Below are 144,179 nucleotides of genomic sequence, written 5' to 3'. Positions count from 1 at the left end.
GCTATAGTCTGAGATTACATGCCGACAACCAGTGCCTGCATGACATCACAAGACCTTGCGTGGCTTCGGCCTGTGATGTCATGGCTATTGCCATATCAACCATGGCACGCGCTATCACCTCTGGGACCCCATTGTCGCTTGCTGAGGCCGTTTCCCAGTTTAGACGGGCAAGGATGGTCTCAGTGGACTGCTGAGAGGCGCGGCCCATGCTGGAGGAGGCCTCCGCCACACACACAGAAAATGCAGTCACTTTCTGTGGCACACTCCCCAATGCACCCATCATCTCATGGAGCATCTGCGATGACTCCCTGGACAGAGCCTCCCAATCCAAGTCCTCATCAGCCTGACTGTGAGTAGAATTCCTGGGCTGACTTACGCTCCAGAGACCTGGCCCACGAGCTACCCCTCGCGCTGTACGTTGCTGCAGGCCATTGGGTCCAGGAGCGTCAGCATCCGTGAAGCCTGGGAAGTTAGTAATGCCCTCCACCGAGCTGGTGTCCCCACTCATGGGCACTGGGATCGGGTCCTGGTCGGTCGCCACAGACATCGCGACATCATCCTCTCCCTCATGTGAGGACGCTGGCTGACGGGCAGGCTGCGGCTCATTTGATTCATCAACTGTAAGCACAAAGCAACACAAGTGTGTAGCAGTTAGGGAGGGGGCAGGAAGGCAAGAAGGAGGGAGCAATGTTATTTTGCAGATACATATTGTAGGTATGTGGGATCAAGGGTCAGGGGTGTCACAGAAAACAAACAATTCATTGACACACTGTCAGAGTCCTGCAGGGGCTCTGCCTCTTCGGCCGCCACCGCTCTGACTGGTCGGCCCATCAGGGCAAACACTCACTCCTCTATGGCAGTGTGGTCCTGGAGGTCTTGCTCCTCTCCTCCTGTCCGCTATTGGTCTCGCCTGTTGTGGGCGAGCTTGACCTGCAGTGAGCAAAACAATAATTTGTCAGTGGGTCTGTACCTACTGGTGTGCAACATCTGTCTGTAGTAAGTGACTCGTTACTGGTGGCACGACATGTGAATGTCTGCATCTCAGACTGCGTGGCAGCTCACAGTGGATGTGTAAAAGGTGGGGTCTGGGCACAAGGAGCTATGAGTAAGTATGATGCTGAAGGCCCGTGACTGCATATCGCGAGTTAAAAGGTGTTGTTGGTGTCCTCAGGCTGTGTCAAGAGCTAAAAGATGAGAGATGCTTGGATGGACGGCGCATGTCTGGGGAGGCTTTAGAGAGCTTTGAGAGAACAATGAGGAGCATGGCCTGCACACATAGAGAAGGTGTGGGCAGTGTGAAGCAATGAGGCTCACATGAAGGCATTGCAAGGATAATGTAATGGGTACTCACCCCAAAGACCCGAGTCAGGTTATTGAATTTCTTCCGACATTGAGTTGGGGTCCTCTGCACCGTGTCGCTGGCAGAAATGTGCTGTGCGACCTCCCTCCACAACCTCCTCAACACTCTGGGGGGTGGCCTTCGTTCCCTTCCTGGCAGCAGGGTATGTGGGTGCTATTCCACGGCCTCCAGTAGCGCCTCAAGGGCCGCAGCTGAGAAGCGGTGTGCTCGTTGTCTGCCTGCTTGCGCATCCATCCTCCTGGTTTCAGGAGAGTGACAATCTTGAACTGCGCATGCGCATACTTGATTTGCCATGCCATTAAGAGTCGGCTTTTCCCAGGATCTAATTCGGAGTTCTGCGCATGCATAATGGGTCCGCAAAATGTACCGACTAAACTTTTGTTATTGCCTCCCAGCTCTGGTGTGCAATAGCTGATTTATTGCCCCTGTCAACTCTTCAACTGATTCTGATGAATTTCTGGGCAGGTGGCGCAAACATTTTCAAGGCACTAAAAGTACGCAACAGAGGCGCAATCGAATTTCTCCCCCAAAGATATTTAGAAATGTAAATGTCCTAATTTGAAGCTGTTGCTATTTAACATGGTCAACAATCTGTGTGAAATCATGTAGGAAATAGTGGAGGTTCATTCCTGAATATGCTGGAAAATGCAAATGTCAAAAATCAACATATCCCTGGGGCTAGCGTGTTCCTTTTATCTATGGAAAATAAATCTTATGCCTTCAGCACTCGCATAACACACCAGAAATGTTTAAATCCCACAATATTGCAAACTCTGCTTTCATGCTGGTCAGGATTTATCCCTCTAATACATGTGATGGAATATTACATATATCTGTAACTAAAGCTAATACACGCCTACAGCACAGTGCGGTTTCATTCTAACTACTTGCTTTTGTATATTACAGGCACCTGTGCAAAAATGTTTTTGAGTGATCAGGTTTTAAAGGGCGATGTCAGCTTTTTTGAAACTCTTATCCAGCTTTTGCTCATTCCCTAGATTGGCAAGTAGAGAATTATAGAAGTTTACAGCACAAAAGGAGGCCATTCAGCTGATTTATTCTGTGCCAAGTCTTTGCTAGAGCAGTACAACATTATTCGCACTGCCCTGTGACTCCCCATATGTGTTTGTGCTCTGTTATTACATGGAGACTGATCTGGCACAATTCACTTTATCCCATAATAAGTTATGATACCGTGAAGGAAAATGGTTTTGTGCATAGAAAATATTTGATTTTAAGATAGATTTGATATAAAGCATGTTTTGGCACAATGTATAAAACGGTTGTAACCACATCTAATTGCACACACATTATAGTAAACCCTTTTGGATGAAAGGTAATTTACAATCATTTTATTTTTTAATAAATTAAAGTAGATCTTTATTATACTAATCTGTGCCTTTTGAACAAGAACTAGAAAATACTACACTTAAAGGAAATAATGAAAATAACATCTGTTTCCAGTTGAATAAATCTGCAGCTACATCTGGTACAACCATTGCGATACAAATCTGATCAGTACAGGGCAAGAACATTCAATTTTAAGATGTTGGTTGAAAACATCAACGACAGTCCAAGAGTTATTAATAAACTTGTGCAACAAACCAAGCATGAATACTTTTAAATAAAGGAAGACTTGCATTTTGTAAGAGTTACACGTTTCGTGATCAGGGCACAGCAAGAGGCCACGGACTGATATGGTTTAAAACAAAAACCTGTGGGACTGTTGGGCGGGAGAAAGAACGCCAGCCTGGGGCAGGTGGTGACTCATAACTGATGAATGCAATTTATGCGATCAGGAGCGAGACCCAATTAACATTGAGACAAGGGTTTTGATAAAATCAAGCAGAGGAGCCTATGGATTAATTGGCTGGAGGGGAAAATACAATTCCCTATGGAGATTACAAGTCTGCCAAAATCCAGGACCACAAAGGATCCCACAAGGCGTGCATTTTTGGACAGCGAGGCATGAAAGATAAGGAGTTATCTTTGGCCCTGCTGATTCTGTGCACAGACGAAAGGGAAAGCAACAGTTAATGAGGTGCGAATTGCGGCCATCCAAACAGATCCAAATCCATCACGTCAGTCATCGAGGCCCATCCAATGCATTAACTGAAAGCAGCCCAGCGGGAGACTTGTATAATTGAATGGATATATATGAAAGAGCTCACAGAAGTAAAACACCTCAGAACAACAGGTCAAAGGAACAACAACCATGAAGGGCAACAAGGGAAAGAAGACCAAGAAGAGAGAGACGACAAGAAGGAAACACAAGCAGGAGGGGAGACAAGGAGAAAAGCAAGCAGCTGGGACTCAACATCTTTCCTAGCTCTACGAGCCTACAATCGACAACAGCAGCAACTGGCTGGATGGGTGATTGTATGTCTTTGATCAATCTCTAAGAAGGCTTGTTCTGTAATTTTTAGCTGTTTGTTGTGTAATAAACGAACAGTTGGGTTTAAGCCTAAACTTTGCGTAACATGGAGTCCTTCCTGTAATTCCCGAGGTCTATGAATCTAAGTAGAGTGGAAAACGAACACCCTACAATTTACATAGCACTTTCCATGACCTCAGGACATGTCAAAGCGCTTTACAGCCAATGAAGTAGACAATGTGTAGACAATGTAGGAAATGTGGCAGCCAAATTCCATACAGCAAGCTCCCTTGCAGCAAACAGCAATGTGATCATCTGTTTTTTTAGTAATGCTGATTCAGGGATAAAGATTGACAAGGATACCAGGAGTACCTCCACTGCTCTTCTTTGAAATAGTGCCATGGAATCTTTTACGTCCACCTGAGAGAGCAGACTTGGTTTAACATCTCATTTGAAAGACGGCACTTCCGACAGTGCAGCACTCCCTCAGTACAGCTGGAATGTCAGCCTAGATTTTTGTGCTCACAACTTATAATCTCTGACTCAGAGGTGAGAGTGCTACCCATGGCTGACAATGCCTAAGTAATGTATTGACTTAACTTTATCAAATAAATTTATTAAAGAATAAGAATTAGGAACAGGAGTAGAACATCTAGCTCCTCGAGCCTGCTCCGCCACTCAACAAGATCATGGCTGATCTGGCCGTGGACTCAGCTCCACTTACTCGCCCGCTCCCCATAACCCTTAATTCCCTTATTGGTTAAAAATCTATCTATCTGTGATTTGAATACGTTCAATGAGCTAGCCTCAACTGCTTCCCTGGGCAGAGAATTCCACAGTTTCACAACCCTCTGGGAGAAGAAATTCCTTCTCAACTCGGTTTTAAATTGGGTCCCCCGTATTTTGAGGCTGTGCCCCCTAGTTCTAGTCTCCCTGACCAGTGGAAACAACCTCTCTGCCTCTATCTTGCCTATCCCTTTCATTATTTTAAATGTTTCTATAAGATCACCCCTCATCCTTCTGAACTCCAACGAGTAAAGACCCAGTCTACTCAATCTATCATCATAAGGTAGCCCCCTCATCTCCGGAATCAGCCTAGTGAATCGTCTCTGTACCCCCTCCAAGGCTAGTATATCCTTCCTTAAGTAAGGTGACCAAAACTGCACGCAGTACTCCAGGTGCGGCCTCACCAATACCCTGTACAGTTGCAGCAGGACCTCCCTGCTTTTGTACTCCATCCCTCTCGCAATGAACGCCAACATTCCATTCGCCTTCCTGATTACCTGCTGCACCTGCAAACTAACTTTTTGGGATTCATGCACAAGGACCCTCAGGTCCCTCTGCACCACAGCATGTTGTAATTTCTCCCCATTCAAATAATATTCCCTTTTACTGGTTTTTTTTCCAAGGTGGATGACCTCACATTTTCCGACATTGTATTCCATCTGCCAAACCTTAGCCCATTCGCTTAAACTATCTAAATCTCTTTGCAGCCTCTCTGTGTCTTCTACACAACCCGCTTTCCCACTAATCTTTGTGTCATCTGCAAATTTTGTTACACTTTATAAACAATACTTTATTTCCAGTAAACTCTAAAGGATAAATTTTATGAATGTTCCCTCCTGGCACTTCATGAATGGATGAAAAATGTTTGAGGACACAAAAAATCTGCAAAAGGACATTAGACAGGCTAAGTGAGTGGGCAAAAATTTGGCAGGAGTATAATGTTGGAAAGTGGGAGGTCATGCACTTTGGCAGAAAAAATCAAAGAGCAAAATATTATTTAAATGGAGAAAGATTGCAAGGTGCCGCAGTACAGCGGGACCTGGGGGCACTTGTGCATGAAACAGAAAAGGATAGTATGCAGATGCAGCGTGATCAGGAAGGCCAATGGTATCTTGGCCTTTATTGCAAAGGGGATGGAGCATAGAAACATAGAAAGTTACAGTGCAGAAGGAGGCCATTTCGGCCCATCATGTCTGCGCCGGCCGACAAAGAGTCGCACGGCCCTTCGTCAGCAGCCCTAAAGGTTACATACAAACCCATGAACAATGAGGGAAAGGCAAAGAGCAACCAGTCCGCCCCACATCACGGCAACACCCCTTATACTAAAAACATCTACACTCCACCCCAACTGGAGCCATGTGATCTCCTGGGAGAGGTCAAAACCAGATAAAAACCCAGGCCAATTTAGGGAGAAAAAATCTGAGAAAATTCCTTTCCGACCCATCCAGGCGATCAAAACTAGTCCAGATCACCCTGGCCATATTCTATTCCCTGCAGTACTTACCATTGTATCTGCGCCGACCAACAAAAGGTCATCCAGTCTAATCCCAATTACCAACTCTAGGTCCTTAACCCTGCAGGTTACTGCACTTCAAGTGCCCACCCAAACATCTCTTAAAAGTGGTGAGGGTTTCTGTATCTACCACTCTTCCAGGCAGCGAGTTCCAGATCCCCACAACCCTCTGTGTAAAGAAGCTCCCCTTCAAATTCCCTCTAAACCGTACACCAACCACCTTAAAACTATGCCCCCTCGTAATAGCCTCCTCCACCAATGGAAATAGACCCTTATTTCCACTATGTGCAGGCCCCTCAAAATTTTGTACACCTCAATGAGGTCTCATCTCAACCTCCTCTGTTCCAATGAGAACAAATCCAGCCTAGCCAATCTGTCCTCATTACTAAGATTCTCCATTCCAGGCAGCATCCTAGTAAATCTCCTCTGCACCCTCTCTAGTGCAATCACATCCTTCCTATACTACGGCGACCAGAACTGCACGCATCACTCAAGCTGTGGTATAACCTCACTGCTCTTGTATTCTATGCCTTGGCCAATAAAGGCAAGCATTCTGTATGCCTTCTTAACCACCTTATCCACGTGGCCTGCTACTTTCAGGGATCTGTGGAAAAGCAATCCAAAATCCCTTTGTTCATCTACACTATTAAGTGGCCTACTGCTTAATGTGTATACACTTTCCTTATTAGCCCTCCCAAAGTGCATCAACTCATACTTCTCTGAATTAAATTCCATTTGCCACTGCTCTGCGCACCTGACCAGTAGATTGATATCCTCCTGCAGCCCATGACTTCCTCTTCATTATCAACCACACAGCCAATATTGGTGTCGTCTGCAAATTTCTTAATCATAGAAACATAGAAATATACAAAATAGGTGCAGGAGTAAGCTTTTCGGCCCTTCAAGCCTGCACCACCATTCGATAAGATCATGGCTGATGATTCACCTCAGTACCCCTTTCCTGCTTTCTCTCCATACCCCTTGATCCCTTTAGCCGTGAGGGCCATATCTAACTCCCTCTTGAATATATCCAATGAACTGCCATCAACAGCTCTCTGCGGTAGGGAATTCCACAGGTTAACAACTCTCTGAGTGAAGAAGTTTCTCCTCATCTCAATCCTAAATGGCTTACTCCTTACTCTTAGACTGTGTCCTCTGGTTCTGGACTTCCCTAACATCGGGAACATTCTTCCTGCATCTAATTTGTCCAGTCCCGTCAGAATTTTATATGTTTCTATGAGATCCTCTCTCATCCTTCTAAACTGCAGGGAAAACAGGCCCAGTCGACCCACTCTCTCCTCATATATCAGTCCTGCCATCCCGGGAATTAGTTTGGTGAACCTTCGCTGCACTCCCGCAATAGCAAGAACGTCCTTCCTCAGATTAGGAGACCAAAACTGAACACAATATTCCAGGTGAGGCCTCACCAAGGCCCTATACAACTGCAGTAAAACTTCCATACTCTTATACTCAAATCCCCAAGCTATGAAGGCCAACATACCATTTGTCTTCTTCACTGCCTGCTGTACCTGCATGCCAACTTTCAATGACTGATGTACCATGACACCCAGGTCTCATTGCACTTCCCTTTTTTTCCTAATCTGCCGCCATTCAGATAATGTTTTGCCTTCGTGTTTTTGCCCCCAAAGTGGATAACCTCATATTTATCCACATTATACTGCATCTGCCATGCATTTGCCCACTCACCTAACCTGTCCAAATCACCTTGCAGCCTCTTAGCATCCTCCTCACAGCTTACACCGCCACCCTGCTTAGTGTCATCTGCAAACTTGGAGATATTACATTCAATTTCTTCATCCAAATCATTAATGTATATTGTAAATAGCTGGGGTCCCAGCACTGAGCCTTGCGGAACCCTACTCGTCACTGCCTGCCATTCTGAAAAGGACCCGTTTATCCCAACTCTCTGTTTCCTGTCTGCCAACCAGTTCTCTATCCACGTCATTACATTACCCCCAATACCATGTGCTTTAATTTTGCACACCAATTTCTTGTGTGGGATCTTGTCAAAAGCCTTTTGAAAGTCCAAATACACCATATCCACTGGTTTTCCCTTGTCCACTCTACTAGTTACATCCTCAAAAAATTCCAGAAGATTTGTCAAGCATGATTTCCCTTTCATAAATCCATGCTGACTTGGACCGATCCTGTCACTGCTTTCCGAATGCGCTGCTATTTCATCGTTAATTATTGATTCATACATTTTCCCCACTACTGGTGTCAGGCTAACTGGTCTATAATTACCCATTTTCTCTTTCCCTCCTTTTGTAAAAAGTGGTGTTACATTAGCTACCCTACAGTCCATATGAACTGATCCAGAGTCGATAGACTGTTGGAAAATGATCACCAATGCATCCACTATTTCTAGGGCTACTTCCTTAAGTACTCTGGGATGCAGACTATCAGGCCCTAGGGATTTATCGGCCTTCAATCCCATCGATATCCCTAACACAATTTCCAGCCTAATAAGAATTTTCTTCAGTTCTTCCTGCTCACTAGACCCTCGGTCCCCTAGTATTTCCAGAAGGTTATTTGTGTCTTCCTTCGTGAAGACAGAAACAAAGTATTTGTTCAACTGGTATGCCATTCCTTTGTTCCCCATTATAAATTCACCTGAATCTGACTGCAAGGGACCTACGTTTGTCTTCACTAATCTTTTTCGCTTCACATATCTATAGAAGCTTTTGCAGTCAGTTTTTATGTTCCCGGCAAGCTTCTTCCCATAATCTATTTCCCCCCTCCTAATTAAATCCTTTGTCCTCATTTTCTGAACTCTAAATTTCTCCTAGTCCTCAGGTTTGCTGCTTCTTCTGGTCAATTTATATGTCCCTTCCTTGGATTTAACACTATCCTTAATTTCCCTTGTTCGCCACGGTTGAGCCACTTTCCTATTTTTATTTTTACTCCAGACAGGGAAGTACAATTATTGAAGTTCATCCATGTAATCTTTAAATGTCTGCCATTGCCGATCCACTGTCATTTGCCAGTCTATTCTAGCCAATTCACGCCTCATACCATCGAAGGTACCTTTCCTTAAGTTCAGGACCCTAGTCTCTGAATTAACTGTGTCATTCTCCATCTTAATAAAGAATTCTACCATATTATGTCACTCTTCCCCAAGGGGCCTCGCACAACAAGATTGCTAATAAGTCCTTTCTCATTACACATCATCCAGTCTAGGATGGCCAGCCCTCTAGTTGGTTCCTCGACATATTGGTCTAGAAAACCATCCCTAATACACTCCAGGAAGTCCTCCTCCACCGTATTGTTACCAGTTTGGTTAGCCCAATCTATATGTAGATTAAAGTTGCCCAGGATAACTGCTGTACCTTTATTGCATGCATCCCTAATTTCTTATTTGATGCTGTCCCCAACCTCACTACGACTGTTTGGTGGTCTGTACACAACTCCCACTAGCATTTTCTGCCCTTTGGTATTCCACAGCTCCACCCATACAGATTCCACTTGCATTCATTTCCTCTTTAATCTGCAACGCTACCCCACCTCCTTTTCCTTTCTGTCTATCCTTCCTGAATGTTGAATACCCCTGGATGTTGAGTTCTCAGCCTTGTCACCCTGGAGCCATGTCTCCGTGATGCCAATTATATCATATTAATTCATTGCTGCCTGCGCAGTTAATTTGTCCACCTTATTACGAATACTCCTTGCATTGAGGCACAGAGCCTTCAGGCTTATCTTTTTAACACCCTTTGCCGCTTTAGAATTTTGCTGTAATGTGGTCCTTTTTACTTTTTGCCGTGGGCTTCTCTGCCCTCCACTTTTACTTTTCTTCTTTCTATCTTTTGCTTCGGCCCCCATTCTACTTCCCTCTGTCTCCCTGCATAGGTTCCCATCCCCCTGCCATATTAATTTAACCCCTCCCTAACAGCACTAGGAAACACTCCCCCAGGACATTAGTTCCGATCTTGCCCAGGTGCAGATCGTCCGGTTTGTACTGGTCCCACCTCCTCCAGAACTGGTTCCAATGTCCCAGGAATTTGAATCCCTCCCTTCTGCACCACTCCTCAAGCCACATATTAATATTAGCTATCCTGCAATTCCTACTCTGATTCCTATGATTCATACTGCCTATATTCAAATCTAAATCATTGATATATACCACAAAAAGCAAGGGTCCCAGTACTGAGTCCTGCAGAACCCCACTGGAAACATCTTTCCAGTCACAAAAACATCTATCAATCATTACATTTTGCTTCCTATCTCCAAGCCAATTTTGGATCCAACTTGCCACTTTGCACTGGATCCCATGGGCTTTAACCTTCATCACCAGTCTACCATGCGGGACCTTATCTAAAGCCTAGCTAAAGTCCATATATACTACATCGTACGCACTACCCTCATCGACTGTCTTGGTTACCTCCTCAAAAAATTCAATCTGGTTAGTCAAACATGATCTTATCTTAACAAATCTGTGCTGACTGTCCCTAATTAATCCTTGCCTATCCAAATGCAGATTTATCCTGTCTTTCAGGATTTTTTCAATAATTTTCCCACTACTGACATTAGGCTGACAGGCCTGTAATTAATCGGCCTATCCCTTTTTCCCTTCTTAAACAAGGGTATTACATTAGTAGTCCTCCAATCCTCCAGCACCATGCCCATATCCAAAGAGGACTGGAAAATGATGGTCAAGACCTCTGCTATTTCCTCTTTTACTTTGCTCAACAGCCTGGGATGCATTTCATCCGGGCCTGGGGACTTATCTACTTTTAAAGCTGCTATACCCCTTAATACTTCCTCTCTCACTATATTTATTTCATCCAGAATATCACACTCCTCCTCTATAGCAGTATGTGAATGACCTCTTTCCTTTGAGAAAACAGATGCAAAGTATTCATTAAGAACCCTACCAACATCTTCCACCTCCACACAAAGATTACCCTCATAGTCTCTAATATACCCTATCCTTTCCTTAGTTACCCTCTTACTCTTAATATATTTATCGAACATCTTCGGGTTTTCCTTAATTTTACTGACCAAGAATTTCTCGTGCTCTCTCTTAGCATTCCTAATATCCTTTTTAATTTTGCCTCTTAACTTTCTATATTCCTCTAAAGATTCCAAAGTACTTAACCGTTGATATGTGACATAAGCGTCCTTTTTTTTTCTTAATCCTCCCCTGTAAGTCCCTAGACTTCCAGGGGGCTCTAGAATTATATTTCCAGTCTTTTCTTTAAGGGCACATGTTTGGCCTGAACCTTGCGGATCACCTCCTTGAATGCCTCCCACTGTTCTGACACCGATTTATCCACAAGTAGCTGTTTCCAAACCATTATGGCCAAATCACTCCTTAGCTTAGCAAAATTAGCTTTTTCCCAATTCGGAACTTTTATTCCAGGCCTTTTCTTGTCCTTATTCATAACCAACTTGAATCTGACTGAATTATGGTCACTGGCACCCAAATGCTCCCCCACTAATACCCCTTCAACCTTCCCAGCTTCAATCCCCAAAACTAAATCCAAGACCGCCCCCTCTCGTGTTGGGCTTGCCACGTACTGACTAAAAAAGTTCTCTTGAATGTATTTCAAGAATTCCGCACCCTCTATACCCTTCACACTACATTTGTCCCAATCAATACTGGAATAGTTAAAATCCCCTACTATTACTATCCTATGGTTTTTAGACTTCACAGCAATTTGCCTACATATTTGCTCCTCTATCTCCCTCCCACTGTTTCTGGGTCTATAATACACTCCCAGCAGTGTGATCGGCGCTTTTTTATTTTTCAATTCGACCCGTATGGCCTCAGTTGATGATCCCTCTAACATATCATCCCTCCTCACCGCTGTAACAGTTTCTTTACTCAGTACCACAACCACCCCCCCCCTCCCCACCCTACTTTTTAACCCCCTCTCTATCTTGTCTAAAAATCCTGTAGCCAGGAATATTGACCTTCCAAACCTGCCCCTCTTTCAGCCACGTTTCTGTAATGGCTATAATGTCATACACTTAGCTCATCCGCCTTATTCACTATATTCCTTGCATTAAAGTATATATCATTCAGCACAGGAAGACATCCTTGCTTACTACATCCTAAGCCCTGTTTCCTCTGTCTTACAGATTCGCTTTTTAGATTCTTGCTATCCAACTTCTGCTTTTCTTCCTTCCCTTTTCAATTCGTTCTCAGGTTCCCATCCCCCTGCCAAGCTAGACTTTCTTCTACTATCTCTTGTTGGTACTGCATGACCCAATACTCCACATCTCAACACTCCTATGGTGCTCCCACACCTCACATCTCCCTTTCTACACCTTAGGCCACCGTTTGCACATTGTTAAAATCACAGCACTCCTCCCTCACCTCCCAATACTTCTTTACACCTTCTGCCTACGTGCAACCAGAAGCACTTTCTATAACTTCTTCCTCTGGATCCCTGAGATTTGTACTACATACCTAAACAAGCATATTATAATAATCAAGACCTGCCTTTCAGATGAGACATTAAATGGTGGCATCATCTATCTGTTCAGATGGACATAAAAGAGCCCATGACATTATTTGAAGAGTTACAAGGAGCTCTCTGGTGTCTTGGCTGACACTTTCACTGAATCAACACAACTTAAAAAAAAATTATCTGGTCTCTCATTTCATTCTCATTCACTTTTTGTAGGGCCTTTCCTGTGGAAAATGGTTGCTTTTATAACAACAGTGACTGAAATTTAAAGTTAATGAATTGGATGTGAAGTACTTTGGTATGTCCTGATAAGGTGCTATATAAATGACATATCTTTCTTCTTTACTGAGTTACAACTTCTAGAAAAAATATAGATTAAAGGGGGCTAGATTGGAGTGGTAGCAGTCTGTTACAGTGCTCTTTCCTTTTCTTAGAGGGTCTTATAGAAAACAGCCCGTGAAAGGAGTTGCTGGAGATAATTGGAGGGAGGTGACAATGACACTGAATGTTACCTCGCTCATCCCCAGGACACCTGACCAGTGCTGCAAAACATCAATGACCTAACAAGGGCAGGAAAAGTAACTGTCAATGGTCCCTTTTCACTTGGGCACCATGGAATCCCTTACATTGTTAAAAGGAATGACAGGTCATCATGCATAGGGCACTATGGTTCAATGGGTCGCAAATTCTGCAACCTGTGTTTGGAACTTCCCTCACACGCATTTCTTGCGTGCAGCATCTTATGACTCAATTCTTTCCTGTAACAGGTTTTACTAGAGCCTCTCTATTAAATCAGCTATCTGCTGCCATGTGGGAGATATCTTTTGGATACTTGCCTTTACCTAATGCTGTGAATTGTGTTCCAGTTAAAACAAGCTCATAATGCTAGGAGTGACAGCTGACCAGAGGTGGCAGCCCAGATAGACATAAGCTAACCCCATACAAGGAGCTGCTGAGGAAGCACTCCGTCCTATCTGTGGGCGATGGCAAGGTTGGTAGACTGGTGCCAGCTGTGGGTAGGTAGGTGCGGAACACCTGCTACAGAACTTTAATGAACCAAGCAGGCAGACAGCTATCCCAAGAAGCAACACAGAGGTCAAGGTAATGTGTATGTCCCCATCTCTCTCTGAAAGCATAAGAAAATGTATACATTCTAATAGCCAACTATCATCAAAACACAAGTTTTGAAACATTAGAACTTTCAAAGTTCAAACTTGTTTATTTTTTATTTTAATTTGAAAAAAGAAAATAATGAAGTGAAGAATAACTGCTATAACTCTCTTGCTTTATCTATAGCTGTCTCTCACTCCCTGACAGCTATTAGTAATTTGGATATTTGCGTTTCCTAACTGCCAACATAAGAGGTGTTAATCAGATGAGATAATTAGAGGCTGTTTGCTTCAAAATTCAGCTCTTAAAAAATAATTCAGTTACAATGAGGGAAACAGACTCTTTGAGCTTAATCTATTCTTTAAAATTCATAGAATATAAACAAAAGCTACAATATGTGCAGAATCAGTTATCTATCTTTTTACTCAGACATTCGCATGCATTTGTACTCACACAGTCATTCTGTTTAAAAAAATCAATATAGATTTAGAAATTTGTCTTCTAACTTTTCTTCAAAGAATTTTTAAAAACATATGTGTGGGAACTACTAGAATCATTCCATCATTCCAACTGACAATAGTATCCTGAGAAATTAGCTAGATTGCACATTCTCACATTACGCAATCCCAATTATCTCAGCGACTCTCAGATCTGGGCAAAAATATCAAGTCTGTTTAGAATAGGCTGAGGCCTTCAAATAAAAACTTTAATAAAGGCATCAAAAGACACAAAAACAGTTGTTAAATTTAATCATGTTATTGTGAAATGTGCAAATTATTTATTTTTATTTTGGTTAAGACCTTATTTGGGACATTAGAAATCTCAGTTACTGACAAACAAATGGCAATAAAAAAACAGAAAGCATTTTGAGCGATTTATGGAAATCTGGCAATCAGATTGTGAAATGACAGGTGGTGTATTCTGCTATTGAGGTGAAATTGTTTTTTGGTGGTAGCACAAAATGGGTGATAATGAATCAGCAGCCCATTTTATACCCTGTACGATTTTCCTTTCCACTGCAGTCGATGAGCTATCACCAATTTTACGCCATCGCTGAACACCAATTTCAAAACCATTGTGTGTCACAGGCTGTGACAGGGAAGAACAATTGTAACATTAAAATCTATCTATTATTGCATTACCTATGGAGGTAACTGATATTGCAGTTACTTGTAATATGCTGTAATGTACATGCATCCCAAGTACTGAATTTAATATATAATGGTGCAGGGGGCAGTGGACTTTGGGCATGACAACCCTTGAATGGCAGCCACAGGGTGTGGGAGCATTGAAGAGGAGAGTTTATTGGATGTGGCAGCACTGGAAAGGGGATCCTTGAGATGGGAACAATGAAAGTGGATTGAGGGGTGCTACTGACTAAAGCTGAGAGACAGAAGTTTTCTCAACAACGGATTGACAATGGGAGGAAAGACAAGAGTGTTTGGCATGGTGGGTGTAAAAAGTGCAGGAGATCCAGCAACTAGCTGATGACCACGACGTGCGCGGCTTTTTTAGTGCAGTCAAGACCACCTATGACCCAAGCACTCAAGGTCCTACCCCACTGAGGGCCAAGAACGGAGAGGTACTCATCAGGGACAGAGAGGCAGTCAGTGCCCACTGGAAGGAACAGTTAGAAGATCTCCTTAACCAAAACTCTGTCTTTACCATGAGCGTCCTTGACTCCATCCCACAGCATGCTACCCATCACCAGCTCGGCATAACACCAGCCCGGCATGAGGTTGAAAAGGCCATCCAGCAGCTGAAAAAGAACAAGACCTCAGGATTAGATAGAATCCCCGCCGAGGTACTAAAGCATGGCGGAGAAGTACTCTTGGAGCGAATCCATGACTTCATCACTCTTATCTGGAAGGAGGAGGGCATGCCATGGGATCTCAGAGATCTCAGCAAGGATTTATGGAAGGGGAGATCATGCTTGACAAATCTTCTAGAATTTTTTGAGGATGTAACTGGTAGAGTGGACAAGAGTGAACCAGTGGATGTGGTGTATTTGGACTTTCAAAAGGCTTTTGACAAGGTCCCACAAGAGATTGGTGTGCAAAATTAAAGCACATGGTATTGGGGGTAATGCACTAACGTGGATAGAGAACTGGTTGGCAGACAGGAAGCAGAGAGTCGGGATAAACGGGTCCTTTTCAGAATGGCAGTCAGTGACTAGTGGGGTGCCGCAGGGCTCAGTGCTAGGACCCCAGCTACTTACAATATACATTAATGATTTAGATGAAAGAATTGAGTGTAATATCTCCAAGTTTGCAGATGACACTAAGCTGGGTGGCGGTGTGAGCTGTGAGGAGGATGCTAAGAGGCTGCAGGGTAACTTGGACAGATTAGGTGAGTGGGCAAACGCATGGCAGATGCAGTATAATGTGGATAAATGTGAGGTTATCCACTTTGGTGGCAAAAACACGAAGGCAGAGTATTATCTGAATGGCAGCAGATTAAGAAAAGGGGAGGTGCAATGAGACCTGGGTGTCATGGTACATCAGTCATTGAAAATTGGCATGCAGGTACAGCAGGCGGTGAAGAAAGCAAATGGTATATGGCCTTCATAGCTAGAGGATTTAAGTAAAGGAGTTGGGAGGTCTTACTGCAGTTGTACAGGGCCTTGGTGAGGCCTCACCTGGAATATTGTGTTCAGTTTTGGTCTCCTACCCTTAGGAAGGACGTTCTTGCTATTGAGGGAGTCAGCGAAGGTTCACCAGACTGATTCCCGGGATGGCAGGATTGACATATGAGGAGCGACTGGATCGACTGGGCCTGTATTCACTGGAGTTTAGAAGGATGAGAGGGGAAACATATAAAATTCTGACGAGACTGGACAGGTTAGATGCAGGAAGAATGTTCCCGATGTTGGGGAAGTCCAGAACCAGGGGACATAGTCGTAGGATAAGGGGTAAGCCATTTAGGACTGAGATGAGGAGAAACTTCTTCACTCAGAGAGTTGTTAACCTGTGGAATTCCCTACCACAGAGAGTTGTTGATGCCAGTTCATTGGATGTATTCAAGAGGGAGTTAGATATGGCCCTTACGGCTAAAGGGATCAAGGGGTATGGAGAGAAAGCAGGAAAGGAGTTCTGAGGTGAATGAACATCCATGATCTTATTGAATGGTGGTGCAGGCTCGAAGGGCCGAATGGTCTACTCCTGCACCTATTTTCTATGTTTCTATGTTTCTATGCCATAATCGTGACCATTTGCAAGAAGGGTGACAAGGCCAATTGCGGTAATTACATAGGAGTCTCCCTGCTGTCTGCCACAGGGAAAACTATTGCAAGAATCCTCCTCAATCATCTCCTCCCAATGGCTGAAGAGCTCCTCCCAGAGTCGCAATATGGATTCTGCCCACTTAGAGTAACAACGGGCACGATTTTCACTGCGCAACAAATCCAAGAAAAATGTAGGGAGCAGCACCAACCTCTGTATATAGCCTTCTTTGACCTCACAAAGGCCTTTGACTCTGTCAACCGAGAGGGATTATGGAGTGTCTTCCTCAAATTCGGCTGTCCTCAAAAATTCGTCACCTTCCTCCGCATGTTTCACGATGACATGCAAGCCATGATCCTCACCAACGGATCCACCACAAACCCAATACAAGTGCAGATGGGGTCAAGCAAGGCAGTGTCATTGCACCAATGCTCCTCTCAATCTTTCTCGCTGCAATACTTCATTGAACCTCCAACAAGCTTCCTGCTAGAGTGGGGCTAATCTACAGGACGAACGGGAAATTGTTCAATCGCCGTCGCCTCCAGTTGAGCACCAAGGTTGATCCAACCTCTGTCATTGAATTACAGTATGCAGATGATGCTTGTGTATGTGCACACTCAGAGGCCAAACTCCAAACCATTGTTGACACCTTCACTGAAGCATATGAGAGTCTAGGCCTTATATTAAACATCCATAAGACAACGGTTCTCTACCAACCTGTCCTTGTCTCACAGCGCCCCAATCATCAAGATCCACACCAAGACCTTGGACAGAGTGGACCAGTTTCCACACATTGGGAGCCTCCGGTCAGTGAGAGCAGACATCGATGACGAAACCCAACACTGCCTCCAGTGTGCCAGTGGTCACCTGCGGAGAAGATCTCAAACCCGGCACGAAGCTCATGGTCTACAGAGCAGTAGTGATTCCCGCCCTCCGATATGCTTCAGAGACATGGACAATGTACAGCAGACACCGCAAAGCACTGGAGAAGTACCACCATAGAAACATAGAAACATAGAAAATAGGTGCAGGAGTAGGCCATTCGGCCCTTCGAGCCTGCACCACCATTAAATAAGATTATGGCTGATCATTCACCTCAGTACCCATTTTCTGCTTTCTCTCCATACCCCTTGATCCCTTTAGCCGTAAGGATCATATCTAACTCCCTCTTGAATATATCCAGTGAACTGGCCTCAACAACTCTCTGCAATAGGGAATTCCACAGGTTAACAACTCTCTGAGTGAAGAAGTTTCTTCTCATCTCAGTCCTAAATGGCCTACCCCTTATCCTACGACTATGTCCCCTGGTTCTGGACTTCCCCAACATCGGGAACATTCTTCCTGCATCTAACCTGTCCAGTCCCTTCAGAATGTTATATGTTTCTATGAGATCCCCTCTGCATTGCCTCCGCAAAATTCTGCAAACCCATTGGCACAATAGTTGTACCAATGTCAGTGTTCTCTCTCAGGCCAACATCACCAGCATCGAGGCATTGATCACGCTCAATCAGCTCCCATGGACGGGCCACATTATTTGCATGTTATATGAAGATAAGTGTTGTTATATGAAGGTTACAGTTCATGAAGGTTACATACATGACATCACCTCCCCCCCACATCCTTGGGTCAAAGATTGAGTCTTTCAGGCAGTTGGGGCTCTGGTTGTTGAGCCTTGGCATGCGTCTTTGTCACCTGTGGTGATTCTGGCTTGTCCGGGCTGGCCGCAGGGACTGTGCATGCTGCTGAAGGTTCTTGTTGCTCGTTCACTGGTAGTGGTGTGGGCAGCATTTCACGATTTTCCTCAGGTTCCTCAGTTTCCAGGCTGAACCTTTTTTTTTACTTGGTCCAGAGGCTTGCAGTATATCTGTCCATTGTTAAGTCTGACCACTATGACCCTATTCCCCTCTTTTCCAATTACAGTACCCTCAAGCCACTTGGGCCCCAAAGCGTGATTAAGAACAAACACAGGGTCATCGATTTCTATACATCTCCCCTTTGAGTTACGGTCATGGCACTCATTTTGGGACTGGTGCTTGCCCTCAACAATGTCTGACAGGACTGGGTGAATGAGGGACAGCCGAGTTTTAAGTGTGCGTTTCAAGAGTAGATCCGCTGGCAGGACTCCCGAGAGCGAATGCGGTCAGGACCTGTAGGCCAGCAGGAGGCACGATAGGCGGCATTGAAGGGAAGGTCCTTGAATCCGGAGCATTCCTTGTTTTATGATTTGGACTGCATGTTCCGTCTGGCCATTGGAAGCCGGCTTGAACGGTGCCGTCCTGACATGTTTGATGCCATTACCCGACATGAACTCCCGGAATTGATAGCTAGTGAAGCACGGGCCGTTGTCGCTAACCAGGATGTCCTGCAAGCCGTGGGTCGCAAAGACTGCATGCAGACTCTCCACAGTGGTGGATGTCGTGCATGAATTCAATATGATGCACTCGATCCATTTCGAGTACGCATCAACAAAAATGAGGAACATTTTCCCCATGAATGGGCCTGCGTAGTCTATGTGAATATGTGACCATTGCTTGGTGGGCCAGGGCTGAGTGGGGCCTCACTGGGGGCATTGCTCCAGGTCTGAGTCAATTCCCGGCCACCATACATGTGACTGGGCAATGGCCTTCATTAGCACAATGCCTGGGTGCTCGCTGTGGAGTTCCCTGATGAATGCTTCCCTTCCCTTCTGGGGCATGACTACCTGGCTGCCCCATAGTAGGCAGTCAGCTTGGATGGAGAGTTCATCCATCCATTTGTGAAACGCTCTGACCTCTTCAGGGCCTGCTCTGTGTGCGGGTGCCCAATCCCCAGTCAGGACACATTTCTTAATCAAGCATAGGAGAGGATCTCTGTTTATCCATATTTTGATTTGGTAGGCTGTGATGGGGGAGCCTATGGTGTCGAAGGCATTGACAGCCATGACCATCTCAGCACTTTGCTCCGCTGCCCCATCAGTGGTGGCCAGTGGAAGCCTGCTGAGCTTGTAAGCGCAATTTTCGGTGCCTGGCCGGTGCCGTATGGTGTAGTCATACGTAGCCAGCGTGAGAGCGCATTGCTGTATGCGAGCTGACGCATTGGCATTGACAGCTTTGCTGTCGGACAGCATGGATGTTAATGGCTTGTGGTCTGTTTCTAACTCGAACCTTCTGCCAAAAAGGTACTGGTGCATCTTTTTCATCCCGTAGACACATGCAAGTGCGTCCTTTTCAACCATCCCATATTCCCTTTCTGCTTGGGAGAGTGACCTGGAAGCATAAGCCCTCATCATTACTCTGCTGCAACATGCACCCAACCCCATAGGATGATGCATCACATGTCAAAACCAATTTCTTACAGGGGTTGTACAGGGTCAACAGCTTATTAGAACAAAGCAGGTTCCGCGCCCAATTGAAAGCCCGTTCCTGACAGTCCCCCCAAAACCAATCACAACCCTTATGCAGGAGTACATGTAGCGGCTCCAACAATGTGCTTAAGTTTGGCAGAAAGTTCCTGAAATAGTTCAATAGTCCCAGAAATGAACACAACTCCGATGTGTGCCGGATCTGGGCATGCGACGGATCGCCTCCGTTTTGGATTCGGTAGGCCGGATCCCGTCTGCGGCAACCCTCCTGCCCAAAAACTCGACCTCTGGGGCCAAAAACACACATTTGGACTTCTTTAGTCGCAGGCCTACCCGGTCCAGTCGGCGTAGCACCTCCTCCAGGTTGTGGAGATGTTCCTCGGTGTCTCGACCCGTGATAAGGATGTCATCCTGAAATACGATTGTTCCGGGGATGGATTTGAGCAGGCTTTCCATGTTCCTTTGAAAGATAGTGGCTGCTGAACGAATGCCAAATGGACACCTGTTGTAAACAAACAGCCCCTTGTGCGTGGTGATGGTGGTCAGTAGCTTGGATTCTTCGGCCAGTTCTTGGGTCATGTCGGCCGAAGTGAGGTCCAATTTGGTGAACAGTTTGCCACCTGCCAGCGTGGCAAAAAGATCCTCCGCTCTCGAAAGCGGGTATTGGTCTTGTAGTGACACTCGGTTGATAGTGGCCTTGTAGTCGCCAAGACCCTGACTGAGCCATCCGTTTTTAGGACAGGGACGATGGGGCTTGTCCAGTCGCTGAATTCAACGGGCAAAATTATGCCCACTCTTAGCAACCTGTCCAACTCACTCTCAATTTTCTCCCGCATCACATACAGCACAGCTCTGGCTTTATAGTGCACTGGCGTGGCGTCCGGGATGATGTGTATCCTTACTTTGGTACCTGTGAAAGTCCCGACACCAGGTTGAAATAGTGACTCAAACTTTTGTAGGACCTGTGAGCATGAATTTCGCTTCACAGATGAAATGGCGTGCACATCCCCCCATTTCCAGTTCATCTCGGCTAGCCAGCTCCTCCCCAAAAGTGTGGGACCATTTCCTGGGACAATCCAGAATGGCAGCCAGTTCTCTGATCCATTATGTGTGACCACCAACATTGAACTGCCTAGCACTGGGATGATCTCTTTCGTGTACGTCCGTAATTGCGTGTCAATGTGTTCTAGTTTGGGTCTGCTAGCTCTGAGTGGCCATAGTTTCTCGAATTGTTGAACACTCATAAGTGACTGGCTGGCTCCTGTGTCCAGCTCCATCCGTACCGGGATGCCATTTAACAGTACTCTAATCATCATAGGTGGCGTCCTTGTGTATGAGCTGTGGATGTTTGCCACCTGAACCCGCTGAACTTCAGCGTCCATTGCTGTGTCCCAAGGATAACCCTGCCTTGCAGACCTCTCTTGTGGTTCATCCGCTTCATAAACCAGCCACGCTGCGGGCTTCTTGCACATTCTGGCTAAATGTCCACTGAAGTTACAATTTCTGCAGATAAATTGTTGAAACCTGCAGGTTTTCGCAGCATGTCTGCCCCCGCACCTCCAGCAGGAGCTGAGATTTTTGTGAACAAAAGAGCTGCTACCAGGCATTCCTCTCTGATTCATTTTGATTACTCTTGAGCACTCTGTTAGTGGGTGTCCATGGCCCCATCCCGGGATGTATTGTCCCATGTGATGGTGTAAATGTCCCTTCAACCTGCCATTGTCTATGTTGAGGACCCACCCTATAGTCTGTTACTGCCTGGTTGGTGTCGAATTGTCCTTGCCTGCTTGCGGGGTTCTGAGTCGCATTTACCATATTAACTCCCTGCTCCATCGTCATGTTGGGAGCAGAGTTGCGCATGTATATGATCTTGGTTTCCTCCTCCCCCGCCATGAAGGTTTGAGCCATCAATGCCGCTGCTTCCAAGGTCAAGTCGTTGGTCTCAATTAGCTTCCTAAAAATCCTGGCATGACCAATGCCCTCAATGAAGAAATCCTGTAACATCTCCCCCCTGCAGGTGTCTGTGAACTTACAGAGGCTGGCCAGGCACCGAAGGTCTGCAACAAAGTCCGGTATGGTCTGCCCTTCCTGACGTCGGTGCATATAGAATCAGTTTCTGGCCATGTGTATACTGCTCGACAGTCTGAGGTGCTCACCGATCAGTTTGCTGAGCTCCTCAAAGGTCTTGTCCACCGGCTTCTCGGGTGTGAGCAGGTCTTTCATCAGTGCGTACATCTTAGGTCCACAGCTGGTCAGTAGATGCGCCCTTCGCTTGTCAGCCGTTGCCGCTCCCAGCCAGTTCTTCGTGACAAAACTCTGCTGGAGCCTCTCAATGAAATCGTCCCAGTCTTCACCAACACAGTACCATTCCTCTGTGCTACCGGTGGCCATTCTCGTGAGTCGTTGATTCCCGTTTCTTGTCACCAAATGTTGTGTCCTTACACTCTACTATAAATCAACACGAGGCACATGCTGGAGACATGGTCACTCTGTGACCTGTACCTTTATTCCCAGGACCAAGAAGTGATGACCCTACGTGGGACCTCCATTTATATACCTGGATAACCAGGTGAGGAGTGTCTCCCACAAGTTCACCCCCTGTGTTCAAGGTGTGCATTTCTTAGCTGTATACAGTGTACAGAGTTGTTACATGAAGGTTACAGTTACATGAAGGTTACATACATGACAGTCACCATTCAGATAAAAATCTGCCTTCCTATTTTTGCCACCAAAGTGAATAACCTCACATCTATCTACATTATACTGCATCTGCCATGCAGGTGCCCATTCACTTAACCTGTCCAAGTCCCACTGCAGCCTCTTAGCATCCTCCTCGCAACTTGCATTGCCACCCAGCTTAGTGTCATCTGCAAACTTGGAGATATTACACTCAATTCCTTCGTCTAAATCATTAATGTATATTGTAAATAGCTGGGATCCCAGCACAGAACCCTGCGGCACCCCACTAGTCATTGCCTGCCATTCTGAAAAGGACCTGTGTATTCCCACTCTTTGCTTCCTGTCTGCCAACCATTCCTCTATCCACGTCAGTACATTACCCCCAATATCATGTGCTTTAATTTTGCACACTAATTTTTTGTGTGGGACTTTGTCAAAAGCCTTTTGAAAATCCAAATACACCACATCTACTGGTTTGCCCTTGTCCACTCTACGAGTTACATCCTCAAAAAATTCGAGAAGATTTGTCAAGTATGATTTCCCTTTCATAAATTCATGCGGATTTGGACCGATCCTGTCACTGCTTTCCAAATGTGCTGCTATTACATCTTTAATAATTGATTCCAGCATTTTTCCCACCACTGATGTCAGGCTAACCAGTCTATAATCCCCTGTTTTCTCTCTCCTTCCTTTTTTAAAAAGTGGGGTTACATTAGCTACCCTCCAATCCACAGGAACCGATCCAGAGTCCATGGAATGTTGGAAAATGATCACCAATGCACCTACTATTTATAGGGCCACTTCCTTAATTACTCTGGGATGCAGACTATCATACCCTGGGGATTTATTGGCCTTCAGTCCCTTCAATTTCCCAAACACCAGTTCCTGACTAATAAGGATTTCCCTCAGTTCCCCCTTCTCGCTGGACCCTCGGTCCACTAGTATTTTCAGGAGGTTATTCGTGTCTTCCTTAGTGAAGACAGAACAAAAGTATTTGTTCAATTGGTTTGCCATTTCCTTGTTCCCCATTATGAATTCACCTGATTTTGACTGCAAGGGACTTACATTAGTCTTCACTAATCTTTTTCTCTTCACATATCTATAGAAGGTTTTGCAGTCAGTTTTTATGTTCCCTGCAAGCTTACTCTCATACTCTATTTCTCCCCTCCTAATTAAATCCTTAGTCCTCCTCTGCTGACTTCTAATGCTTTTTCTGGCCAATTTAAATGCCCCTTCCTTGGATTTTGCACTTTCCCTAATTTCCCTTGTTAGCCACGGTTGAGCCACCTTCCCTTTTAAATTTGTATGCCACATAGGGATGTACAATTGTTGTAGTTCATCCATGTGATCTTTAAATGTCTGCTATTGCCTATCCACCGTCAACCCTTTAAGTATCATTCGCCAGTCTATCCTAGCCAATTCACGTCGAAGTATCCTTTCTTTCAGTTCAGGATCCTAGTCTCTGAATTAACTGTGTCGCTCCCCATCTTAATGAAGAATTCTACCATATTATGGTCACTCTTCCCCAAGGGGCCTCGCACGACAAGCTTGCTAATTTATCCTCTCTCATTACACAAGATCCAGACTAGGATGGCCTGCTCGCTAGCTGATTCCTTGACATATTGGTCTAGAAAACCATCCCTTATACACACCAGGAACTCCTCCTCCACAGTTTTGCTACCAATTTGGTTAGCCCAATCAATATAACTGCTGTACCCTTATTGCACACATCCCTAATTTCCTGTTTGATGCCATCCCCAACCTCCCTACTACTGTTTGGTGGTCTGTACACAACTCCCATGAACATTTTCTGCCCTTTGGTGTTTTGCAGCTCTACCCATATAGATTCCACATCATCCACGCTAATGTCCTTCCTTACTATTGTGTTAATCTCCTCTTTAACCAGTAACGCTACCCCACCTCCTTTTCCTTCCTGTCTATCCTTCCTGAAAATTGAATACCCCTGGATGTTGAGTTCCCAACCTTGGTTACCTTAGAGTCATGTCTCTGTAATCCCAATTACATCATATCCGTTAACAGCTATCTGCGCAGTTAATTCATCCACCTTATTACGAATGCTCCTTGCCTTGAGACTCAGAGCCTTCAGGCTTGTTTTTTTAACACTCTTTGTCCTTTTAGAATTATGTAGTAATGTGGTCCTTTTAGATTTTTGCCCTTGATTTCTCTGCTCTGCACTCTTGTTTTTATCCTTCCTACCTTTTGCTTCTGCCCCCTTTTTTCTTCCCTCTGCCTCCCTGCATTGATTCCCATCCCCCTGCCATTTTAGTTTAAACCCTCCCCAACTGCACTAACCAACAATCGACCTCGCACATCGGCTCTGGTCCTGCCCAGGTGCAGACCGTCCGGTTTGTAATGGTCCCACCTCCCCCAGAACCGGTTCCAATGTCCCAGGAATTTGAATCCCTCCCCCTTGCACCATTTCTCAAGCCACATATTCATCTGAGCTATCCTGCGATTCCTGCTCTGACTAGCACGTGGCACTGGTAGCGATCCTGAGATTACTACCTTTGAGGTCCTACTTTTTAATTTAACTCTTAGATCTCTAAATTCAGCTTGTAGTACCTCATCCCATATTTTACCTATATCGTTGATACCTATATGCACCATGACAGGTGGCTGTTCACCCTCCCTTTCCAGAATGTGCTGCAGCTACTCCGAGACTATTATTTAAAATGGATATGCTGAGTATTCATTTTAAATCTACACTGTAAGTTTCTCAAGTCACTGGTGAGATAAAATCTTTTAAGTAATGCCTTCCACCATGACTCTGAACTGAACTCAGGCCTTGAAGATGGAGTCCTGGTGACCCTTCCCTACCTCTTGCTGTTGCCAAGAACTAACTTGAACCTCTTCTGAGATGAAAGACAAAACACTTCAAATCCTGTAAAGGTGAAACAAAAATGCTGATGTACCCAGCAGGGCAGTCAGATTTTATTTCTTACAAAGGCTCTGCCCAAAACACCAAGTTATGATTTCTCTCCACAGATGCTGACTGACCTGCTGTATATTTCTTTATTTGTTTTTGAATTCTTTAACTGTGTTCTGTTTTTAAAATGATCATTTAAATGATCATCGAGTGAATGTTACATTAATGGATGTGCTGCTGTTCAAATGAGATGTTAAACTGAGAGCACCACTGCCTGTTCAAGTAATTCAGATGTACATTAAACAACTTACTCTACTCTTTGGCAAAGAACATGAAATTGTCTCAGTGCGCTGGACAAAGTCAAACAACAGCACAAAAATAGATTAAATGGTTGCTCATCATATTGCTGTTTTTTGAATATTGCTGCGTATGCTGCTCTGTTTGCCCAGATAACAACAGTTATTATATATCAAAGTAACACATTGCATGTGAAGCAATTTGGAATGCAGAGATATGTTCAAATGTTAGATAATGAAACGCTTTCATTCAAAGCTGTAACACACATTCTTTGGATGTCAGATGAACTTCTTGAGCTTCCCTCTTGCAGTGTAATAGAATCCAAATCTTTCATGTGTTCTACATCCTTCCAAAATACTCCAACCAGTTATTCTGTATGTACCAATGCAGGGAGACAGAGGAAAACAAAAAGGAGACAAAAGCAAAAGACAGAAAGGAGATGAGGAAAAGTGGAGGGCAGAGAACAAAAAGGGCCACTGTACAGCAAAATTCTAAAAGGAAAAAAGGGTGTTAAAAATCAAGCCTGAAGGCTTTGTGTCTTAATGCAAGGAGTATCCGTAATAAAATGGATGAATTAACTGTGCAAATAGATGTTAACAAATATGATGTGATTGGGATTACAGAGACGTGGCTCCAGGATGATCAGGGCTGGGAACTCAACATCCAGGGGTATTCAACATTCAGGAAGGATAGAATAAAAGGAAAAGGAGGTGGGGTAGCATTGCTGGTTAAGGAGGAGATTAATGCAATAGTTCGGAAGGACATTAGCTTGGATGATGTGGAATCTATATGGGTCGAGCTGAAGAACACCAAAGGGCAAAAAATGTTAGTGGGAGTTGTGTACAGACCTCCAAACAATAGTAGTGATGTTGGGGGGGTCATCAAACAGGAAATTAGGGGTGGATGCAATAAAGGTGCAGCAGTTATAATGGGTGACTTCAATATGCACATAGATTGGGCTAACCAAGCTGGAAGCAATACGGTGGAGGAGGATTTCCTGGAGTGCATAAGGGATGGTTTTCTAGACCAATATGTCGAGGAACCAACTAGGGGGGAAGCCATCTTAGACTGGGTGTTGTGTAATGAGAGAGGATTAATTAGAAATCTCGTTGTGCGAGGCCCCTTGGGGAAGAGTGACCATAATATGGTGGAATTCTGCATTAGGATGGAGAATGAAACAGTTAATTCAGAGACCATGTTCCAGAACTTAAAGAAGGGTAACTTTGAAGGTATGAGGCATGAATTGGCTAGGATAGATTGGCGAATGATACTTAGGGGGTTGACTGTGGATGGGCAATGGCAGACATTTAGAGACCGCATGGATGAACTACAACAATTGTACATCCCTGTCTGGCGTAAAAATAAAAAAGGGAAGGTGGCTCAACCGTGGCTATCGAGGGAAATCAGGGATAGTATTAAAGCCAAGGAAGTGGCATACAAATTGGCCAGAAATAGCAGCGAACCCGGGGACTGGGAGAAATTTAGAACTCAGCAGAGGAGGACAAAGGGTTTGATTAGGGCAGGGACAATGGAGTACGAGAAGAAGCTTGCAGGGAACATTAAGACGGATTGCAACAGTTTCTATAGATATGTAAAGAGAAAAAGGTTAGTAAATACAAACGTAGGTCCCCTGCAGTCAGAATCAGGGGAAGTCATAACGGGGAACAAAGAAATGGCAGACCAATTGAACAAGTACTTTGGTTCGGTATTCATTAAGGAGGACACAAACAACCTTCCGGATATAAAAGGGGTCAGAGGAGGAGGAGGAACTGAGGGAAATCCTTATTAGTCGGGAAATTGTGTTGGGGAAATTGATGGGATTGAAGGCCGATAAATCTCCAGGGCCTGATGGACTGCATCCCAGAGTACTTAAGGAGGTGGCCTTGGAAATAGTGGATGCATTGACAGTCATTTTCCATCATTCCATTGACTCTGGATCAGTTCCTATCGAGTGGAGGGTAGCCAATGTAACCCCACTTTTTAAAAAAGGAGGGAGAGAGAAAACAGGGAATTATAGACCGGTCAGCCTGACATCGGTCATGGGTAAAATGATGGAATCAATTATTAAGGATGTCATAGCAGCGCATTTGGAAAGAGGTGACATGATAGGTCCAAGTCAGCATGGATTTGTGAAAGGGAAATCATGCTTGACAAATCTTCTGGAATTTTTTGAGGATGTTTCCAGTAGAGTGGACAAGGGAGAACCAGTTGATGTGGTATATTTGGACTTTCAGAAGGCTTTCGACAAGGTCCCACACAAGAAATTAATGTGCAAAGTTAAAGCACATGGGATTGGGGGTAGTGTGCTGACATGGATTGAGAACTGGTTGTCAGACAGGAAGCAAGGAGTAGGAGTAAATGGGGGCTTTTCAGAATGGCAGGCAGTGACTAGTGGGGTACCACAAGGTTCTGTGCTGGGGCCCCAGCTGTTTACACTGTACATTAATGATTTAGACGAGGGGATTAAATGTAATATCTCCAAATTTGCGGATGACACTAAGTTGGGTGGCAGTGTGAGCTGCGAGGAGGATGCTATGAGGCTGCAGAGCGACTTGGATAGGTTAGGTGAGTGGGCAAATGTATGGCAGATGAAGTATAATGTGGATAAATGTGAGGTTATCCACTTTGGTGGTAAAAACAGAGAGACAGACTATTATCTGAATGGTGACAAATTAGGAAAAGGGGAGGTGCAACGAGACCTGGGTGTCATGGTACATCAGTCATTGAAGGTTGGCATGCAGGTACAGCAGGCGGTTAAGAAAGCAAATGGCATGTTGGCCTTCATAGCGAGGGGATTTGAGTACAGGGGCAGGGAGCTGTTGCTCCAGTTGTACAGGGCCTTGGTGAGGCCACACCTGGAGTATTGTGTACAGTTTTGGTCTCCTAACCTGAGGAAGGACATTCTTGCTATTGAGGGAGTGCAGCGAAGGTTCACCAGACTGATTCCTGGGATAGTGGGACTGACCTATCAAGAAAGAGTGGATCAACTGGGCTTGTATTCATTGGAGTTCAGAAGAATGAGAGGGGACCTCATAGAAATGTTTAAAATTCTAATGGGTTTAGACAGGTTGGATGCAGAAAGAATGTTCCCAATGTTGGGGAAGTCCAGAAGCAGGGGTCACAGTCTAAGGATAAGGGGTAAGCCATTTAGGACCGAGATGAGGAGAAACTTCTTCACCCAGAGAGTGGTGAACCTATGGAATTCTCTACCACAGAAAGTTGTTGAGGCCAATTCACTAAATATATTCAAAAAGGAGTTAGATGAAGTCCTTACTACTAGGGGGATCAAGGGGTATGGCGAAAAAGCAGGAATGGGGTACTGAAGTTACATGTTCAGCCATGAACTCATTGAATGGCGGTGCAGGCTAGAAGGGCCGAATGGCCTACTCCTGCACCTATTTTCTATGTTTCTATGTTTCTAATTCAGCCACAGTCGTGTCTGTGAAAGTGAGTTTGAATGAAATTGAAGGTGAGCGACCTTTTGTCCAAGAATGCAGTCTCTGTGTTTGTTCCGTCAGATGCCTACATTCTTACTTATTGATCCTCCACATCTTCGACAGGAGCTTAGCGATTAAATGATAGCATTACCTGCTTGTATAAGATTCACTTGCTGGATACCTCGACAATACGCAGCATTTAGATGATGTCACATGCCACAGTGGTGGAGGTTAAGTGGATTGTGGCCACCATTTGAATCCTGGAATTAAATTACAATCCTCTACTCACCAGTGATCTATCTAAGATTAAAATAAGTTAGTCGTTTCAAGAGAAAGGCAGACAGAAAGGGGAAAAAGTAAAAAGAGAAATAGAAAAATAGAGGGAATGAGAAACATTAACGGAAGGAAGAAAAATAAAGGCAGAAAGAGTTTTGGGGGCTTTTTCACACCAGTGCTCCCAGCACATTGCTCACTACCAGCCCTCAGAAAATCTAACCTTAGATTTTTTCAGTAGAAAATATTACTTTTGTTATAAACTGGCAGAAAGTTAATTAAAATGAGTACTCTTGTGGGTAATGTTCAGATATAAGAATTGTTCCTTCATCTTTCATGCAAAGATTTTAAAATGTTATGGTAATCCTCGAGTCTATTAGCAGCTGTGTGGATAAGTCTCTTATCATGTTCTCTGATGTTTCTCGCCAATACTCCAGAGTTGTCACTACCTTTTTCAATCACTGAGTATCTGCCCTTAAGGGCCTTATTTTGTAGGATTAGTCGCACACCATTGAAGGATCCCTAAAAACTGCTTGTGCAAGAGAAAATCATCTATCCATTTTTAATTTGTAAAAATCTTAGAACTGCAGGCATTTTGCAATGGGACAGCAGAGACCAATAAAGACATTGCCATGTAAAATGTTATAAAATGGAAAAACAGCAGCACAATAGTGCTTCACTCAAGGTGGGAGAGACTGGCAGACCAGCACAATTATATAGGCTCAGATGCTCGTTCTCTAGAACTATGTGGGAAACACTGTCAATTATAAATGTCATTTAAAAAAGAACAATATTATCAGAAAAATAAAGTTTATTACATTTTTCCATTTTTTATTTTTAAGGATGAAAATATAATCACTTTTTCATTTTCCCTTGGGTTGTGGGTAACTGTCAGTATTTATTACCCATACCTAGTTACCCTGAAAGCATTCGGAATTCACAGTGTAGTGTGGGATTGGAATCATGTATTGACCAAACTAGGTAGAGGGGTGGTAGGTAATTTTCCGAGAAGGATAGTAAGCCAATTAAGCTGTTATGACCATCCAGCAACTTTTTTATTCCTGGTGCTAGCCCGTAAATTAAAGATTTATTGAATTCAGTTTCACAACTTGCCATTTAATTTGACGAGCTCAGCACCACCATTGATGTGTAGCAGACACAGGTGACCTGTTATAATAGGTGCTCAGGCCTGTTAAGTGCCTATCATTCTTGGTGTAGTATAATGCATTGGGGATGCATCAATGGTGTTGAGGATCAAACATGCGTTAGGTTCATTAATGCCATCAGATTCAGGTGAAATTATAATGGGGAATAAAGAAATGGCAGACCAGTTAAACAAATACTTTGGTTCTGTCTTCACGTCGGAAGACACAAATAACCTTCCAGAAATACTAGGGGACAGAGGGTCTAGTGATAAGGAGGAACTGAAGGAAATCCTCATTAGGCGAGAAATTGTGTTAGAGAAATTGATGAGATTCAAGGCTGATATATCTCCGGAGCCTGATAGTCTGCATCCCAGAAAACTTAAGGAAGTAACTCTAGAAATAGTGGATGCATTGGTGATCATTTTCCAACAGTCTATCAACTCTGGATCGGTTCCAATGGACTGGAGGGTAGCTAATGTAACGCAACTTTTTAAGAAAGGAAGGAGAGAGAAAACGGGTAATTATAGACCGGTTAGCCTGACATCAGTAGTGGGGAAAATGTTGGAATCAATTATTAAAGATGAAATAGCAGCACATTTGGAAAGCAGTGACAGGATCAGTCGAAGTCAGCATGGATTTATGAAAGGGAAATCATACTTGACAAATTTTCTGGAATTTTTTGAGAATGTAACCAGTAGCCTGGATAAGAGAGAACCAATGTATTTGGACTTTCAAATGGTGCCACACAAGAGATTGATGTGCAAAATTAAAGCACATGGTATTGGGGGTAATGTGCTGGCGTGGATAGAGAATTGATTGGCAGACAGGAAGCAGAGAGTCGGGATAAATGGGTCCTTTTCAGAATGGCAGGCAGTGACTAGTGGGGTGCTGCAGGGCTCAGTGCTGGGACCCCAGCTATTTACAATATACATTAATGATTTGGATGAGGAAATTGAATGTAATATCTCCAAGTTTGCAGATGACACTAAGCTGGGTGGCGGTGTGAGCTGTGAGGTGGATGCTAAAAGGCTGCAAGGTGAATTGGACAAGTTAGATGAGTGGGCAAATGCATGGCAGATGCAGTATAACGTGGATAAATTTGAGGTTATCCACTTTTGGGGCAAAAACACGAAGGCAGAATATTATCTGAATGGTGGCAGACTAGGAAAAGGGGAGGTGCAATGAGACCTGGGTGTCATGGTTCATCAGTCACTGAAAGTGGGCACGCAGGTACAGCAGGCGGTAAAGAAGGCAAATGGTATGTTGGCCTTCATAGCTAGAGGATTTGAGTATAGGAGCAGGGAAGTCTTACTGCAGTTGTACAGGGCCTTAGTGAGGCCTCACCTGGAATATTGTGTTCAGTTTTGGTCTCCTAATCTGAGAAAGGACGTTCTTGCTATTGAGGGAGTGCAGCGAAGGTTCACCAGACTGATTCCAGGGATGGCTGGACTGTCATATGAGGAGAGACTGGATCAACTGGGCCTTTAGTCACTGGAGTTTCGAAGGATGAGAGAGGATATCATAGAAACATATAAGATTCTGACGGGACTGGACAGGTTAGATGCGGGAAGAATGTTCCTGATGTTGGGAAAGTCCAGAATCAGGGGACATAGTCTTAGGATAAGGGGTAGGCCATTTAGGACTGAGATGAGGAGAAACTTCTTCACTCAGAGATTTGTTAACCTGTGGAATTCCCTGCCGCAGAGAGTTGTTGATGCCAGTGTACTGGATATATTCAAGAGGGAGTTAGATATGGCTCTTACGGTTAAGGAGATCAAGGGGTATAGAGAGAAAGCAGGAAAGGGGTACTGAGGTGAATGATCAGCCATGATCTTATTGAATGGCGGTGTAGGCTCGAAGGGCCGAATGGCCTACTCCTGCACCTATTTTTCTATGTTTCTATGTTTCTATGTTTCTATGTTTTCACCCATGTTACACACCATTTTAGCAGATAACCAATAAACCAGTAACCAAAGAAGTAAAAAAAGCACACAACCATCAAAGAACATTTGCACACTCTGATTTTCATCTACCATTTTATCAACAAATGCTATGATTTATTAATGAACCTAATCTCAAGACATTCTGCAAAATTGTGCCAATGTATTTCCAGCGACCAATTGGCTTGTTGATCCTGCCACTTGAAACCCACTAAAAACACTGCACCACAAATCCCCACTGAAATGTTTTGGAGATTAGTATCTTAGCCTTAGAATATTTGTTACACATTTGTAGAAATTCCTTTTCATTATTATTAAATAACAGAAACTATAAATTATTTTGGAAATTGCACATGCACAACAAAATCAGTTTTCAAATAAGCAACTCTGCATATAAAACAAAATTATAGAAATGAAGATGGTTATGCTGGATCATTGACAACTCCAGATTATCACAGTGCAATGTTAATAATGAATGAATTACTTCAGAGATTGCAAATTGCTATAGCTCTTGGAGACTATTACAGAGAATATGTGGTGTGGATTTGTTCTGTTCTGCAGCATTGAAACTGCTGTAGTAGCATCCACCATCAGCAACTTCCTTATAATGGCAGAGTTAGCATCTGTTATGGATCATTTGAGATTTGTGTGAATGTGAGTATCGGAGTTCCAGATCATAATCACAAGTTTTTAATATTAATTCTTTTAAAAAGTAGGTTGATAAAAATAACTTTGACAATGTTATAGAAGGTCATACACAAATAATTAAGTATTTTATGAAACACGGGCATGGAGTTACCTGTAAAATATACGAATCTCTCAAGATAAGAGTGTTGTGCCATGCATGTGTGTTCACTTGTATAGAAACATAGAAACATAGAAAATAGATGCAGGAGTAGGCCATTTGGCCCTTCGAGTCTGCACCGCCATTCAATGAGTTCATGGCTGAACATGCAACTTCAGTACCCCATTCCTGCTTTCTCGCCATACCACTTGATCCCCCTAGTAGTAGGGACTACATCTAACTCCTTTTTGAATATATTTAGTGAATTGGCCTCAACAACATTCTTGCTATTGAGGGAGTGCAGCGAAGGTTCACCAGACTGATTCCCGGGATGGCTGGACTGACATATGAGGAGAGACTGGATCAACTGGGTCTTTAGTCACTGGAGTTTAGAAGGATGAGAGAGGATATCATAGAAACATATAAGATTCTGACGGGACTGGACAGGTTAGATGCAGGAAGAATTTTCCCGATGTTGGGGAAGTCCAGAACCAGGAGACACAGTCTTAGGATAAGGGGTAGGCCACTTAGGACTAAGATGAGGAGAAACTTCTTCACTCAGAGAGTTGTTAGCCTGTGGCATACCCTACCGCAGAGAGTTGTTGATGTCAGTTCATTGGATATATTCAAGAGGGAGTTAGGCTAAAGGGATCCCTTACGGCTAAAGGGATCAAGGAGTATGGTGAGAAAGCAGGAAAGGGGTACTGAGGTGAATGATCAGCCATGATCTTATTGAATGGTGGTGCAGGCTCGACGGGCCGAATGGCCTACTCCTGCACCTATTTTCTATGTTTCTATATTTCTATGTTAAAAATGTAAATGAGGTCCAATCATCTGCACAACAATGCTGCAGCTCAGTGCATGTATAAAGCAGATTTCCATCATTTAAATTAATGGTTGGAATATCATGCACAGCATGCTCCAGGCAGGTGAGGCTTCATGCCAGAGGTGTGACAATTACCCCTATCACATGCAGTGCAAAGTTGGGAATTACTAAGATGTGCTGCTCCTAATGTTAATTTTAATTCACTTAGTGCTTATGAAAAGTTCAAGAATTGGCAGCTTGGCTTAGTTCACCAATTCTGACCTCTTAATTAAGGTTTTAATCATTGTGACATACTGCAATAAGGCTGTGTGTAATATCTATACTGTCACTTTAATACTTAGCAATCAATCTGCTGCATTCTTTCAACTAAATATAAATCTACTTTAATGCAATATAAAAGACAACTTTAGTATTTCAAAGGAATGTAGCCAGAGTGATCTAGAATTTCCTGTCCTCTGGAGTCTTTCGTCGTCTAAGAATAAAATGGGATAACCCTTGACGTCAATGGTGAATGTGCCCGTTCTTGATTTCAGGTACCACATACCAGTGAGAATATTGATCATTTGGTTCATGAAAGTAGCACTGGCTCTAACATGAAAGAACCTACCCACCCCACCGCCCATACCATACATCACAATATATATTGCTCATGCATTTAGTTCTGACTACAGATCTGAAATTTTGCTCTTTTGTTGGGTGGACTTTGGGCAATGTGTCATTAAAGCGGCCGGAAAGTGGGATGGCACCCATCTTGTTGGGTTTCAATAACAACAACTTGTATTTATATAGCACCTTTAACGTAGAAAAATGTCTGAACGATTTTTAATTCCAAAGGCAGGAGCAGGAAATTCTTCCATCTGACTACCCACACCCTGATGTCGGTTTGGGTTGTGTTCAAATGGCTTCCTTACTCCAACAAAAATTGTGCCAGATTCACCAGCCATGTGGTATATACAGCTGCAGTAAATGAACCTATGTAATGTACTGGACTGCATGTGGGCCCCACTAAGAATAATTCAAATCCAGTAATCTTTTGTCATTTGAACCTAGGTCAACCAGTGAGGGAGCAATGATTAATTACATGGCAAAGATCTGAGTCTTTGACCAAACCAGCCTGTGGAGCCCCACCCATTTCAGAGGACCAAGAAGCCATACTGATATCCCAGAGTGGGCACCCCTGTAGTGCCACTACTGACTATCTGCCCCAATATTTTACTTACCCCATCTCCAGGGTTTGGGACAGGGTCATGGTTAATTCAAAGCTGGGTTGCACTACTGCTCTGAATTATTCAACCTATGAATTAATCTGACAATTAATTTTATTTGTACACATTGGCCAGATTGTGTGGTGCTTTCCGTCTTTGGAAAGAGAAAGCTGAACATGGTGAGCAACCAACGTGATCTCTGGAGTACCACATACCATAGTTATTAATCATGTGTATGGTATTCCATGCAGAGAGGCTCTTAATTCTGGATTGCCTTAAGGAGGCAGATCTGGGGTAGAGTGGGATTTTGGCCCACCAACTGACCATATCTCTGACTCCATCTAAACACCTAGGGTTTGTCCAATTAATATATGAGGGTACACTCTGTTACCAGAAATGTGATCTTTCCCATTCAATTTTCCTCTTTACACTCTCACCAACTTTCATCTTAGTGGTACAGATGAAAATTTGCCCTTTTATAAATGCAAGTGTTTTTCTTTCTTTTCAATGAAACCTGCCTTTTGGTTGTGAGCACTAAACAGAAACTTTAAAAGAAAACCTGAACGGTAACGCCCCATCCTCAAAAAAAACTCAGGACCCAAAAAACCAGAGGAGGGAACACCAACTCAGGGTCCAATTTTCTCCAGGTTAGGGGGAGGGGCTAAAAATAGCAGAGCTTTGACAGTGGTGCATGAGGCATGCTCTTGCTTCCTGCCAAAGTTTGCTGAGCTGTGGGAAGGGTGCCAGGTCAGTGGGTGGTGGTGGTGGAGGGGGTGGGGGGGGGGAGGGGGGGGGGTGGGTGGGGGGGGGTGGTAGTGGTGTTGGTGGGGGAACACATAATGCAAAAAATAAATTCAACCTGTACCCTGCTGGGCCCCACATCAGCTCGGTAAACAAGGTATGCCTTATCTTACCAGTTGAACTTGTGCCAACTCTAAGCTGGGTCCAGACTGAGGGCCTGTGTAGAAACAGCTGAGAATCCCCACCTGTAGCATTGGCATCCGACATCAATGATCTTATAGGAGTGGCAAAAGCTCTTCCCCCACATGGAAACTTTGCCCCTTGGCTGGAACCCAGCATACCTGACCCCTGACAGAGATCGTGGCCATTCCAAAGGAATCCCGACAAAGTTATGGAGGAATCCACAGGAAGGGCTGTGGAATTTTGAGGCCATGGTTTCAACCCCTCCTTTCTTTCCAACCATCACCCTATCTCCAACCTTTTCTGTCCCTACAAAGCGCTGGACCTTATTGTCACAATAAAAAAAATAAGATGTTTTTGTTGACAGTAATTTTAAGGTGCATTGATCACATCACACAAATTAATATATGCACAACTGGCCCAGCAAATAGATCATAAAGCAATGTCCAATTAGTATTGGTTTGATCCTAGTTCAGTAATTGCATCCTTTTCAACTCAACCCCAATTGATAACAAAAAATCAGAAGGCATTCTGAATTCCTTGATAAATGATGTAAAAATGGAACAAATCCAAATTGTAAAATGGCTGACATAATGGAGTTCAATAATTTAAACCGTAACTCTTCATCAATTTTACATAAGAGACAAACAACTTCATTATTTAAGAGTACTGCAGTAAGCAGGGTTGAGTGCTGGTGACATGCCTGTTCACAGATTTCAGAGATAAATGGTAAAGCAGCATTACTTCCTACTTACCTAACGCCTACAAAGAGCTCTCAACTAGGAGAGGGGCCAAAAGGATAAATTTCTGCACAAAGCTTTGCATGCCAAGAACACACATCGGATGACCAGGCTCACACTGCCTAGGATTTCTTCTGCCCTTTTAATTTAATGGGTGATAAATCATAGTCAGCAAATAACTGATATTTCAACTGATGGCCCCAGGATGTGAAACTCTGCTCCCGAAGAGCTGAAGATGAAAATTTGCTCTAGTCATTTGATAGCGACTTGATATAAAAGGAATACAATGAAACCTGAAAATTAGGGACACCTAAGGGACTTGCATCAAGTATCTGTTTTTGCACGTGTCCTTATTATCAAAATGGTCATTGTATGTACTGTAAAAATTGTCCCAACAATCTTGAAGAACCAGCTGAGATTATGATCAGCAGCTAATTAGTTCAATATTACAGAGAACTTATGTTTGGAATCAGATATAACAACAACACTGATGTTGCAAGTATAGTACCTGTACAGAACCTGTTCCTGATGACACACTCAGAGGATGGACATGATGCACTGCATGAGGTCAGGTACGTGCTCATCTTCTGCCGTGCGTTAACAACGAGGTTGAATTTGGAAGCAGACACAGTGGCTGCAGGGGTGATTCAAACCCCGATACATGGCAAAAAGGAATCCAGTAACATTGCATCTGTCATCACGATCTTCAGCCTCAGCTACAGTATGTACTTTGAACATTTTAAAGTGTGATGTCAGGCTGTGTCCCGTGTTTTAAATGGTAAAAGGACTTGGTGCATTGAACGCTGTCTGTAGTTCGCAATTTGCGAATATCCGTGGTTTAAGAGTGGCACTTGTATATTTTACAGTGTAGGCTATTTGGGACTCTCAATAAGTGTTTGAGTTTGGGAGTGTCTGTTTGTACAGGTTTCATTTCCAGGCATGCTTCAATAATCTGGGAGTCAACCAGGTAAGGAAGGAACAGTGCTTGGTTCATTCGCTTGACTCTCAGATAACTTCATTGCATGTCTCATCAATCATTTTATCTTACCTTTCAAGAATTATCACAACATCAGCACTAAGAAGAACACTTCATTCCCATGAGCTTTATGCAGATCATGAAGAACCAACCACCTCTTGTGATCCTGGTCCTCAGATAGAACTTGCTTATAGATGAAAGAAAGGTAGGTGTCATCATCATAGGCAGTTCCTCGGAATCGAGGAAGACTTGCTTCCACTCCTGAAGTGAGCTCTTTGGTGGCTGAACAGTCCAATACGAGAGCCACAGACTCTGTCACAGGTGGGTCAGATAGTCGTTGAGGGAAGGGGTGGGTGGGAATGGTTTGCCGCACGCTCTTTCTGCTGCCTGTGCTTGATTTCTGCATGCTCTTGGCGTTGAGACTCGAGGTACTCAGCGCCCTCTCGGATGCACTTCCTCCACTTAGGGCAGCCTTGGGCCAGGGACTCCCAGGTTTCAGTGGGGATGTCGCACTTTATCAGGGAGGCTTTGAGGGTGTCCTTGTAACGTTTCCGCTGCCCACCTTTGGCTCGTTTGCCATGAAGGAGCTCCGAGTAGAGCACTTGCTTTGGGAGTCTTGTGTTTGACATGCGGTCTATGTGGCCTGCCCAGCGGATCTGATCGAGTGTGGTCTGCGTTTCAATGCTGGGGATGTTAGCCTGAATGAGGATGCTGATGTTGGTACGCCTGTCCTCCCAGGGGATTTGTAGGATCTTGTGGAGACATTGTCGGTGATATTTCTCCAGCAACTTGAGGTGTTTACTGTACATGGTTCATGTCTCTGAGCCATACAGGAGGGCAGGTATTCCTACAGCCCTGTAGACCATGAGCTTGGTAGCAGTTTTGAGGGCCTGGTCTTCAAACACTCTTTTCCTCAGGCGGCCGAAGACTTCACTGACGCACTGTCATCACCTACACCTTGTTCTGCCAGAGGGACAAATACAAGGCATCATGGCAACACCCTCGCTCCAAGCACTGACACCTGCTTGACTATGTCATCATCTGAGCCAGGGATCGCAAGGATGTGCGCATCACCCGTGCCATGACAGGAGCCGACGACTGCTGGACAGACCAGTGCCTAATCCAATCCATCATTGACATCAACATAGCCCTGAAGCGGAGGGGGCAGCAGAAGCAGTGCCGCAAAAAAGTCAATGCCAGCGCACTTAAGGACCCAGCTAACAGAGCCCTATACAGCCAGTGCCTCACAGCTAACCTGGCATGCCTTGTCGATCCTGAGACGCAGAATGCCCACAGCGCTTGGTCTGCCCTCCAGGCCTACCTTGCAAAGAGAAGGTAGGTGTAGGTATACACAGAAAGCACGGTGTTAAAATGAGTGGCTTGATTGTGTGCACTTTGGAATTCACTGTAATAAAATAGAATGTGCACTGACATGGAACTTTTTTATTATTGGAAATCAGAGTCATACAGGAAAGGTGCACTTATGTGGTGATAAGGCAATGATTACTGACATGCTCTTGTCGTGGCACAGATGACTGATGTGTTGTCATGAGATATGATGGGTCATGTATTGAGGGAATTTTGTTTATTCATTCTCGTGAAAAAGACATTACTGACAAGGCTGCCATTTGCTGCCTATTTCTAATTGCCCTGAGAAGGTGGTGGTAGGCTACAAGGGGCAAGTTCAGCTGTCTTTTGGCAGAATGCGAAAAATAATGTTTTAAAAAGCGTTTTTCAGCTACAGAAATCTGTATTGAAAATCTCCAGACCCTTCTGTGTCAGGAGCTCCTCCTGTCCTTGATCAGCTGATCTTGGTAGCTGCTACACCTCATAAATCTCAGTCTCAGTTACCTAGAGTGCTCGAGACATGTAAAACCAGGAAACTGGGAGCCGCAGCCACTGGCTCACACGTTGGTGTATGTCATGATTAGGTGGGCGAATCATAGAAAGGCTTAAAAAATGTAAGGGAATTCAAGAATGCAGAAGTCATTAAGGAAAATGTTGATGGGGAAAAACCCGAAAAATGCAATCAACTAAATCTCCCGTCTATCATCCCTCTTATATCAAGGGACTCTTTCTGAGAGATTTCCAAGAATTGGTCCCAATATGCTCTTATAAGGATTTGATGAAACTCTCGTCAGTTGACAGTTGGTGTGAGCTCAATTGAGGCCCTTGTAAAGGCCTCAGGACCTGCCCAAATTCATTTAATCAATTCGGGATTCAGGTAATCAATCCCATTTTGCGTCAGTTAGCAGCTGAAGATTTAAAACTTAAATTTATCTTCAGCTTCAGGATGGTCCTCTGTTGGACCACCAGTGGCTTGCTCTGACATCTGCTGGCAGATCACTCTACTCGTCAGCTTTTCCCAGCAGGTTGCAAGAGGTATTTGGCTGTTACTTGGCACAATGCCTACATCTAAATATAATTGCAACTAGCTCGGGAGTGAAGCAACTTTGTACAGGGCCACTGATTGAATGTTATACTCTGATTTTCCTCTCATGAATATTGACATATAAATTCATTCTATCTCTGTGCTAATTATGTACATTTATATATAACTTGCATCCTCATGATAAGATGATTATTCATAACACAAAAGCAAAATACTGTGGTTGCTGGAATCTAGAATAAAAACAGAAAATGCTGGAAATCTCAGCAGGTCAGACAGCATCTGTGGAGAGGAAGCAGAGTTAACGTTTCAGGTCGATGACTCTTCGTCAGAACTGGAGAGTGTTCGAAAAGAACAGATTTTTAACAAGCACTGAAAGGGGGAGGGGAAGAAAGAACAAAAGGGAAGGTTTGTGATAGGTTGGAAGACAGGAGAGATTCGAGAGACAAAAGAGATGATGGCCCAAATGCTAAGCCAGGAATTAGAAAAATATTCGTCGAGATAGAGTGTGAATGGCAGGATTATGCCCAACTGCCATTAGAGACAAGGAGAAAAAAAGAAACAGGCTCTGAGGGGTGGGGCGGAGCGTGGGGGCTGGTGGGGGGAGGGGAACGGGAGCCAAAGATTGGCAGCGGTTACACTCTGAAATTTTTGAACTCGATGTTGAGTCCAGAAGGCTGTAAAGTGCCTAAACGAAAGATGAGGTGCTGTTCCTCGAGCTTGCATTGAGCTTCATTGGAACAGTGCAGGAGACCGAGAATAGAGAGGTCAGAGTGGTAGTGGAGTGGAGAATTAAAGTGACAGGCGACCGAAATCTCGGGGTCACACTTGCGGACTGAATGGAGGTGCTCCGCAAAGCTCTTGGTCTCCCCAATGTAGCGGAGACCACATCATGAGCAGCGAATACAGTATACTAAATTGAAAGAAGTACAAGTAAATCGCTGTTTCACTTGGAAGGAATATTTGGGGCCCTGGATAGTGGGAAGGGGAGGGAGTGCTGGGGGTGTCTGCGGAATGGACCAGGGTGTCGCGGAGGGAGCGGTCTCTTTGGAATGCTGAGGGGGGAGGGGAGTGGAAGATGTGATTGGTGGTGGGATCATGCTGGAGGTGGCAGAAATGGTGGAGGATAATCCGTTGAACGTGGAGGCTGGTGGGGTGAAAAGTGAAGACAAGGTTCTGAGAGGGAGGGGAAGGGGTGAGAGCAGAGGTGTGGGAAATAGAACAGACATGGTCAAGGGCCATGTTAACCACAGCGGAGGGCAATCCTCTGTTGAAGAAAAAGAAAGGCATGTCAGAGGCATCTGCGCAGTCAATTCACCTACCTTATTACGAATGCTCCTCGCATTGAGACTCAGAGCCTTCAGGTGTATTTTTTTAACACTCTTTGTCCTTTTAGAATTATGTTGTAATGTGGCCTTTTTTGATTTTTGCCCTTGATTTCTCTGCCCTCCACTCTTGCTTTTCTCCTTCCTACCTTTTGCTTCTGCCCATTTTTACATCCATCTGCCTCCCTGCGTAGATTCCCATCCCCCTGCCATTTTAGTTTAAACCCTCCACAACAGCACTAGCAAACACTCCGCCTAGGACATTCGTTCCGGTCCTGCCCAGGTGCAGACCGTCCGGTTTGTACTGCTTCTACCTCCCCCAGAACCAGTTCCAATATCCCATGAATTTGAATCCCTCCCCCTTGTACCTTTCCTCAAGCCACATATTCATCTGAGCTATCCTGCAATTCCTCCTCTGACTAGTACGTGGTACTGGTAGCAATCCTGAGATTACTACCTTTGAGGTCCTACTTTTTAATTTAATGCCTAGCTCCCTAAATTCAGCTTGTAGGACCTCATCCCGTTTTTTACCTATATCGTTGGTACCTATATGTACCACAACAGCTGGCTGTTCACCCTCCCCTTCCAGAATGCGCTGCTGCAGCTCCGAGACATCCTTGACCCTTGCACCAGGGAGGCAACATACCATCCTGGAGTCTCATTTGCGGCCACAGAAACGCCTATCTATTCCCCTTACAATAGAATCCCCTATCACTATAGCTCTCTCACTCTTTTTCTGCCCTCCTGTTCAGCAGAGCCACTCCTGGTGCCATGGGCTTGGCTGCTGCTGCCTTCCCCTGATGAGCCATCTACCCCAACAGTACCTCAGGTGGTGTATCTGTTTTGGAGGGAGATGACTGCAGGGGACCCCTGCATTACCTTCCTTCCACTGCTCTGCCCGATGGTCAACCATTCCCTATCTGGCACTGTAATCTTTACCTGCGGTGTGACCAACTCACTAAACGTGCTATTCACGACATCTTCAGCATCGCGAATGCTCCACAGTGAATCCATGCGCAGCTCCAGTGCCGCAATGCGGTCTGACAAGAGCTGCAGCTGGATATACTTCCCGCACACATAGTAGTCAGGGATACTGGATGCATCCCTGATTTCCCTCATAGCACAGGAGGAGCATGACACGGTTCTGGGCTCTCCTGCCATGACTTAACCCTTAAATTAACCTAATTGATAACAACACCAAAGGCTTCTTACTGATAAGAAAATAAAAAGAAAAAGATTAAATACTCACCAATCAACCAGTCAATCACTTACCTGCTTGGCTGTGATGTCACATTTCGATTTTTTTTTTTTTGCTTCTTTGTTTACCCTCTGCCCCTGCACCAGCTGGCTCCTCAGACTGCCGCCGCTCCCAGTTGCTGCCGCCGCCCTTTGTAGTCTCGAGTCCGCTCCTCTCGCAATGCTGGCCCCTAGGACTGCTAACCAGTTCTGGGCCCACCTATGGCCTCGTCAGGAACTTGCTGGCACCAGCGAAGACAATGACCAAGACGTACGAGGAGCTCGTAACATTGATCCATGAGCAACTCAAGCCCAAGGAGAGCATTCTCACAGCCAGATACCGGTTCTACACCCACCGACGGCCCGAAGGCCAGGAAATCACAAAATAAGCTACAGACCTCAGGAGGCTGGCAGCACCATGTGATTTCGGCGACCACCTCAACGAAGTGCTGCGGGACATTTTTGTCATTGGAATCGGCCATGAGGGCCTTCTTCATAAGCTACTGTCGGCGGATACCACAGTCACACTGTAGAAGGCCATCTCCGTGAGCCAGGCATTCATGACCTCAACCTGCGGTTCCAGGCAGATGACTCATCCTCAGGACTCAAACCCGGCAAGTACTGTGCACAGAGTGGCGCCTTTTAGAGGCTGAACTGTAGAACGCAAACCTTCTCAGGGAAGAGAGAATAGGCCCTTGAGTCCCTTAACTCAGAATCCGCCAAGCGGGACTAATCGAGTAGCTCCATGCTGGCATTGTGGAGGGAATCACAGGGCTCACCAGTGCCATTTTAAAGACTATGTATGAAAAGGCTGCAGCACAAAGCGCCACCTCCAGCGAATGTGTAAGAGAAATATGACTCACTGTGTTGATGAAGAATCTGCAAAAGGCCATGAATCCAGAGCGGATTATGAAACGATAGGCAGAGAGGCAGCTCAGCCCCACGACGAGGTATATAGCTTGTTCGCCTGCACCACCGAGTGTTCCCCGTTGAGGATGGAAGTCGAGATAGATGGTGTTCCAGGCTTCATGGAAGTGGACACAGGGGCGAGCCAGTCAGTAATGAATCAAGAAGCCTTTGAGAGGCTATGGGACAATCAAGCTGAATGGCCCAAGTTGGTCCCGGTTCAGGCAAAGCTGCGCACCTACACCCATGAACGTATCCCAGTCATTGGTAGTGCGGATGTTAAGGTACTCCATAATGGCGCGGTGCAAAAGTTACTTCTGTGGATTGTTGCAGGTGATGGACCAACGCTACTCGGAAGAAGGTGGGTGGAGAAGATCCATTGGAAGTGGGAAGACTTCACCCCTCCAGCAATCGATGCCCTCTGCACTCAGAGGCAAAGCAAGCCCTCACCTGAGGTTGAATCCGGCACCAGAGAGCAGACAGCACAGCACCCGAGACACAGAACGCCCAGCACGACTGCGTGGAGCTGATCCAGCTGGGACGACCCAAGCGCACCTTCCAGGCGCCAATGGCAGGACTCCAGAGGAAGAAAATCGGATCCAGAGGTGACTTCCCAGCTTCGGATGCAAAACCCGGGGAGAAGAAGATCACCGTAATCGACATCGTGGATGGAGGAAAGCTGGCGCCCGAACCACGAGGTGATGAGCTGAAGAAAAATATGGCAGCGGCCAGACCATGAGGTACAGCGCTGATGGAGCAACACGTGGCACCAAGTGGAGAAGAGGATTGGGGTAAAGCAAGCAAGGCTCTCTTAAAGGAGGCCGGCAACCCACCACTCTTAAAGGGACAATGTAATAGCAACTGTGAATTCGAGATAAAATGTGTAACTGATGATCAGGGTTGTGTACAGGCAATAAGCAAGGAAAGGTCGCATGATTACAATCATGTAAAATCTGTAAGTGATGATCAGAGCTGTGTACATGCAATAAGCAAGGAAAAGTTGTGCGATTGCGATCATGTAAAATATGTAATTAATGATCAGAATTGTGTACATGCAACAAGCAAGGAAAAGTCGCGCGATCGTGATCGGACCTACAGGGTACTCACAATAAGTAACGTTGTGCGATGTAGGATTTCAACTGCAGACTGCCAATGCAGCAGGCAAACAGCCATCGGGAGCACACACGTCCAGAGAGCTACCCAACACTGTAGCCTGCATCCCTGAGTTACCAGAGTTATGCACCATGCTGTGTGGCCACAAGCAGCCAATACACATGAGCTGCAGAGTAAGCGATCTCAAGAGAGCAACAGCACTGGTATCGATACCCCGCCCCTGATCGGCTCTGCTTCTCAGGCACCCGATCGCACTGACCGCCATGTGCCTAAAATGTGCTCAGGCACAGCCCCAGACCCCATCGCCACCAAGGCCATACCCGGGAACGAAAGGCCACCCGCAGCAGTCCTCCCAAAGGGGACTGGGACCAGCCAGGATCCCAAACCAAACAACGCCCAGGCTAGCGAGTCAGCAGTTCCCTGTGCACTGCTAGACGACTGCTCCTCAGGGAACAGTAGCGACCTAGAGTGCAAAGAAAGGACAGGGAGATCACAGGCATCTGTGAACCTGCCCGACGCTAGGAGCAACAGCAACAGCCCCAAGTACAGGCAAATTGAGCCAACAGGGTTCCCACTGCCAGCACTGGGCACCTTGCCACCATCAGACTGCCTGGACACCATTCAGCAGTTCTGGAACTAGCTTGTCCTTACGCATCGGTTACCGATCCCCAGTATGTATCGATAATGTATCTCACCAGTCTAATGTACCTGTCTCACAACTGAACCACAAATGTAATGCAAACTTGTTTTTCTGGACTTGAATGTATATGAATGCAATGAGCCTCTGGCATAATCTATATGTGGGGGGGGGGCGCGGGGGGAGAATGAAGTGGTCAGGGACACACACCAACAGCAACCACCAGCACTCTACTGCCAACGAATCACCAACCACTCACCCAAGATTGAAACGACCCACCAAGGGTTAACCAGATAGAGCTAAGCCCAGAGCACAGTCAATGCAGAGGAGATTTGCACTAAAGGCTTGGGGGAGAGTGGTGTCATGTATCCTACATGGCTACTATTGGTACTATCACAAGGTGTGCCACCAGAGGGCACAGCAGTGGGAGACTTGTAGTTTACCTGCACAGGTGTGCCTGGCCTAGTATAAAAGGCAGGCCACTAGGTGTGATCCTCACTCTGGAGTTATCAATAAAGGACTAAGGTCACTACAGTTCAAGTAAAACATAATGCCTCACCGAGCCATTATCAGAGCATCCAATGACATAACAGAGATGGTTGGGCATCAGAGGTATCGCAGATGTAGGTGGGAAGAGAGTGGACAAGAGGAGATAACTAGAGTTGAGATAGGAAGAAAATAAGTTCTGTGGGACAAGGACAGGCTGAAACGATGGGTATACCGGGGCAGTCCTGTTCGTGGATCTTGGGAAGGAGGTAGAAGCGGGCTGTGCGGGGTTGGGGAACTACGAGGTTGGTGGCTGTGGATGGAAGATCTCCAGAGGAGATGAGGTTAGTCACGGTCTGGGAAATTATGGCTTGATGTTCAGTCATAGGGTCATGGTCCAGGGGGAGGGAGGAGGAGGTGTCAGAGAGTTGGCGATCAGCCTCTGCAAGGGAGAGGTCAGTTCGCCAAACAACAGCACCACCTTTGTCAGCAGGTTTGATGACAAGGTTAAGAAAAGCCAGGAGCTGCTATTGTAAAAACTGCTTACAATCAGAGTCATCAGAGAATCATTTCATCCTCAAGTAGAAGATGTTATTCATAATACTGTCAGAAACCTTTAAAATAAAATTTTTTGTGGAAAACAAATTACAGCTCATACCACAATCCATACTTGCAACAACATTCAATAGTTCCTCAATCAGTATCACACTATCATTTAATGCCTCTTGTCACCAAGAGCATGCAGAAACCAAATGCAGACAGCGGAAGGAGTGTGTGGCAAACCAGACTCCCCACCCACCCTTTCCTTCACCCACTCTCTGCCACCTGTGACAGAGACTGTAGGCCCCACATTGGACTGCTCAGCCATCTGAGAACTCACTTTTAGAGTGGAAGCAAGTCTTCCTCGATTTTGAGGGGCTGCCTATGATGATGATGATGATAATTTAATCTATATAGAATATGCAGCAGAAGAACATTGCTACTCTATTGCAGTGTTGTCCAATAGCAGCCAACGCTACGGTGATACTGTTTTAACCACATGCACTAATTTAAAACATGTAATGTTTGGAGTTTTTCGATTGGAGTCTTTTTGTCCTTTTATGGATACTGTACTTGTCATGATGCTTTCCCGCCACTGGGTGGTGTTTTCCGATTGGACAGAGAAAGAGAAACCAACATTGCAAGCAGGGAAAACAGCATCCATTTTAGCTCAGACTGTCAGTACCGTTTAGTGATTAGAAACGGATCTTCTGTAGTAGCAAACTTTCCCAGAAGGACATTATATAAGTTACTTCTCCTCATCCAATTGTTCTGGAATTGTTGTATTTATATGTAATGTCATCATCATAGGCAGTCCCTCAGAATCGAGGAAGACTTGCTTCCACTCTTAACATGAGTTCTTAGGTAGCTGAACTTCTGTCACAGGTGGGGCAGATAGTTGTTGAGGGTAGGGGTGGGTGGGACAGGTTTGATGTACAGTAAGAGATAAGTAACTTCTCTTTATTACTGCTTTTATTTCATCGCCGAAAGCAAAAATCAAGCACAGGCAGCGGAAAGAGCTTGCAGCAAACCTGTCCCACTCAACCCTTCCCTCAATGACTATCTGTCCCACCAGTGACAGAGTCTGTGGCTCTCGTATTGGACTCTTCGGCCACCTAAGAACTCATTTTAGGAGTGGAAACAAGTCTCCCTTGATTCTGAGGGATTGCCTATGATGATGATATTCGATTGTTAATGTTGAGTTACAAGAATGCTAGATCTCTTTTTTATTCTTTATCAACAGTTTTCACACTGCATTATTAAAGGATTTGGATTCTGAAGCTCTGATCTTTAGCCATATTTCTTGGTGTAGTGTTGAAGCTAGCTGGAGAATCAGAGTTATGCTCGCGTTACGCTATGCTCTGACAGAAACCGGTACAAAACACCTTGCACACAATACGGGTAAATGTATTTCATGTGCATATTTACTTAAACAAACAGCTACCATCATTCAGCGCAAAACTTCGTAATCTTTCTCTTTCACCAAAGTTTGGAATTCTGAGATTAATTTATCAGACACATCATATCTTAGTGCAGTTTCTAGGTTTTTCTCCAGCAACTGTGAGCAGTACTTCGACTTCATTAGAGTGTGTGCTGAGAGTGTTGACTCACACTGCGAGATGGCCAGATCCGCTCTTACTCTCCATCCAGAATATGGTCAGATGCTGTTTTCCCTTTGCAATGACGTGTTCTGTTGGAGCTGTTCATTATTAGCTCAGCTTGCTTTCTTCTGCTGACCATAATAACAGTTCCCTCTCCATACAATGTTGCAGGTGTTTCCAAGGTGCTGAAGGTTTTCCTTTTCAGAATGGCAGGCAGTGACTAGTGGAGTGCCGCAGGGCTCAGTGCTGGGACCCCAGCTCTTTACAATATACATTAACGATTTGGATGAAGGAATAGAGTGTAATATCTCCAAGTTTGCAGATGACACTAAACTGGGTGGCGGTGTGAGCTGTGAGGAGGATGCTAAGAGGCTGCAGGGTGACTTGGACAGGTTAGGTGAGTGGGCAAATGCATGGCAGATGCAGTATAATGTGGATAAATGTGAGGTTATCCATTTTGGGGGCAAAAACACGAAGGCAGAATATTATCTGGGAATGGTGGCAGACTAGGAAAAGGGGAGGTGCAACGAGACCTGGGTGTCATGGTTCATCAGTCACTGAAAGTGGGCACGCAGGTACAGCAGGTGGTAAAGAAGGCAAATGGTATGTTGGCCTTCATAGCTAGGGGATTTGAATATAGAAGCAGGGAAGTCTTACTGCAGTTGTACAGGGCCTGAGTGAGGCCTCACCTGGAATATTGCGTTCAGTTTTGGTCTCCTAATCTGAGAAAGGACGTTCTTGCTATTGAGGGAGTGCAGCGAAGGTTCACCAGACTGATTCCAGGGATGGCTGGACTGTCATATGAGGAGAGACTGGATCAACTGGGCCTTTAGTCACTGGAGTTTCGAAGGATGAGAGAGGATATCATAGAAACATATAAGATTCTGACGGGACTGGACAGGTTAAATGCGGGAAGAATGTTCCCGATGTTGGGGAAGTCCAGAATCAGGGGACATAGTCTTAGGATAAGGGGTAAGCCATTTAGGACTGAGATGAGGAGAAACTGCTTCACTCAGAGATGTGTTAACCTGTGGAATTCCCTGCTGCAGAGAGTTGTTGATGCCAGTGTACTGGATATATTCAAGAGGGAGTTAGATATGGCTCTTACAGTTAAGGGGATCAAGGGGTATGGAGAGAAAGCAGGAAAGGGGTACTGAGGTGAATGATCAGCCATGATCTTATTGAATGGCGGTGTAGGCTCGAAGGGCCGAATGGCCTACTCCTGCACCTATTTTTCTATGTTTCTATGTTTCTATGTTTTCACCCATGTTACACACCATTTTAGCAGATAACCAATAAACCAGTAACCAAAGAAGTAAAAAAAGCACACAACCATCAAAGAACATTTGCACACTCTGATTTTCATCTACCATTTTATCAACAAATGCTATGATTTATTAATGAACCTAATCTCAAGACATTCTGCAAAATTGTGCCAATGTATTTCCAGCGACCAATTGGCTTGTTGATCCTGCCACTTGAAACCCACTAAAAACACTGCACCACAAATCCCCACTGAAATGTTTTGGAGATTAGTATCTTAGCCTTAGAATATTTGTTACACATTTGTAGAAATTCCTTTTCACTATTATTAAATAACAGAAACTATAAAGTATTTTGGAAATTGCACACACAACAAAATCAGTTTTCAAATAAGCAACTCTGCGTATAAAACAAAATTATAGAAATGAAGATGGTTATGCTGGATCATTGACAACTCCAGATTATCACAGTGCAATGTTAATAATGAATGAATTACTTCAGAGATTGCAAATTGCTATAGCTCTTGGAGACTATTACAGAGAATATGTGGTGTGGATTTGTTCTGTTCTGCAGCATTGAAACTGCTGTAGTAGCATCCACCATCAGCAACTTCCTTATAATGGCAGAGTTAGCATCTGTTATGGATCATTTGAGATTTGTGTAAATGTGAGTATCGGAATTCCAGATCATAATCACAAGTTTTTAATATTAATTATTTTAAAATGTAGGTTGATAAAAATAACTTTGACAATGTTATAGAAGGTCATACACAGATAATTAAGTATTTTATGAAACACGGGCATGGAGTTACCTGTAAAATATACGAATCTCTCCAGATAAGAGTGTTGTGCCATGCATGTGTGTTCACTTGTATACAAACATAGAAACATAGAAAATAGGTGCAGGAGTAGGTCATTCAGCCCTTCGAATCTGCACCGCCATTCAATGAGTTCATGGCTGAACATGCAACTTCAGTACCCCCTTCCTGCTTTCTCGCCATACCACTTGATCCCCCTAGTAGTAGGGACTACATCTAACTCCTTTTTGAATATATTTAGTGAATTGGCCTCAACAACTTTCTGTGGTAGAAAATTACACAGGTTCACCACTCTCTGGGTGAAGAAGTTTCTTCTCATCTCGGTCCTAAATGGCTTTCCCCTTATCCTTAGACTGTGACCCCTGGTTCTGGACTTCCCCAACATTGGGAACATTCTTCCTGCATCTAATCTGTCTAAACCCGTCAGAATTTTAAACGTTTCTATGAGGTCCCCTCTCATTCTTCTAAACTCCAGTGAATACAAGCCCAGTTGGTCCAGTCTTTCTTGATATGTCAGTCCCGCCATCCCGGGAATCAGTCTGGTGAACCTTCGCTGCACTCCCTCAATAGCCAGAATGTCCTTCCTCAAGTTAGGAGACCAAAACTGTACACAATACTCCAGATGTGGCCTCACCAAGGCCCTGTACAACTGTAGCAATACCTCCCTGCCCCTGTACTCAAATCCCCTCGCTATGAAGGCCAACATGCCATTTGCTTTCCTAACCGCCTGCTGTACCTGCATGCCAACCTTCAATGACTGATGTACCATGATACCCAGGTCTCGTTGTACCTCTCCTTTTCCTAATCTGTCACCATTCAGATAATATTCTGCCTTCGTGTTTTTGCCCCCAAAATGGATAACCTCACATTTATCCACATTATACTGCATCTGCCATGCATTTGCCCACTCACCTAACCTATCCAAGTCACTCTGCAGCTTCATAGCATCCTCCTCGCAGCTCACACTGCCACCCAACTTAGTGTCATCCGCAAATTTGGAGATACTACATTTAATCCCCTCGTCTAAATCATTAATGTACAATGTAAACAGCTGGGGCCCCAGCACAGAACCTTGCAGTATCCCACTAGTCACTGCCTGCCATTCTGAAAAGTCCCCATTTACTCCTACTCTTTGCTTCCTGTCTGCCAACCAGTTCTCAATCCACGTCAGCACACTACCCCCAATCCCATGTGCTTTAACTTTGCACATTAATCTCTTGTGTGGGACCTTGTCGAAAGCCTTCTGAAATACTGGTTCTCCCTTGTCCACTCTACTGGAAAAATCCTCAAAAAATTCCAGAAGGTTTGTCAAGCACGATTTCCCTTTCACAAATCCATGTTGACTTGGACCTATCATGTCACCTCTTTCCAAATGCGCTGCTATGACAACCTTAATAATTGATTCCATCAATTTACCCACTACCGATGTCAGGCTGACCAGTCTATAATTCCCTGTTTTCTCTCTCCCTCCTTTTTTAAAAAGTGGGGTTACATTGGCTACCCTCCACTCCATAGGAACTGATCCAGAATCTATGGAATGTTGGAATGTCAATGCATCCGCTATTTCCAAGGCCACCTCCTTAAGTACTCTGGGATGCAGGCCATCAGGCCCTGGGGATTTATCAGCCTTCAATCCCATCAATGTCCCCAACACAATTTCCCGACTAATAAGGATTTCCTTCAGTTCCTCCTTCTTACTAGACCCTCTGAGCCCTTTTATATCCGGAAGGTTGTTTGTGTCCTCCTTAGTGAATACCAAACCAAAGTACTTGTTCAATTGGTCTGCCATTTCTTTGTTCCCCGTTATGACTTCCCCTGATTCTGACTGCAGGGAACCTACGTATCAATGTACACAGTTACTTATGAGAATCATGAATTTTCTGCAGACATTGAATAAAAGGACTACTTGTTCAATATACACTTGTCTAAGAATAATTATTGTGTTCTCTCGTGTTCAGTAGACTTAGAAAAATAACATTTGAAAACACATATCCAGATGTAGAATCAACACTCAATTGCAAATCTGACATTATTATTTTAACAAAATTAGTCATACAACTGCAGTAAACAAAACACCCAATTCAACTTCCTAATACTTTAGATACAGTGGATTCATGCCTTTTTGGTTTGTATCATTTGTCAGTTAGTTTATCTTTGTTTCTGCTATTTGGCTGGAGTGCAATGTTATCTTTACTTATATGGTAATAGCCCTTAAAAGTTTGCAATTTCACATTACCTTCCTTTTAAGCATATGATGCAAAAAGATGTCAGAAGCCCAACTTTTCTCTGTGCCTAATTCTTATCTGCTCCAAGAAGACTGCAGCATTCTTGTGCTTGGTACAAATCACCAGCCTGGTACAGGAAAATCAAAATAATTTTCAACAATTGTGTTACATATTTAAAATAACTTTGTGACAACTTTTGCAGAAGAAATGCTTCAGTATGTTCATTGAACAAAAATAAATTTCCCTTTACACCACTTATGCTCCAGGATAGTTTGGATTTTTGCTGCAGTTTTGTTGATCTGAAATCTCCAGATATCCACTTCATTATTCAGATAGAAGGAAATAAAGAAAGAAGAAAGGAGAAACAGTATTAAATGTGACAGATACCAATGGACAAAGACAACATGAAGAGATTTGGAGAAAGGAAGCTTGGTCTTGAATATGTAACACTCCTATTTCATCAGCTCAAGTTTGATTGCTGCTACAATTCCTGTGAGTAACAATGAAAGATCTGCTTAAACTGTAGCCTTTGTTAACAGGCAAGGAAATAATACAAGTAAATGATAGTAGGACAGCCACGTAAGTATTCTAAGGAAACATTGAGGAATACTTCAAGGTTTAAAGCGAAAGATCTGGATCTTTTTCAAAGTGTTTAATAATTCCTCCACTGTTTGATGCTGGTGCCATGTATGAGGGAACTACAATAGCAGATCTCAGTTTGCTGCTTCAAATTGCATTAAAGATTGACCTGGTCACATTTCTCTGATGAGCTGATCATGTCAATCTTTATGGGCCGAAATTGACCCCTTTTTTAAGGCCCGTAGAGGCGGTGAGGCCTTACCGACCGGGGGCTGGCAGAGGGTACAACCCATGGAGGGGAAAATTGCCCCGCGAGAGCGCGGCCACCGTCAGTCGGTGCCCCCGACAGCCTCGCGAGGCGGGAAGCTGCCAGTGACTGGGCGGTGCGGCTGTCCTTAAAAGGGAGAGCGCACTGCTGTAGTTGCCATTTTGTTTTAATCGATGGCCGACTCTGCAGTCGGCCCGATAGTGAAGGCTGTTGCTTCAGCTGGGCCTCTGACAGGCAGCCCGGCACCTCCTCTTGGGTGCCGGGCTGCTGGCCTAGCTGAACCCCTCCCTGGTGGCCCAGTGGTGCCAAGGAGGCCTCACTGGGCCTCGTAGCATCCCCCCTTTAAGTGAAGGTGAGGGGCGTTGCTACGCTTCAGCACCCGAAAGCGACGGGAGATTTCGAGAAAACAAAGTCACCAGTATCTCTCTATTCTCCACCCCATCTGTACAGCACTTAAATTTCATCTAATTCAAATTAACCACCCCAAACGGACGGAGGGCAATTTCCAGCCCTTATTATTTGATTTGCTGAAAAATCTGGAGGCACAAGAATTTAAAAAATTAACTAACCTTAAAAAATGACTTGCTCAGACAGATTGGAATTTAGCAACATCTATTGGCAGTCTCAGGGTTAAACTTAAGGGGACTGAAATTCAGCCTTCCATAAAGGCCACTTACCGCCAGAAAGCGGCAGCCAGATGGTGAATCGAGTGGCCGCCGACTTCCGGTCCAATGGTCGACAAGATCGAAATTTAGCTCGGGGAATTTTTCTGGCGGTCCCCACTTCCACCCTGCTGCCACCGACCTCCCGCACATCCATCGCACCTCCAGCGAAAGTTAGCTGCAAAAATCCACGATACGCCGCGCGGTGCCCCCGGCAGCTTACTTTCACTCTGTGAGCCACAGCAGTGCAGCGGACCTTCAAGGGAAGGGCGCATTGAAGTGTGCCAGGTTTCTGGTGCATCTGAATTTCGGCCCCAAGCTCTGTTATAATGGACTGTTTCTGTACAATAGATATGGTAGATAAAGTGGACATTTTGTTTGTTTGTGAATGTACCTCATACAATCTGGAATCTTTCTGTCAAAGTTTCTGTGTTTCATCTTAGAATTGGAAGCTGTAGTTATGTCCTGGATTGTACAAATAAATCATTTTACTTTTTTTTAACAGAGGTTTTATTATGAATGTTAATAAGGTATTGTTTGTGGTGTGTTGTTGATACAAAAATAGTACAGGGTGTTTCAGTTGTATGTCATGTACCTACAAGTCAGAGATGGATAAGACATCAAGCAGCTGAACATGTCCTATCAAAACCAGTCACTTTCATACCTGAATAATGTCACAACAAAAGAATCAAGTATAAAGGAAACATCAAACACTCTGAGACAGATCAAATACATATAGCTGTCAAAGGCAATAACATAAGAACTTAAATAAAACATGAGCCAACTCCCAACGATTAAGTGTCTTAAAGAACTTACACCAGGAACTAAAGAAAATAAATACTGAAATCATGGAAAATTGAGTGTTCAATGAACCTTTCTTAGACTATATGCATTTTATCTACCAATACAATCTATCCATAACATTTAGGAAATGGTGAGTGTCAATGAAACAGTTTACTGGCTTATGTGTTATCTATAACACTTCAGCTAATGACATAAATAAAGGGTCAATAATCCAATCCAGGCTGTGCGGCGAGGGGACCACTGCTGCTGAGGTGTCCTGGTTGAGCAGGGGAGGGGCGGGGGTGGGTGGGTGGTGGGGGCGGCAGGGAGGGGTATTCTGTTAGTGAGTCGCAGGAAAAGTTAATTGGTGAATCGCTGAGCACAAGTGAGGAGAAAAAGATATCGGTGAGTTTGAAGGAAATGCAACCTGGTAAGCCTAAGCCCTCCTTCTGCTGCTGTGCACAAGGATTCAGACCTCATGGGGGCATGCCCACAAGCATTCCTTGGTAGTTCATCATCAGCACTTCATGGAGTTATTTGAGAGTGTGCCATGTAACCTGGTCCGTGCAGCAGAGCTTGGTCTCCTGTCATCTTGGTTAACCCTTGCCACTGGATCAACACCTAGCTCTGTCAAGCCCATGTGGTGGCTGGTGTGCCATCCCACGTTAAAAGAATCCATGCACAGGCACCTTCCACCCTTCAATATGTAGTTTGGGACCTAGAATGTCAGGTCCCTCATTGAAACACCTGTGAACTCATCCCTTTTTGGTGTGGAAACAAGTCATCCTCGATACGAGAAACTGCCTAATACTATACTATACAGTGTGAAGATATCCACGGGGGAGTTCACAATCTACATTTGTGCAAGGCCCCATGATCTCTAGACCAAGCAAAGGCCTACCATGGAGATCGTGGCCACTCCAGGTCACTCTGCAGTGGAGCTTTCCTCGGAAGAGGTTCTAAACTCAGGCTTAGCTTCTCTCTCTAATTGCTTCGACTGGTCTATGGAGCCCTTGAGCTCCAATTTACAACAATCTGTTTCCTCTGGCTTAACATTGTTGTGGAATCAAATTGAGGCAGACATAATACAGGGCTTCACCTATATCATTGCTGCCCAGGAGTTTGCTGACACAAAAATCTTTGGTCCCGTTGAGGGAAATGTCAACTTTTGGCATTGATTATGGAGATGTCTCTCAAACCAGTGCTAAATTTCAACTTCTCTGTCAGCTCACAGTAGAATTGTTAATTGTACAGGCCCAGGCAGTCATTTTATCACCAGCTACGCGCCTTGACTTGCAGGCTCATCATCATGCCTAGCAGAAGGGGGGACTGGGCCAATCCCAACCCTAGCAGCAAACGCTCAAACCCAGCGCCCATCCACCACACTTTCACCTCACACTGGGGGAACACTGAGAAGGAACACAAGGTTAGGGAGTAGAAGATGCATATCATACACTGTAAGAAGCAGCACTGCAGTAAAACACAATGGGCACACTGGAATGTGTCCTGACAGTTCTCAGGCTGATTCAGGTCATTATGGATAAATGAAGTTGCTATGTTGCCGACATATCTGTGGTGCATACTCAGAAAATTAACCCTTTGTGCCATCTTGTGACAGCAGAGAAGTATTCTTACGATGTTATCAGTTAAAGGAACACATACATTGGCATGGAATTTCCACTAGGTTGCACTGTTTTCTTCAGTGCAATTTGCCCCAAATCAACCAAATCAGTGCAAAAGATTGAGGAATTTCAAGCACAAATTACGTCCAGTGCAAATCCAGGACCTTTTGCACTGATTTAAAAAACATCACGGTGGGAGCCCACTAAACTGCTCACATCTCCTGATCGAATGAATCACCATTGCAAGTTCAGCTAATTGCACCCATTTGTAGGCGTTTGAGGAGACTCTTAAATTCAGTTTTTTTTTAGGTGCAACGATAATAGTCAGCTTTTAAAAGATTTTTAATTTTTTTAAATTTGCCAGGAAATTAACTACTGTACATCAATGTAACTGGTAAATGGTTATGTATAGTTTTTTTTAAAGTCATTTTCAGTCATTTAATATTGGGTTACTCGCAGGTGCTGGATTAGACACTCAGACTAAAAAGGTTTACTTTCTGTGATTAAGCCCATTTTCAACTGTATTAATCAAATTGCACTACGTTATCATTCTTAAAAATATCAAGGAATATTTTTTCTGCAAATTAAAAAATATATGTTATGTTCTAAAATGCTGCCCGATTGCACTGGTTAATTGAAGATAGACAATTGAGTTTGACTGTAAACCTGAGCAAAAATAAAATGAGCACAATTTTGAATACAATTTGGGCCCAGATCACCGATTGTGCCCAAAGCAAAACTCCAGGCCTCTAGGTGATGGACTTGTGCCCCAGCCTCAGCCCATCCTGGGTATCAGTAAATGGCTGTGCTAATGCAGACAAATTGTTTCAATGATTTGATGCGTGATGCATGCTCTGTGAGAAATATATTCCAAAACGGGATGCTAACAATTGTGGACTGATTATAATTTTATTGTTTTCAAATATCGTGCTGAATCAATATCGATGTATTATTTGCCTTTTGTGTATTATTCAATCAGTAAATCAATCTGACTAAATAACGTTAGTCTCTATTAATTGCTCTGATGAAATGGGCCCCAAAAATCCATAACAATCTGTAAGTAGTGCATAGTGCTGCCGGGTACCACTGCCAATGACCCCAGGAGATTTTCTGGAGTCAGGCAGCTGTTCCTGATTTGTATGCCAATAGCAGGTGCCTGTGCCACAAGGGACGCATCTAGGGGACCTGCCCGCTGAGGAGGCTGGAAAGCCTGGCCGAAGATAGCTCGGCTCAGTCAGGGAGGGGTTTGGGGGGGGGCGAGGCTGTCAAGGCCCCTCCCCCAGAGTACTTTGGTGCCACTTCAACCCCTAGTCTGGGGCCACTTCAAGTTTTTTTTTAAATTGTCCTTTTCTTTGGGGGTCCCAGCCTTTGGTGACCCACAGGTGATTAGTGGTTGGGACAATATACCTCATCTACCTCCACTGGCCATGCGCTGAATATCAGTGATGGTCCGGGGCACAGGATTGCCCAACATAGGCAGTCCTTGCCCCGGATTCTGCCACCTTTACAATGTTGATTATATTTGTGACATGTGGAGGAATCTCCCCTGCATTACCCAGGTCCCAGCCCAGTTTCAAATAATTCCTGCTGAAGGTATGATGGGAATATATGCTGGAGCAGCTGCAGATTTTCAGGGCTGTGGCCTTTTGAAAGCGACAGATGGACATGATGGGAATCCCACATATTCTTCAGTGTTTGATGTATCCTGCCTTCATATAAATTGTTAAATCTGGGCATGTTAATCAGATATGGCAGGTATAAGGATGTAGGCTTAGGACTCTAGCGGAGTTGAGGGGTGAAATTCAACTTCAGCAGGGACACATAACGGGAGGCAGGGGATTGGCCACCCATGATACACCTTGCCCAATTTTTCTTTTCAATTACTTTAACGGAAAGGAAAATTAGGCGGGGGTTGATGACAGATGGCTGAACTGTTACTGCCCGTTTTGTGACTCTGTTGAAGTTGTATTTCACCCTCCCTTGGTCTACTTATGGGGGCCACATTTCCTGTGATCTCTAGACACAAATATTGGGATGAAGCCCGAACTGTAAAAGCTCTGCCACTTGAGATGCCCGAGAACTTCAACCTATTCTACCATTTCGTCTGCTACATGATGCAGATACGAGGGATAACAACAACTACTTGTATTTATATAGCGCCTTTAACATAATAAAATGTCCCAAGGCGCTTCATAGGAGTGTTATATAGAACAAAATTTGACATTGAACCACATAAGTAGATATTATGACGGATCAAAGATGTAGGTTTTAAGGAGCTTCTTAAAGGAGGAGAGTGAGGCAGAGAGGTTTATGGAGGGAATTCCAGAGCTTAGAATCTTGGCAGCTGAAGGCAAAGCCATCAGTGGTGGAGCAATTAAGATCGGGGATGCTCAAGAGGCCAGAATTGGAGGAGTGCAGATTTCTCAGGAGGTTGTGGGGCTGGAGGACATTACAAAGATGGGGAGGTGCGAGGCCATGGAGGGATTTGAAAACAAGGATGACAATTTTAAAATTGAGGCATAGCTGAACTGGGAGCCAATGTAGGTCAGCGAGCACAGGGGTGATGGGTGAGCGGGACTTGGTGTGAGTTAGGACACGGGCAGCAGAGTTTTGGATGACCTCAAGTTTACGGATGATTGAATGTGGGATGTGTCTTCAAAAATGCCTCTTATCAGCACAAACTTTCAAAGAATAAAAACTAAACTACTGTTTGAAACTATTAAATTATAAAATAGTAGTGGATGAGTGGTCTAAAAGTCAGTTTGATACCACAGACTCTAGCTACAGCTCAGCATCAAAGCTTGAACAGCCACATCGCTGATTATATGCTCTGTATAAAAACTATTGAAGTAACACCTGGGTTTGAGTGAGCTATGAACTGTATACAATCTGAGTGCTGAAGACTTGCATAAGTCATTACCTATTGATTGTACTATCTTCAAACACACTCAGGCCTAATTGTTATATACGGTTGCAGTTGTTTGCGATCACCATTTTTAAAGCATCATTACTTCATGACATTTGTGAGCACCAACTTTCATTTTCCTTCGTAACAGTTCATGTTTTAATGGCATGAAGAACAAAAAGCATTGAAATCATACTTAATAGTCACACATATTTGCAGTTGATTAAGTGATATTGAGTGATTGTATCTGGAGTGGTGTTACTGACAGAGAGGAACACTATTATTTCCAATGCGAGTACTGCTGTCGATCACTGTTGCAATACACTGCATCCTAATTTTCCCCGCTTGCTGATGCTCTGTAAAAGTCATAAAATGCCTGCCAAAGGAATTCAGAGCTTATATTCCACTAGCTTTCTTTACAAGTCCTAGATTACTTCAGAACAAAGGCAGAGGCTCCATTGGTACTGCAGGCAGATGATTTGATCCTGGATATCCCGGCCAGAAAGTGGCTTTCTGGGTTGCGTCCATCCTTCCGCTTCTTCCTCTTCTGCCCCTTCCTCTTATGCTTCCTTCTCTTCCCTCTGCGAGGAGCTTGTCCCTTTTATTGCCTCTACTTCATCTCCATGTGATGTTGCAGCCAAGGGGGCCTGCAACTAGAGCCCCCAGCACTGTGAGCAAGTGGTGTTCTCTGAGGCCTTCCTTTAACATCCAAAGATTTGTAAGCATCCGGCAATACTCCCTGCTCTCCCTGAACACATTAACAACATTTTAAATGTTTTGCACCAAGCCACTATTCAAATAAAATGTAAAATAAACAGTCCCAAAGCTAAAATCTAAACTTACCTGAAAGATGTGTGTATCCCTTTAAGAAGCGCTGGCAGTGTCTCTGTATTACTGTTGCACACACTTTCTACTATGCGTGTTTTGGAGAGGGCGGTATCCAGAACGGAGATATCTAACATCACAGTCATGCGTCAATTCAGGCATTGCGTCAATTGATATCACAATCTGTATAATTGTAGGCATCGAGCGCAGACAACGGCAGCGCTGCCGACATCCCCAAAATGGTGGCCACTGCGTTCTGCACAGAAGCGGGCAGAAGTGAGGTGGCCACCAATTTTTCAGGAAAATCAGCCTTAACGGCCGATGCTGGACCTCCCAATTTCACAGCCCTGTTACTTAAAAGGTTGGTAGAGTTAAATAGAATCATGTGGATGGGATGCATCCTAGGTTGCTGAGGGAAGTAAGGGTGGAAATGGCAGAGACTCTGGCCATTTCTCTTTAACCATCCTTTCCCTCTTAGGAATGTGTTGAATCTTCCAATCCTCCTTAGATATGGGAATGGTGTCAGAGGACTGAAGGATTGCAAATGTTACAGTTCTGTTCAAAAAGGGGGAGAGGGATAAAACAGGTATCTATAGACCAGTCAGCCTAATTGCGGTGGGGAAACTTCAAGGGCCTGACTTTGGTGCTTACCGATGGTCCCGGTGGTATCGCGGTGGTCCATCGTTTTTCACCGTCGGCAGACCGCCGAGACGTAAGGCCTCAACTTTGGTCGTCTTCTTTTCGATGGTCTGCGAACGTTGTGCGAGCGTTGTGCAGCGGGCAGTCTCACAGAATGGAATTGAGCCGGAGAAAGGCTTTCCTCGATCGACAGTATAGCGGCGCACTGTGCATGTGCAAATTTATTTTTCTCCAAACTTGTATTTCATTACGATTTTGGGGGGTCAAGGATCACCTGTGCATGCGCAGAGAGTGGCAGTGAGGAGAGACAGTGAGAAGGAGCAGTGAGGCACTCGAAGGCTGCTGCTTTGCTTCTTAATATAATCATAATAATTAAAGAGGCTAAGAATAATACTATCAATCATCAAAATACTTTATTAAGATCATAATGGAAACCCTGAATTTTCATGATTTCTCCCCATTTTTAAATAAACAAAATAACCTCCAGCAATCCTTCTTTCTCTTCAAAAAGCCTTTTTTCCTTTAACATTGACTTTTTCCCTGTGAATACAACTGCAGTGCTCTGCTCCAATGCTCCTTCTTATCTCCAAATGCTGCTGCTTCTCCCGATGTCCAAATGAACACACCGTGCACTACCGTCCACTTTACTCAGCATAAAAGCCTGTTTTCCAGAACAGTATGCTTCAGGGTGGTACATCGACGGTGAGTTTTCGGCGGTATGTCGGATCTTCAGTGTTGGCAGACGGCGCTCATACCGCTCGGCGGTATGTCAGTCACCAAAGTTGCGCCAGGCGGTATGTCGGTGATATGCAGTTGGTTTTCCACAAAACTTCTAATTCTCGGCGGCATGCGGGCATTCAGCGGGCAGTATTGGGCGGTATGTCTACCAAAGTCGAGTTCCTAGGGATCATAATCTGGAACAAAATTAATTGTCACTTGCCAAAATATGTGTCAATAAATGACAACCAGCATGGATTTGTTAAAAGCAAATCATGTGTGACAAACGTGATTGAGTTATTTGATGAAGTAACGGGAAAATTTGATAAGGGTAGTGCAGCTGATCTTATGTATAAAAAATGCCACATAATAGACGTGTTGGGGGGCAGAGGCAACATGGATAAGTAATTTCTAAGAAACAGAAAGCAGAGAGTAGTGGTGAATGGTCATTTTTTAGATTGAAGGGATATACACAGTGGTGTCCCTCAGAGGTCAGTATTAGGACCACTTTGTCATGTATCCAAACATGTTTACTGCTTGTACTATTACATATGATGTGCCACCAGAGAGCACTACTATGGGAAACTTGTACACCAGCTGTATGGTCACTAAGGTGTGCTACCAGAGGTCCCTGCAGTGGGAGACTTGTAGGTTACCTGTACAGGTGTGCCAGGCCTAGTATAAAAGGCAGGCCATCATGTGTGATCCTCACTCTGGAGTTACATTAAATGGACTAAGGTCACTACAGTTCAAGTACAATACATTGCCTCGTGGAGTCATTATCAGAGCATCGTAAGACATAACAATTGGCGCCGAGATTACGGACTTTCACGCGAAAATGACTAACCTTGGTACATTGCAGCAGTTCGTCGATGGTGGATTGGGACACCTTTGTGGAGAGGCTCAACTATTTCTTCACAGCAAACGACCTGGCAGGCAATAATCCAGCCACACTGGGTGATAAGCACAGAGCTATCCTGCGAACCAGTTGTGGGCCCACCGTCTATGGCCTCGTCAGGGACTTGCTGGCATCAGTGAAGACAATGACCAAGACATACGAGGAGCTTGTAATGCTGATCCAAGAACAACTCAAGCCCAAAGAGAGCATCCTCACAGCCAGACACCGGTTTTATACCCACCGATGGCCCGAAGGCCAAGAAATCGCGAAATATGCTGCAGACCTCAGGAGGCAGGCGGCACTGTGTGATTTCGGCAACCACCTCACCGAAGTGCTGCGGGATATCTTTGTCATTGGAATAGGCCACGAGGGCCTTCTTTACAGGCTACTATCTGCGGATACCACAGTCACACTGCAGAAGGCCATCACCTTGAGCCAGGCATTCATGACCTCGACCTGCGGCTCTAGGCAGATGACTCATCCTCAGGACTCAAACTCGGCAAGTACTGTGCACAGAGTGGCACCTTTTAGAGGCTGCACTGTAGAACGTGAATCACCTCAGGGGAGAGAGAACAAGCCCCCGAGTCTCTTAACTCAGAGTCCGCCGAGGGGGGGCTAATCGAGTAGCACCATGCTGGCGTTGCGGAGGGAATCACAGGGCTCACCAGTGCGGTTTTAAAGACTATGTGTGTAAAGGCTGTAGCACAAAGGGCCACCTCCAGCGAATGTGTAAAAGAAATATGACTCACTGTGTTGATGAAGAGTCTGCAGATGGCCATGAATCCAGCGCGGATTATGAAGCGATAGTCAGAGAGACAGCTCAGCCCCACGATGAGGTATATGGCATGTTTACCTGCACCACCAGAATGTTCCCCATTGAGGATGGAAGTCGAAATAAATGCTGTTCTTCATGGAAATGGACACGGAGGCGAGCCAGTCTGTAATGAATCAAGAAGCCTTTGAGAAGCCTTGGGACAATCAAGCTGAACAACCCAAGTTGGTCCCGGTTCAGGCAAAGCTGCGCACCTACACCAATGAACTTATCCCAGTCATTGGCAGTGCGGATGTAAAGGTACTCCATGATGGCGCGGTGCACAAGTTACCACTGTGGATTGTTGCAGGTGATGGACCAATGCTACTCGGAAGAAGGTGGATGGAGAAGATCCATTGGAGTTGGGAAGATTTCATCCCTCCAGCAATCGACGTCCCCCACGCTCAGAGGCAAAGCAAGCCCTCATCTGAGGTTGGATCCGGCACCAGAGAGGAGACCAACACAGCACCCGAGGCACAGACCGCTCAGCACGGCCGCGTGGAGATGATCCAGCTGAGACGACCCGAACACACCTTCCAGGCTCCAGTGGCAGGACTTCGGAGGAAGAAAATCGGATCCAAAGGCGACTTCCCAGCCTCGGTGGCAGAACCTGGGGAGAAGAGGATCACAGCAGTCGACATCGTGGATGGAAGAAAGATGGCGCCCAAACCATGAGGTGAAGCGCTGATGAAAAAGATGGCGGTGGCCAGACCACGAGGTGCAGCGCTGATGGAGCAACACATGGCACCAAGCGAAGAAGATAGTTGGGGTAAAGATAGCAAGGCTCTCTTAAAGGAGGCCAGCAACCCACCTCACTTAAAGGGACAGTTCCACACTCTCAATCAAGGTAATAGCAACTGTGAGTTAAATGTAAAGCTTGTAATTGATGATCAGAGTTTTATACATGTAATAAGCAAAGAAAAGTCGTGCGATTGTGATCGGAACTACAGTTTATTCACAATGAGTAATGAAACGTTGTGCGATGTAGAATTTCAACTGCATTCAGTTAATGTAGTAGGCAAACACCCATCGGGAGCACACAGGTCCAGCGAGCTACCCAATGCTGTAGCCTGCATCTCTAGGACCAGAGTGATGCACCACCGAGTGTGGTCACAAGCAGCTAAAATAGATAAGCTGCAGAGCAAGCGATCTTAGGAGGGCAATGGCACCGGTATCGATACCCTGCCCCTGATCAGCTCCACCTCTCGGGCACCCGATGGCACCAACCACCACGAGCCTGAAAGAGCCTAAGACGCAGCCCCCAGACCCTATCGCCACCAAGGCAAACAAAGGATCACCCGCAACGGTTCTCCCAAATGGGACCGGGACCAGCCAGGATCCCAAACCAAATAACGTCCAGGCAAGCAAGTCAGCAGTTACCTGCACACTGCTAGATGACTGCTCCTCAGGAAGCAGCTGTGACTTGGGACACAAGGGAAGGACAGGGAGGTCACAGGCATCTGTTAACCTGCCGAACGCTAGGAGCAAAGACAAAGGCCCTGGAGCAGGCAACTTGAGCCAACCGGGTCCCCGCTGCCAGTACTGGGCACCGCACCACCACCAGACTACCTGGACACCATCCAGCAGTCCTGGTACTAGTTTGTCTTCACACACCAGTACTGATTCCAAGAATGTATCAAGTATGTACCTCACCAGTCAAATGTACTTGCCTCACAACTGTACCACAAACGTAATGGTGTAAATGCATTTTTTTTTCTGGACTTGAATGTATATGAATGTAATGAGCCACCAGCATAATCTATATGTGGGGGGGAGAGAATGGAATGGTCATGGATGCACAAACAGAAACCACCAGCACCTCTACGTTCAACGAAACATCACCAAGATGGAATTGACCCTCCAAGGGTCAACCAGATACAGCTAAGCCCAGAGCACAGTCAATGCATGAAGGCGATTTGCACTAAGGACTTGGGGGAGAGTGATGTCATGTATCCAAACATGTTTACTGCTTGTACTATTACATATGATGTGCCACCAGAGGGAACTACTATGGGAAACTTGTAAGTTACCTGTACAGGTGTGCCAGACCTAGTATAAAAGGCTGGGCACCATGTGTGACACTCACTCTGGGGTTACATTAAATGTACTAAGGTCACCACAGTTCAAGTACAATACATTGTCTCGTGGAGTCATCAGCAGAGCATCTAAAGACATAACACACTTCTCTTTTGATACATATTAATAACCTGGTCTTTGGTATAAAAGGCATAATTCAAAGTTTGCAGATGATACAAAATTTAGAAATGAAATAAGCAGTGACGAGATTAGCAGCAGAATTCAGGATGTCATAAACAGGACTGGAGAAAAAGACATGAATGGCAGATGAAATTTAGTGCAGTGGTGTGTGAATTGATGCATTCTGGATGGAAGGAAGGATGGGGAGGGGCAATATAAACTAAATTGTGCAATGTTAAAGGGAGTGCAGGAACAGATCATTCAATGTGGTGGGACAAGTTGATAAGACTGTTACGAAAGCATACGGGACCCTGGGCTTTATAAGTAGAGTACAAAAGCAAGGAAATTATGCGAAACTTTTATAAATCACTGGGCCGGAATTTGCAGTCAGAGGCATACCTCCAGAGTACGCCTCTGATCCTGTAAAAAAATCCATACTTCCCTCAGGCTCCGAGCTTCAGAGACTTCGGGTCCTGGGCCTGCAGGAGTGCTCATGCCTAAAGGCCCACGGATCCCAGGAACGCAGGCATTTTGGAAGCGTTCCTGGGATCACATGGGACAGGTCCCCCAATCATAAAGGAGGATTCCTGATCTGCTTATGGGGATTCCAATTATGAACAGAATCCCCATAAGCATATGAGGAATCCCCAAATAATTAAATAATTTATACAACTGGAATAAAAATAAATGTTCCCATTTTCAAATTTAGTTAAAAATTCCTTTAATAATGCATATGCAATAAAAAGTTAATTATTTGAAAAATTATTTTAAAATTTTAATCCAGGCCAAAATTTTCATAAACTAATTTTAAATGTTTGTGCCTTTTTTATTTTAAAATGTTGAATTTAAGATTTATATTAACCCTTATGCTGGTGAAAGGGTTTCGATGACATTTGCTGGGCAGTAGTTATGCAAATAGCCCAATACTGCCCCAGTGAAAGTGATTTTTCAGTCAATGCGAAAAGTCTGTCAAGGCATACCATGACAGATCGCAAGTTCTGGATTTTCACACAAGCACAGTGCATGCGGACACCCGGAACCTGTGGGGTCTTTCTGAAGGCTTATGACAGCAAACGTGTCATCGGGAGCGCAAAATCCAGGCCACTGGGTAAGGTCACAGCTGGAGTATTGTGTCCAATTCTGGGAACCACACTTTAGGAAGAATGTCAAGATATTGGAGAGGGTGAAAAGGAGATTTATTAGAATTATACCAGGGTTGAGGGAGTTATACCAGTTATGTGGAGCGACTAAAGAAGTAGAAATTTTACTCCTTAGAGCAGGAAAGGTCAAGGGGAAGTTTAATAGGTATTCAAAATTAAGAAGGATTTTGATAGAATAGAAAAGTAGAACCTGTTTCTACTGGCAGGTGGATCGGTAACCAGAGGACACAGATTTAAGATCATTGGCAAAAAGAACCAGAGGGAAGCTAAGGAGAGTTTTTTTATGCAGCGAGTTGTTGTGATCTGGAATGCACTGCCTGAAAAGGTGGTGGAAGCAGATTCAATAATAAAATTCAAAAGGAAATTGGATATACACTTGAAAAGGAAACAAAATGCCACTCTATGGGGAAAGGGCAGGAGAGTGGGACTAATTGGATTGCTCTACCAAAAAGCCATCAAAGGCACAATAGGTTGAATGGTATCTTCTGTGTTATATGATTCTATGATTTTATACAGGAGTAATACTTCACATATTAAAAAAAAATAATTTAATAGCAAAGATATTAAGGCATCACTCAGCACTTACATAGCTTTATACTGCTATCCCAGCTTTATTCTGTCGTAAAATTACCTCGACCATCAGTATTCTACAATACAAGGTCAGAGTCCCTATAGACAGGCTAAGTGAGTGGACTATAATGTGGGACTCTAATGTGGGACTATAATTTGGCAGATGGACTATAATGTGGGAAAATGTGAGGTTATCCACTTTGGTAGGAAAAATAAAAAAGCAAATTATTATTTAAATGGAGAGAGATTACAAAATGTTGCGGTACAGAGGTATCTGGGGTCCTTGTAACACAAAAAGTTAGTATGCAGGTACAACAAGTAATCAGGAAGGCAAATGGAATGTTGGCCTTTATTGCGAGGGGGATTGAATATAAAAGTAGGGAAGTCCTGCTGCAACTGTACAGGGTATTGGTGAGGCCACACCTAGAATACTGCGTACAGTTTTGGTCTCCTTATTTAAGGAAGGATATACAGGAAACTCTCATTTATCCGGATCGCTCGAGGATTCAGCAATTCTGGGTAAATGAATTCTCTGATAGGGCGAGTTTACATTTTAAAGCTAATATTTGAAGATGATAGAACCACCCACGAAGATTTAGTTCATGTTATTTGTAATAAAATAAATGAAAATTGATTCATAATGTTTCGAAATTAAAAATTATTTTATTCTGTTAAAACTGAGATTGATTTTTAAAATAGCGATCTTATATCTGCTTGTTTAAATGAATTCATTTTCTTCTTAATTAAAATGTTGTGGATGATATGAGTTTGCAGAACCTCGTGAGAAGTAAAATGAGAATTTTCCTCAAAAAAAACAACGACATATTTCATTGCTTCTTCAGTGCGTGTCCAAATCTTTTTTTGTTTTTCTTCAATTTCATTGTCTGAATCGCTCATCTCTTCATCAGATTTGTCTTTATTGGTGACTATGCTGATAAGTTCCTCGTCAGTGTAAGTTTGTGTTACATCTGTTTCGATGTCAACATCTATCCACTTAGCAATGTCATCTTCTGCTAGGGATTTAAGTGCGTTTGTTTCGTGTGCACTGCTGACAATCTCCACGATTTATTTTACAGCCTGTTTTTTATTAGCCCGTACATAAAAACCTTTGAATTCTTCGTCATCAGAAGCACTGTCTTCGAATATGACATTGGGCCACAATTTGCGCCAACACCTCTTCAATGTAGGAGTTTTTTACTTCTCTCCATGCCAGCGAGCATGCATAGATGGCATCTTTAATATTGTATGCTCTCTGGAAATCAGAGATTAATTGATCACTATTAATCAATTATTATGATGTTATTCCTAATTCCTATAGTGGCACTTGAAGTTTTGTATGACACCCTGATCCATAGGTTGAATGAGCAAGGTCACATTGGGGGGCAAATAGCATGCAAAGATGTTGCCACAATTAGACACTAATTATGACTCATGCGGGTGTGCTCTGCAATTGTCCAGAAGCAGCACAAACTTTCCATTAGGTTTGCCTATTTTCTTCATGTTTTCTCGAGCTTGGGGGACGAATTTTGTTGAAAACCATTCCATGAATGTCCTTGTCCATCCACGCACTTTTCTGAGCTAACTGGTAAATGAGCAATTCCTTTTAAAGCATGTGGGTTCTTTGATTTGCCAATCACTAAAAGTGGAAGTCTATATTCTCCAGAGGCATTGGCACAATTCAAGATTGTTAACCTCTCCTTATTCATTTTAAAGCCTACAGCTTCCTTCTTCCCTGCTGCAGCCAACGTCGCAGTTGGCAAACACCTCCATAGTAAGCCAGTCTCATCGGCGTTGTATATTTGATCTGCAGTCAATTTCATTTCCTGCACCATTTCAGCAAATATTCTTGAATAATTCTGTGCGGCCTCATTGCCTGCTGATTTTTTTTCGCCCGACACATCCAGCTGGTGAATGCCATGCCGATGCTTAAAACGTGTGAGCCAGCCTTCTGAAAAAATGCACTTTTCAGTTGGATTCATTCTCATCTTGAAATCCTTGGCCTTGGCCTTTGCTGTAATCATTGGCCCTGAAATTGCCACACCTTCAGGCTGTTTCAAAGAAAACCATTCATAAAGCACTTAGTCTAGTTTGTCAGGCTTCGGCTTTCGCAAATTCTTGTGGGACATTGCCTTGACGGAAGATTCAGAAGCATCGGTGAAACTTTCTAAATCTTTCTTTTGCTTCTTGATATCGTAAATTGTTGATGATCCAACTTCATATTCGTCATAAAAGTACACACACTTCTGCCAGCTTCAGACTCCTTCATAATTTCTCATTTCTGCTGAATGCTCAATACTTTTCGTTTCCTTTTAGTGCTGTCACAAGACATTTTAAATTGTATACCCATCTGCTTGAACTGCTTTCAATGCATGTGACAGTGGAAAAGTGAGAAAGAAGTCCACTCCCGCATCAATTTATGTGTAATTGAGCAACCTGTTCACGTTTGCAATAGTGGAAGTGAGCGAGATATTCACGTGTGTGACAGTTATTTTAAATTCCGTAACAACAGGTTTTCCGTTACATTCGTATCCGGATAAATTAGAGTTTCCTGTACTTGCATTGGAGACAGTTCAGAGAAGGTTCACGAGGTCGATTCCTGAAATGAAGGGGTTGGCATATGAAGAAAGGTTGAGCAGGTTGGGCCTATACTCATGGAGTTTAGAAGAATGAGAGGTGATCTTATTGAAACTTGTAAGATTCTGAGGGGGCTTGACAGGGTAGATGCAGAGAGGATGTTCCCCTCATGGGGGAATCTAGAACTAGAGGGCATAGTTTCAGAATAACAGTTGCCCATTTAAAACAGAAATGAGGCGGAATTTCTTCTCTCAGAGGGTCGTGAATCTATGGAATTCTCTGCCCCAGAGAGCTGTGGAGGCTGGGTCTTTGAATATATTTAAGATGGATATAGACAGATCTTTGAATGATAAGGGTGTCAAGGATTATGGGGAGTGGGCGGGGAAGTGGAGTTGAGACCAGGATCAGATCAACCATGATCTTATTGAATGGCGGAGCAGGCTCGAGGGGCCAAATGGCCTACTCCTGCTCCTATTTCTTATGTTGTTATGTGTTCTTATACAATGGTAACATAAGAATGCAATTGTCCCTGATGTTGCTGTCTATGGGTAGCTCTGAAAAAAATCTATTTTCAACAGATACAAGGCAATATATGTTGCTATTAGACTGACTACACAACACAGAATTTCTTGCATATCAGCATTTATTCATCTGACAACAAGGAATAATATCGTAAACTAAACACATCCTTATACACAGGGACAAGGGATTCCCAACTAAGTGGCAGCAAACACAATGGCCCAAATTTTAGAGGGCTGATAACATCGTAAGCACAGCATACGCCATTGTAAGCCCTCAGAATGGCCTTGCAATTTCCGGGTTTCCGCATGTGCTGTGCATGCGAGAAAATCCGGAACTTGCGAACTGTCAAGGTTCGCCTTGACAGATCGTCCGCAGGTGCCTCAAACACACTTTTGCTGTCGCAGAGTTGGGTTATTTGCCCAACTACTGCCCAGCGTAGGATTCATTCTTCTCCCCTCCCCATCCACCCACCCCCCACCCCCCACACAACGATAAAAATTGGACTATTAAAGATAAAATCCAGAACTGCATTACAGCCCACAAAAACAGATGGGCAGGAAAGGGTTAATTTGAACATTTCAGCCAAACCATCAGACATCATGAGAGTCAATGATACAGGATATCTGCCATTGATCTAAATCCACAGAGACAATAGCATCAAAAGAGAAACATCCACACCTTCAATAGTTTTCTGTCTGAAAAGATACAGGGACAGTCACACATTCCTCAACTGTGGAGACTAAGGAGAGCTGACCATGCTCCTGTCTGGGCCAGTGAGTGGTAGCCAGAGACAATCAACACAGACAATGCCATTCACACATTCGATGGTTCCCGGCCATTGCAGCGAAACAGTGACTCATCGAGAGATTGGCCATCATCAGCACCAGAAGAGGGACATTCACACCTTCAATGGTTTCCTGTCTGAAAAGATCATCATAGGCAGTCCCTCGGAATCGAGGAAGACTTGCTTCCATTCCTAAAGTGAGTTCATTGGTGGCTGAACAGTCCAACACGAGAGCCACAGACCCTGTTACAGGTGGGACAGATATTCATCAGGGGAAGGGGGGCTGGCACTGATTTACCACATGCTCCTTCCGCTGCCTGCGCCTGACCTCTTCACGCTCACAGCGTTGAGATTCGAGGAGCTCAACACCCTCCGGATGCATTTTCTCCATCTAGGGCGGTCTTCGGCCAGGGTCTCCCAGGTGTCAGTGGTGATATCGCACTTCACCAGGGAGGCTTTGAGGGTGTCCTTGTAAAGGTTCCGCTGCCCACCTTCGGCTCGTTTGTCATGAGGGAGCTCCACGTAGAGCAATTGCTTAGGGAGTCTTGTGTCTGGCATGCTAACTAAGTGACCTGCCCAGCGAAGCTGATCGAGTGTGTTTAGTGCTTCAATGCTGGAGGTGTTAGCCTAGGCGAGGACACTGATATCGGTGCATCTGTCCTCCCAGGGGATTTGCAGGATCTTGCTGAGACATCATTGGTGATATATCTCCAGTGACTTGATGTGTCTTCTGTACATCGTCCATGATTCTGATCCATACAGGAGGGCGGGTATTACTACAGCCCTGTAGACCTTCACACCTTCAACGGTTTTCTGTCTGAAAAGATGGAGGGACATTCACATCTTCAATGGTTTTCTGTCTGAAAAGATACAGGGTCAATCTATGCAGGGAGACAGAGGGAAGTAAAAAGGGGGCAGAAGCAAAAGGTAGGAAGGAGAAAAGTAAGAGTGGAGGGCAGAGAAATCAAGGCCAAAAATCAAAAAGGGCCACATTACAACATAATTCTAAAAAGACAAAGAGTGCTAAAAGAAACAAGCCTGAAGGCTCTGAGTCTCAATGCGAGGAGCATTCGTCATAAGGTGGATGAATTAACTGAGCAGATAGCTGTTAAAGGATATGATGTAATTGGGATTACGGAGACATGGCTCCAGGGTGTCCAAGGCTGGGAACTCAACATCCAGGGGTATTCAATATTCAGGAAGGACAGACATAAAGGAAAAGGAGGTGGAGTAGTGTTACTGGTTAAAGAGGAGATTAACGCAATAGTAAGGAAGGACATTAGCTTGGATGATATGGAATTTATGGGCCCAAGTTTCCACATGATTTGCGCCTGATTTTTAGGAGCAACTGGTGGAGAACGGATTATCTTAGAAATCGCAATTCTCCACATTTTTTTTTCTGCAGTTCTAGTCAGGTAGAACAGTTCCACTTTGGAACAGAATTTTTTCTTCAAAAGGGGGCGTGTCCGGCCGCTGACGCCTGATTTCAAAGTTTCCACAGTGAAAACGTACTCCAAACTAACTTAGAATGGAGCAAGTGAAGATTTTTGTAGAACTGAAAAAACCTATTCTACACATTAAAAAATCAGGCGCAGGTTACAAATTAGGCGTCCAGAACGAGGTGGGGGGGGAGAGGGGGGAAGGGAAGTCATTAAATTATATAATAAATCCTTATTTATACTTATACAAATATTATACAAATAAATCCAACCTGAATAAACATTTATAAGCAAAGAAAAGATTAAATAAACCATCTTCCTACCTGTGTGAAAGTGCTTCATACAGGCCTTTCGGGACCGAAGGCTGAACGGGCCGGCCTGATACTTCGGGCAGGGTCCGTCCCCAGCACCAGATTTACAGGTAGGTGGCGTTGGGTCGGGTCGGGGAGGTTCGGTTCGGTTCTGTTTGGGTCGGGGGAAGGGAGGGAGAGAGGGAGAGAGAGGGGGGGAGGGAGAGAGAGGGGGGAGGGAGAGAGAGGGGGGAGGGAGAGGGGGTGAGGGAGAGAGAGGGGGGGAGGGAGAGGGGGGGAGGGAGAGAGAGGGGGGAGGGAGGGGGAGGTCAGGTCAGGGAGGGGGAGGTCAGGTCGGGGAGGGGCAGGTCGGGAAGGGGGAGGTCAGGTCGGATCCAGTCCGGGAGCGGGAGTTGGGTCGGGTCGGGTCCAGTCCAGTCGGGGGGAGGGGGGGGAGCGGGAGCAGGAGCGCGGGTCGGGTCGGGTCCAGTCGGGGGGGGGGTCGGGTTGGGTCGGGGGGGCGGGAATCGGGTCGGGTCCGGAGGCGGGGGGGAGTGGGAGTCGGGTCGGGGGGCGGGAGCGGGAGTCGGGTCGGGTCCAGTCGGAGGCGGGGGGGTCTGGTCGGGGGGAAGCAGGAGCTGGCCGTGGGAGGAGCCTTATTCGCGCAGCCATTCGGCCAGGGCTAGGGGCTACGTGCTTCGGGTCCCTCCCACACAGTTTCGGGCGCCTGGAGTTACTGCACTTGCGTGCCCACTGTAGCGCGCATGTGCAGAGGTCCCGGCACTGTTTTCAGCGCAGGGACCTGGCTCCGCCCCCCCAAAGCTCGTGTTGTGCTGCGCCGAGGGCCAGAGGACCTGCAGGGAGGTGGAGAATACGGAGGATTTTTTTTAGGCGCACTTTGTGGCGCGAAAAACGGGCGTCCAGGTCGGGACTGCATCATTCTAGGCGCGTGTGGAAACTTGGGCCCTATATGGGTAGAGCAGCGAAACACAAAAAGGCAGAAAAAGCTAGTGGGAGTTGTGTACAGACCACTAACAGTAGTAGAGAGGTTGGGGATGGCATCAAACAAGAAATTTGGGATGCGTGCAATAACAGTACAGCAGTTATCATGGGTGACTTTAATCTACATATAGATTGGGCTAACCAAACTGGTAGCAATACTGTGGAGGAGGATTTCCTAGAATGTATAAGGGATGGTTTTCTTGATCAATATGTTGAGGAACCAAGTAGAGAGCAGGCCATCCTAGATTGGGTCTTGTGCAATGAGAGAGGATTAATCAGCAATCTTGTCGTGGGAGGCCTCTTGGGGAAGAGTGACCATAATATGGTAGAATTCTTCATTAAGATGGAGAGTGACACAGTTAATTCAGAGACTAGGGTCCTGAACTTAAAGAAAGGTAACTTCGATGGTATGAGACATGAATTGGCAAGGATAGACTGGCGAATGATACTTAAAGGATTGATGGTAGATAGGCAATGGCAGATATTTAAGGATCACATGGATGAACTTCAAGAATTGTACATCCCAGTCTGGCGTAAAACTAAAATGGGGAAGGTGGCTCAACTGTGGTTAACAACGGAAATTAGGGATAGTGTTAAATCCAAGGAAGAGGCATATAAATTGGCCAGAAAAAGCAGCAAACCTGAGGATGGGGAGAAATTTAGAATTCAGCAGAGGAGGACTAAGGATTTAATTAGGAGGGGGAAAATAGAATATGAGAGTAAGCTTGCAGGGAACATAAAAAATGACTGTAAAAGATTCTATAGATATGTGAAGAGAAAAAGAAAAGTGAAAACTAATGTAGGTCCCTTGCAGTCAGAATCAGGTGTATTCATAATAGGGAACAAATACTTTGGTTCTTGTTGTGTATGGAGAAAGAGTCAGACTGAACACTGTGAGCTCAAAGTAAAGTGTGACCTTAGTCTTTTATTGCAGGTCTCCAGAGTGCCTCTCCAATCTGTGAAGCCTCCTTAAATACCTGTGCTCCCAAGGGATTATGGGATCCCTTGGGACTCCAGTGGATGAACCCTCTGGTGGCTGTACAGAGTAAATACAAGTCCACAGATATAACCAAATTCCCCCCACCCCCCCAAAGTCAATAGTGTAACTATTTAAATTGTGAGTCGATCTGGGGTCCTTCTTGCCCTAGTTGATTGTCTCGGTGTGAAAGCTGGTGGTGTTGAATCATTTGTTGGACCCTGCAGGGCTGCTGTGGATGATGGGTTCTGCTTTGTGGTCAACCATGCTGCCGGTTGCCACTGGTGTGTATGTTGGGGGATCAAAAAAGGGAGGGTCCAAGGTGGGTTGCTCAGGAGAGTCCATGAATCTGAGTTTGATTTGGTCCAAGTGTTTCCGGTGATTAAGTCCATTTGAAAGTTTGACCCTGTAAAGTCCTGTCCCTGCAGTAAAGATTCACACGAGGCACATACTGAAGTCAAGATCACTCAGGACCAGAACCTTTATTACACAGCTCTCGAATGCCACACTTACCTGAGACCTGTTCTTATAAACCTGTCTGGGACAGGTATCCAGTGTCTCCTGCAAGTGCACCCCTGTTGGTAAGGTAAGCTTGTGGTTACAGGTCATCTCTAGTTACAGTCACGTATAGCATGGTAAGATACAGTTATGTACAGTAGTGTGAGATGCATGACATCACCCTCCCCCAAGGTCTTATTGTCTTTATAGGTTCAGTCTCTCAGGTGGTCTACGCTCTCGAGTGGAGCGTCTTAGTTGTGGTTCAGTTGTTTGCCTTGGTGTCTGTTTTTCTTTGGGTGTGGTTGCTGGTATCTCACCTGGGCTGTCTGTTTCGTTCAGTATGATTGTTGGTGTCTCGCCTGGGCTGTCTGTTGGGATTGCCCTTTCTTCAGGTTGTTCCCTCTGTCTGTCCACCAGGTGTGGTGTGAGTTCCACATTGTAGTCTGCTTCTGGTTCAGCAGTGTTGTTGGTAAATCTACTTTTGACTTGGTCTACATGCCTCCGGCAGGTTTGGCCATTGTCCATTTGTATCACCATTATCCTGTTTCCTACCTTGTCTGTTACTGTTCCTGCAAGCCATTTGGGACCCCTGCCATAATTTAGCACAAACACTTTGTCCCCTATCTCATTCCACCTCCCCCTCGAATTTCAGTCATGGTACTCAGTTAGCTTACGGCGCTTTGCCTCAACGATTTCATGCATGTCGAGGAGGATTAAAGAGAGCCTAGTCTTTAAGGTCCGTTTCATCAATAGTTGTGCGGGGGGAACTCCAGTCAATGAATGCGGACGAGATCTGTATGCCAGCAGCAGTCGCGACAGGCGGCCCTGCAACGTGGAACCTTGGATTTTGAGCATGCCTTGTTTAATGATTTGCACTGCTCGCTCCACCTGGCCGTTGGAGGCCGGCTTGAACAGTGCCGTCCTAACGTGATTTATGCCGTGGTCACTCATGAAATCTTGAAATTCTGCACTGGTGAAGCACGGACCATTATCACTGACCAATATGTCAGGAATGCCGTGCGTTGCGAACATGGTTCCAAGGCTCCCCACAGTGATGGAGGTGGGGCTCGAGTTTAAAATGGTGCATTCGATCCACTTTGAAAATGCATAGACGACTACGAGGAACATTTTGCCCCTGAATGGGCCCGCATAGTCTACGTGCACCCGCGATCACGGTTTGGTGGGCCAGGGCCAGGGGCTCAGGGGGGCCTCCCTGGGGGCATTACTGAGTTGGGCACAAATGGTGCACTGTCGGACGCAGAACTCCAAGTCCGCGTCAATGCCAGGTGGAGCTCCCGGACAAATGCCTCTCTGCCTCGCAGAGGCATAACTACTCGGCTACCCCACATCAGGCAGTCTGCTTGTAGTGACAGTTCATGCATGCGCCTATGGAAAGATTTGATCTCCTCGGGGCAGGCATCGCGAACCTCTGCCCAGTCACCAGTTAAGACACTAGGGATAACGTGGGGTCACTGGTCGTCCAGGCTCTGATTTGGCGAGCCACTATGGGCGAACCTGTGGACTCAAAGGCATTGATTGCCATGACTATCTCACAGTCCTGTTCGTCAGACCCTTCCGTGGTCGCCAGGGATAGCCTGCTAAGCGCGACGGCACATTTGTCTGTGCCTGGTCTGTGCCTTATGGTGTAATCGTAAGAGGCCAGCATGAGTGCCCATCTTGAATGCGCGCCGAGGCGTTGGCGTTTATTGCCTTGCTCTCGGATAGTTGGGACGTGAGGGGCTTGTGGTCGGTTTCTAACGCAAACTTGGCCCCGAAAAGGTATTGGTGCATCTTTTTGACACCGTACACGCACGCGAGCGCCTCCTTCTCCACCATTCCGTACCCGCGCTCCACCCGCGAAAGTGACCTGGAGGCATAAGCTATGGGTTGTAATTTACCTGCACTATTGACAAGTTGTAAAATGCACCCGACCCCGTACGCTGATGCATCATATGTAAGAACTAGCTTTTTACCTGGATCAAAGAAAGCCAAAACACTGTTGGAACACAGACGGTTGCATGCCTTGTTGAAGCCGCGTTCCTGGGCGACCACCAAAACCAATCGCAGCCCTTCCTGAGTAGCACATGGAGAGGCTCCAGCAGTGTGCTTAAGTTCTGCATAAAGTTCCCAAAGTAATTGAGCAGCTCGAGAAAGGCGCGCAGTTCTGAGACATTCCGGGGCCTGGGTACCAGGCGAATTGCTTCGGTTTTGGACTCTGTTGGGCGGATTCCATCAGCGGCAATCGTTCTGCCCAAAAATTCAACCTCAGGCGCGAGAAACAGGCACTTGGATTTCTTAACTCTTAGGCCTACCCGATCCAACCGCTTTAGTACTTCCTCCAAATTGCGGAGATGGGAGCCAGTGTCCCTGCCCGTGATAAGTATGTCGTCTTGAAATACAACCGTCCCCGGGATGGACTTGAGTAGACTCTCCATGTTACGCTGGAATATAGCAGCCGCCGACCTGATGCCGAATGGGCATCGATTGTACATGAAAAGGCCTCGATGTTTGTTGATGGTGGTGAGTAGCTTGGACTCGTCCGTCAATTCTTGCGTCATATACGCAGATGTGAGATCTAGTTTTGAGAAAAGAATTCCTCCAGCCAATGTGGCAAATAAGTCCTCCGCTCTGGGCAACGGGTATTGGTCCTGTAGGGAGACTCTGTTTATGGTAGATTTGTAGTCTTACAGATTCGTACGGATCCATCAGGCTTCATGACTGGGATGATGGGACTTGCCCAGTCGCTAAATTCCACTGGTGATATAATGCCTTCCCGCAGAAGCCGGTCCAGTTCATGTTCAATCTTTTCCCTCATCACATAGGGCACAGCTCTAGCCTTGTGCCTTGTGATGGATCGGTCTAGCATCCTGTGTGATGTAGATTTTGACTTTAACCCCTTTGAAGGTGCCCACACCTGGCTGAAAGAGATGTTCAAATCGATTTAGAACTGTTGAGCAGGAGGTCCGTTCCTCTGATGACATGGCGTGACCATCATCCCATTTCCAGTTTAGTTTTGCCAGCCAGCTTCTCCCCAACAGTGCTGGGAGATCTCCGGGGACAATCCACAGGGGAAGTTGGTTCACCGTCCCTTTGTGTGTGACTGAGAGCATGGCGCTGCCAAGGACTGGTACGATTTCTTTGGTATAGGTCCTTAGTGTGGTGTCGACCCTTGTGAGCTTTGGTCTGTCTCTTTTGTGCGGCCACAGCTGTTCAAATTGTTGAGCGCTCATGAGAGATTGACTCGCTCCCGTATCCAGCTCCATGTTGACAGGTATCCCGTTGAGCAGGACCCTCATCATTATTGGAGGCATCTTGTTGTAAGAGCAGTGGCCATTGATCGTGCTGACCCGCTGTACCTCGGTGTCCTGGGTACTGTCCCCACCATCTTCTGGTCCGCTTTCTGACCCTTCCGATTTGTATACCAGCCGAGCTGCCGTTTTTCTGCACATGCGGGCCAAATGCCCTGTATAGTCGCAGTTTCTGCAAACAGCATGCTGAAATCAACACCCCCTTGATGAGTGCCTTCCCCCACATCTCCAGCACAGACCGCTTCCATTGTTTCCAAAGGATGAGCTGCGTCTGGCTGATCTCTCTTGAGCTTCTCTCAGTTTGTAGTTGATTGCTCACATTGTGGGTTGAAGAGGTGTGAACGGCCGTTCATGTGGCCCTTGATGGCTTCTGGCACCACTGCCAGCTGTTGAGGGCCTGCTCTCCTGCCTTTGTCTGTGTGTGGGGGTAACAGCTTGTTTCACGCTGTGAACCCTTTGCTCCGATGTTTCGTTAGTTGTCGTACCCGCAGTGTAGATCAACCTCGTTTCTTCTTCTCCTGCCAAGAATGTCTGTGCAACCAGTGCTGCTGCCTCTAGGGTCAAGTTCTTGGTCTCTATGAGCTTTCGGGATATGCCTGCATGGCCTATTCCTTCAATAAAAATAGTCTCTTAGTACTTCTCTCCTTAGTTCATCGGAGAACTCACATAAGCTAGCCAACCTCCAAAGTTCCGCCACGAAGTCGGGAATGCTCTGGCCCACACAGCGTCTGTAGTTGTCAAACCTGTGTCTGGCCATGCGTAGGCTGCTCACTGGCTTCAGGTGGTCTCTTACCAGTGTGCTCAACTCTTCAAATGACTTGCTTGCTGGTTTCTCGGGTGCCAGCAGGTCTTTCATTAAGGCGTATGTTTTCGAGCCACAGCTGGTTAAGAGATGGGCTCTTCTCTTGTCTGCCTTATCATCGCCTAACCAGTCTTTGGTTACAAAGCTTTGCTGGAGCCTTTCTATAAAGTCCTCCCAATTATCTCCAGCATTGTATTTTTCATCTGAGCCTTTGGTCGCAATTCTGTGGATTCTGTAATCCCGTAAGTCGTCGCCACTGTAAAGTCCTGTCCCTGCAGTACAGATTCACACGAGGCACATACTGAAATCATGGTCACTCAGGACCTGCACCTTTATTACACAGCTCTCGAATGCCACACTTGCCTGAGACCTGTCCTTATATACCTGTCTGGGACAGGTATCCAGTGTCTCCTGCAAGTGCGCCCCTAGTGGTAAGGTAAGCTTGTGGTTACAGGTCATCTCTAGTTACAGTCATGTATAGCATGGTAAGATACAGTTATGTACAGTAGTGTGAAATACATGACAGACCCGAAACACCCTGCTCCCCTCTTTGGCCATGACAGTGCAGGGAAGCCACTTGGGACCTTGTCCATAATTTAAAACAAATACAGGATCATTGACTTAAATCTCGCGTGACACATTGCGCTATCATGTTATGCACTTTGTTGAAGCCACCTGCTCTCTACCTGTTCATGTAGATCAGGGTGAACTAACGAGAGCCTTGTCTTAAGTGCTCTTTTCATGAGCAGTTCAGCAGGTGGGATCCCAGTGAGTGAATGGGGTCACGTGCGGTAGCTAAGTAGGACTCGGGATAGGCGAGTCTGCAGTGAGCCTTCAGTTACCCTCTTCAAGCCTTGCTTGATGATTTGCACTGCTCTCTCTGCCTGACCATTGGACGCTGGTTTAAACGGGGCAAATGTGACATGTTTGATCCCGTTACGGATCATGAATTCTTTGAACTCAGCACTGGTAAAACATGGCAGTTGTCGCTCATCAGGACATCGGGTAAGCCGTGAGTGACAAACATGGCCCGCAGGCTTTCAGTAGTGGCAGCGGATGTGCTAGCCGACATTATCTCACATTCAATCCACTTGGAGTACGCGTCTACAGCCACAAGGAACATTTTACCCAAGAACGGGTCTGCATTGTCGACGTGTACTCGAGACCACAGTTTGGAGGGCCAAGACTATAAACTTAGCGGCGCCTCCCTGGGTACATTGCTTAACTGCGAGCATGTGTTACATCTGTGAACGCAGGACTCTAAGTCCGCATTGATACTGGGCCACCACACATGGAATCTGGCTATTGCTTTCATCATTACGATGCCTGGGTGGGTACTGTGGAGGTCATTGATGAAGGTGTCTCTGTCCTTCTTGGGGATCATTACTCGATTGCCCCACAGAAGGCATTCTGCCTGTATAGACATTTCACCTTTGCGCTGCTGGAACGGCTTTATCTCTTCCTGCATTGCCACTGGGACACTGGACCAGTTCCCGTGAAGCACACAACTTTTGACTAGAGACAATAAGGTGTCCTGGCATGTCCAGGTTTTGATCTGCTGGGCAGTGACGGGTGATTGCTCACTCTCAAATGCTTCCATAACCATGGCTAGATCTGTGGGCTGCGCCATTTCTACTCTCGTGGGGAGCAATGGCAACCTACTGAGAGCAATGCCGTTGTTTTCTGTGCCTGGCCTGTGGCGGATGGCGTAGTTTTATGCGGACAACGTGAGTGCCCATCTCTGGATGTGGGCTGATGAGTTGGTATTTATCCCTTTGCTCTCGGAAAACAGGGATATAATTTGCTTATATTCAGTTTCCAATTCGAATTTTAGCCCAAACAGGTATTGATGCATTTTCTTTACCCCATAGACACACGCTAACGCTTCTTTTTCAATCATGCTGTCGACTCTCTCAGCCTTAGACAGACTCCTGGATGCATAAGCAACCGGTTGCAGTTTCCCAAAATCATTAGCTTGTTGCAATACACACCTAACGCCATATGACGATGCATCACATGCTGGTACCAAACGCTTACATGGATCATACAACACAAGCAATTTGTTTGAGCATAACAATTTTCTCGCTTTTAGAAAGGCATTTTCGCCCCCCTTTCATAGTAAGATGTGTAGTTGTTCTTGCAGTGTGCTGAGACCTGGTAAGAAGTTACTAAAGTAGTTCAAGAGTCCCAGAAACGACCGCAGCTCCGTCACATTCTGTGGCCTCGCTGCGTTCTCAATTGCCTCCGTCTTCGCTTTAGTGGGCCTGATGCCATCCGCCGCAATCTTCCTTCCCAAGAACTCCACTTCAGGCACCAGGAAAACGCACTTCGATCATTTTAACCTGAGCCCCACGCGGTTGAGTCGACTAAGAACCTCCTCCAGGTTCTGCAGGTGCTCGACTGTGTTCCGACCTGTGACCAAGATGTCATCCTGGAAGACCACGGTGTGCGGGACTGACTTCAGTAAACTTTCCATGTTTCCCTGGAATATCGCCGCCGCTGATCGGATTCCAAATGGGCATCTGTTATAAACAATAAGACCTTTGTGCGTGTTGATGCAGGTGAGGGCCTTCGATGATTCCTCTAGTTCCTGTGTCACGTAGGCTGAAGTCAGATCCAGCTTCATGAATGTCTTTCCTCCTGCCAGTGTTGCAAAGAGGTTGTTGGTCTTTGGTAGTGAGTATTGGTCCTGCAGGGAGAAATGATTGATCGTTACTTTGTAATTGCCACAGATTCTGACAGTGCCGTCTCCCTTGAGGACTGGACATTAGGACTGGCCCACTCACTGAACTCGATCGGTGAAATGATGCCCTCTCTTTGCAGCCGGTCTAGCTCGATCTCTACCCTTTCTCTCATCATGTACGGTACTGCTCTCGCCTTGTGATGGATAGGTCACATCCCCGGAATTAGGTGGATCTGCACTTTTGCTCCTTGGAATTTCCCGATGCCTGGTTCGAACAGTGAAGGAAATTTGTTTAAGACCTGGCACATGAAGTGTCTTCAGTGGCCGATAATGCTCGGACGTCGTCCCAGTTCCAGCGTATCTTTCCCAACCAGCTCCTGCCGAGCAGCATGGAACCATCGCCCAGTACCACCCAGAGTGGTAGCTTGTGCATCACTCCATCGTAGGAGACCTTTACGGTAGCCCTGCCGATTACAGGAATCAGTTCTTTCGTGTAAGTTCTTAGTTTCCTGCGAACTGGAGTTAAGACTGACCTTGAGGCCTTGTTGCACCACAACCTTTCGAAAGTCTTTTTACCCATGATGGACTGGCTCGCGCCCGTGTCCAGCTCCATTGACAATGGGAGTGTGATGTATGTAGCACACAAATCACTGACTCCACACGGTCTTGTGTTGATCTAACTGCTGTGACCTTAGTCCTTTATTGAACAGCTCCAGAGTGCTCCACAGGTGTGGTGGGCAGCCTTTTATACTGCCTCGTGCAAGTACTTTCAGGTCTCCCACCACAGCGCCCTCTGTGGTGCACCATTGTACTTATCATACATGAATTTACCAGAGCAATATACAACATCACTGCCCCACCGCAGTTCAAAAAGCCGTTGCTTGAATCCCCTAAATCGAAAAACACATTAGCCCATTGGTAATGTTGGTCATGGATCCACGTCCCTGAATTTAAACACAGTGACCATTCAGCATTGAAATATTAACTCTTGGGGAGACTAGAACTCAGGGTCACAGCCTCAAAATACAGAGGTGCCAATTTAAAACTGAGTTGAGAAGAAATTTCTTCTCCCAGAGGGTTGTGAATCTGTGGAATTCTCTTCCCAAGGAAGCAGTTGAGGCTAGCTCATTGAATTTATTCAAATCACAGATAGATAGATTTTTAACCAATAAGGGATTTAAGCCTCTCCTGCTGCCTCCATGGCTGCCCCTCCTGCTGCCTCCATGGCTGCCCCTCCTGCTGCCTCCATGGCTGCCCCTCCTGCTGCCTCCATGGCTGCCCCTCCTGCTGCCTCCATGGCTGCCCCTCCTGCTGCCTCCATGGCTGCCCCTCCTGCTGCCTCCATGGCTGCCTCTCCTGCTGCCTCCATGGCTGCCCCTCCTGCTGCCTCCATGGCTGCCCCTCCTGCTGCCTCCATGGCTGCCTCTCCTGCTGCCGTCTCTCCTGCTGCCTCCATGGTCGCCTCTCCTGCTGCCTCCATGGCTGCCTCTCCTGCTGCCTCCATGGCTGCCCCTCCTGCTGCCTCCTTGGCCGTCTCTCCTGCTGCCTCCATGGCTGCCCCTCCTGCTGCCTCCATGGCTGCCCCTCCTGCTGCCTCCATGGCTGCCTCTCCTGCTGCCGTCTCTCCTGCTGCCTCCGTGGCTGCCTCTCCTGCTGCCTCCATGGCTGCCTCTCCTGCTGCCTCCGTGGCTGCCCCTCCTGCTGCCTCCGTGGCTGCCCCTCCTGCTGCCTCCATGGCTGCCTCTCCTGCTGCCTCCATGGCTGCCTCTCCTGCTGCCTCCATGGCTGCCTCTCCTGCTGCCTCCATGGCTGCCCCTCCTGCTGCCTCCGTGGCTGCCCCTCCTGCTGCCTCCATGGCTGCCTCTCCTGCTGCCTCCGTGGCTGCCCCTCCTGCTGCCTCCATGGCTGCCTCTCCTGCTGCCTCCATGGCTGCCTCTCCTGCTGCCTCCATGGCTGCCCCTCCTGCTGCCTCCATGGCTGCCCCTCCTGCTGCCTCCGTGGCTGCCTCTCCTGCTGCCTCCGTGGCTGCCTCTCCTGCTGCCTCCGTGGCTGCCCCTCCTGCTGCCTCCATGGCCGTCTCTCCTGCTGCCTCCATGGCCGTCTCTCCTGCTGCCTCCGTGGCTGCCTCTCCTGCTGCCTCTGTGGCCGCCACCATTGCGGCCGCTGCCGCCACCCGCTTGTTCCGCTGCGTGCGTCCCCCGGCCATCGATGGACCGCAGCGCCCCGCTGGCCCGCACCCCAGCAATGGGCCCGCACCTGCATCCTTGAGTGGAGGCTGTGACTGCAGGATTGCTTGGGACCAGGAGTTCTGGGCTGCTGCTGCAGCTCCAGCTCGGTTGCCACTGCCCTTTGGAAACCCGGGGAGCAGCAGTCTGTGGAGGAGTTAAGAAGTCTTCCCAGCTCCCACAGACCTTTCCCATCCATCTTCTGCCGAGGAGCGTCGGCCCATCGCCTGCAATGACTCATAAAGGTAAATCGTGCGTCTCGCCTCCGTGAGATACCTGTACATCCGCTCTGCCGAGAACAGGTATCAGTTCCTTGGTGTAAGTACGCAGCTTTGCCATGACCGGGACCAGCTTGGGTTGTGCAGCCGGGTTACCTCACAGTTTATCAAAAGTTCTCTGACTCATCAACTGTAAAGTCCTGACCCTGCAGTACAGACTTACACGAGACACATGCTGAACTCAAGGTCACTCTGGACCTGCACCTTTATTTCACAGCTCTCGAATGCCACACTTGCGTGAGACCCGCCTTTATATACCTGTGTGGAACAGATATGCAGTGTCTCCTGCAAGTGCACCCCTGGTGGTAAAGTATGCTTGTGGTTACAGGTCATATCTAGTTACAGTCATATACAGTATGGTAAGATACAGTTATATACAATAGTGTGAGATACATGACATCAACGACGGACCCGATCCCGTATTCACTGCCATACCCACTGGGACTCCATCAATTTTTACTTCATTATCACTGGGGGCGAATCGTCGGTACACGTATACAGTCCCAACACCTCATCTTCTTCTGCCTGCTCCTCACTGAACAGTGGATCATCCGCCATTTCCTCAGCCACATGGTGAGTCCGATTTATTTTACACATGCGCTGAAGGTGGCCTTTAAAGTGGCAGGTATTGCACGTGTACTCCGCAAACCTGCACCGGTGAGCCCCATGGCTTCCTCCGCAGCGCCAGCATGGTGCTGCTTGATTGGCCCCCCTCAGCGGACTCCGAGTATCAGGACCCCGTGCTCTGTGTTTTGTCCATGGTGGGCGATATCTTGTGGACAGTGCCTGCCGGGTTCAAGACTGTGCGGATCATTTGTTTAGTGCTGCAAGTCGAGATCATATATGCCCGGCTGATGGTGATGGCCTTTGTCAGGGTGACTGTGGGTTCCGTGGCTAGCAGCTTGTGAAGGAGGCCCTCATGGCCAATCCCCATGACGAAAACGTCCCGCAAAGCCTCGTCAAGGTGTGCGCCAAAATCACACGGCGCCGCGAGTCTCCTGAGGTCCGCAGCATATTTGGTGACATCCTGGCCCTCGGGTCTGCAGTGATGGTAAAATTTGTATCTGGCCGTGAGGATGCTCTCCTTCGGTTTCAACTGGTCACGAATGAGTTCAATTGGTCACGAAGGCCTCCCAATCATTGCCCACGGTAAAATCCTTTAGCGAGCCCAGAGTAGCCACGGTTGCATGGAATTCGTCCGCTTCCTCGTCGCCAATGTGATGTATGTATCACACAAATCACTGACTCCACATGGTCTGGTGTAAGTCTAACTGCTGTGATCTTAGTCCTTTATTGAGCAGCTCCAGAGTGCTCCACAGGTGTGCTGGGCAGCGTTTTATACTACCTCGTGCAGGTACTTTCAGGTCTCCCACCACAGTGCCCTCTGTGGTGCACCATTGTACTTATCATACATTTAATGTACCAGAGCAATACACAACAGGGAGTCCATTTGGTTAACATTCAGCATTATCGGGGGACAATTCGTGGTGAATGTATGCACCCCATGGACCTCTGCCTCCTCTATCTGAGGCTCTGGTTCATCGTGATCCTCCATGGAGCTATCCTGCTCTGCAACATGGTGGTTTGTAGGTTTGACAGGCTTTGCAGTTCGCCTGCACACTCGTTGGAAGTGTCCCATTGTTCCACAGCCTTGCAAATGTATCATTTGATGCGGCATGAATGGAAACGATGATCACCCCCGCAGCGCCAACAAGGTGTTAATGGCCTTGCATTCATTATCCTTGATGTTGGACTCTGAGACATCTGCGGACGTGCAGCTGCAGTTATGTGTGACCTGCCCTGTACATTGCGATTCAAAAACAACATCACTTTGTTCACAGTACTTGTAGCAGCACTTATGTGCTGAGAGATTTGCTGGTGGCAATGAACGCCTGGGCTATCGTTATGGCCTTACTCAAGGTTGGGGTCTCTACAATCAAAAAGTTTGTGAAGTATGGTTTCGTGGCTAATGCCAAGTATGAAAAAGTCTCTGAGCATGTGCTCCAAATGTCCTTCAAATTCGCAATGTCCTGCAAGGCGCCTTAACTCAGCGACATAACTCGCCATTTCCTGACCTTCAGATCTTTGGTAGGTGTAGAACCGTTACCTCGCCATCAGAATGCTTTCCTTCGGGTTCAAATGCTCTCGGACCAGTGTGCACAAATCGTCGTATGATTTCTCTGTAGGTTTCGCTGGAGTAAGCAGATTCTTCATGAAGCCATACGTTGGAGCCCCACAGACGGTGAGGAGGATCGCCCTTCATTTGGCAGTGCTCTTTCCCATCTAGCTCATTGACCATGAAGTATTGGTCGAGTCGTTCCACAAAAGTTTCTCAATCATCTCCCTCTGAGAATTTCTCCAGGATGCCCACTGTTCTCTGCATCTTTGGGTTTGCTATCTGTACCTCATCGCCAGTTGTTGTGTGTGGAGAAAGAGTCAGGTCAGACTGAACCCTGTGAGCGCAAAGAAAAGTGTGACCTTAGTCTTTTATTGCAGGTCTCCAGAGTGCCTCTCCAACCTTGAAGCCTCCTTAAATACCTGTGCTCCCAAGGGATTATGGGATCCCTTGGGATTCCAGGGAATGAGCCCTGTGGTGGCTGTACAGAGTAAATATAAGTGCACATATATAACAGTTCTGTCTTCACTAAGGAAGACACAAATAACCTCCCAAAAATACTAGAGGACCGAGGGTCTAGCGAGAAGGAGGACCTGAGGGAACTGAGGGAAATCCTTATTAGCCAGGAAATGGTGTTAGGGAAATTGATGGGATTGAAGGCCGATAAATCCCCAGGGCCTGATAGTCTACATCCCAGAGTACTTAAGGAAGTGGCCCGAGAAATAGTAGATGCATTGGTGGTCATTTTCCAATATTCCATGGACTCTGGATCAGTTCCTATGGATTGGAGGGTAGCTAATGTAACCCCACTTTTTAAAAAAGGAGGGAGAGAGAAAACGGGTAATTATAGACCAGTTAGCCTGACATCAGTAGTGGGGAAAATGCTGGAATCAATTACTAAAGATGTAATAACAGCACATTTGGAAAGCAGTGACAGGATCAGTCCAAGTCAGCATGGATTTATGAAAGGGAAATCATGCTTGACAAATCTCCTGGAATTTTTTGAGGATGTACCTATTAGAGTGGATAAGGGAGAACCAGTGGATGTGGTGACTTTCAAACTGTTTTGACGAGGTCCCACACAAGAGATTAGTGTGCATAATTAAGGCACATGAGATTGGGGGTAATGTATTGACGTGGATAGAGAACTGGTTGGCAGACAGGAAGCAAAGAGTGGGAATAAACGGATCCTTTTTCAGAATGGCAGGCAGTGACTAGTGGGGTACCGCAAGATTCAGTGCTGGGACCCCAGCTATTTACAATATATATTAATGATTTTAGACAAAGAAATTGAAAGTAATATCTCCAAGTTTGCAGATGACACTAAGCTGGGTGGTAGTGTGAGCTGTGAGGAGGATGCTAAGAGGCTGCACATTATACTGCATCTGTCATGTATTTGCCCAGTCACAGGTTTGGTGAGTGGGCAAATGCATGACAGATGCAGTATAATGTGGATAAGTGTGAGGTTATCCACTTTGGTGGCAAAAACAAGAAGGCAGATTATTATCTGAATGATGACAGATTAGTAAAAGGGGAGGTGCAATGAGACCTGGGTGTCATGGTACATCAGTCATTGAAAACAGGCATGCAGGTACAGCAGGCAGTTAAGAAAGCAAATGGCATGTTGGCCTTCATAGCGAGAGGATTTGAGTATAGGAGCAGGGAGGTCTTGCCGCAGTTGTACAGGGCCTTGGTGTAACCACACCTTGAGTATTGTGTGCAGTTTTGGTCTCCTAATCTGAGGAAGGACATTCTTGCTATTGAGCGAGTACAGCGAAGGCTGACCAGATTGATTTCTGGAATGGCAGGAGTGACATATGAAGAGAGATTGGATCGACTAGGCTTGTATTCACGGGAATTTAGAAGAATGAGAGGGGATCTCATAGAACCATATAAAATTCTGACGGGATTGGACAGATTAGAGGCAGGAAGAATGTTCCCGTTGCTAGGGAGTTCCAGAACCAGGGGTCACAGTCTAAGAATAAGGGGTAAGCCATTTAGGATCGAGATGAGGAGAAACTTCTTCACTCAGAGAGTGGTTAACCTGTGGAGTTCTCTACCGCAGAAAGTTGTTGAGGCCAGTTCATTAGATATATTCAAAAGGGAGTTAAATATGGCCCTTACGGCCAAAGAGATCAAGGGGTATGGAGAGAAAGCAGGAAAGGGGTACTGAGGTTGAATGATCAGCCATGATCTTATTGAATGGTGGTGCAGGCTCAAAGGGCCGAATGGCCTGCTCCTGCACCTATTTTCTATGTTTCTATGTTTCTATGTTTCCTCAACCATCAATACCAAAGAAGGCTTTGCATTGTGTTGCACAGCAGGAGAGCTGATATCACAGGAGGTAACAGGAAATCTGTTTCGAGATCACAAGCTGGTTTTTGGTATAAAGAAGACCCATTTTTTAAGGCACAGGAGCAGTACAGGGACGGAGCACAGCAACAGCAACAGAAAGGCAGCAGCAACAGCGGTGTGCCTTCGGGACGCAAGCTGCAACTAAGATCCAGTGCTACAATCAACCTCAGGAGACAGCCAGGGAATCAGTGATTGTATGTTTCCAGTCAAATCAGAGAGGGGTTTTGTGGTTGAGTCTGGGTTACTTTATATGTAACAGTCAAATTGCGGATGGGTTTAACTGTGTCAAATTGTGCCGATGCAAATTACCCTTTGGAAGGGATTTGTATTCGGGGGTTTGTTAGTCCCATATAAATTGTGAGAATTTATACTGGGGAGGTAATTGTGTGTATGTTCAATAAACGAACAAATTTTGGTTGAGCCAAAACCTTGTGCCGTGTGTATTTTGTTCTTATAAATCCAGAAGTCAAAGAACTGTGTTTAACCGGGGAATAGTATCAGACACCCTTACACCAGCAAATGCCCATGAAACCCTTATGCTTGGCAAAAACAGGCATAGGGCCAGCTTTTACCAGTGCAAGGGTTAAAGTAAATCTTAAATTTAAATGTTTTAAATGATTAAACATTTAAAATTAGTTCAGATAAATTTTGGCCTGAATTAAAATCTTTTAAAATTATTTTCAAATTAAAAAAAAAATTAAAATGCTTAGTTAAAGAGACTTTATTTAATATTGAACATGGGAATATTTATTTTATTAGAATAGTGTTAATTATTTATTTGGGGATTTCTCATAAGCTTATGATGATTCTGTCTGTAAATGGAATCCTCATAAGGTTATGAGGAATCCCCCTTGCTAATTGGTGATCCCAGGGGCACTTTCAACTGCTTGCGCACTGCGTCCATGGGCCTTTCCGCAGGCGTACATCTGCAGGCCCAGGACCCCAAGACTCGAAGTTTGGGAGCCAGCAGGTACTTTCAGATTTTTTTCAGGTCAGAAGCGAACTCCGAAGGTATGTCTCCGCTCACAAATTTCAACCCAACACTCTTAAGAGTGAAAAAAAATGCAAATGTTGGAAATCTGAAGTAAAAGCAAAAAATGTTGGAAATACACTGCAGTTCATAAGAACATAAGAACATAAGAAATAGGAGCAGGAGTAGGCAATTTGGCCTCTCGGGCCTGCTCCTCCACTCTGATCATGGGCTCAGCTCCACTTCCCTACCTGCTCCCCATAACCCTTCACTCCCTTATCGCTCAAAAATCTGTCCATCTCCACCTTAAATATATTCAATGACCTAGACTCCACAGCTCTCCGGGGTAGAGAATTTCACAGATTTACAACCCACTGAGAGAAGAAATTCCTCATCTCAGTTTTAAATAGGCAACCCCTTATTCTGAAACTATGCCCCCTCATTCTAGATTCCCCTACGAGGGGAAACATCCTCTCTGCATCCACCCTGTCAAGCCCCCTCAGAATTTTATATGTTTCAATAAGATCACCTCTCATTCTTCTAAACTCCAATGAGTATAGGCCCAACCTACTCAACCTTTCTTCAAAAGTCAACCCCTTCAACTCAGGAATCAACCTCGTTAATCTTCTCTGAACTGCCTCCAATGCAAGTATATCCCTCCTTAAATAAGGAGACCAAAACTGTACACAGTTGTAGCCTCACCAATAGCCTATACAGTTGTAGCAGGACTTCTCTGCTTTTATACACCATCCCCCTTGCAATAAAGGCCAACATTCCATTTGCCTTCCTGATTACTTGCTGCACCTGCATACTAACTTTTTGTGTTTCATGCACAAGGACCCCCCAGGTCCCTCTTTACTGCAGCATTTTGTAATTTCTCTCCATTTAAATAATAATTTGCTTTTTTATTTTTTCTGCCAAAATGGATAACCTCATAGTTTCACACATTATACTCCATCTGCCAAATTTTTGCCCACTCACTTAGTTCAATCAACATCTGTACAGAAAAAACACAGGTTAATTTTTCATACTTTTTTTTTTAAGAGTTGAAAACTTTAAGGTAAGTAAGTCGCATTGTAGGGTGAACATGCGAACATAGGAAAATAACCGACAGGAAAAGACCTATTGGTTCATTCAGCCTGTCCCGCACAGTTGTGATGTCTTAGACATCACAATGCATACACTCCCCACCCAGCGCCGCAATATCAGGTGGCCTGGCCAGCCTCCTGGCTGGAAGAAGGTAGGTATGTGGAGTGGCGGAGGTGCAAGAGGCCAGAGCAGCAGCAGCCCAGTTTGGCTTTGCAGTCTGGAAGCACACTCCTGCTTCTCCTAGCTCCACAAAAATCAAGAAATACTTTCCTTTGGGTTCTTCTTCAGCTGAGTAGCTAGCTGATATTTGCCATCGTGTGCATGGCATAAGTGTCGTCCATAAATTCTATCACACGACCCCAATTTAAATATGTAAATCAGCTTTTTGTTCTCTTCAGCCACCTACTTGGAAGACCCCAGCAAAACGAAGACGACAGCAGAGACGGCAGCAACAGGCTGTTAAATTCTTCCATCCCATTTACAAGGCCCTGCTGCCCCATTTCCGCTGGGCAGGTGACCTGAAAATTCAGCCCAACAGATGCGCCAATCACTGAGAAGAAGTTACCTGCAAACTAATTAATTGTGAAGCAGGAATCTGTTAAATAATATAAAAGATCCTCCTAGTGAAGCAATGAAAAGGCTTTAGAAGAACAAAATAACCAGCTAGTAGTTAAAATGGTAAAAAGAATGAGACCTAAAGTGAAACAGGAAATGCTGGAAAAAGTGAAAAAGTGGGCCCAAGTTTCCACACGCGCCTAGAACGGCGCAGTCCCGACCTGGACGCCCGTTTTTCGCGCCACAAAGTGCGCCGGAAAAAATCCTCGGTATTCTCCACCTACTTGCAGGTCCTCTGGCCCTCGGCGCAGCCAGCACGAGCTGTGGGGGGGGGCGGAGTCAGGTCCTTGCACTGAAAACAGTGCCGGGACCTCTGCACATGCGCGCCACAGTGGTCACGCAGGTGTAGTAGCTCCAGGCGCCGAACTGTGTGGGAGGGGCCCGAAGCACGCAGCCCCTAGCCCTGGCTGAATGGCCTCACTGGGGCTGTGTGAATAAGGCTCCTCCCACGGCCAGCTCCTGCTCCCCCACCACCGCTGACCAGACCCGACACTCGCTCCCCGCCGCCCTGCCTCCGGACCAGACCAGACCCGACACCCGCGCCCCCCCCCCCCCCCACCGACTGACCCGACCCGACCCGCGCTCCTGTTCCCGCTCCCCGCCCCCCCGACTGGACCCGACCTGACCCGAACCGCGCTCCTGTTCCCGCTCCCCGCCTCCCCGACTGGACCCAACCCGACCCGCGCTCCTGTTCCCGCTCCCCGCCTCCCCGACTGGACCCAACCCGACCCGCGCTCCCGCCCCCCGACCCCCCCCCCCCTACTGGACCCGACCCGACTCCCGCTCCCGGACTGGATCCGACCTGACCTCCCCCCATCTCTCTCTCTCTCTCTCTCCCCCCTCTCTCTCTCTCCCTCTCTCCCTCCCTCTCTCTCTCCCCCCCTCTCCTCCCCCCTCTCTCTCCCCCCTCTCCTCCTCCCCTCTCCTCCCCCCTCTCCCTCCCTCTCCCTCCCTCTCCCTCCCCCCCTCTCCCTCCCTCCCTCTCCATCCCTCTCTCTCTCTCCCCCCCCCCCACACCCCGACCCGAACCGAACTGAACCGAACCGAACCTCCCCGACCCAACCCAACCCAACGCCACCTACCTGTAAATCTGGTGCTGGGGACGGGCCCTGCCCGAAGCCTCGGGCCGGCCCGTTCAGCCTTCGGTCCCGAAAGGCCTGCCTGAAGCACTTTCACACAGGTAGGAAGATAATTTATTTAATCTTTTCTTTGCTTAGAAATGTTTATTCAGGTTGGATTTATTTGTATAATATTTGTAGAAGTATAAATAAGGATTTATTGTCGAATTTAATGAGTTCCCTTCCCCCCCCCCACCTCGTTCTGGACGCCTAATTTGTAACCTGCGCCTGATTTTTTAATGTGTAGAACAGGTTTTTTCAGTTCTACAAAAATCTTCACTTGCTCCATTCTACTTTAGTTTGGAGTACATTTTCACTGTGGAAACTTTCAAATCAGGCGTCAGTGGCCGGACACGCCCCCTTTTGAAGAAAAAATTCTGACTAGAACTGCAGAAAAAAAAATGTGGAGAATTACGATTTCTAAGATAGTCCGTTCTCCATCAGTTGCTCCTAAAAATCAGGCGCAAATCAAGTGGAAACTTGGGCCCAGTGAGTTCCAACAGTCCTGAAAAGGCAAAAGAAACAGGGCAACAGTACAGTCACAGCAGCATCTCCACCTCACAGCTGTGTACTGAAGTCTGTTTTTATTGAGACAGATTTTGCTAAGTAATATTCTTTCACTTTCATCAAGCTAATCGTATTAACTGTGTCGAAGGTTGGTTGCTTTCTGATACGTGAAATTATATTACTGACTTATTCTAGTATTTACATTAACATATGGCACCTTTCCTATAATTAAACTATATTTCATGAGTAAATTCTATTATATCTAGAGTTTTACTATACCAGAAACCAGGGATTCAGCTGTGTATGAGATGTGAGCCACATATTCAATTAGAAACAGTGAGAAACAGTAAAGATACATTAATATTTCTGGAAAAATGCAATATTCTCAAGGCAACAAAAAGACTTCAAAAACAAAAACAGAAAATGCTGGAAAGACTTAGCAGGTCAGTCAGCTCCTGTAGAAAGAACAGATGTTAATGTTGCAGGTGCGGACCCTTTATCAGAATTGGAAAAAATTAGAGATGGACAGCAACAGGAGTTGTTTAAATGGCTGAAGTGATAGTTACTCCACTTCCGCCTATTTAGGGCAGCCTCCGGGTAGTGGGGACATGGGAGGGACTCAACAGCAGAAAGACCCTCTGGTTTTCTAATACAAGGGTGAATGCCTTGCTTACATAAGAACAGCCAAGGAGATTTTGTCTTCTGGAGAATAAAGGAAGGAAGTCCCACAAGAGAATGGTGCTGGCATTATGGGGGAGATGACTGAGGCAATCAGTGCCACCTGCATCAAACCCCATACTGCCACACAGTGCCATAATGACCTCACAAGATTGGCCAAGGTAAGTGACGGCACATAGAAACATAGAAAATAGGTGCAGGAGTAGGCCATTCGGCCCTTCGAGCCTGCACTGCCATTCAATAAGATCATGGCAGATCATTCCTTCAGTACCCCTTTCCTGCTTTCTCTCCATATCTCTTGATCCCCTTAACCGTAAGAACCATATCTAACTCCCTCTTGAATATATCCAGTGAACTGGCATCAACAACTCTCTGCAGCAGGGAATTCCACAGGTTAACAACTCTCTGAGTGAAAAAATGTCTCCTCATCTCAGTCCTAAATGGCCTACCTCTTATCCTAAGACTATGTCCCCTGGTTCTGGACTTCCCCAACATCGGGAACTAACATCTAAATTCCTGCATCTAACCTGTCCAGTCCCATCAGTATTTTATATGTTTCTATGAGATCCCCTCTCATCCTTCTAAACTCCAGTGAATAAAGGCCCAGTTGATCTAGTCTCTACTCATATGACAGCCCAGCCATCCCTGGAACCAGTCTGGTGAACCTTCGCTGCACTCCCTCAATAGCAAGAACGTCCTTCCTCAGACTAGGAGACCAAAACTGAACACAATATTCCAGGTGAGGCCTCGCGAAGGCCTTGTACAACTGCAGTAAGACCTCCCTGCTCCTATACACAAATCCCCTAGCTATGAAGGCCAACATACCATTTGCCTTCTTTACCACCTGCTGTACCTGCGTGCCCACTTTCAGTGACTGATGAACCATGACACCCAAGTCTCGTTGCACCTCCCCTTTTCCCAGTCTGTCGCCATTCAGATAATATTCTGCCTTCGTGTTTTTGCCCCCAAAATGGATAACCTCACATTTATCCACATTATACTGCATCTGCCATGCATTTGCCCACTCACTAACCTGTCCAAGTCACCCTGCAGCCTCTTAGTGTCCTCCTCACAGCTCACTCCGCCACCCAGTTTAGTGTCATCTGCAAACTTGGAGATATTACACTCTATTCCTTCATCCAAATTGTTAATGTATATTGTAAAGAACTGGGGTCCCAGCACTGAGCCCTGCGGCACTCCACTAGTCACTGCCTGCCATTCTGAAAAGGACCCATTTATCCCGACTCTCTGCTTCCTGTCTGCCAACCAGTTCCCTATCCACGTCAGTATATTACCCCCAATATTATGTGCTTTGATTTTGCACAACAACCTCTTGTGCGGGACCTTGTCAAAAGCTTTCTGAAAGTCCAAATACACCACATCTGCTGGTTCTCACTTGTCCACTCTGCTAGTTACATCCTCAAAAGATTCCAGAAGATTCGTCAAGCATGATTTCCCTTTCATAAATCCATGCTGACTTGGTCCGATCCTGTCACCACTTTCCAAATGCGCTGCTATTTCATCCTTCATGATCGATTCCAACATTTTCCCCACTACTGATGCCAAGCTAACCGGTCTATAATTGCCCGTTTTCTCTCTCCCTCCTTTTTTAAAAGTGGTGTTACATTAGCTACCCTCCAGTCCATGGGAACTGATCCAGAGTCGATAGACTGTTGGAAAATGATCACCAATGCATCCACTATTTCTAGGGCCACTTCCTTGAGCACTCTGGGATGCAGACTAACACGTCCCGGGGATTTATCGGCCTTCAATCCCATCAATTTCCCTAACACAATTTCCCGCCATGTGCATCCTGTAAGCCTGAGAGGCATAACTCACCTCCATATCTACCATGTCCTCACAGGTCGAGGATTCATTGACATATCAAACCCATGTTTTGACATTCTGACTGTAATCACATCAATTGTGTGTAATAGTGACAATTCCATGAAAATATTGAAGCTTAAAATCTACGGAGCGGGCACATCCTGGTGTAACTGTCAAGATGTATCTGCCAGGACTTGGCAGATATTGTGAGGTCAGTGGGAGGTACCCTACTTTAAATGCCAATGCTGGACACCCATGCCATTAGAGGCGCAAAGGAGGCCACATAATACAGCATTTTAAAGGCCCCAAGTTTCCACACGCGGCAAAACAGGCGCCCCTCCGAGCTGGGCACCCGTTTTTCGCGCTGAAAATGGCGCCTGAAAATAAACGCGCTATTCTCGAGTGCTTTGCAGCTTGATGTCAGCTTGGCGCAGCGCCCAGGGGGCGGAGCCTACCACTCGCGCCGATTTTGTAAGTAGGAGGGGGTGGGTACCATTTAAATGAGTTTTTTTCGTGCCGGCAACCCTGCGCGTGCGCGTTGGAGCGTTCGCGCACGCGCAGTGTGAAGGAAACATTGGCACTCGGCCATTTTTGTAGTTCTTTGTAGCTGTTCAATTTTTAACATTTTTTAATAAAACCACATTGCCCTTCCATGATCAGCACTGAGGCTTCTTGCAGCACTGAGAAGGCTGCAGGAAGCCTCAGAAGTTGAGGCAGCCGTTTCCCGACGGGCCCGACCGATGGCAGGGGGGCCTCCCCCACCTGCCGTCGGGAATGGCTGCCTCAACTTCTGAGGCTTCCTGCAGCCTCCTCCCTGCCTCCCCCCCCCCGCTGCGGTCAGTCGGGCCCTTACTGCCTCCCCTCCCTGCCGTCGGGAACGGCTTCCTTCTCCCTGCCTGCCCCCCGCTGCGGTCGGTCGGGCCCTTACTGCCTCCCCCCCCCCCCGCTGCCGTCGGGAACGGCTGCCTCAACTTGTGAGGCTTCCTGCAGCCTTCTCCCTGCCTGAAGCACTTTCACACAGGTAGGAACATGGTTTATTTAATCTTTTCTTTGCTTATAAATTTTTATTCAGGTTGGAATTATTTGTATAATATTTGTATAAGTATAACTAAGGATTTATTGTAGAATGTAATGACTTCCCTTCCCCCCTCCCCACCCCCACCCCACCTCGTTCTGGACGCCTAATTTGTAACCTGCGCCTGATTTTTTAATGTGTAGACAAGGTTTTTTCAGGCCTACAAAAATCTTCACTTGCTCCATTCTAAGTTAGTTTGGAGTACGTTTTCACTGTGGAAACTTTCAAATCAGGCGTCAGTGGCCGGACACGCCCCCTTTTGAAAAAAAAATGTTGTTCAAAAGTGAAACTGTTCTAACTGACGAGAACTGCAGAAAACTTAAATGTGGAGAATTGCGATTTCTAAGATACTCCGTTTTCCACCAGTTGCTCCTAAAAATCAGGAGCAAATCATGTGGAAACTTGGGGCCAATGTCAGGTCTGAGGGATGGGGTGTCAGTCCTCTTCACCCTGGAGTGGTTAAAGGGCTGTCGCCTAAGTCACCTTTTCAAAGAGGTTGCTTTAAAAATATTTGAAAAATGAACATGAAATCCTTGGGGGTCCAAGCCACAATTTTCAGCCTGGACCCTCAGGTGGGGCACACAAGCACCATTCGGCAGCCTGATGATGATGGCTGCTGTTGCTGCAGTAACCAGCTGATAGGATTCTGCGTATGCAGCATTGGGAGTCCTTGCCTCTAGCTCGTCCCCTGCCTCCACTTATATCTAGGGGCAGGCAGAGGCTCTGTTTCCTTTACAAGGCCTGCCTAATTTCTGTCTCTTCTAGCATGACCCCGCCAGAGTTATGGGCAGCAGTGCACCAGAAGGGCTACATATTTTCAACATCATCCACTTTAAGTCTGAAATTCCTTTAGATAATATCCATCCAATGTTTTAATTTTCGATAGAATCATAGAATAATACAGCACAGAAGGAGGCCATTCAAGCTATGGTGCCTGTGCTGGCTCCCTGAAAGATCTATCCAATTAGTCTCACTCAGTTTTCTTTTTCATGAATATTTCAAATTCTCTCGTGAAAGTTACTATTAATCAACTTTCACCACCTTTTCAGGTTGTGCATTCCAAATCATAACAACTTACAGCATTAAAAAAAAATCCTCCTCATCTCCACCCCCACCGCCCCACCCCCCTCGGCTTTGTGCCAATTATGTTAAAACTGGCTACTGACCCTCCTGCCAGTGGAAACAATTTCTCCCTATGTACTCTATCAAAATATATCAATATTTCAAGATCAATTTTTGTCTGTAGTAAAGTGGAAAATTTTGAACTTTAACCATTTTGTTTTACGTCTGTTTTGGTTAATCTAAAATAGTTATGTCATTCTAATCCTAGTTTATCATTAATTTCCTTTATTTGCCATTGATTTGTTAAAAAGATTTTTTTTAAATATGGATCTGCAGTCCCTCAGTAGCACACTGGATGTTAGCTTTCTTAGTCTAAAATGATTTAATTAAATACTTCAGGCTCAGATTAGCAACGTTAGCAGTTACAATAAATTATCTGCTAGAATGATCTCATGGTCATTTGAATAAAGCTGTAAAATGGTTGAAGAAATGCTCTTTAAAAGTTACTGCTTCCAGCAACGGTGACATTTTTGCACGGATTCAGTAATGAAAGACCACGTTAATATCTGCCATTTACAAATATATATTAAAATTTCCTAACATCTTAGAGGGGCTGCCTGATGGTTCATTAAGTAAATGTATTGTTAGAGTGGTGCACAAATTTTGAAGGCTTGCAGATGAAATCTCTGCTCTATGCTGAGTTAGCTGATTTAAATCAATGACAAGGACACTGGAATTATTCTCAGTGTCCCTGCACAAAGAAAACTTATGCAAGCTTCTATGTGTGAAGATTGTGGATTCTTTTGAACTAGGCTTGACTATTATGGGTATCATGTATGTACATGCTGTTTGTAGCCACCAGATGGCGTCATTGTTGTAGGCCACGGAGCAGCACGCACATGGTGCTGCTCTGGTATAAAAGGCCAGCCATTTTGTGAGTCAGGCACTTTGGGCCTAAATAAAGTAGAGCCAAGGTTGTACCTTGCTTAGTTAAACAGTACTCATTGAACTTTCATTGCATACATAACATTTGACGATGAGAATGCAAGAACCTTTGTTTGCAAAATGAGCACGATTGAATATTTAGAGTGATTCGTGGAGGGAGAAGATTGGGCAGACTTTGTAAGCTGTTTGAACCAGTACTTCGTGGCCAACAAAATGAAGGTGGTTGACGATACAGATCAGCGCCGGGCCATGTTCCTCTCTGTATGTCTGTCTGCGGTCTGCTAAAGAATCTACTCATGCCCAGTGATTCAACAGAGAAAACATACGAGGAGTTGTGTACATTGGTATGGGAGCGCCTCAAGCCAGATGACGGCATCATCATCTCGAGATACAGGTTTTATACACACCTTCGATCGGAGGGCCAGAGCGCGGTGCCGACCTGAAACGTCTAGCAGCCGACCTGAGACGTCGAGCGGGGCCGTGCAAGTTCGGGACGATGTTGACAGACATGCTGCGGGACTTCTTTGTTATCAGTATCAACCACGAGGTGATCCTGCACAAACTTCTGATGGTGGAGGAGTTGGATTTAAAAAGGGCCATCCAGATCGCTCAATCATGTATGACGGTCAGGAGTTTAAAGCAAATATCGGTGAAGAACCGAACCTCGGCAAGTACTGTAAATGCGATTGATTCGGCGTTCGGCAGAGCGGCACATGGCAGGGCCTATCCGGCTGCATTCGCGAAACCTGTGGCTGCCCAAAGTCCGCCAGCGGCAATGTATCCGACTTTTCCATGTTGGCGTTGTGGGGAAATCATCGGCACCAGCAGTGCTGATTTAAGCAATATAGTTGTAAAGGCTGTCTGAGAGTGGGGCATCTCCAGCGCAAGTGTCCATACATGAGCAAGCGAGCTGTGACACACCACGTGGAGGATGAGAGTCAGACCAGCATTGATCCAGATACGCAATCTGAGATGCCAGAGGAGGAAGTGTATGGACTGTACTCTTTCATAACCAAGAGTAAACCAATTTTGATTAATGTGAAGTTTAACGGGATACTGGTATCAATGGAACTGGACACAGGAGCGAGTCAATCGATCATGAATGAGAGGGCATTTAATAAGTTGTGGGATACTAAGACTGTGAGGCCCAGGCTGAGCCCTGTTAACGCCAAGCTGCGCACGTACACCAAAGAACTGATAAAGGTGATTGGCAGTGCACAAATGAAAGTGTCGTTTAACGGTGCGGTTCACAAGTTACCGCTGTGGATTGTTCCAGGCAATGGCCCAACGCTGCTCGGCAGGAACTGGTTGGGGAAAATCAGATGTGATTGGAACGACATAAAGACATTGTCATCGGAGGAAGATATATGTGCACAAGTATTGAGCAAGTTCCCTTCACTGGTCGAACCGGATATTGGCAACTTCACGGAAGCCAAGGTGCAGATCCACATGGACTCAGATGCAAGACCAGTCCATCATAAAGCTCAGGCAGTGCTGTAAATGATGAGGGAGAAGGTCAAAATTGAACTGGACAGACTCCAGCATAAAGGGATCATATCACCGGTCAAATTTAATTAATGGGCCAGCGCCATTGTTCCTGTGCTGAAAAGTGATGGCACAGTCAGAATCTGTGGAGACTACAAGGCTACGATCAACAGGGTTTCGAAACAAGTTCTGTACCCGTTACCGAAGGCTGATGACTTGTTTGCGATGCTAGCCGGAGGGAAGTCGTTCACAAAACTGGACTTGACGTCGGCCGATATGATGCAGGAGTTGGTCGAGATGTCGAAGAGACTTACATGCATTAACACGCACAAAGGACTGTTTATTTAACTCAGGTGCCCATTTGGAATTCGCTCGGCTGCAGCAATATTCCAGAGGAATACAGAAAGTCTACTGAAGTCCGTTCCCAGAACCGTCGTGTTCCAAGATGACATCCTGATCACCGGTCGTAACTCCAAGGAACATCTGAACAACCTGGAAGAGGTTCTGCTGCGTTTGGACAGAGTTGGACTCAGACTGAAATGCTTGAAGTGCGTCTTTATGGCACCGGAGGTCGAATTCCTCGGGAGGAAAATCGCCGCTGGTGGCATCAGACCTACTGATGTGAAAAACAAATCCATCAAGAATGCACCCAAGCTGCAGAATATGACGGAGCTGCATTTGTTCCTGGGTCTACTCAACTACTTTGGTAACTTCCTACCTAAATTGACCACCTTACTTGAACCACTGCACGTGCTATTGAGAAAAGACAACAAATGGGTGTGGGGCGCATTGCAAGACAAAGTTTTTGAGAAAGCCACCAATCTGCTTTGCTCGAACAAGCTGCTGGTACATTATAACCCATGTAAACGTTTAGTTTTGGCCTGTCACGCATCGTCATATGGAATTGGTTGAGTGTTACAACAAGCCAATGAGTCGGGGAAACTTCAACCTGTCGCATCCAAAAGTTTGTCGAAAGCAGAAAGAGCCTACAGTATAGTAGAAAAAAAAGCTTTAGCGTGTGTGTACGGTGTTAAAAAGATGCATCAATACCTGTTTGGTCTGAGGTTTGAATTAGAGACCGATCACAAGCCGCTCAACTTGTTGTTTTCCGAGAGGAAAGGTATCAATACCAATGCTTCATCCTGCATCCAAAGGTGGGCGCTGACATTATCTGCCTATGATTAAGTCATTCGCCACAGACCTGGCACAGAGAATTGTGCCGATGCTTTGAGCCGGTTGTCATTGCCCTCACCGGAGGTGGAAATGCCACAACCGGCAGATTTAATGTTAATCATGGATGCTTTTGAGAGTGAAGGCACCCCTGTTACGGCTCAACAAGTTAAGGCCTGGACCAGCCAGGACTCGATATTATCGGTGGGAAAGGGTTGCATCCTCAAAGGGAATTGGTCTGCCATACCGAAGCAAATATGTGAGGAGGCCAAACCGTACATTCGTCACAAGGACAAACTGTCTATTCAAACAGATTGCATATTATGGGGCAATCGAGTTGTAATGCCTAAGAAAGGGAGAGAGAAATGTGTGCATGAGTTAAACAGTACACATCCTAGTATAGTGATGATGAAGGCCATTGCCAGGTCCTACGTCTGGTGGCCTGGAATTGATTCTGAGCTGGAAGCATGCGTGCATCAGTGCAACACCTGCATGCAGTTCAGCAAAGCACCAGCGGAATCGCCGCTGAGTCTGTGGTCATGGCCATCCAAACCTTGGTCCAGGATCCATGTAGATTTTGCAGGTCCCTTCCTGGGCAAGATGTTTTTAGTGGTGGTGGATGCTTATTCGAAGTGGATAGAATGCATAATCATGTCATCCAGTACGTCCACGGCAACCATAGAGATTCTCAATGTCATGTTCACGACACATGGTCTGCCTGACATAGTGGTGAGCGACAATGGGTCGTGCTTCACCAGTCAGGAGTTTCAGGAGTTTGTAAAACTTAATGGCATAAAACATGTAAGGCCAGCACTGTTCAAGCCTGCATCCAACGGGCAAGCAGAATGTGCAGTACAAATTATCAAGCAAAACATGAGAAGAGTAACCCAAGGGGTCACTGCAGACCCGCTTGTCTTGCATACTGCTGAGTTACAGGACAAGACCCCACACACTCACAGGGGTCTCGCCTGCTGAACTCATGATTAAAAGAGGTCTTAAGACCAAGTTATCTCTTGTACACCTGAATTTAAGTAATCATGTTGAATACGGAAGACAGAGTCAACAAGAGTACCACGATCGTGCAACTGTGTCACGCGAGATTTCTGTTAATGATCCTCTATATGTGTTGAATTATGGTCAGAGTCCGAAATGGATCACTGGTGCGGTCATGGCCAAGAAGGGCAACATAGTATTTGTTATTAAGCTCAAGAATGGGCAAACTTGCAGAAAACACATGGATCAAACAAAGCTGAGGCACACAGACGAGCCAGAGTAGTCGGACGAAGAAACCGTCGATGACCAACCAACCTACCAGCAGCCTTCAGTGGACTCAAGGGTCATCAGTGAACCTGGAATTTCCATCACAGACTTGTTCAATAAAAATGGACTTGCAATTCCTGACATGGCCACTGCCACCCCCAACAAGTCAGCCATCCAGCCACCAGCCACAACAGACTCCGCACATTCACCCAAGGCCGGAATCGAACTGAGATGGTCAACCCAGGAGCATAAAGCACCGGACCATCTCAACCTGTGAAAGACTGATAAGATCTCAGAGGAGGGTATTGGCATGGATGTACATGCTGTTTGTAGCCACCAGATGGTGTCATTGTTGGAGGCCACTGAGCAGAAGCAAGGTTGTACCTTGCTTAGTTAAACAGTACTCAGTTTGAACCTTCATTGCATACATAACAATGGTCCTCAACAGAAACAGAAAATGCTGGAAACACTCAGCAGGCCAAGCAGCAGCCGTGATGAGAGAAACAGTTAACATTTCAGTTCTGAGATCCTTTATCAGAACTGGAAAAGTTGGAGATGTAACAGATTTTAAGCAGGTACAGAGTCAGGAAAAGGGGGAGGGAAGGAAAGAACAAAAGAGGCAGTCTGTGATAGGGTGGAAGGCCAGAGTGATTAATGTTGCAAATGGGGATGGTAAGCAGCTGCCACCTCAAAAAATAGGAGCATAAGTTATAGTATGAAAGTGTTGAAGTTGATGTTGAGATCAGAAGGCTGTAACGTGTCTAATTGAAAGATGAGGTGCTGTTCCTCGAGCTTATGTTGAGCTTCACTGTAACAGTGCAGGAGGCTGAGGACGGAGAGATCAGAGTGGGAGTGGAGTGGAGAATTAAAGTGATAGGCAACCGGAAGCTCGGGGTCACACTTACTGTCTGAACGGAATTATTCCGCAAAGCAGTCATCCAATCTGCGCTTGTTCTCCCAAATGTAGAGGAGGCCACATAGTGAGCAGTGAATACAGTGTACTAAATTGCAAGAAGTACAAGTGAATCGCTGTTTCACCTGGAAGGAGTGTTTGGGGCCCTGGATGGTGGGAAGGGAGGAGGTAAAAGAGCAGGTGTTGCATCTCCTGCACTTACACGAGAAGGTGCCTTGGGGAGGGGAGGGGCTGTTGAAGGTGATTGAGGAGTGGATCAGGGTGTTGTAATGGGAGCGGTCCCTTCGGCATGTTGAAAGGGGAGGGTGGGGGAAGATATGTTTGGTGGTGTTGTTCACGGTGGAGGTGGCGGAAGTGGCGGAGGAGAAAGATTTTGCTATTGACTATTATGGGCCTCCATCCGAGCATATATTGGAAATCCAAGTGGGATCTCTGTGCTTGAGCTACAATTGGCCACAGTCTTTGTCATCAAATTGATGAGGGGTTTCTGTATTTATTCTACAGAGGCAATGCTCGACACTGTAGAAAGAAAGACATGGATGAATATACATGGACACCGGAGGGAGACAGAACTCACAGTTGCCAGAAGCCACTGATTTTGGAACTCTCCATAAGAACATAAGAATTAGGAACAGGAGTAGGCCATTTAGCCCCTCGAGCCTGCTCCGCCATTCAAAAAGATCATGGCTGATCTGGCCGTGGACTCAGCTCCACTTACCCGCCCGTTCCCCATAACCCTTAATTCCCTTATTGGTTAAAAATCTATCAATCTGTGATTTGAATACATTCAATGAGCTAGCCTCAACTGCTTCCTTGGGCAGAGAATTCCACAGATTCACAACCCTCTGGGAGAAGAAATTCCTTCACCTCGGTTTTAAATTGGCTCCCCCGTATTTTGAGGCTGTGCCCCCTAGTTCTAGTCTCCCCGACCAGTGGAAACAACCTCTCTGCCTCTATCTTGTCTATCACTTTCATTATTTTGAATGTTTCTATAAGATCACCCCTCATCCTTCTGAACTCCAACGAGTAAAGACCCAGTCTACTCAATCTATCATCATAAGGTAACCCCCTCATCTCCGGAATCAGCTGAGTGAATCGTCTCTGTACTCCCTCCAAAGCTAATATATCCTTCCTTAAGTAAGGTGACCAAAACTGCACGCAGTACTCCAGGTGCGGCCTCACCAATACCCTGTACAGTTGCAGCAGGACCTCCCTGCTTTTGTACTCCATCCCTCTCACAATGAAGGCCAACATTCCATTCGCCTTCCTGATTACCTGCTGCACCTGCAAACTAACTTTTTGGGATTCATGCACAAGGACCCCCAGGTCCCTCTGCACGGCAGCATGTTGTAATTTCTCCCCATTCAAATAATATTCCCTTTTACTGTTTTTTTTCCCAAGGTGGATGACCTCACATTTTCCAACATTGTATTCCATCTGCCAAACCTAGCCCATTCGCTTAACCTATCTAAATCTCTTTGCAGCCTCTCTGTGTCCTCTACACAACCCGCTTTCCCATTAATCTTTGTGTCATCTGCAAATTTTGTTACACTACACTCTGTCCCCTCCTCCAGGTCATCTATGTATATTGTAAACAGTTGTGGTCCCAGCACCGATCCCTGCGGCACACCACTAACCACCGATTTCCAACCCGAAAAGGACCCATTTATCCCGACTCTCTGCTTTCTGTTAGCCAGCCAATTCTCGATCCATGCTAATACATTTCCTCTGACCCCGCGTACCTTTATCTTCTGCAGTAACATTTTGTGTGGCACCTTATCGAATGCCTTTTGGAAATCTAACTACACCACATCCATCAGTACACCTCTATCCACCGTGCTCATTATATTCTCAAAGAATTCCAGTAAATTTGTTAAGCATGATTTTCCCTTCATGAATCCATGTTGCGTCTGCTTGATTGCACTATTCCTATCTAGATGTCCCGCTATTTCTTCCTTAATGATAGCTTCAAGCATTTTCCCCACTACAGATGTTAAACTAACCAGCCTACAGTTACCTGCCTTTTGTCTGCCCCCTTTTTTTAAACAGAGGCGTTACATTAGCTGCTTTCCAATCCACTGGTACCTCCCCAGAGTTCAGAGAATTTTGGGAGATTATAACGAATGCATCTGCTATAATTTCTGCCATCTCTTTTAATACCCTGGGATGCATTTCATCAGGACCAGGGGACTTGTCTACCTTGAGTTCCATTAGCCTGTCCAGCACTACCTCCCGAGTGATAATGATTGTCTCAAGGTCCTCCCTTCCCACATTCCTGTGACCAGCAATTTTTGGCATGGTTTTTGTGTCTTCCACTGTGAAGACCGAAGCAAAATAATTGTTTAAGGTCTCAGCCATTTCCAAATTTCCCATTATTAAATCCCCCTTCTCATCTTCTAAGGGACCAACATTTACTTTAGTTTGCGTTTTATATATCGGTAAAAGCTTTTACTATCTGTTTTTATGTTTTGCGCAAGTTTACTTTCGTAATCTATCTTTCCATTCTTTATTGCTTTCTTAGTCATTCTTTGCTGTCGTTTAAAATTTTCCCAATCTTCTAGTTTCTCATTAACCTTGGCCACCTTATACGCATTGGTTTTTAATTTGATACTCTCCTTTATTTCCTTGGTTATCCACGGCTGGTTATCTCTTCTCTTATCGCCCTTCTTTTTCACTGGAATATATTTTTGTTGAGCACTATGAAAGAGCTCCTTAAAAGACCTCCACTGTCCCTCAATTGTGCCACCATTTAGTCTGTGTTCCCAGTCTACTTTAGCTAACTCTGCCCTCATCCCACTGTAGTCACCTTTGTTTAAGCATAGTACGCTCGTTTGAGACACTACTTCCTCACCCTCAATCTATATTACAAATTCAACCATGCTGTGATCACTCATTCCAAGAGGATCTTTTACTAGGAGATCGTTTATTATTCCTGTCTCATTACACAGGACCAGATCTAAGATAGCTTGCTCCCTTGTAGGTTCTGTGACATACTGTTCTAAGAAACAATCCCGTATGCATTCTAGGAATTCCTCCTCCAGGCTACCCTGTGCGATTTAATTTAACCAATCGATATGTAGGTTAAAATCCCCCATGATTACTGCCATTCCTTTTTTACATGCCTCCATTATTCCCTTGATTATTGTCCGCCCCACCGTGAAGTTATTATTTGGGGGCCTATAAACTACGCCCACCAGTGACTTTTTCCCCTTACTATCTCTAATCTCCACCCACAATCGATGCTTTGTGGTGGACAAATATGAAGTGAATAGTGGGAGCAACTCAGAGGAGGATGGTCCTGAGCCACATTGCAGCACTGAAAAGCAACGGACTATCCAAGCAGATGAGAGGCAGGTAAACTGCAAAAAATAAGAGAATGGTAGCATTGGGGGATTCTATAGTAAGGGATAAAGGTAGTACTTTTTTGCAGTCGTGACTGAGAGTTCGAAATGGTATGTTTACTCCTTGATACCAGCATCAGGAATATCATGGAATAGGTAGAAAAATCTCTGGAAAAGATGGAGAGCAGTCAAAGGCTATAGTCCATGTGGGAACCAATGACAGAGAATAAGAGAAATACATATGAAGTTTTTCAGAAGGATTTTAAGGAGTTAGGTAATGGATTGAAAAACAAGATTTCAAGTATAGAACTCTCAGGATTACTTCCTGTACCATGTGCTGGACCGGTTAAAGAGAGGAAGGTTACATACAAAATTCTTACAGGGCTTGACAGTGTAGAAGCAATTTGGAGGTTTCCCTTGGCTGGGGAGTCTAGAACCAGGGGTCACAGTTTCAGAATAAGGAGTCGGGCATTTAGGATTGAGATGAGGAGAAATGTCTTCTCTTAGAGGGTGGTAAATCTTTGGAATTCTTTACTCCAGAGGGCTGTGGAGGCTCAGTCATTGAATATATTCAAGACAGAGATAGATAGATTTTTGGATATTAAGGGAATCAAGGGATGTGGGGATAAAACAGGAAAGTGGAGTTGAGGTAGATCAGCCATGATCTTATTGAATGGCGGAGTAGGCTTGAGGGGCCGAATGGCCTATTCCTGCTCTTTTTACTTATGTTCTTATCTTAGGAATGTCAACATATGGCTGCAGGGCTGCTGCAGGAGTAAAAGGTTCACATTCTTGAGCCACTGGAATGATTTCCAGATCTCTGGAAGTCTACGCCAAAACAGCACCAATGTGCTTGCAGAGAGGACAAATAGTATAGTAGCAGATGATTTAAACTAATGTGGCATGGGGATGGGGAAATTCTAGGTTTGATTCTGGAGAGGGAGATTGGGATCAAAAAAGGTTATTGGCAGAGAAGCAAAATGCTTAGTTGAAATAAATAGTGAGAAAACAGAATTAGTCGTGGGAAGGCCCAGCAATTGGAAGGAACGTCAGAAGAGGAGCGGTGAGTCGTGGGAAGGCCCAGCAGTCGGAGGGAGCGTCGGAGGAGGAGCCAGCTGGTGCAGCTGCAGTAGGGAGAGAAGGCAGAAAAGAGGTAAAAAGAAATCGAAGGGTGACATCACAGCCAAGGGGGTAAGTGATTGGCTGGAAATTGGTGAGTAATTTTTCTTCTTTTTATTTTCCTTTATCAGTAGGTAACCTTTGGCATTGTTGCCAAATTAAGTTAATTTAAGGGTTAAGTCATGGCAGGAGAGCCCAGACCCATGTCATGCTCCTCCTGTGCTATGTGGGAACTCAGGGATGCTTCCAGTGTCCCAGACTACTACATGTGCAGGAAGTGTATCCTGCTGCAGCACCTGACAGACCGCATTGCAGCACTGGAGCTGCGCATGGTTTCACTCTGGAGCATCCACGATGCTGAGGATATTGTGAATAGCACATTTAGCGAGTTTGTCACACAGCAGCTAAAGGTTACTCAGGTAGGTAGGGAATGGGTGACCATCAGGAAGAGCAGTGGAAGGAAGGTAGTGCAGGGGTCCCCTGTGTCCCCCTCCAAAACAGATACATTGCCTTGGGTGCTGTTGGGGGAGATGACTCAGCAGGGGAGGGCAGCAGCAGCCAAGTTCATGGCACCGTGGGTGACTCTGTTGCACAGGAGGGCAGGAAAAAGAGTGGGAGAGCTATGGTGGTAGGGGATTCTATTGTAAGGGGAATAGATAGATGTTTCAGTGGCCGCAATCGAGACTCCTGGATGGTATGTTGCCTCCCTGGTGCAAGGGTCAAGGATATCTCGGAGCGGCTGCAGGACATTTTGGAGAGGGAGGGTGAACAGCCAGTTGTCGTGGTGCATATAGGTAGCAAGGATATAGGTAAGAAACAGGATGAGGTCCTACAAGCTGAATTTAGGGAGCTAGGGGTTAAATTAAAAAGTTGGACCTCAAAGGTAGTAACTCAGGATTGCTGCCAGTGCCACATGCTGGTCAGAGTAGGAATTGCAGGATAGCTAAGATAAATATGTGGCTTGAGGAATGGTGCAAGAGGGAGGGATTCAAATTCCTGGGAAATTGGAGCCAGTTCTGGGGGAGGTGGGACCAGTACAAACCGTATGGTCTGCACCTGGGCAGGACCGGAACTAATGTCCTTGGGGGAGTGTTTGCTAGTGCTGTTGGGGAACGGTTAAACTAATATGGCAGGGGCAGGGGAACCTTTGCAGGGAGACAGAGGGAAGTAGAATGGGGGCAAAAGCAAAAGATAGAAAGAAGAAAAGTAAAAGTGGAGGACAGAGAAACCCAAGGCAAAAATCAAAAAGGATCACATTACAGCAAAATTCTAATGGGGCTAAGTGTGTTAAAAAGCCTGAAGGCTCTGTGCCTCAATCCAAGGATTATTCGCAATAAGGTGGACTGTGCAGGCAGCTATTAACGAATATGATATAATTGGCATTACGGAGACATGGCTCCAGGGTGACCAAGGCTGGGAACACAACATCCAGGGGTATTCAACATTCAGGAAGGATAGACAGAAAGGAAAAGGAGGTCGGGTAGCGTTGCTGGTTAAAGAGGAAATTAACGCAATAGTAAGGAAGGAAATTAGCTTGGATGAGGTGGAATCTGTATGGGTGGAGTTGCAGAATACCAAAGTGCAGAAAACGCTAGTGGGAGTTGTGTACAGACCATCAAACAGTAGTAGTGCAGTTGGGGATGGCATCAAACAAGAAATTAGGGATGCATGCAATAAGAGTACAGCAGTTATCAAGGGCGACTTTAATCTAAATATAAATTGGGCTAAGCAAACTGGTAGCAATACGGTAGAGGAGGATTTCCTGGAGTGTATTAGGGATGGTTTTCTAGACCAATATGTCGAGGAACCAACCAGAGGGCTGGCCATCCTAGACTGGGTGATGTGTAATGAGAAAGGACTAATTAGCAATCTTGTTGTGCGAGGCCCTTTGGGAAAGAGTGACCATAATATGGTAGAATTCTTTATTAAGATGGAGAGTGACACAGTTAATTCAGAGACTAGGGTCCTGAACTTAAGGAAAGGTAACTTCGATGATATGAGACGTGAATTGGCTAGAATAGACTGGCGAATGATACTTAAAGGATTACGGTGGATAGGCAATGGCAAACATTTAAAGATCACATGGATGAACTTCAACAATTGTACAACCCAGTCTGGAGTAAAAATAAAACGGGGAAGGTGGCTCAACCGTGGCTAACAAGGGAAATTAAGGATAGTGTTAAATCCAAGGAAGAGGCATATAAATTGGCCAGAAAAAGCAGCAAACCTGAGAACTGGGAGAAATTTAGAATTCAGTAGAGGAGGACTAAGGGTTTAATTAGGAGGGGGAAAATAGAGTATGAGAGGAAGTTTGCTGGCAACATAAAAACTGACTGCAAAAGCTCCTATAGATATGTGAAGAGAAAAAGATTCGTGAAGACAAACGTAGGCCCCTTGCAGTCAGCATCAGGTGAATTTATAATGGGGAACAAAGAAATGGCAGACCTATTGAACAAATACTTTGGTTCTGTCTTCATGAAGGAAGACACAAATAACCTTCCGGAAATACTAAGGGACAGAGGGTCTAGTGAGAAGGAGGAACTGAAGGAAATCCTTATTAGTCAGGAAATTGTGTTAAGGAAATTGATGGGATTGAAGGCCAATACATCCCCAGGGGCTGATAGTCTGCATCCCTTAAGGAAGTGGCCCTAGAAATAGTGGATGCATTGGTGATCATTTTCCAGCAATCTGTCGACTCTGGATCAGTTCCTATGGACTGGCGGTTAGCTGATGTAACACCACTTTTTAAGAAAGGAGGGAGAGAGAAACTGGGCAATTATAGACTGGTTAGTCTGACATCAGTAGTGGGGAAAATGTTGGAATCAATTATTAAAGATGAAATCGCAGCGCATTTGGAAAGCAGTGACAGGATCGGTCCAAGTCAGCATGGATTTATGAAAGGGAAATCATGCTTGTCGAATCTTCTGGAATTTTTTGTGGATATAACTAGCAGCGTGGACAAGGGAAAACCAGTGGATGTGGTGTATTTGGACTTTCAAAAGGCTTTTGACAAGGTCCCACACAAGAGATTGGTGTGCAAAATTAAAGCACATGGTGTTGGGGTAATATATTGTCATGGATAGAGAACTGGTTGGCAGACAGGAAGCAGAGAGCCGAGATAAATAGATCCATTTCAGAATGGCAGGCAGTGACTAGTGGGGTGCTGCAGGGCTCAGTGCTGGGACCCCAGCTCTTTACAATATACATTAATGATTTATATGAAGGAATTGAGTGTAATATCTCCTAGTTTGCAGATAACACTAAACTGGGTGGCGGTGTGAGCTGGTGAGGAAGACGCTAAAAGGCTGCAGGGTGATTTGGACAGGTTAGGTGAGTGGGCAAATGCATGGCAGATGCATTATAATTTGGATAAATGTGAGGTTATCCACTTTGGGGGGCAAAAACACAAAGGCAGAATATTATCTGAATGGCAGCAGATTAGGAAAAGGGAGATGCAACGAGATCTGGGTGTCATGGTACATCAGTCATTGGAAATTGGCATGCAGGTACAGCAGGTGGTGAAGGCTGCAAATGGCATGTTGGCCTTCATAGCTAGGGGATTTGAGTATAGGAGCAGGGAGGTCTAACTGTAGTTGTACAGGGCATTGGTGAGGCCTCACCTTGAATATTGTGTTCAGTTTTGGTCTCCTAATCTGTGGAAAGACATTCTTGCTATTGAGGGAGTGCAGCGAAGGTTCACCAGACTGATTCCCAGGATGGCAGGACTGACATATGAGGAGAGACTGCATCAACTGGGCCTGTATTCACTGGAGTTGAGAAGAATGAGAGGGGATGTCATAGAAACATATAAATTACTGATGGGACTGGTCAGGTTAGATGCAGGAAGAATGTTTCTGATGTTGGTGAAGTCCAGAAGTCCAGAACCAGGAGACACAGGCTAAGGTTAAGGGGTAAGCCATTTAGGACCGAGATGAGGAGAAACATCTCCACTCAGAGAGTTGTTAACCTGTGGAATTCTCTACTGCAGAGAGTTGTTAATGCCAGTTCATTGGATATATTCAAGAGGGAGTTAGATATGGTCCTTATGGCTAAAGGGATTAAGGGGTATGGAGAGAAAGCAGGAAAGAGGTACTGAGGTGATGATCTTATTGAATGGTGGTGCAAGCTCGAAGGGCCGAATGGCCTACTCCTGCACCTATTTTCTATGTTTCTATATTTCTAGAGGAGAAGAGAAAAGAACAAGTAATGATGTAATGAGAGATGAAAGCACTGTTGTAGAAGGGACAAAGGATAGGAAAACATTAATTGAAAAAAACAAGAAAAAGATTAAGGATATTGTTCTACATATTTGGAGTCAGGATTGAATGGTATATATGTGAAATCACAAAGCTTTCAAACAAAACAGGAGAGTTAGAATTGTATTAGTAATTTTGGAGGGATATGATATCGTAGCTAAAATTGAGATTTGGCTTAGGTCTGGACAAGACATGGGGCTCAATTTTTCCCAACATCATTATTTGGCGTACTGCAAGAGTTACGCCCGTTTCTTTGGTCCTGACCACTCCAAAAAAATAACTAGCAAGTTTCTCCGTTCTATTTTTGAAATTGATGCCACGCAGCCTGTCCTTTCGCTTGGGGGGGTGGAGCCTAATGTCTGTACCGAAAGAACGATGCTCCCCCCTTCTGCGCATGCACGAAAAAAAGGACATTTGACATGATTGCAATGGGCGCACATGCCCAGTACAGCTCCCAGTCTGCATTCCGCCATTTTTAAACGGCCAGTTGTGTGTGAGAACTTTAATTCTCATTGGAAAACTCAGAGCTGCAATACAAGATGCAATGCAGCTCAAGGACCAAGAATTTCATACAGGATGAAGTGGAGGCATTGGTTACTGTATTTGAGGCCAGATGGCATGAGCTGGACACCAGCAGAGGTCACATAAAAGTTTCACCAGCAGAGGTCACATAAAAGTTTCACCAAAAGAAATGAAGAAACACTGGAACCAACTTGCAGAAGATTACTGTGCAATGGTGACCACCCCGAGGTCTGGAGGCCTGTGCAAAAAGAAATGGCAGGACCTTAGTCAAGTACTTTGTGTAATATTTTAATTTATTCACTGGAATTGCAATTGTAAATGTAAAAATATTTATATGTCCCACCCAGCAGAAAGACACCCTCTCCAAAAAGTTATATTTTCATCTGTGAAGAAAAGTTGGCACACGCTTTACTGCCTGAAGGCTCAGTGGCAACTATTCCAAATGGACCATGTTTATTGTTCGGACCTGTTCTGTAATGTTGCATTGTGTGAATGCAGCAAAAAATGGAAATGATTCTTCTTTACTTCAAAAAGCTGTGTTAATAATGGAACAAATAATGGAAATGATTCAGCTTTAATTTAAATATATTTTATTCAAAAGTTTAACAAACACTTGTTTGTGCTTACCTTAACTTTAATAAAAATATTCTTGAATCAAACTTTAAAATTTTCAGTTAAGATCACTTACAAACTTAAAGATCAATTAAAAGCTGTTAAATCACTTAAAAACTTTTAAACTTGCAGACCCTGAAGTGATGCCACATGAGTAAAGCTAACACCATTGCGTGATGTAAAGCCAATAAATGCCACACCCACTCATATTCGAACAATCATATATGATAGATGATTTCTAAAATTGTCCCAGAAATAATGCTGGCCTAATGAAATCATTGCAATGCAAATGCGTTGATGGTCATGAAATGTGATGTCTGTGATGATTTTGATAGCGGTGCTGCTTTTGTTGTGCATATGCTGTGTGTAGCGCTGGACTCACCTTGTGACCCTAGCACCCCCATCTCCTCTAATAACCTAATTTGTGTATTGCAGCTCAGCCAGCAGTGCCGCCCCAGGCAAGACTACAGAGGCCAGAAGGTGGGGGCGCAGGGCCTGACTCTCCAGACAATCCTACATCTGGTGCTGAGGAGCTCCGATTCTCACCCGTCAATCCGCTGGGTCTGTTCTCCACGGATGAGAGCAACAACTTCGAGGAACCTGCATTGCCACGCTCCAGAAGCCATTCCATCCCAAAGCTCCTCTGGTCATTCCTGTCTCCACTCTGGAGGTACCAGCCCCAAGCACCTCACCACAGGGCACCCCATTTGTCCCCATGACAGCTCCAACCCTGCGGAGGCCTCGTGGATTCCAGGTCTGTTCCATGAATGCGACATGACAACGGAGAGATGGTACGGTTGTCCACGAGGACTGTAGATATTGGTGACCAGCTCATCGAAGCATTTGGGGGCATATCCCGACATCTGGCCACCATGACTGAGTACATTCTGCAGATGGTGGGGGCCCTGGATGCGATAGCCAAGAACACTGCTGGCACAGGCCTCTCAGTGGTCCCCGAGCGCGGCACTCCACCCCTAGGTTCCGCACTACCACTGCGAATGACAGATGAGAGCAAGGACCATGATCCTGCTTCTGCATCAAAGAATGTTGCCTTCTGCCTCTGCATGGACCTTCAACCCCCCCCCAATGAGGCACCGCCTGAGGAGCTCCTCAGCCAGGCGCCGTAGAGCGACAAGGGGTAGAGGTGGGGAGAAGGGGAGGGGGGAAGGAAAGTGAGGTGCATGTCCGCAGGTGATGGCTGTATTATATCTCCATCTTGGTGTATGCAATTTGTTGTAATGTATGGGAGGAGAGGACCAAGCTCCTGCTTTGCCTTTGTATTCTGTGTTGCTGGACATGTTGACCATTTGATTGATGCCAATGATGGAAAAAGTGGGGTGTGGGCAGGGGTGGGGTGTTTTTGCCCATGATACTTATGATTTCAGACCAATGTTGGTATAAAAATGTTTTTATTGAACATAATCTTATTGCGTATTGTCTCAGATAGCTGGACCGTTACACAATGGTGATTCCTTAACATGAAAGGGTTAAATTAAACTTAACTTCAATCAATATAAACTTTAACTGGCACCAAAGTGATGGGCACCATTGATGTCTGAGCTGCACACAAACTGCAGTGTGTCAGCATTGTCACTCACAGCTGTAATGTCCTTGCACACTACTATAAATTCACACGAGGTACATTCTGCAGACAAGGTCACTCTGTGACCTGAACCTTTATTCACAGGACCAAGAAGTGATGACCCTGCGTGGGACCTCCCTTTATATACCTGGATGACCAGGTGAGGAGTGTCTCCCACCAGTTCACCCCCTGTGGTCAAAGTGTGCATTTCTTAGGTGTATACAGTATGCAGTGTTGTTATGAAGGTTACAGTTACATGTATGTCATGTTACATACATGACATCACCTCCCCCCCAACGTCTTATAGGGTTAAAGGTCAAGTCTTTCTGGCGGTCGATGCTCTCTCATGGAGCGTCGCAGTTGGGGCTCTGGTTGTTGAGCCTTGGCATGCGTCTCTATCACCTGTGGTGATTCCGGCTTGTCCGGGTTGGCCGCAGGGACTGTGCATGTTCTTATTGCTCGTTCACTGGTGGTGGTGTGGGCAACATCTCATGGTCTTTCTCAGGTTCCTCAGTGTCCATGTTGAACCTTTTTTTTTACTTGGTCCAGATGCTTGCGGCATATCCGTCCATTGTTAAGTCTGACCACTATGACCCTATTCCCCTCTTTGCCAATTATAGTACCCTCAAGCCACTTGGGCCCCAAAGTGTGATTAAGAACAAATACAGGGTCATCGATTTCTATACATCTCCCCTTTGAGTTACGGTCATGGCACTCATTTTGGGACTGGCGCTTGCCCTCAACAATATCTGACAGAACAGGATGAATGAGGGACAGCCGAGTTTTAAGTGTACGTTTCATGAGTAGTTCCGCGGGTGGGTCTCCCAAGAGCGAATGAGGTCGGAACCTATAGGCCAGCAGGAGGCGCGATAGGTGGCATTGAAGGGAGGGTCCTTGAAACCGGAGCATGCCCTGTTTTATGATTTGGACCACACGTTCCGCCTGGCCATTGGAAGCTGGCTTAAATGGTGCCGTCCTGACATGTTTGATGCCATTACCCGACATGAATTCCCGGAATTCATAGCTAGTGAAACACGGGCCATTGCCGCTAACCAGGATGTCCGGCAGGTTGTGGGTCACAAAGACCACACGCAGACTCTCCACAGTGGTGGATGTCATGCACGAATTCAATATGATGCACTCGATCCATTTTGAGTATGCATCAACAACAATGAGGAACATTTTTCCTATGAACGGGCCCGCGTAGTCTACGTGAATACGTGATCATGGACTGGTGGGCCAGGGCCACAGGCTGAGTGGGGCCTCCCTGGGGGAATTGCCCAGCTGGGCACATGTCGTGCACCTGCGAACACAGTGTTCCAGGTCTGAGTCAATTCCCGGCCACCATACATGTGACCGGGCAATGGCCTTCATTAGCACGATGCCAGGGTGCTCGCTGTGGAGTTCCCTGATGAATGCTTCCCTTCTGCCCCATAGTAGGCAGTCGGCTTGGATGGAGAGCTCATCCATCCGTCTTTGAAACAGTCTGACCTCCTCGGGGCATGCTCCATGTGCGGGCGCCCAATCCCCAGTCAGGACACATTTCTTAATCAAGGGTAGGAGGGGATCTCTGTTGGTCGAGATATTGATCTGGCGGGCTGTGATGGGGGAGCCTGCGCTGTCAAAGGCTTCAACGGCCATGACCATCTCAGCGCTTTGCTCCGCTGTCCCCTCAGTGGTGGCCAATGGAAGCCTGCTGAGCGCGTCAGCGCAATTTTCGGTGCCTGGCCGGTGCCGTATGGTATAGTCATACACAGCCAGCGTGAGAGCCCATCGCTGTATGCGAGCTAACGCATTGGCATTGACAGCTTTGCTGTCTGACAACAAGGATGTTAACGGCTTGTGGTCCGTTTCTAACTCGAACCTTCTGCCAAAAAGGTACTGGTGCATCTTTTACACCCTGTAGACACATGCGAGTGCTTCCTTTTCAACCATTCCATATCCCTGTTCTGCTTGGGAGAGTGACCTGGAGGCTTAAGCCACAGGTTGGAATTGGCCCTCATCATTACTCTGCTGCAACATGCACCCAACCCCATAGGATGATGCATCACATGTCAAAACCAATTTTATACAGGGGTTGTACAGGGTCAACAGCTTATTAGAACAAAGCAGGTTCCGCGCCCGATTGAAAGCCCGTTCCTGACAGTCCCCCCAAAACCAATTGCAACCCTTACGCAGGAGCACATGTAGCGGTTCCAACAATGTACTTAAGTTCGGCAGAAAGTTCCCGAAATAGTTCAAGAGTCCCAGAAATGAACGCAACTCCGACGTGTTGCCGGGCCTGGGCGCACGTTGAATCGCCTCCGTTTTGGATTCGGTAGACCGGATCCTGTCTGCGGCAACTCTCCTGCCCAAAAACTTGACCTCTGGGGCCAAAAACACACACTTGGACTTCTTTAGTCACAGGCCTACCCGGTCCAGTCGGCGTAGCACCTCCTCCAGGTTGTGGAGGTGTTTCTCGGTGTCTCGACCCGTGATAAGGGTGTCGTCCTGGAATAAGATCGTTCCAGGAATGGATTTGAGCAGGCTCTCCATGTTCCTTTGAAAGATAGCGGCTGCTGATCAAATGCCAAACGGACACCTGTTGTAGACAAACAGCCCCTTGTGCGTGGTGATGGTGGTCAGTAACTTGGATTCTTCGGCCAGTTCTTGGGTCGTGTAGGCTGAAGTAAGGTCCAACTTGGTGAACAGCTTGCCACCTGCCAGCGTGGCAAAAAGATCCTCCACTCTCGGAAGCGGGTATTGGTCTTGTAGTGACACTTGGTTGATAGTGGCCTTGTAGTTGCCACAGATCCTGACCGAGCCATCCGTTTTTAGGACAGGGACGATGGGGCTTGCCCAGTCGCTGAATTCAACGGGCGAAATTATGCCCTCTCTTAGCAACTTGTCCAACTCACTCTCAATTTTCTCCCACATCACATACGGCACAGCTCTGGCTTTGTGGTTCACTGGTCTGGCGTCCAGGGTGATGTGTATCACTACTTTGGTACCTTTGAAAGTCCCGACACCAGGTTGAAATAGTGACTCAAATTTCTGTAGGACATAGAAACATAGAAACATAGAAAATAGGTGCGGGAGTAGTCCATTCGGCCCTTCGAGCCTGCACCGCCATTCAATGAGTTCATGGCTGAACATACAACTTCAGTAACCCATTCCTGCTTTCTCGCCATACCCCTTGATCCCCCTGGTAGTAAGGACTACATCTAACTCCTTTTTGAATATATTTAGTGAATTGGCCTCAACAACTTTCTGTGGTAGAGAATTCCACAGGTTCACCACTCTCTGGGTGAATAAGTTTCTCCTCATCTCGGTCCTAAATGGCTTACCCCTTATCCTTAGACTGTGACCCCTGGTTCTGGACTTCCCCAACATTGGGAACATTCTTCCTGCATCTAACCTGTCTAAACCCGTCAGAATTTTAAATGTTTCTATGAGATCCCCTCTCATTCTTCTGAACTCCAGATGGATCTATGAGGATGAACTTTGCTCCACAGATGAAATGGCATGCACATCCCCCCATTTCCAGCTCATCTCGGCTAGCCAGCTCCTCCCCAAAAGCATGGGACCATTTCCTGGGACAATCCAGAGTGGCAGCTGGTTCTCTGATCCATTATGTGTGACCACCAACATTGCACTGCCTAGCACTGGGATGATCTTTTGGTGTACGTCCGTAATTGCGTGTCAGTGTGTTCTAGTTTGGGTCTGCTAGCTCTGAGTAGCCATAGTTTCTCGAATTGTTGGACACTCATAAGTGACTGGCTGGCCCCTGTGTCGAGCTCCATGTGTACCGGGATGTCGTTTAATATGACTGTCATCATCATAGGTGGCGTTTTGGTATATAAGCTGTGGATGTTTGCCACATGAACCCACTGAACTTCAGCATCCATTGCTTTGTCCCAAGCATCACCCTGCCTTGCAAACCCCTCTTCTGGTTCATCTGCCTCATGAGTTAGCCTTGCTGAGGGCTTCCTGCACAGTCTGGCTAAATGTCCACTGAAGTTACAATTTCTACAGATAAATTGTTAAAACCTATAGGTTTTTGCAGCATGTCTGCCCCTGCACCTGCAGCATGAGCTGAGATTGTTGTGAGCAAAAGGGCTGTTATCAGGCATTCCTCTCTGATTGTCTCTTTGATTACTCTTGAGCACTCTGTTAATGGGTGTCAATGGCCTTATCCTGGGACGCATTGTCCACCGTGATGGCGTAAATGTCCGTTCAACCTGCCATTGTCTCTGTTGAGGACCCACTCTCTGTTGCTGCCTGGGTGGTGTCGAATTGCCCTTGCCTGCCTGCGGGGTTTTGAGTCGCATTTACAATGTTAACTCCCTGATCCATCACCATGTTGGAAGCAGAATTGCGCGCGTATATTATCCTGGTTTCCTCCTACCCTGCCATGAAGGTCTGAGCCATCAACACCGACGCTTTCAAGGTCAAGTCCTTAGTCTCAATTAGCTTTCTGAAAATCCCGGCATGACCAATGCCCTCAATAAAGAAATCCCTTAACATCTCCCCCCTGCAGGCGTCTGTGAACTTACAGAGGCTGGCCAAGCGGCGAAGGTCCGCAACAAAGTCCGGTCTGCTCTGTCCTTCCCGACGTATGTGGGTATAGAATCTGTGTTGGGCCATGTGTATACTGCTCGCCGGTTTGAGGTGCTCACCAATCAGTTTGCTGAGCTCTTCAAAGGTTTTGTCTGCCGGCTTCTTGGGTGCGAGCAGGTCATTCATCAGCGCGTACGTCTTAGGTCCACAGCTAGTTAGTAGATGCACCCTTCGCTTGTCAGCTGCTGCATCTCCCAGCCAGTCCTTCGTGACAAGCTCTGCTGGAGCCTCTCAACGAAATCGTCCCAGTCCTCACCAACACAGTACCGTTCCTCTGTGCTACCGGTGGCCATTCTCGTGAGTCGTTGATTCCCGTTTCTCGTCGCCAAATATAATGTCCTTGCACACTACTATAAATTCACACGAGGCACATTCTGCAGACAAGGTCACTCTGTGACCTGAACCTTTATTCACAGGACCAAGAAGTGATGACCCTGCATGGGACCTCCCTTTATATACCTGGATGACCAGGGGAGGAGTGTCTCCCACAAGTTCACCCCCTGTGGTCAAGATGTGCATTTATTAGGTGTATACAGTATGCAGTGTTGTTATGAAGGTTACAGTTACATGAAGGTTACATATATGACAACAGCAACGTTCTTTCAGGCAAATCGTTCCGATATCTGCTCCTCACGTAAGAGTCTTGCAGCTCTAAAGCCACCACGGGCCCTTTCCTGCGGTCTGGAGGGGGTCGTGGGCATGGTTGCATAGCCAGCCTGATTGCCCGGCCCATAGCCAGCCCCTCGTCGTCCTCTTCCTCTCTCTCCTGAGGTGGAGCATCAGTCTCTTCTGGCAATTCTTTGCCCCTCCTGATAGCCAGATTATGCAGCATGGAGTACACGACCATGAATTTACCTACTTGCTCAGGGTTGTATTGTAGCTCCCCTCCTGAGTGGTCCAGACATCTGAAGCGCTGCTTAAGCACAGTTATTATTTTGTGGACCACATTGCGTGTATCTCTGTGGCTCTGGTTGTATCACTTCTCGGCCTCAGTGTGGGTGTAATGCCAGGTGGCTAGGCCACGTCGGTTATCATCAAGCATCCAGCATTGACCTTGTGGCTGACTCTTAAAGATGTCAGAGATAGCTCTCTCACGCAGAATGTGAGCCTCTTCGAAGGTGCCCGGACATTTGCATTCACTGCCATGATGATCTGGTTGTGGTCGACAACTAGTTGAACCTTCAGGGAGTGAAATTCTTTTCTGTTACGAAAATGCTCCGGGTCCTGAGAAGGTGGCCACATAGCGATGTGAGTGCACTGTATAGCTCCCCGCACCCTGGGGAACTTAGCAATGCGGTAGAATGCTCCTGCCCTGTCAATCTGAGTCTCCATGGTCAAGGGAAGCTGATAAAGTTCATCCTTCTCGTGTACAGGGCCTCCGTGACCTGTCTAATGCAGCGATGGGTTGCATGGTGAGACAGAGCAAATCTTGACCGCGGAGGCCGAATAGGAACCTTACGCATAGAAAGACAGTGCCGCGGTGACCTTGACCTCGACCGACATTGATGTCCTGATGGCAGGTTGCAGATGTGGCCTGATGAGCTCACATATTTCATTGATCACCAGCTTGTGGAAGTGCAGTCTCTGAAGGCAGGTGTGGTCAGACACGTCGCGGTAAGACCTCTTTTCCCTGTACGTGCGGGGTATGTATGGTCTGGCCCTCCTCCTCATTCTTGCACATCTTAAATTGTGGACATAATGATGTGCATCTGACATTGAGCCATCTGCACTCTGCAGCATCTGCGTATTAATCGATGTAGGCTGAGAAATGGCTGGCCCCATTGCAATGAAAGTATAATAACGATTGATCGGAAGCAATAATTTCCTCACTAAAATACATTTAGAGTAAACCCCCAATAGTCCAGAGTCTGAAAATATGTCTGTTGAGATGGTCACTTCAGCTGAGAAGAACTCCAGGGTCAATGCAAACTCCCCCGAAGTTGAAGCAGCCTTTTGAATGAAGCGACCTACGATTTAAAAAATGGCAGCCACACCGCTGGCTTTAGTTCAGAACAATTTCACTTTTTCTAGGTGGTTTTTTGGGCGAGCGATATTGTGGACGATGTGTGTGCGAGGTGGTGAAAGTGACGGTGGGCGATCTCCTGGGTGTTAGTTTCGCCAAATGTGGTCTTTACGACAAAAAAAAATGGGCGGGCGGTATTATTGAATCTCGGCATTAATTCCATGCGGAAAGTAACGCTGGGCGATATTATGGGCATTGATTTCGCCCATTCGGATGATTCCGCCCAAAAAAGTGGGCAGGCGGTATTATTTTTTCCCAACGTTAAGCACATGGGGAAAGTAACGCTCACCGATAATTTTCTGAAAAATGCCTGTCAGTTTCCATTTTGTGGCTAAATGGGCGATATATGGGCGTTATACATCAAGTCAGCGGTAAAATGGACGTTAATTGGGCATTAAGCATGCAAAAAACGTGGAAAATCCAGCCCATAGTCTGGAGAAGAGAAGACTCAGCTGAGATATTTAAATATTCAGGATGCTTAAGATAATAGATTATTGAATGCTGGTGGCTTATTCAAGATAACCGCGAACTTGGGGACATTAACTCATGCTGAGAAAAGAGGGAGGTGCGGAGGTGGATGAAGAGTTTAAACTGAAATACTGTATATCGGTGAACATACAAAACAAGCTTTCCACGAAGATAATAGAGTCAAATATTGTGTGGCGGTAGGGGGGAGAATCTCTGGAGAATTAACCAGATATTTGAGTGAGTGAATGATTATAATTTTTGAGATCAGTCAGACGGACTGCCGAGTCTTTTGCAGATCTGTATTTTTCTCTGTAACCTAAATGTTTCAATGCTGCAATGTTTCAGCCAAAAACTCTATTATAACCACATAATGCAAACAGCGGCAGCTTTCAAAAAAACAATCTAATTGATGCACAACTCAAAAGGCTTTGTATTCATAAATGCAAAGCTATAACGGTGTAATAGTGCTGCGAGGGCTCTGTCAGCAGCGCCTGGCTGAAGGGAAGGGGAAGTGAACAGAGTCACAGTTTGAATTTATTCATTGCAGATTTACACACTGGGATATTAATATTCTAAGGACATTTAAATGTGCTTTTGGCAACAATGAAACAGCAATGCGCATGCGCTGAAAACTGGCTTTTCCAATCTGTCAAGTTTCTGGTTTGACAGATCATCCGCAGATCTGGAGCGAGGACACTTGCAGGGCAAGAGTTCCGATATTTACGAATATCTTGCCCTGCAAATGTCCTTTAAAATCTTGCACCTGAAAAAGCAGGTGTATAGCCTACTTTTACAGGTGCAAGTGTTTAAAAATACACAGAAACATTTAAAAATAAAGTTATAAAAACACACTTAAAAAAAAACCCTCCCCACTACAGTAAGTTTATTTTAAGGCTTAATTAAAAAAACTTTTTAAAAAGTCGGGAAACATTTTTTTTTATAAGAACTTTAATGTAAATGAATGTTAAATATGTTGGTTATTTTCTATTTTTTATTGTGTTTTGTGTGTTTGGGGGTGGTTCTCATTCATAGTAAAAGGAGTTCTGGAACTCCTGTTACTATGAATGAGAATTTATACTTCACCTGATTGGCTGCTGTCTCCAGATCCCGGCCTGCGCACGTCCCCACATGCACGCGCTGCGACGTGCAGTCACAGGAGGCCTCCGGCTCGGAAGTTCCAACGGGCGCAGCAGCAACAAGTAAGTGAGCATCTTTTTTCTCTTTTTCTGTCGTTTGCCCGCGGGAAGAGCTCGAATGGAATTTCAGGGCCATTATAATGTTCCACTTCCTACAAAATAGCTTATTTTCCAGCCTACTGTGAGCAGCGGATCAAAAGCTAGCTTTCAAAAAACATATCCCATTCATTCTTCTTTAGCAGCATTTATTTGAAGTGTTCTTTTTGAAGATAGTAAACTGATAAAGAAGAATTGAAAGTGTAGATAGAGTTCTTTCTAATCAACACACTTTCCCATATGCTTAATGGAAATGGTTTGATATGGTAGACGTAGAGAAACATAAGGAACTTATGAAATGTAGTGTATGAAATGATACAATGAACTCTGTACTGTGAGCCAGTGACCAGTAACCTGGTCAATCTTTAATGACGTCCAGAAGTGAAGATACAAAGGTGAACTTCATGTTATATACCAGGCCCAGCACGAGTGTACCGATGACCCTAGGACCTCCGACAATAGTGCCCCCTGTTGGTGGGTAGATCTTATGTACATACATTACATCATTCCCCCCCAGTTCTTGGCATAAATCCATATTACAAGTTCAGACGGTCCGGAGCCCTTTGCTCCCTGGTTGACTGCCTCAGTACAATCTAAGTGCTTTACGAGTCTCTCACAACTTGGGGCTGGGTGTTGACCACAGTGGGTTCTTCTGATGGCTGGACATGAGTTGGTTGGTCGTCTAAGCTCGCGGTATCTTCTTCCAACTGCTCCGGTTCGTCAGTGTGTCTTAACTTGATTTGATCAATGTGTTTCCTGCACATCTGCCCATTCTTGAGCTTAACCATATACACCCGGTTACCCTCCTTATCCATAACATTGCCTGGGAGCCACTTGGGCCTTTGACCATGGTTAAGTACATACACTGGGTCATTTACAGATATGTCGTGTGACACTGCGGCGCGGTCGTGATACCGCTGCTGGTGTTGACGTCGAATTTCGACATGATCGTTCAGGTCAGGATGGACTAGAGAGAGCCTGGTTTTGAGGCCTCTCTTCATCAATAGTTCCACAGGCAGGACCCCGTTGAGCCTGTGTGGCCTTGTCCTGTAACTGAGCAGTATGCGTGACAGGCGTGTCTGCAAGGAACCGTGAGTTACGTGTTTCAGGCTCTGCTTGATGGTTTGAACTGCCCGCTCCACTTGACCATTGGACGCAGGTTTGAACGGGGCTGACCTCACATGTTTTATGCCATTGCGTTTCATGAACTCTTGAAACTCCAGGCTTGTGAAACACGGTCCGTTGCCGCTGACAACGATGTCTGGCAGACCATGTGTGCCAAACATGGCTCTCAGTTTCTCAATGGTGGCAGTGGAAGTGCTGGATGTCATGATCACACAGTCTATCCATTTGGAGTACGCATCCACCACCGCAAAAAACATTTTACCGAGGAAAGGGCCCGCAAAGTCGATGTGAATTCTAGACCACGATTTGGATGGCCATGACCACAGACTGACCGGAGCTTCCTTTGGGGCATTGCTTAACTGCATGCAAGTGCTGCACTGATGCACGCATGACTCTAAATCCCAGTCAATGCCAGGCCACCAAATATGGGACCTGGCGATGGCCTTCACCATGACAATATCGGGATGCGTACTATGTAACTCCCGTACAAATCTCGCCCTGCCTTTCTTGGGCATCACAACACGATTACCCCACAGTAAGCAGTCAGACTGGATGGAAAGTGTTATGTATTTAAGCCCTTGTAACCTTGTAACCTGCATCACCCTGTCCACCAGAGGGTCTACCTGTTGGAGTCCCAAGAAATCCCAACATCCCTTGGGAGTACAGTATATAAGCAAGCCACCCATGAGGTACTTGCACTCTGGAACTACAATAAAGGAGCTAAGGTCACACTTGCTCATTACACACAGTACTCGGTCTGACCATTTATTATGAGTGTAACAATTGGCGACGAGGTAATGAACCGCTCGAAAATGCAGAGAACAGTTGGCATCCTGGAAAAGTTCTTGGAGGGGGGCGATTGAGAGGCCTTCATGGAGAGACTCGACCAATACTTCGTGGCCAACGAGCTGGAAGGGGATGAGAACGCGACCAAATGAGGGGCGATCCTCCTAACTGTCTGTGGGGCCACTACCTATGGCCCCATGAAGAATCTCCTGGCCCCGGCTAAACTTACAGAGAAATCCTATGAAGAACTGTGTACACTGGTCTGGGAGCATCTAAATCCTAAGGAAAGTGTTTTGATGGTGAGATATCGGTTCTACACATGTCAACAATCGGAGGGCCAGGAAGTGGTGAGCTACGTCGCCGAACTAAGGCACCTCGCAGGACATTGTGAGTTTGAGGGATTCCTAGAACAAATGCTCAGAGACTCTTTGTACTGGGCATCGGACATGAGACAATCCTTCGCAAACTGTTGACTGTAGAAACTCCGAATCTGAGTAATGCCATAACGATAGCCCAGGCATTTATGTCCACCAGCGATACCACCAAACAGATTTCGCAGAACAAAGACATTTCGGCCAGTACTGTACATAAAGTAACGTCGGTTTTGAGCAGAAATGTACAAGGCAGAATGTAGATGCCGGCTGCTGTGGCCCGACCTCAATTGACCCAGAGTCTGCCATCATCTGTTAATGTGAGGCAGTTAACACCCCGTTGGCACTGCGGAGGTGATCATCAGCCCCATCAATGGCGCTTTAAGCACTATGTGTGCAATGGCTGCAGAACAATGGGACACCTCTAACAAATGTGCAGGCGAGCTGCAAACCCTGCACACCTCCACATTGCAGAGGAAGATCGGTCCACAGTGGATCAAACGTAATTGGAAACTCGCACGGAAGAGGCAGAAGTGTACGTGGTACACACGTTCACGACGAAATGCCCACTAATAATGTTGAAAGTAGAACTGAACGGTATTCCAGTGTCTATGGAGCTGGACACGGGGGCAGGCTAATCCATAATGAGTAAAACGGCCTTCGACAGGCTGTGGGGGAAGAAGGCACACAGGCCCAAGCACACCCCCATTCACACAAAGCTAAGGACTTGCACAAAGGAACTAATCCCAGTAATTGGCAGTGCTGAAGTCAAAGTCTCCTATGATGGAGCAGTACACGTACTCCCGCTGTGGGTTGTGCCAGGGGATGGCCCCACATTATTTATAGAAGCTGGCTAGGGAGAATCCGCTGGAACTGGGACGACATCCGAGCGCTCTCGTCAGTCGACGACACCGCATGCACCCAGGTTCTAAGCAAGTTCCTATTGTTATTCGAGCCAGGTATTGGAAGTTTCTCGGGGTTGAAAGTGCATTCCATTTGGTTCCCGGTACGCGACCCATCCACCACAAGGCTCGGGCGGTACCATACATGAAAAAGCGGAAATCGAGCTAGACAGGCTGCAACGTGAAGGCATCATTGTGCCGGTGGAATTCAGCGATTGGGCCAGCCCGATTGTTCTGGTACTCAAGGAGGACAGTACAGTTAGAATTTACGGTGACTATAAAGTAACAATTAACCGTTTATCGATGCAGGAACAGTACACGCTATCCAAGGCAGACGACCTATTCGCGACCCTGCCTGGAGGGAAGATGTTCACCAAGCTGGACCTGACCTCGGCCTACATGACGCAAGAGCTGCAGGAGTCTTCGAAAGGCCTCACCTGCATCAACACGTACAAAGGTCTATTTATTTACAACCGGTGCCCGTTTGGGATTCGGTCGGCTGCAGCGATCTTCCAGCAAAACATGGAAAGCCTGCTAAAGTCGGTTCCTTATACAGTGGTCTTCCAGGACGACATATTGGTTACAGGTTGAGACACCATGGAGCACTTGAAGAACCTGGTGGAGGTTGGATCGCGTGGGGCTCAGGTTGAAACGCTCGAAGTGTTTTTTCCTGGCACAGGATGCCAAATTCTTAAGAAGGAGAATCGCAGCAGACGGTATCAGACACACCGACGCCAAGACGGAGGCCATCAAGAATGCGCCGCCACCACGGAACGTGATGGAGCTGCGGTCATTTCTGGGACTCCTTAACTACTTCTGTAATTTCCGACCTGGTTTAAGCACCCTGCTAGCACCCCTGCATGCGCTATTGTGCAAGGGAGACGACTGGGTATGGGGGAATTGACAAGAGGCTGCCTTTAAAAAAGCCAGAAATTTACTGTGTTCTAACAAACTGCTTGTCTTGTATAGCCCATGTAAACGATTAGTGTTAGCTTGCGATGCATCGTCATATGGGGTCGGGTGTGTGTTGCAATAGGCTAATGAATCGGGAATATTGTGTATACATCCAGGAGTTTGTCCAAGGCCAAAAGGGCTTACAGCATGGTTGAAAAAGAGGCTCTGCCGTGCGTCTACGGGGTAAAAAAAATGCACCAGTACTTGTTTGGCCTCAAGTTCAAGCTTGAAACAGACCACAAGCCGCTCATATCACTATTCTCGGAGAGCAAAGGGATCAATACCAATGCCTCTGCCGCCTCCAAAGATGGGCACTCACGCTGTTGGTAGACAACTATGTAATTCGCCACAGGCCGGGCACAGAGAACTGCGCAGATGCTCTCAGTCGGCTACCATTGCCCACCACAGGGGTGGAAATGGCATAGCCAGTGGACTTGCTAATGATCATGGAGGCATTTGAGAATGAGAAATCCCCCATTACGGCCTGCCAGATCAGGACCTGGACCAACCAGAATCCTTTACTGTTCCTGGTAAAAAGCTGTGTCCTCCATGGGAGCTGGTCCAGTGTCGATTAAGCCATTCCACAGATGCAAAGATGAGCTGTCCCTGCAGGCGGACTATCTCTTGTTAGGGCAATCGCATGGTATTACCCAAGAAAGGCAGATATACATTTATTGGGGAACTACACAGCACCCACCCAGGCATCATGATGATGAAAGCCATAGCCAGATCCCACGTATGGTGGCCAGGTATCGACTCAGATTTAGAGTCTTGTGTACGCCAGTGCAATGCTTGCTCTCAGTTGAGCAATGCACCCAGAGAGGCACCGCTAAGTCTATGGTCCTGGCCATCCAAACCGTGGTCGAGGATCCATGTGTACTATGCAGGCCCATTCCTAGGCAAAATGTTTTTGGTTGTCGTGGATGCTTACTCAAAATGGATTGAATGTGCAATAATGTCTGGAAGTACTTCCACAGCCACCATTGAAAGTCTAAGAACTATGTTTGCCATGCACGGCCTGCCCGATGTACTAGTCAGCGGCAATGGGCTGTGCTTCACAAGTACCGAATTCAAAGTGTTCATGACCCGCAACGGGATCAAACATGTCATATCTGCACCGTTCAAGCCTGCATCCAACGGCCAGGCAGAACGGGCAGTCCAGATCATCAAGCAAAGCTTGAAATGTGTGTCAGAAGGCCCCCTGCAGACCCGGTTGTCCCGAGTACTGCGCACAGACCCCACTCACTTACACGGATTCCCCCAGCCGAGCTGCTCATGAAAAGGGTGCTTAAAACAAGGCTCTCTCTGGTCCACCCTGATCTATATGATCATGTGGAGGACAAGCGACATCAACAGAGTGTGTACCATGACCGCGCAAACTTGTCACACGATATTGAGATCAATGATCCTGTATTTGTGCTCAATTATGGACATGGTCCCAAATGGCTCGCTGGCACAGTCACAGCCAAAGGGGGGAGTAGGGTGTTTCAGGTCAAACTGACCAATGGACAAACGCACAGAAAACACTTGGACCAAATTAAACTGCGGTTCACCAACAGCTACGCAGAACCTGAAGAGGACACCATCAACTTTGACCTTCCAACACACACACAAGTGGCAACTGACAGCACAGTTAACCACGAAACAGAACTCATCATCCCCAGCAGCCCGACAAGGCCGGCTGCCTAATAGCCCATTGAAGAACTGACCAACCCAACCCCACCAATATTTGTACCAAGACGATCGACAAGGGAGCGCAAAGCCCCAGATCGTCTCACCTTGAAAATAAGTGTATTGTTGACTTCACGGGGGAGTGATGTTATGTATTTAACCCTTTGTAACCTTGTAAACTGCATCACACCTGTCCACCAGAGGGCCTACCTGTTGGAGTCCCAAGGGATCCAGCCTCCCTTGGGAGTACAATAAATAAGCAGGCCACCCACGAGATACCTGCACTCTGGAACTACAATAAAGTAGCTAAGGTCACACTTGCTCATTACACACAATAAATGGTTAGACCAAGTACTATGAGTGTAACAGAAAGCTCATCTTTGTGACGGCTGTACAGTTTGGTTTCATCGCCCATTTCCTTGGGGATGGTCGACCAGTCCCCGTTAAGAACAGAACGTTTTACAACCCATAGGGTCAGATCCTGGCTGGTCCAGGTCTTAACTCTTTACTCTCAAAGGCATCCATGACCATGAGTAGCTCTGCGAGCATTGGCGATTCCACCTCCGGTGTGGGCAACGGTAACCGGCTCAATGTATCAGCGCAGTTGTCGGTGCCTGGTCTATGGCGAATGACATAATCATAGGCAGATAATGTCGGCACCCACCTCTGGATGCAGGATGATGCGTTGGTATTGCTACCTTTATGTTCCAAGAACGACATAAGCGGCTTGTGATCAGTTTCCAGCTCGAACCGAAGCCTAAACAGGTACTGGTGCATTTTTTTTACCCCATAAACACATGCTAAAGCCTCTTTCTCTACCATGCCATTCGCTCTTTCTGCCTTGGACAGGCTTCGAGATGCGTATGCAACCGGTTGTAGTTTGCCTGACACATTGGCTTGCTGGAGTACGCAGCCGACCCCATAGGACGATGCATCACAGGTCAAAACTAGACGCTTGCATGAGTCATACTGTTGTGTATGCATGCCTGTTTATTGGTGATATCTGCAACACTGTATGCAACATTGAATGTAACCTTGTACTGTACACACCTTACCAGTACACTAGAGGGTGCTGTTGCTGGAGACGCAGGGGTTGCCTGTGCACGGCAGGTAACCCAGTATAAAATGGAACACACAGCTTGTTGTTCGGCACACAGGAGCTGCTAATAAAAAGACTGTAAGTCTGCAGAGTTTAAGCATCATGCCCTGCCTTGTGGAGTCATTACTAAAGGTGCCTACATACACTACACACACAGTACCAGTAGCTTGTGGGAACACAACAGATTTCTAGCCTTCTCAAAGGCTCTGTCTTGAAGTTCACCCCACACCCAGTCGTCTCCTTTCCTGAGCAGCTTGCGCAAAGGCTCGAATACTGTGCTCAATTTGGGTAAGAAGTTACCGAAGTAGTTGAGAAGACCCAGGAACGAACGCAGCTCCGTCACATTCTGGGGCATGGACGCATTTTTGATGACCTCTGTTTTTGCGTCTGTAGGCCTGATTCCGTCTGCAGCAATCTTTCGTCCAAGGAATTCGATCTCTGGTGCCATGAAAACGCACTTTGAATGTTTCAGCCTGAGTCCCACTTTGTCTAGACGACTCAGAACCTCTTCCAGATTGTGCAGGTGCTCGGCAGTGTCACGACCTGTGACTAGGATGTTGTCTTGGAATACCATGGCCCTGGGGACGGATTTCAATAGGCTCTCCATGTTTCTCTGAAATATGGCTGCCGCCGAACGAATGCCAAAAGGGCACCTGTTGTAAATAAACAGTCCTTTGTGCGTGTTGATGCTCATAAGTTTCTTTGATGATTCAACTAGTTCCTGTGTCATGTAGGCTGACGTTAGATCCAATTTGGTGAACGATTTTCCCCCGGCTAGCATTGCAAACAGGTCATCAGCTTTTGGTAGCAGGTACTGATCTTGTTTCGAAACTCGGTTGATCGTGACCTTGTAGTCTCCACAAATCCTGACCGTGCCATCGCTCTTTAATACCAGAACAATAGGGCTGGCCCATTTATTAAATTTGACTGGTGAGATGACCCCCTCTCGCTGTAGCCTGTCCAATTCGAGCTCGACCTTTTCTCTCATCATGTGTGGGACCGCCCTGGCTTTGTGATGGATGGGCCTTGCGTCTGGGCCTAGATGAATCTGCACCTTAGCTCCTTTATAGCTACCAATTCCCGGTTCAAACAGTGAGAGAAATTTGCTTAGCACTTGAGCACAGAAGTCATCATCCGCTGATGACAAAGCTTTGATATCATACCCTTTCCATTTTATTTTCTCGAGCCAACTCCTGCCGAATAATGATGGGCCGTTGCCCGGGATAATCCATAATGGTAGATCATGAACCGCTCCCTTGTACGACACTCTTACTGCTGCACGACCGATCACTGGTATGAGTTCTTTGGTGTATGTATGCAATTTCACATTTATCGGACTCAGCTTGGGTCTCTCTGCGTTGGTCTCCCACAACTTTTCAAAAGTCCTTTGACTCATTATCAATTGAATCGCACCCGCGTCTAATTCCATGGATACCGGCATGCCGTTTAATTTTACCTCCATCATTATCAGTTGGCTCTTTGTTAGGAACGCACGTACGCTATATGAAATAGGAGCAGGAGTAGGCCATATGGCCCCTCGAGCCTGCTGCACCATTCAGCAAGATCATGGCTGATCTTCAACCTCAACTCCACTTTCCTGCGCTACTCCGATATCCCTTGTTTCCCTTAGAGTCCAAAATCTATTGATCTCTGTCTTGAATATACTCAACTGAGCACCCATTGCTCTCTGGGGTAGCGAATTCCAAAGATCACAACCATCTGAGTGAAGAAATTCCTCCTCATCTCAGTCCTAAATGGCCGTTCCCTGATCTTGAGACTAGTGGCTAGATTTTCGGGTTTTAGCTATTTTGCACGTTTTCGGGCGATAATCGCGGCAACATTTTTAGTGCCGGGTTAGCATTAGTATCAGAGTGCACAACTTTTGGGAAACAGTAATAATTGTTAGCATTAGCGCTAACTCCAGAATTTGTGCACCGGAGCCAAAAGTACTAACCATTAAAAAATCGGACGTTCTGTGCATGCGTGTTTTTTTATCTCGCGTTTCTGGCCTGCTATCCGATCGCAAACGCTAATGCAGGGCATGGCCGTGCGCATGTGCAGTACATCCGAGGTTGAATCAGCCATTTTAGATTTTGATTTTCACGATGGAGGATGAGGAGAGCAGGCAGTGAGCTAGAAGCTTTAGCCCAGAGGCGAACGAGGTACTAGTGGGGGCAGTTGAACGAAGATGGCCCGAATTAAACAGAAGGAGTGGATCTAGCCCCCTTCCAGTGGTCTACAGGAAAATTTGAAGCCAAATAGCAGTGGAGGTCTCTGCCGCCGACTCTGAGCAAAGGACTCCTACACAGTGCCGGAAGAAGTTCAACGATCATTCGAGGGTCGTTAGAGTGAATGCAATTTTTATTGATGCACTCCTTCATTATTTAAATTATAAATCTGACACACTATTTGTTCTCATGCTGTTGGTATAGGTAGGCTAGTGTGGCTCAGCAGGTTGAGCAGCCCCCGGCCGGCGAGAACCACCTGAGCAGGCCGGGGAGCGAAAGGAGCAGCAATACGGCATACCACTCCAGGGAGCAGCACGTGCTGGAGCAGGAGAGCAACGGCAGTGAAAAGGGACATCACCAAGATCCAGGTCAGTGATTGGAGCGTGGGCAGGTACAGCAGGAGCGGCGAGGTCGGGGCGAAGGAGCGGCGAAGCAGTGGCGAGAGATTGTAGAGGGACGTGATCGGGGCCCAGGAGAGTCATGAGTTTCTGATCCAGGAGAGGAGAGGGCCCAGGGACAGCACGGACCAGCCCACACTGCGATATGTGTGTGCACTAGGTCCGTGCAGCAGAGCTGGTCTCCAGTCGTCTTGGTTAATCCTTGCCACTGGACCAAGACCTAGCTCTGTCAAGCCCGTGTGGTGGCTGGTGTGCAACGGCCACCACACGTTAAAAAAATCCACGCACAGGCATCTTCCAGCCTTGAAGATTTAGTTCGGGACCTGGAATTTTAGGTCCTTCATTGAAACATCTGTGAACTTTTTGACGTGGAAGCAAATCATTCTCAATTCAAGGGACTGCCTATGATGATAATGATGATGATTTACCAGAATGATCTTTACACATTATGAAGATAACTTTCTGAGATCTCAAAAGATTTTTCTGCACTTTGATGTCTTCCTGATGAACTACGTATAACTTCTGGGGTCATTAAAACAGAGGACTATATTGCATTCACACAGTATGGTATAAGTTCTTTGATGGCTATCTGAGTGTGCCACAAGAGCAGATGGACACTCTGGTAACCATTCCCATTGTCATCTTTGCAGGCAAAGAAGTCCCATAACTGCAGGGAGCAGCAACGGATAGGCGGCGGTCCGCACTGGACCCTGCCATTAACCGACCTGGAGGAGCAAGCGGCCCGTTTGATTGGTGCCTCAGGGAGGACAACTGCCACTGGTGGCGCTGAACCCCTGTTGGATACTCGGGGTGAGTCCTGCATATTCTTGGGCTGAGTTGGGGCAATGTGATGCAGTATCTGTGGACTAGGGTTGGGGCAATGTCCTGCAGTGTCTCTGGACTACATATAATGGAGTAGCGGCAGTTCTTCAAATGAGCATATGCTATGTGACCTTACTCATGTCATCCTGTCTCCTCCCCTGCTGCTAACCACTCATCTGTGTCATGTATATAACCTTTATGTAACAACACTGCAATACTGTATATACGTAAGAAATGCACACCTTGACCACAGGGGGTGAACTTGTGGGAGACACTCCTCACCTGGTCATCCAGGTATATAAAGGGAGGTCCCACGCAGGGTCATCACTTCTTGGTCCTGTGAATAAAGATTCAGGTCATGGAGTGACCTTGTCCATAGAATGTGCCTCATGTGAATTTGTGGTATTGTGTAAGGACTTTACATTGGCGACGAGAAACAGGAATCAACGACCCATGAGAATGGCCATCGGCAGCACAGATGAACGGTACTGTGTTGGTGAGGACTGGAACGATTTTATTGAGAGGCTCCAGCAGAGTTTTGTCACGTAGGACTGGCTGGGAGACGCAGCGGCCGACAAGCGAAGGGCTCATCTACTGACCAGCTGTGGACCTAAGACTTACGCGCTCATGAAAGATCTGCTAGCACCCGAGAAGTCGACGGAAAAAACCTTTTAAGAGCTCAGCACTCTAATCGGTGAGCACCTCAAACCTGCGAGCAGCGTACACATGGCCCGACACAGATTCTATACCCACCGACGTTGGGAAGGACAGAGCATATCGGATTTCGTTGCGGACCTCCGGCGCTTGGCCAGTCTCTGGAAGTTCACAAACGCCTGCAGGGGGGAGATGGTAAGGGATTTCTTTATTGAGAGCATTGGTCATGCTGGGATTTTCAGAAAGCTATTTGAGACCAAGGACTTGACCTTGGAAGCGGCGGCGTTGATGGTTCAGACTTTTATGGCGGGGGAGGAGGAAACCAAGATAATATACGCGCGCAATTCTGCCTCCAACGTGGCGATGGATCAGAGAGTAAATGCGACACAGAGCCCCGCAGGCAGGCAAGGGCAGTTCGAAACACCCCAGGCAGCAATAGACCCAAGAGTAAGTCTCCAACAGAGACAATGGCAGGCTGAACGGACATTTTCGCCCCCCCCCAGTGGACAATGCGGGCCGGGATGGGGCCATTGACACCCACTAACAGGGTGCTCAAGAGCAGTCAAAGGGACAATCAGCGAAGAATGCCTTGTAACAGCTCTTTTGTTCACAACAATGGGAATCTCAGTTCATGCTGGAGGTGTGGGGGCAGACATGCTTCCAGGACTTTCAGGTTTCAACAGTTCGTCTGCAGAAATTGTAACCATAGTGGCCATTTAGCCAGAATGTGCAGGAAGCCTGTAACCAGGCTAATATACAAGGCGTATAAACCAGATGAGGGGTCTGGGTGGGAAGGTGATGCTTGGGGCAAATCAATGGACGCTGAAGTTCAGTGGGTTTATGTGGCAAACATTCATAGCTCATAAAGCAAAAAGTCTCCTATGATGATGAAAGTCCTATTAAACTGCATCCCTGTACGCATGGAGCTGGACACTGGGGCCAGCCAGTCACTCATGAGTGTTCAACAATTCGAAAAGCTGTGGCCACTCAAAGCCAGCAGACCCAAACTAGAACGGATTGAGACGCAATTACGGACGTACACCAAAGAAATCATTCCAGTACTAGGCAGTGCAATGTTGTCGGTCACACACAATGAATCAGTGAACCGGCTGCCGCTCTGGATTGTCCCGGGCAATGGTCCCGCACTGTTGGGGCGGAGCTGGTTAGCTGAGATGAACTGGAAATGGGGGGATGTGCACGCCATGTCATCTGTGGAGTGAAGTTCATGCTCACAAGTCCTACAGCAATTTGAGTCACTATTCCAACCTGGCGTCGGGATGTTCAAACGTACCAAAGTAGTGATACGCATCACCCCGGACGCCAGACCAGTGCACCACAAAGCCAGAGCTATGCCGTATGTGATGCGGGAGAAAATTGAGAGCGAGTTGGGCCGGTTGCTGAGAGAGGGACATCATCTTGCCCGTTGAATTCAGCGACTGGGCGAGCCCCATCGTTCCCGTCCTAAAAGCGGATGGCTCGGTCAGGATCTGTGGCGACTACAAGGCCACTATCAACCGGGTGTCCCTACAAGACCAATACCCGCTCCCGAGAGTAGAGAACCTTTTTGCCACGCTGGCAGGTGGCAAGCTGTTTACCAAGTTGGACCTCACTTCAGCCTACATGACCCAAGAACTGGCCGACGAATCTAAACTACTGACCACCATCACCACGCACAAGGGACTGTTTGTTTACAACAGATGTCTGTTTGGCATTCGATCAGCGGCCGCGATTTTTCAAAGAAACATGGAAAGCCTGCTCAAATCCATTCCCGGAACAATCGTATTTCAGGACGACATCCTCATCACTAGTCGTGACACCGAGAAACACCTCCACAACTTGGAGGAGGCGCTATGCTGACTGCACCGGGTAGGCCTGCGACTCAAGAAGTCTAAGTGTGTGTTTTTGGCTCCCGAGGTCGAGTTTCTGGGCAGGAGGGTTGCTGCAGATGGGATTCGGCCCACCGAATCCAAAACGGAGGCAATTCGACGAGCGCCCAGGCCCTGCAACACATCGGAGTTGTGTTCATTTCTGGGACTCTTGAACTATTTCAGGAACTTTCTGCTGAACTTAAGCACATTGTTGGAGCTGCTACACGTGCTTCTGTGTAAGGGTTGTGATTGGTTTTGGGGGGACTATCAGGAACGGGCTTTCAATCGGGCGCGGAACCTACTTTGTTCAAATAAATTGTTGACCCTGTACAACCCCCGTACGAAATTGGTTCTGACATGTGATGCATCGTCCTATGGGGTTGGATGCGTGTTGCAGCAGGGTAACGCTGAGGGCCAACTACAACCTGTGGCTTATGCCTCCAGATCGCTCTTTCAAGCTGAACGGGGATATGGGATGGTTGAGAAGGAAGCACTCACATGTGTCTATGGGGTGAAAAAGATGCATCAGTACCTTTTTGGCAGGAGGTTTGAATTAGAAACGGACCACAAGCCATTAACATCCCTGCTGTCAGACAGCAAGGCTGTCAATACCAATGCGTCAGCTCGCATTTGACGATGGGCTCTCACGCTGGCTGCTTATGACTACTCCATCCGGCACCGGCCGGGCACCGAAAATTGTGCTGACGTGCTCAGCAGGCTTCCACTGGCCACCACTGAGGGGACAGCAGAGCAAAGCGCTGAGATGGTCATGGCCGTTGATGCCTTTGATAGCGCAGGCTCCCCCATCACAGCCCGCCAGATCAAAATCTGGACCAACAGAGATCCCCTCCTATCCTTGATTAAGAAATGTGTCCTGACTGCGGATTGGGCGCTGCACAGGGAGCATACCCTGAGGAGGTCAGACCGTTTCACAGACGGATGGATGAGCTCTCCATCCAAGCCGATTGCCTACTATGGGGCAGCCGGGTAGTCATGTCCCAGAGAGGCATGGAAGCATTCATCAGGGAACTCCACAGCGTGCACCCAGGCATTTTGCTGATGAAGGCCATTGCCCGGTCACATGTTTGGTGGCCAGGAATTGATTCAGACCTGGAACACTGTGTTCGCAGGTGCACGACGTGTGCCCAGCTAGGTAATGCCCCGAGGTAGGCCCTGCTCAGCCCGTGGCCCTGGCCTACCAGGCCATGCTCATGTATTCACGTAGACTATGCGGGCCCGTTCATGGGAAAAATGTTTCTCATTGTGGTTGATGCGTACTCGAAATGGATCGAGTGCATCATTTTGAATTCGTGGATGACATCCACCAACGTGGAGAATCTGAGCGCGGTCTTTGCGGCCCACAGCTTGCCGGACATCCTTGTTAGCGATAATGGCCCATGTTTCACAAGCTACGAATTCCGGGAGTTCATGTTGGGCAATGGCATTAACCATGTCAGGACAGCACCGTTCAAGCCGGCCTCCAATGGCCAGGCGGAACGTGCGGTCCAAATCATTAAACAAGGCATGTTCCGGATTCAAGGACCCTCCCTTCAATGCCACCTATCGCGCCTCCTGCTGACCTATAGGTCCCGACCGCACTCGCTCACGGGAGTCCCAGCCGCGGAGCTACTCATGAAACGAACACTCAAAACTTGGCTGTCCCTCATTCATCCAGTCCTGTCCGACATTGTTGAGGGCAAGCGCCAGTCCCAAAACGAGTACCATGACCGAAATTCAAGGGGGAGATGTATAGAAATTGGTGACCCCGTATTTGTTCTCAATCACGCCGTGGAGCCCAAATGGCTTGAGGGTACTGTAATAGACAAAGAGGGGAATAGGATCATAGTGGTTAAACGTAACAATGGGCAGATATGCCGCAAGCATCTGGACCACGTAAAAAAAAGGTTCAGCATGGACTCTGAGGAACCTGAGGAAGATCATGAGATGGTGCTCACACCACCGCCAGTGAACGAGCAACAAGAACATTCAGCAGCATGCACAGTCCCGGCGGTCAGCCCGGACAGGCCGGAATCACCACAGGTGACAGACACGCATACCAAGGCTCAACAACCAGAGCCCCAACTGCGGCGCTCCACGAGAGAGCGCAGACCACCCGAGAGACCAGCTACGATCCCAATAAGATGTTGAGGGGGAGGTGATGTCATGTATGTAACCTTTATGTAACAACACTGCAATACTGTATATACGTAAGAAATGCACACATTGACCACAGGGCGTGAACTTGTGGGAGACACTCCTCACCTGGTCATCCAGGTATATAAAGGAAGGTCCCACGCAGGGTCATCACTTCTTGGTCCTGTGAATAAAGGTTCAGGTCATGGAGTGATATTGTCCATAGAATGTGCCTCATGTGGATTTGTGGTATTGTGTAAGGACTTTTACAATCTGTTGTTTTCTACTTCCAGATGAGGAGTCGCAGGCGTCAAATCCGTCACTGCAAATCTCCACCTCGGGCCGTCATGTGGGGGAGGAGGAGGAGGAATTTGAGGGAGAGGAGCTGACGGAGCAGCCTATTCCGGGGGCTGGGGGGGAGGGGCAGATGCACTCAATACATCCTTTGTCACTGATCAACACCTCATCAGAGGATGAAACATTGCTGGGCTTTGAGACCTCCGAGGCTCCTGGGACTAGTGGCATGCAGCAACGCAGTTCTGGGGTTGAATCCCATATGCCATCTCTCCGGAGGGTGAGTCGGTAAAACCGATCTGCTGACAGACAGGCGGACGTGGAACTGGACATGGTGGCACTGTCCAGGGAGAGTGTCCAGCTCACATGACAGCTCCTCGATATCCTGGGTAGGATTCCCGCGAGTATCGAGACATTCACTGCGACCATCCCTGAAGTAGGGTTGCAGATTGTCCGTGCAAGCTGCGAAACCCGCGAGGCCATCAATGCCCACACGCTATTGATGGCCTCCATCAGTGACACTGGAGTCCCCAGTGTCACACCCAGATCCATATCACCTGTGACTGGTGATGCCGAGCAAGAGGCTCACCACTCAGAAGCCGGGCCTTCCATACTCCAAGCTTCTCCAGTGTACCCACACATGGCATCTCCATTGTCTCTCCCCACAATACAGCAGGACTCTGGCCGCCGTGCTGCACAAACTCTTGGTGCCACTTTGGGTTGTTGCATGACATGAGGGAGGGAGATGAGGGGGGGCGGAAGAGCCAGTGGTAAAAGACGGTTCGGGCAGGGATTGTTGTTCTGTTGTTGTTTTGTTGTTGTTATTTCATGAAAGTTTTCAAAATTCCCCAATTCTGTTCAAGTTCACAATGTTTACTACATTTTATTCGTTTCAAAATTATGTTTCAGAAGTTTACAATGTTTAATAAATTATATTGTTCACCTTAACCATTACTGTGTAGTGTCCCATTTGCAGAATAAGAGGGGGAATAGCCAACATGGTGGGATAGAGTGAGCAGGCAATGGTCAAACATGCCGTTCATTGTTCAAGCAAAGCGATGAATTATGAGCTGCTGACGTAAGGCTTTTGCATCGGCGAAAGCTCCACGAAGCCTCCCCTGTAGTTGTGGTGGTGGGGGTGGTGGTGGCATGGGTTCCTTGCCAAGATCCTCTTCCTCGTCTTCTCCTCGTCCTCCTCCCCTCTCTCCTGAGGTGCTCCTGCAATCTCCAGTGGCATATCCTGTCCCCTCAGAATGGCTAAGTTGTGTAGCATGCAGCTCCACAATGAACTCACAGACCTGCTGAGGGGAATATTGCAGGCAGCCTCCAGAGTGTCCAGGCATCGGATGTGCTGCTTGAACGCTCCAATTGTCTGTTCGACGACGTTGCGCGTGGCTTCATGGCTCTCATTATAGCGATGCTCGGCTTCTGTCTGAGGGTTCTGGAGTGGGGGGTCATGAGCCAGGTGGCGAGGCTGTAACCTTTTTCCCCCAGCATCCAGCTCTGGCCTTGCGGCTGACGCTCGAGCAGGCATGAGACACTGTTCTCACGCAAGATGAAAGCATCATGGATATTCCCAGGATATTAGGCATTGACTGCCATGATGCGCTAAGTATGGTCGCAGACGATCTGTACATTCATGGAGTGGAATCCCTTTCGGTTTCGGTAAACCTCTGGATTGTGTAAAGGTGCTCGCAGGATGATGTGCGTACAGTCAATGGCACCCTGAACCTTGGGGAAGCCAGCAAATCGTCCAAAACCTACAGCCCTCTCATTCTGGGTCTCTTTGGGAAGTTTATGAAGTCCATTCTGCATGCGAATAGTGTAGTAGTCACTTGGCGAATGCAGTAGTATGTAGAGTATTGCGAGATGGAGCATATATCCCCTGCTGATGCCTGAAAGGAGCCAGAGGCATAGAAGGCAAGTGCCACAGTCACCTTCACCTCGATGGGCAGTGCAGTCCTGTTGCTGCTGGTAGGCTGTATAAATACAGCAGCCAGGAATAATGGCTGACATAGTGTAGCCCCCATCTTTTAAAATGTCCTTAAATCTCCTTTAAAATGAACTATAAACTCACATAAAACTTCACCCTGTAAAACTCAGCCTTCCTTCTCCAAATCCTTTGATGCACTCAACCTCTGCTTTGTTTGCAAGATGGTGCCGTTAGCGCCGGGTACGCCCTGAATCCAACTGCTTTTTGCTGGTGGGTTCCCGGGTAGATGGAAAATCGGGCGATATGCTCGAAAGTTCTGCTCAGGGCACTAGCGCAGTGTTGCATGACGATCGATGTCATCCAAACAGTGAAAACATCGGGCGGGCGCTAAGTTTTAGCGCCGCCGCAAAACCACTGCTGAATGTGCCGCCCGGGCGCAAAATGTTGTGCGCCTCGTTTAGCGCCAAAAAAAAGTCGTTGCCCAGGCGCTAAACTGGTCACAAACCTCTCGAAAATCCAGCCCTAGGGATCCTAGTTCTAGGCTCTCCAGCCAGGAGAAACAGTCTATTCTGACAAGCCCTCTAAGAGTTTTATAGAAAATGTTTCAACATATGCGGGCAACCAGAACTAGGGGCCATAAATGTAAGATAGTCACTAATAAATCCAATCGGGATTTCAGGGGAAACTTCTTTACCCAGAGAATGGTTAGAATGTGGAACTCGTTACCAGAGGGAGTGGTTGAGGTAACTCGCATAGATGCTTTAAAAGGAAAGCTAGATAAACACAGGAGGGGGAAAGGAATAGAAGGATATCTTGATGAGGTCAGATGAAGAAGGTTGGGAGGTATCTTGTGTGGAGCCTAAATACTTGCATGGACCTGTTGGACCAAGTGGCCTGTTTCTGTGCTGTAAATACTACGTAATACTCTGTAATACACCTGCTATTTCAACTCTCCTTTCTTCCTCAGCTGTTTGATGACATCAATTGCACAGAAAGACTGTATGAATCTGAGCAGCTTCGTTCACTCCAGTGAAGCCAGTACTTCAGAAAAGCCCTAGAGGCAATCTGTATTAGCCAGAACTCACAAAAGGGCACTACCAATTGCTGCACGTTCAACCTGTAAAGGCAACTTTCCAGGGCTGGGCGGTTATGGATCCGCCTCAGACTGATTTACAAATTTATTATTGTCTGATGTAAATGGGGAGGAGGATTGGGGGGTGGTGGTACTCCGAACAAAATGTATTCATTCTACACTTTATTTTTTATGTCATCTTACATTGTTGTTTCCCACCATGTGCCATGTTATAACCCAATAATGACAACTGTGCATTTCTGCCTTCTGTTTTTTTGTCATTATGCCACAATCTTGTCTTCCCAGCATAAGCCAATGGTTGTAATGGATATGTTCCATTTTATGGCTCTTCTGCAGTTGTGCATTATTAATGAGGGTGATTCTATGGCTGGACAACCATCACAATTCAAAGATGTAGTGGGACATAGGGCCCCGATTTAAAACTGGGTGCCAGTTCTCAGCAGTTGGGTTTTGATTTCAGTTCAAAACTCGCCCACTCGGGAAAAAACTTTAACTCCCAGACCTGCTTACTTCTCATCCGTTCCGGGTGGGAAGGTGGTGGCAAGTAATACAAGGTCCAGATGAAGTTTTGGCGTGTCAGAATGTAGCTCACGTATAAATTTCTCTCTCCCTTTCTTGGGCAAAGCACGATTGCCCCACAGTATACAATCCGACTGAATAGATAGTTTGTCTTTGCGACGAATGTAAGGTTTGGTCTCCTCACACATTTGCTTGGGTATGGCAGACCAATCACCTTTGCGAATGCAACTCTTCACCACCGATAAAATCGGGTCCTGGCTGGTCCAGGTCTTGATTTGTTGAGCCGTGACAGGGGTTCCTTCACTCTCAAAAGCATCCATAACTAACAATAGGTCCACCGGTTGTGGTGTTTCCACCTCCGGTGTGGGCAACAGCAGACGGCTGAAAGCATCGGCACAATTCTCAGTGCTAGGTCTATGGCGAATGATATAATCATATGTGGATAATGTCAGCGTCCACCTCTGGATGCGGGATGAAGCATTGGTATTGATACCTTTATTTTCAGAGAACAGTGAAATGAGTGGTTTGTGCGGACCAAACAGGTAATGATGCATCTTTTTAACCCCATGCACACAGGCTAGTTCTTGTTTCTCTACCATGCTGTAGGCTCTTTCCGCTTTAGACAAACTTTTTGAAGCATATGCGACTGGTTGAAGTTTACCCGACTCATTGGCTTGTTGGAGTATGCAACCAATTCCATATGAGGAAGCATCACAGGCCAATACTAAACATTTACATAGGTCATAATGTACCAGCAGCTTGTTAGAGCAAAGCAGATTAGCGGCTTTCTCAAAAGCTCTATCTTGAGGCACACCCCACACCCAGATGTCGCCTTTTCTTAGCAGCATGTGCAGTGGTTCTAATAAGATGCTCAATTTAGGTAGGAAGTTACCAAAGTAGTTGAGTAGACCCAGGAACGAACGCAGCTCCGTCACATTCTGCGGCTTGGGTACATTCTTGATGGCCTTGGTTTTCGCGTCCGTGGGCTTGATGCCGTCAGCAGCAGTTTTCCTCACCAGGAATTTGTGCAGCCCAATGGCCTCCAACCGTGATGGCATCTAGTGGTGAGTGATCCCAAAAGTACATACATGACAACTTCCAAATTAGTCACATCCAGGCTGGCAACAGATTCCACAGTGAACTGGCAATAGATTCCACAGTAAGCTGGCAATAGATGCCACAATAGGTTGTCATGCCAAGCATACCGGCACGAACACGATGGGCCTAATGGCCTCCTTCTGTGTCGTAATTTTTCTATGATTTTATGATTCTATGATACTCTATCACATGACTCCTCACACTCACTTAAATTTCAAAAACACCGAACATTCACTTTCTATGCACTCCCAAACATCCCCATGTCCCCATCCACCACTGACAGTCACTCCAATCCTTATGTAATGTGATTCATCTGCCTGATAGTCACACTCACCGAATGTACATACCCTCAAAGTCACTCATAGGTCTTTTCTTTCTCCCATTGCAGGAGGAGAGAGCACAGAACACAAGGGAGAGGGAGAGGACTGTAGGTCGCCCATCACAGATTGTGCAGCTGACAGCTGCAGAGGAAGAGGCCATGGAGATCAGT

Source organism: Pristiophorus japonicus, chromosome 7 (genome assembly GCF_044704955.1).
Source record: "Pristiophorus japonicus isolate sPriJap1 chromosome 7, sPriJap1.hap1, whole genome shotgun sequence".
NCBI lineage: Eukaryota > Metazoa > Chordata > Chondrichthyes > Pristiophoridae > Pristiophorus > Pristiophorus japonicus.
This window is presented reverse-complemented; position numbering follows the sequence as displayed.